Here is a 117,653-nt window from a genome sequence, read left to right as displayed (position 1 = left end):
TAAATATAGCACAATCAAGAGTGGCCTGGTGGAACAGCGGTAGAGTTGCTGCTTTGCAGTGCAAGAGACCCGAGTTCGATCCTGACCACGGGTTCTGTCTGTATGGAGTTTTATGTTCTCCTCGTGACCGCATGGGTTTTCTCCAGGTGCTCTGGTTTCCTCCCACACTCCAAAAGCTTACAGGTTTTTAGGTTAATTGGCTTCGGTAAAAATTGTTAGTTGCTCATGTGTGTAAGATAGTGTAGTGTACTGGGATAGCTCGTCGGCATGGACTCGGTGGGCCAAAGGGCCTGTTCCACGCTGTATCTCTAAACTAATCATAGGTTTCTCTCCTTTTCTTTTTGTCATCAAATATATTACATGCCACTAAGAAAACATAATTTTCCTTTTTAAGAAAATATCTACATCAACTCTGCCTGTCCTTATGATTTTCTGAGGATTCTGTTACCACATCCATTTTGATAGATAATGTTTGATGCTTTATCCAATATTTTACTGTGATCACTATAGGATTCCCTATAGGATTTGTATTGTGAGAAAGTTGATTAAGCTGGAAAGGTTTGGGTAAATAACATCCTATTTGTTCACAACAGTCCAATGACCTAAGGTCTAGTGTCTTGGATGCATTGTATGAACTCATTCTTCAAGCTACTATTTCCAAATTTCCTTACTCAGCATGAATTTCCTTACTCCCTCATCATTGTTCTACCACCTTCACATTGTCTTGTTTCTAAGTTCATGATCCCTCTATCAGCATTACTGCTATCAAGGGGATTGGAAGGTTATGATCTTAAAATCATGGAGTGCAAATCAACCTGTTCAGAGAAAGATTATTCCATTGTAAAACAATGTGGCGTGGCCCATGAAAATAATTTGGTGACCAGATTGCCTAGTGTTACTGTATGCTTTCTTTCGCTTTTCCTCCTTGACTATCTTGTTTATTCAAAGTCTGTACAAAAAGAGTCTCTTTACAATATACCTATGACTCAGTTTTACAATTTGCCATTTGTAACTTTCCCATCCTTTGTGTCTTTACAGGCTGACCATACAATGCATTCCAAAACGCATGCTCTCTGCAAAACTAGCTTAAACCTTCAAAATCAAACAATTGCAGACGCTGGGAATTGAAAATAAAAACTAACAACTGGAAATGTAAAGCAAGACAGGCAGCACTTGGAGAATGAAATGCTGCTAATCTTTCCAGTGATTATGCAACATTTTGCGCTTTGTTCATTCAGATGCAAATCCTTCCATCTCAATTTTCTTTTGCCACATATCCTTAATTTTACTTTGTAAACTCAAATACATTACTAATTCTACATTTTGAATCTTGTCCAATCAATATGAGCACTCCCCTACTTACTTAGTTACCACTGTTTTGTATTAACCCTTCTAGAATACACACACCTCAATGGATTTTTAAAGACACTGCACCACGGTTCCACATGAAATTGTAATAAAAGCAAAACAAGGCTGAATCTCTCTATAGAAGTAATGGCACATGTAAAAGCGATATGAGGTGAAAAGGCACAAACAGACACACTGGATAATTTGATAAACATGTTCTGTAATTCTCAGCATTTACCTTGAATGATTAGTTATGTTCCTCAAACCATCAACAAGATAGAAGATACAGGCCTAAACTTGGAAGACCGAAATGCAGTAACCCATGTTCAAAAGAAACATATAAGCGGCTGGGCTTGTATACCCTGGAATTTAGAAGGATGAGAGGAATCGTATTGAAACATATAAGGTTATTAAGGGTTTGGACACGCTAGAGGCAGGAAACATGTTCCCGATGTTGGGGGAGTCCAGAACCAGGGGCCACAGTTTAAGAATAAGGGGTAAGCCATTTAGAACAGAGATGAGGAAACACTTTTTCACACAGAGAGTTGTGAGTCTGGGGAATTCTCTGCCTCAGAGGGTGGTGGAGGCCGGCTCTCTGGATACTTTCAACAGAGAGCTAGATAGGGTTCTTAAAGATAACGGAGTCAGGGGATATGGGGAGCAGGCAGGAACGGGGTACTGATTGGGGATGATCAGCCATGATCACATTGAATGGCGGTGCTGGCTCGAAGTGCCAAATGGCCTACTCCTGCACCTATTGTCTATAATTGGTAAGATGGAAAGGGTACAGAGAAGATTTATGAGGATTTTGCCAGAACTAGAGGGTCTGAGCAATAGGGAGAGGTTGAGTAGGCTGAGACTCCATTCCTTGAGGAGGATGAGGGGTAATCTTATAGAGGTGTATTAAATCATGAGAGGAATAGATCTGGTAGATTAGATTAGATTAGATTAGATTATTTAATGACCACACAGTCAAGCTGGTGGAATTCAGGTTCAGTACAGGATGTTACAAGGTAGGCTGATTCCCGTCAAACATAACATAAAACACATCATACAATATACAGTACGTGCATGGGGAGGATATGACACGTGCATGGATGTGACAGTTTTGGCGAGATAAGGACCAAACGCGGGCAGGTGGGACTACTGTAACTGGGACCATTTTGGCCAGTGTGGGCAAGTTGGGCCAAAGGGCCTATTTCCACACTCTGACTGGTAGTAATGGCTTTGGGTACCAACTTATATGGACTCTAATGTCACATTTAGTGAGGTGGTTCAGATATTGAAGACTCTTCTGACTCAGGTGTCCTTGAGACTCTTGAAAGGCGCCCATAAATAAAATTTAGTATTATTATTATTAGTTAACTCAAAAAATAATTTTTTGATTTGGGTAACATAGAAACATAGAAATTAGGTGCAGGAGTAGGCCATTCGGCCCTTCGAGCCTGCACCGCCATTCAATATGATCATGGCTGATCATCCAACTCAGTATCCCGTACCTGCCTTCTCTCCATACCCTCTGATCCCCTTAGCCACAAGGGCCACATCTAACTCCCTCTTAAATATAGCCAATGAACTGGCCTCGACTACTCTCTGTGGCAGGGAGTTCCAGAGATTCACCACTCTCTGTGTGAAAAAAGTTCTTCTCATCTCGGTTTTAAAGGATTTCCACCTTATCCTTAAGCTGTGACCCCTTGTCCTGGACTTCCCCAACATCGGGAGCAATCTTCCTGCATCTAGCCTGTCCAACCCCTTAAGAATTTTGTAAGTTTCTATAAGATCCCCTCTCAATCTCCTAAATTCTAGAGAATATAAACCAAGTCTATCCAGTCTTTCTTCATAAGACAGTCCTGACATCCCAGGAATCAGTCTGGTGACCCTTCTCTGCACTCCCTCTATGGCAATAATGTCCTTCCTCAGATTTGGAGACCAAAACTGTACGCAATACTCCAGGTGTGGTCTCACCAAGACCCTGTACAACTGCAGTAGAACCTCCCTGCTCCTATACTCAAATCCTTTTGCTATGAAAGCTAACATACCATTCGCTTTCTTCACTGCCTGCTGCACCTGCATGCCCACTTTCAATGACTGGTGTACCATGACACCCAGGTCTCGCTGCATCTCCCCTTTTCCTAGTCGGCCACCATTTAGATAAGTCTGCTTTCCTATTTTTGCCACAAAAATGGATAACCTCACATTTATCCACATTATACTGCATCTGCCAAACATTTGCCCACTCACCCAGCCTATCCAAGTCACCTTGCAGTCTCCTAGCATCCTCCTCACAGCTAACACTGCCCTCCAGCTTAGTGTCATCCGCAAACTTGGAGATATTGCCTTCAATTCCCTCATCCAGATCATTAATATATATTGTAAATAGCTGGGGTCCCAGCACTGAGCCTTGCGGTACCCCATTAGTCACTGCCTGCCATTGTGAAAAGGACCCGTTTACTCCTACTCTTTGCTTCCTGTTTGCCAGCCAGTTCTCTATCCACATCAATACTGAACCCCCAATGCCGTGTGCTTTAAGTTTGTAAACTAATCTCTTATGTGGGACCTTGTCGAAAGCCTTCTGGAAGTCCAGATACACCACATCCACTGGTTCTCCCCTATCCACGCTACTAGTTACATCCTCGAAGAATTCTATAAGATTCGTCAGACATGATTTACCTTTTGTAAATCCATGCTGACTTTGTCCAATGATTTCACCACTTTCCAAATGTGCTGCTATCCCATCTTTAATAACTGACTCTAGCAGTTTCCCCACTACCGATGTTAGACTAACTGGTCTGTAATTCCCCGTTTTCTCTCTCCCTCCCTTCTTAAAAAGTGGGGTTACGTTTGCTACCCGCCAATCCTCAGGAACTACTCCAGAATCTAAAGAGTTTTGAAAGATTATTACTAATGCATCCACTATTTCTGGAGCTACTTCCTTAAGTACTCTGGGATGCAGCCTATCTGGCCCTGGGGATTTATCGGCCTTTAATCCATTCAATTTACCCAACACCACTTCCCGGCTAACCTGGATTTCACTCAATTCCTCCAACTCCTTTGACCCGCGGTCCCCTGCTATTTCCGGCAGATTATTTATGTCTTCCTTAGTGAAGACGGAACCAAAGTAGTTATTCAATTGGTCCGCCATATCCTTGTTCCCCATGATTAACTCACCTGTTTCTGACTGCAAGGGACCTACATTTGTTTTAACTAATCTCTTTCTTTTCACATATCTATAAAAACCTTTGCAGTCAGTTTTTATGTTCCCTGCCAGTTTTCTTTCATAATCTATTTTTCCTTTCCTAATTAAGCCCTTTGTCCTCCTCTGCTGGTCTCTGAATTTCTCCCAGTCCTCCGGTATGCTGCTTTTTCTGGCTAATTTGTACGCATCATCCTTCGCTTTGATACTATCCCTGATTTCCCTTGTTATCCATGGATGCACTACCTTCCCTGATTTATTCTTTTGCCAAACTGGGATGAACAATTTTTGTAGTTCATCCATGCAGTCTTTAAATGTCTTCCATTGCATATCCACCGTCAACCCTTTTAGAATTAATTGCCAGTCAATCTTGGCCAATTCACGTCTCATACCCTCAAAGTTACCTTTCTTTAAGTTCAGAACCATTGTTTCTGAATTAACAATGTCACTCTCCATCCTAATGAAGAACTCAACCATATTATGGTCACTCTTGCCCAAGGGGGCACGTACAACACGACTGCTAACTAACCCTTCCTCATTACTCAATACCCAGTCTAAAATAGCCTGCTCTCTCGTTGGTTCCTCTACATGTTGATTTAGATAACTATCCCGCATACATTCCAAGAAATCCTCTTCCTCAGCACCCCTGCCAATTTGATTCACCCAATCTATATGTAGATTGAAGTCACCCATTATAACGGTTTTGCCTTTGTCGCACACATTTCTAATTTCCTGTTTGATGCCATCTCCAACTTCACTACTACTGTTAGGTGGCCTGTACACAACACCCACCAGCGTTTTCTGCCCCTTAGTGTTTCGCAGCTCTACCCATACCGATTCCACATCCTGCAACCTAATGTCCTTCCTTTCCATTGCGTTAATCTCCTCTCTAATCAGCAACGCTACCCCACCTCCTTTTCCTTTCTCTCTATCCCTCCTGAATATTGAATATCCCTGGATGTTCAGCTCCCAGCCTTGGTCACCCTGGAGCCATGTCTCCGTGATCCCAACTATATCATAGTCATTAATAGCTATCTGCACATTCAACTCATCCACCTTATTACGAATGCTCCTTGCATTGAGACACAAAGCCTTCAGGCTTGTTTTTACAACACTCTTACCCCTTATACAATTTTGTTGAAAAGTGGCCCTTTTTGATTTTTGCCCTGGATTTTCCGGCCTGCCACTTTTACTTTTCACCTTGCTACCTATTGCTTCTACCCTCATTTTACACCCCTCTGTCTCTACGCTCACACATTTAAGAAACCCTTTCCCTTTAACTCCATCCTCCACTAGCCCATTCGACACCCCACCCCCCTTATTCAGGGTAATCTAATGTCTCTCTCCTGCTCAAAACTCTTGACAATGGCAGTCTCTCAACATCAACCACTCGCAGCCCAGTTAAACTAGAGCGTAGCATCTCAATACCGGGTCTGCAGCTCGACAGTGTCTGCCATATGACATGCTTGGAACAGCCAATTTTGACACTACAGCCTGTTTGAGGATAATTAGGCGGTTACAGCTGATGAGATTGCGAGCTTGTACTCCAAGAGTCAAGAGTGTTTTAAGTGGTTTGTAGGTTGTGCTGAGTCTGGCTGCAGGACGGAACGTGTGTTCAGGGGGGAGGCGGCCGGCGGGAGGGTTTGTCGGCGGTGACCGGGCAGGATGGAGGTGTAAGTGAGCGCTGCTCGTCCGCCGGAATGTCCGGGGGTTGGAGCGGGTCCGGGTCCCTGAGCCCCCGACTCCTCGCTCGGCGTGAAGCTGCCACCTCGGGCGCGCTTCGATGCGAATCTCCCTTCGGGCGGTCCTGCGCCATTGTTGTAGATCCGCCCCGTCCCCGTCCCGGACCCACGTTGACGCCACCGCCCACCCGCCCGGCCCCGACTTCCGGCGGCAGCGTCACCCACCGCCCGGTCCCGACTTCCGGCGGCAGCGTCACCCACTGCCCGGCCCCGACTTCCGGCGACAGCGTCACCCACCGCCCGGTCCCGACTTCCGGCGGTAGCGTCACCCACCGCCCGACTTCCGGCGACAGCGCCACCCACCGGTCGGCCCCGATTTCCGGCGACAGCGCCACCCACCGGTCGGCCGCCGCCTCTGCCCACGTCTAAGAGTCAAGAGTGTTTAAATGTCATATGTTCAATGATACATTATTGTCACATGTACCTAGATACAGTGAAGTTCTTTGTTTTGCCTGCAATGCACAAAGTATGCAAAGAGTCGCCACGTTTAGGGCCCCAACAGAGTTACAAAAGTATTAACCACAGTACTAAAAGTATTAATTAATGAGTACAAAAGTATTAATCACAGTAATAAAAGTATTAATTAATGAGTACAAAAGTATTAATCACAGTAATAAAAGTATTAATTAATGAGTACAAAAGTATTAATCACAGTAATAAAAGTATTAATTAATGAGTACAAAAGTATTAATCACAGTAATAAAAGTATTAATTAATGAGTACAAAAGTATTAATCACAGTAATAAAAGTATTAATTAATGAGTACAAAAGTATTAATCACAGTAATAAAAGTATTAATTAATGAGTACAAAAGTATTAATCACAGTAATAAAAGTATTAATTAATGAGCACAAAAGTATTAATCACAGAAATAAAAGTATTAATTAATGAGACCCGAAATGTCATCCGTTCCTTCTCTCCAGAGTTGTTGCCTCTCTGAGTTACTCCAGCATTGTGTCTATCTTAATTACCGGCCCGATGGTCCCCTCTCAGTTCTCTCGGTGGCCCCAACACCGCCGTCAGGTCCCTCTTTGTTCTCGGGACTCACATGGCCCCGTCCTCTATCGACCTCCAGGACCCCCACAGCCCATTCTCGGCCACCCGCCACTGGGTCCACCCTTGGACGGCCCTGCAGCGCTCGTCGGGAGCTTTCCACTCCCTCTTCTCCCCTCTCCCATCGGGCAAAAGGCATAGAAGTGTGAAAACACACACACCTCCAGATTCAGGGACGGTTTTTTCCCCGCTGTTATCAGGCAACTGAACCATCCTATCACATCTAGAGAGCAGTCCTGAATTACTATCTACCTCATCGGGGACCCTCGGACCTCCCCCAGCGTGGTGGCTCTCTTGTTGATGCTTTGAGATGTCGCTGTTCATCTGTGGATATGCAGATTGTTAGAATAATCTGGGACCAAGTGCATCCATTACGCCATCATATAGTACAGCTGAGGTTGGCTGAGGCAATGCATTCATGGACACAATGATCTTTGTGGAAGAAAGAGACATTGTGGTTAGTAGTTCACTGACATTTGGAAAGCCTTTCGGACTAAACAGGGACTTTACTGACATGAAACTCCCTAGTGGGAATGCTGGAGTGATTAGGGACAGGAGTAAATAACTATGTACTTTTATGCTTTCTTTTGCAAATTATACCTTTGTATAGATATGGCAGGTTGACAGAGAATAGACAGAACCTTTTTCCCCGGGTGCTAATGTCAAAGACGTGGCAGCTTTTATGCAAGAGGGTCAAAGTTTAGAGGAGATGTGCAGTGGGGACCCGGCACACGCTGCCAGGGATGGTGGTTAGGCAGTTAAGATAGTGGTGTTTAAGAGACTTTATGCTAAGTGTATGAATATGCAGGCAACGGGAGGAATATGGATCACATGCAGGCAGAGGAGATTGTTTATCTTGGTATCATGTTTGGCATGGACATTATGGGCTGAAACGTCTGCTCCTGTGCTGTATTGTTCCATGTGTCACTTGTTTCCAGTAGTTGCTGGTAATTCGATTGAGGAATTGAGAGTTATGGGGAACTGGCACAGAAGAGGTGTTGAGACTAGCTGAGATATGCCATGACGATATTGAATGGCAGGTCAGACGTGAAGGGCCAGTAATGCAGCTGGTAGTGCTGCTGCCTCACAGCGCTAGAGACCAGGGTTCAATCCTGACCTGGGCTGCTCGGTTTGTGGAGGTTGCTCGTTCTCCCTGTGACCACGTGGGTTCGCTCCAGGTATGCTGGTTTCCTCCCACATCCCAAGTTCGTACAGGTTTGTAAGTCTCAGTCAATTGCCCCTGACGTGCAGGGAGGGGAAGAGAAAATGGGATTACGTAAAACAGGCCGATCGATGGTCGGCATGGACTCAGTGGGACGAGTGGCCTGTTTCCCTGCTGCATCGCTAAACTAAACTCCTCCTGATCTTATTTTGTGTAGGAAGGAACTACAGATGCTGGCTTACACTGAAGATAGACATAAAATACTGGATTAACTCAACGGGACAGGCAGCATCTCTGGAGAGAAGGAATGGGTGACGTTTCGGGTCGAGACCCTTCTCCTTCACAGCTGGCTCCATGGCTTAGTTGGTTAAAGTGCCTGTGTGGGAAACGGAAGAAGGGTCTCAACCCGAAACGTCACCCATTCCTTCTCTCCAGAGATGTTGCCTGTCCTGCTGAGTTACTCCAGCTTTTTGTGCCTGCCTTTATTTTCTTGTGTTCCTGCTGTTACTGCAAAAACAAATGCAGACTGTTGTGATTATTAGTCTTTTATTGTTACTAGTGAGTTTTCAATTATATTTTTTGGCCTATGCGTATGCAAAAATACACATCAGTGAACCAGCTGAGCGCTTTAAACCATTTTATTTGGTGGATGCTGGGTTATATTATAATACAGAGAAAAGTGATCTGCACAATTCAGTCGCCATCTGCTGGCAGTAACTGGAAAATCATTCACTTGTTAAAGCCCTGTCCCACGGTACGAGTTCATTCCAAGAGCTCTCCCGAGTTTAAAAAAAATCAAATTTGTGGTCAGCACGGAGAATTAACGCAGCGGGTATGTCGGAGCTCGGGGACGTCTCTTAGCGGCTCGTAACGCTAACGGCAGGTAAGCACGGGAAGACTCGTGAAGATTTTTCAACATGTTGAAAAATGTCCACGAGAGCCCCGAGTACCGACGAGTGGCCATTACCATAAATCTCCGAGTTTGAATCAGGGCAAGTTCGGGAGAGCTCTTGGAATGAACTCGTACAGTGGGACAGGGCTTTTAGCATCAAGATGTGAGAAAGACGACTGTGGGTCACTAAGGATTGTGTAAGAAGGAACTGCAGATGCTGGTTTAAACCGAGATAGACACAAAAAGCTGGAGTAACTCAGCGGGACAGGCAGCATCTCTGGAGAGAAGGAATGGGTGATGTTTCGGGTTGAGACCCTTCTTCAAACTGGTCACTGATTGACTGGAGTTAGATGAAAATGCTGGAGAAACTCAGCGGGTGAGGCAGCATCTATGGCGCGAAGGAATAGGTGACGTTTCGGGTCGAGACCCTTCTTCAGCCCACTATGTTAAGTCTGAAGAAGTGTCTCGAAACGTCATCTAGTCCATCGCTCCAGCATTTTTATCTACCTTCGATTTTCCAGCAACTGCAGTTCCTTCTTAAACGATTGACTGTAGTTAATCAGTCGTTGCACTCCAGCTAAATATAATATCTTAACACCGTAGGAAAGTAAATAGTAACGTATGCTACAGGAAGATCAATATTTTACCAGGATGTTACCCAGATTAGAGAATAATAGCAAAAAGGACAGGTTAGAGTTGGACAAACATGGATTGTTTTCTCTGGATGACTGGATGAAAATACATTAAATTATGAGAGGCATAAATAGAGTAGATACGGTCTTTTCCCCCAAGGTTGAAATGGTAAATCTTTCTCCCCCACTCCTCCCATCCCTCCCTCCACCCTTGTGCTCCACCTGCACTCGCACCAATTTCCTTCCCCCTCTTCCTCATCCCGCATTCCCTTCTTTGACTTCACAATTCGTAACTCTTCAATCCTTTTGTCTCACACCTTCTGTCGTTTTATCTCTGGCCTTTGTCTACCATCTGCCAATCGAAACCCCCTCGCCTGTTCATCTATCACCTGCCACGCGTTATCTTGCCTCTCCCAGCTCCCTTCTCCCCACCACCCCCATCCCACCACAATCAGTCTGAAAAAGGGTTCTGATCTGATACATCACTTATCCACGTTCTCCAGAGATTCTGCCTGACCCTCTGAGTTAATCCAGCACTTTGTGTCCTTTTTTTTTTGTAAACCAGCATCTGCAGTTCCTTGTTCAGGGTGAGAGGGGGGAGGTTTAAAGCAAATTTATGAGGCAAGTGTTTTTGCACAGAAGTGTTTTTGCGTGGTAGGTGTCTGGAACGCGCTGCCAGGGGAGTAGGTAGATGCGGATGCAATAGCAATGTTTAAGAGGCATTTAGACAGACACATGAACAAACAAAGAATAGAGGGATACAGATCATGTGCAGGCAGATGAGACCAGTTTAGGCTGGCATCATGGTGGACAGACAGGGCGGCACGATGGCGCAGCGGTTGAGTTGCTGCCTTGCAGTGCCTACTGCGCCAGAGACCCGGGTTTGATCCCGACTACAGGTGCTGTCTGTTAGGAGTTTGTGATCGCATGGGTTTTCTCCGATATTTTTGGCTTCCTACCACACTCCAAACACGTACACATCTGTAGATTAATTGGTTTGATATAAATATAAATTGTCCCTAGTGTGTGCAGGGTAGTGTTAATGTGTGGGGATCGCTGGTCAGCGCGGGCTCGATGGGTCGAAGTACCTGTTTCTGCGCTGTATCTCTAAACCAAACGAAACTAAACTTAACATAGTGGGCCGAAGGGCCTGTTCCTGTACTGTACTGATCTATATGCTATTCTCTATTTAATGACAATCAATTTCACTTGAAAATGTATATATTTAATTGTAAAATTTTCATATTTAATTATTCATTCAAACAAAATTTTTATTTCATGGTCCGTGTTTAAAAAAAACTTAAAAGAATACTTTTTTAAAATTTGCTCTCAAAATCTTGTGATATCTGCTCCTGTTGTCGCTCATGGAATTGCCAGTCTGTTGAACACTTAGTTCAACACTGTTACCCTCGCAATAATGTGGCACAGTAGTACTGTTGCCTTACAGCGCCAGAGACTTGGTTCGATCCTGATCCCGGATGCTGTCTGTGTGGAGTTTGCACGTTCTCCCTGTGACTGCACGTTCTCCTCCGGTTTCCTCCCACATCCCACATGACATGCAGGTTTGTCGATTAATTGGGCTCGGTAAAAATTGTCCCAACGTCCCTGAGTATGTAGGGAGTGGATGAGTAGCTTTAGACTCCTCTATCCTCAGAATAAGACTGTGATCATCCATTTTATCTGTACCTCTCAAATGTTTTTATAGCTCGATAAAGTCACCCCTTAACCTCTTACACTCCAGGGATAAAAGTCACACTCTATCTAGACTCTCATAGCTCAAATCCTCAAATCCTGGCTGAATCCTCGTGAATCTTCTCTGCACCCTTTCAAGCTTAACAACATCCTATAACATCATATAACAAAATAGGTGTACAGCCAGAACTGTGCACTATTGTCCGTGTGGTCTCACCAATGACTTGTAACAAAGACATTCCCAGCTCCTCGTGCTCAATACCATGATCAATGAGGGCATGTGTGCCAAATTTCACTTCTTCACCACCCCGTCTACTTGTGTTCACACTATTAGGGAACTGTGTACCTGTATTCCTGGGTCTCTCTCTTCATCAACGTTCACAACCATTCACTGTGTAAGTCCTGCCTGGTTTAACTTGCCAAAATGCAACACCTTCTAGTTGTTTGAGTTGAATTCCATCTGCTGTTCCTTGGTTGACTTGCCCAGTTCATCTGGCAGATCCAGTTGTAATTATAGATAACCTTGTTCGCTGTCCACTGCACCGTGAATTTTGGCGTAATACACAAATTTATTAATCACGTTAACAGCATTGCTTAATTTAAATTAGAGATGGAAACCTGGAAACAGGCCCTTCTGAGTCCACACCGATCAATGATTACCCGTTCACTAGTTCTGCCCTCCACACTAGGGACAATTTACAGAAACAAATTAACCTACAAACCTCCCGTCTTTGGAATGTGGGAGTTTAGAGATACATTAGGGAAACAGGCCCTTCGGCCCACTGGGTCCGCGCCGACCAGCAATCCCCGCGTATTAACACTCTCCGATACACACTAGGGACAATTTTTACATTAACCAAGCCAATTTATCTTCATACCTGTACGTCTTTGGAGTGTGGGTGGAAACTGAAGCACCCGGAGAAACCCACCCTGTCATTGGAAGAAGGCACAAACTTTTCACGGGCTTCACCCCTAGTCAAGATCGAACCCGGGCCTCTGGTGCTGTAAGGACGACAGATGGCGGGACGACAGATGGCACAATGGGCTAAGTGTTCGGCTGGCAACCGGAAGGTAGCCGGTTCGAATCCCGCTTGGAGTGCATACTGTCGTTGTGTCCTTGGGCAAGACACTTCACCCACCTTTGCCTGTGTGTGAATGTGTGTGAGTGATTGGTGGTGGTCGGAGGGGCCGTAGGCGCAGATTGGCAGCCACGCTTCCGTCAGTCTGCCCCAGGGCAGCTGTGGCTACAGAAGTAGCTTACCACCACCGAGTGTGACTGAGGAGTGAATGAATAATGCGATGTAAAGCGCCTTGAGTATTAGAAAGGCGCTATATAAATCCCATCCATCATTATTATTATTAAGGCAGCAACTCTACCGCTGCGCCACCATGCTGCCTCATCATCATCCAAATATTCATATAGATGATCGACAACAGTGGACCCAGCGTCGCTCATTGTGCCACACCACTGGTCACTGGCCTCCAATCTAAATAACACCCTCTGCCTCCTTCCATCAAGCCAATTTTGTATCCACTTAGTTAGCTCACCCTGGATCCCATGTGATCTAACCTTCTAGACCAGTCACCAATATGATACCTAGAGTTTCAATTTTTGATCAATTGTTCAATTTTGTACAAGTTGAAACGTCACCTATCCATGTTCTCCCAAGATGCTGCCTGCCCCGCTGAGTTACTCCAGCATTTGGTGTCTACCTTGGCAGAACTTATAGACTCTGCCGCAGGTGGTGCTGGACAGAAGAAAAGGGTGGGATCTTTTTGCAAGGTTCTGCATTTCTTTAATTCATTTTTTTGAGTCGTTACTGTGTGTGATAGATGAGTGAAATTGAGTTTCTCAGCATCCTCTGAGTTGCTACATGTCCAATTTGACAGTTAGGGCCAAAGATCCCTATGAGTTGTGTAGGAAGGAACTGCAGATGCTGGTTTAAACTGAAGATGGACACAAAATGCTGGGTCAGGCAGCATCTCTGGAGAGAAGGGTCTCGACCCGAAACGTCACATATTCCTTGGCTCCATCGATGCTGCCTCACCCGCTGAGTTTCTCCAGCATTTTTGTCTACCTTCGATTTCTCCAGCATCTGCAGTTCTTTCTTAAACATCTGGAGAGAAGGACATTCCTTCTCTTCAGAGATGCTGCATGAACCGCTGAGTTACTCCAGCATTTTGTGTCCATCCCTATGAGTCTATTGATTAGTACGGGTGTCAGGGGTTGTGGTGAGAAGGCAGGAGAATGGGGTTGGGAGGGAGAGATAAATCAGCCGTGATTCAATGGCGGATTAGACTTGATGGGCCGAATGGCCTAATTCTGCTCCTATCACTTATGAGTCGATGAGGATGTTAGGTCTGTTTTTTTTCGATGGAAGCTTTGAAATCAACCCTGAAGCTTCTTGTTTGCAGCTATCTCTGAGCTCTGAGAAAAGAGACTGTTGCGTGAGTCAGGTGTCTGGACATGTGTTAGATGCGGCCTGTACTTTGAAGCCAATCACAGCCACGACGTTGGAGATATTGGCCTGAGAGAAGCTATTTCCAAATTTACCTTCTCAGCGGCCCTGACTGTGTTGTCTCAGCGACCCCCTGACACGCTAGTCCTCTTTCACATACGAGGGCAGTAAGACTGTTGACATCTGCAAGGAGAGTCTATCTGCCAAGCTTCAGATCTTCAGCAGGAATGCCATCTGCTCCAGGAGCCTTGTTTCTCAGCTGACACATGTCCACACCAGCCTCTAATCACACAGTGAACGTTGGCTAGGCACAAAATGCTGGAGCAACTCAGTGGGCCAGGCAGCATCTCTGGAGAGAAGGAATGGGTGACGTTTCGGGTCGGGATTGGACCCCTTTTTCAGACTTCAAACATCACCCATTCCTTCTCTCTAGAGATGCTGCTTGTCCCGCTGAGTTACTCCAGCATTTTGTATCTATTTTCAGGTTTGTAGGTTAATTGGCTAGGTAAATGGTAAATTGTCCCCAGTGTGTGTGCCTTAGTGTTAGTGTGCGGGGATCGCTGGTCGGCGCGGACTTGGTGGGCCGAAGGGCCTGTATCCACGCTGCATCTCTAAACTAAAAAAATCTAAACCACACTACTCCCAAATCGTTGAGCCGTAACCCACACTGATATTCCACCGTACTTCTCCCTCCATAATACCATCCTCTACCGTCCCACTCCTAACCAGGCTCAGCTCAGGCCATTGCTGTAAACTCTTTATGCAATGCAATTTAAAAAAAATCTAAAAAATTGCTGACATATAATTTATCTATTCCAGAAAAGATGCAAATGCTGCGATGCTCAGTAATTATGAGGTAAGATACTGATTATTTTTGTTTGTTTTTACATTTTAATTAAACATTAGTATGTATAACACATTTTACAATCCAGCTCAGTAACGAAAGGGCTTAAATTTGTACATCACATAACAACAACAGGAATGGAAGAGTTTCACTTTCCTTCGCTTCCTGTCATTGTGGTTATGGATAAAATGGGGTTTTATTTGAGCATGTGGAATTCTCTGCCACAGAAGGCAGTGGAGGCCAATTCACTGGATGTATTCAAGAGAGAGTTGGATGTGGCTCTTAGAGCTAACGGAATCAAGGGAGAAAGCAAAACGGGGTACTGATTCTGGATGATCAGCCATGATCGTATTGAATGGCGGTGCTGGTTCGAAGGGCCGAATGGCCTACTCCTGCACCTATTTTCTATGTTTCTATAATGGGTCAGCATAGAGTTAACACGTACAAATGGAGTGATTCTGTTCAGTGGGTCGAATATAGTCCTGCCCAGGGTGGCGGTATTCTTGACTCTTAGTCAAATGCCATTCAGAATCTTCTTCTGCTACTATCTCTCCACCGTTTCCCCTCCTCTGCCTTCACTCCTTCAATCTATATCCCTCCCTGTGGCTCTACATCCCACTCCACTTCTCTCCTTATCTGACACCCTTTAGTCTCCACGTCTCCAGTCTTTGACCACCCACCTGCCAATCAGACTTGTCTGTATCCACCTATCACTTGCCAGGCTCTGTCCCACCCCCACCTCGTTTCCAGCTGTTTCCAGCTCCCCCTCTCCCCACTTCAATCAGTCTGAAGAATGGTCCCGATCTGAAACATCTTCTATCCACATCCTCCAGGGATGCTGCCTGACTTACCGAGTCATTCCAGCACCTTGTGTCTTTTTTTTTCTCTTACGTTTGTTCCTGGACAAGATGGGCTGAAAGATGACACAAAGTCCTGGAGTAGCTCATCGGATCGGGCGGGGTCTTTCGTCCCAACCTAAAAACATAATCTGTCCACGATCTCCAGAGATTCTGCCTGACCTGCTGAGTTACTCCAGCACCTTGTCTTTTTTTCTCTCTCTCTTATTTCTGTTCATGGATAAGATGAGCTGAAACATGACACAAACCAGCACTTGCAGTTCTTTGGGTCGGAGACAGACACAAAAAGCTGGAGTAACTGGGCGGGCCAGGTAGCATCTCTGGAGAGAAGCAGTGGGTGATGTTTTGGGTCAAGACTATTCTCTAGTCTTTTATAGAATTGTAATATAATTATTTGCATGCGCTGTGGAAAGAGCTCTCCCGAGATACTTGATTATGTCTAAAACATAAAGTGCTGGAGGAACCTCAATGGTTCAGGCAGCATCTGGGGAGGGAATGGACAGACGATGTTTCAGGTCACGGCCCTTCTTCAAACTGGTTCATGCTTGTTATGTGACATTTGTTTCCCATGTTCTCCTGAGATGTTGCCTGACCCACCAAGCTGTACAGGCACCCTGTGTGCCCTCTTACGTAATATTTGAAAGTAGGCTCTAACTCAGCAACCGTTGATAAACTTTCAACGTTTCTTTCTCAAATTGCAGGTCTTTAAACTCCTGAACGATCTTAAGGAACAACGGAAAGAAAGTGGGAATAAGAAGCATAGTGCTGGTCAGCAGAATCTTAACACAATCATGTACGAGGTGGGTGGAATGTAGCACTGTGTAGCAATTGGGCTGCCAAAGGCTTAAGGGCCTGCCCCACTTGGGCGTCATTTGCGCGTCACGCAGATGGCGTGCAAAGATTTTGTACATCCCAAAATCCTGGGGCGTCGCGCGTCACTGCCTACGTCACCACGCACCATGCGCGCATCACGTGCACGTCGCGCGTCATGCGCGTAAATGATGTCACGTAAATGACGCCCAAGTAAGACAGGCCCTTTATACTTCGCCAGCTTCATCGAATGAAAATCTGGCAATCATGACTGAACATATGCAGCTTTAATGGTGGGTGACCAAATTTATTTGGCGAATGTGATGCTTTTTAGGAGTCACCTCAGTATTCCTTCGTGGTTTATGAAAAGTCTTTAAGAGCTGTACATGTGATTTGGTGTAAATTGTTGGGCTTTTATTTTTCATCCCAAAAGTCAAAATTATGGAAGAACTTTAAAGAAAAAATATTCTCTCCCTCTTTATTCTCTCTCCTTCCTTTGCAGGAATAATGTTCCCAATGTTGGGCGAGTCCAGAACCAGTGGCCACAGTCTAAGAATAAAGGGGAGGCCATATAAAACTGAGATGAGAAAAAACATTTTCACCCAGAGATGTTGTGAATTTATGGAATTCTCTGCCACAGAGGGCAGTGGAGGCCAAGTCACTGGATGGATTTATAAGAGAGTTAGATAGTGCTCTAGGGGCTAGCGGAATCAAGGGATATGGGGAGAAGGCAGACACGGGTTACTGATTGTGGATGATCAGCCATGATCACAATGAATGATCCTCAAAGGGCTGAATGGCCACTTCCTGCACCTTCTTTCGATGTTTATGTGTCTGTGTCTGTCTATCTTTCTCCACCTCCATCTGACTCTTCTCTGTTGCTATCCATATGTGTGAGCCTCCATTCTACTGACCAAGTAGTGCAAGGATAATTTACATTACATAATCAACTATATCAATTATATATATTTGAAATAAATGCTTTACAGTTATTAGAGTTATGCCACAAGGGCAGCACAGTGGTGCAGCTGGCGGGACCTGCTGTCACACGGCACCAGAGAACCAGGTTCGATCCTGACCTCGGGTGCTGTCTGTGTGGAGCTCGAATGTTCTCCCTGTAACCACGTGGGTTTCCTCCAGGTGCTCCGGTTTCCTCCCACATCTCGAAGACGTGCGGGTTTGTAGGTTAATTGGCCACTTTAAAATTGTTCCCAGACTGCAGGGAGTGGATGCAAAAGTGGGATAACATAGAACTAGTGTGTACAGGCATACTAGTGGGTACAGGATTGATGTTCGGGGTGGACTCGGTGGGGTATTTCCACTCTATCTCAAAAGTCAAGAGTGTTTTATTGCCATATGTCCCAAAACGGAACCATGAAATTCTTCCTTGCAGCAGCATAACAGAAATGTAAACATAGTACTCTGTAAAACCCATATTAACCCAAATAGTATATAAAAAAAACAATCAGACAAATAAATAGACAATAATAGTGCAAAGTCAAAAGTGATGTTGATATAAGTCTATATAATTCGGAGCCTTTTGGGATTTGTAGTGTTTAATAGCCTGATGGTCGTAGCGTTAGTCTTTCAAAGAAAAACTAGCTTTTTATTTGACTCAAAACAAAAAGTTAGCTCAGCACAAGGGAACAGATGTCAGTGCAGTCTGGTGAGCTTCATGCCCAGTACGCAATAAAGGTTATTCTGTGTGCCTCTGACTCAACGCTCTAAGGGGACAGGAAAGAAAGATGATTGTGAGTTCAGCTTCACATTGACAGATTTGTTATGTTTCCATACAAGTTACTCAGGGGAAGGGGAGACCCAACAACAGACTCAATGAGTAGAGGAAACTATTGCACTGTAGAACATGGATACAATGTATGGAGTAGTTTAATTAGTTTAGTGTCATTTTGAGATACAGAGTGGAAACGGGCCCTTCAGCCCATCGAGTCCGCACCGACCAGTGATCCCCGTACACTAACATTACCCCACACACACTGGTGACAATTTTACATTTAGCTTCTGCCCTCCATCCTCTGCCAAGCATAACTTATAATATAACCCTCATGCCCCTGCTTTGATCTGGCATTTTTTTCCAGCTTCTTTCCTTTATCTAATGCTGCCTTCCAGCTCCTTTGTAAACAAGACCCATAACTCGCCACTTCCATTGTTCACTAATCTGCTGATCTTCCAACATCCCGACCTGATCCCTGTGAGAGTTGATGATGATGATGATGATGGTGTTGCTTTGTTCAAATATTTTCCCCTTTCCCTCAAATCTGCCATCACAAGTCTCTCCTCGAGCATGGAACAGTACTGCATTGTCATTAGTGGGTGGCACAGTAGCGCAGCGGTAGAGTTGCTGCATCACAGCGCCAGAGACCTGGGTTCGATCCTGACTATGGGTGCTGTCTGTATGGAGTTTGTACATTCTCCCTTTGGTGGGTTTTCTCCGGGTGCTCATGTTTCCTTCCACGCTCCAAAGACGTACAGGTTTATAATTTAATTGGCTTTGGTAAAGTTGTAAATTGTCCCGAGTGTGTGTAGGGTAATGTTAGTGTACGGAGATCAGCGGTCGGCACAGACTCTGTGGGCTGAAGGGCCTCCTCCCACGTCGTATCGATAAAGTAAATCTTAAACAATTTTTCCTTTTGTGATGAACAGCTTTTAATTAAATTAATTAATTAAAAGCTTCAATTTTCTTAATACTATCACAAAAACCTAAATTTTTATCTGACCATAAAGAGAAAAAGAAACACTTCTATTTGCTAAAGATCCCAAGATTTACATTGCCAGGAGCACTTTTTTAAGACTCATAAATTCCTTTGGAGTTTCATCAGCCTTGTTTTTCTTGGGTATTGTACCTATGCCTTTAAAGCATGATTAAAATTACTGGCAGTTTCTTTGCAACAGTGCACCGTTAACAACAGAAATGCACACAAGATTGAACATCATGTTGCCAAGGAAACCTTGCTGTTAATACTTCTGCCTGCCTTCTGCAGGCAATTTTGAAGATGGTTTCCGTAGAACGCAGTCGACTAGGAGATAGCTTGGAGTCAATTAGAATGCACCAATAATATGACATTATAAATAGAAAATGACATTCGTCTATTGATAAATGCTAACATTTAATTTTAGTCGGTGGCCATGCATGCATCCTGTGGATAATAAACTTTGATTTTGGCATTCGTGGCTTATGATTTTAGTTTTAGCTTAGAGATGCAGCGTGGAAACATTTTTTTTTAGACACGTTTCTTCGCCAACCAACGATCACCAACACTAATTCTATCCTGCACACTAGGGACAATTTACAGAAGCCAATTAACCTACAAACCTGTTCAAAAGGGAACTGCAGATGCTGGAATATCGAAGGTACACAAAATTGTGTACCTTTTGGTTTTGGTTTTGTGTACCTTTTAACCTACAAACCTGCAATTTTTTGGAATAATTACATTTTGGTTTTATTAAAAGGGTTTTAAAAAGAAGCAGATATTTGACTACTTTTCCAAACCTGTCTCCATTCTGTACCATTCCGGTACAGATGTCCCCAGGTTGCGGAAGAGTTCCGTTCCAGAGAAGTGTTCAGGGTGGTGAATCTGTGGAATTCTTTGCCACACAAGGCAAAGTCGGTGGATATATTTAAGGCAGAGATAGATAGATTCTTGATTAATACGGGTGTCAGAGGTTATGGGGAGAAGGCAGGAGAATGGGGTTAGGAGGGAGGGATAGCCCAGCCATGATTGAATGGGGGAGAAGACCTGAGGGGCAGAATGGCCTAATTCTGCTCCCATCACTTATGACCCAAACCGTTTGTAAGTGGGAAATGAACATAGATAGTGAGTAGGAGAGCGAGCAGGGGCGGGAGGAGTGGCCACCAGCCGCCCTCACAGACTCAGTGAGTGAATCTGCTCAGCACTCCCAGCTCCACTCGCCTCCACCCATTGTTGCAGCTCAGAGGGGGGAGTGGATGTGGGGAGAGTTGGCACTCGGAAATACCCTGCTGCCACCTCATAGATGTCTGCAGCCCTACAGCAGATGGCAAAGCTGTCCCTATCCATCCCACCGGTATCCCAAATGTATAAGTTGGCCCTTTGTGACTTGGAAAGAATATATACGATACGATACAATCGAATTTTATTTATCCCAGGAGGGAAATAGACAAGGCCAACAGTCATAAAACACAACAAGATAAATGAAACGTGAAATTAAAGTGACGTGGAAAGTCCAGGATTGGGGATGTGCACAGATTTGGGGGGGGGGGCGGGCGGAGGGCGGGGGGAGGGAAGGGGAATCAGTCTTCCCCACATCAGAAGGGGGAGGAGTTGTACCGTTTGATACCCACAGGGAAAAAGGATCTCCTGTGGCGTTCTGTGCTGCATCTTGGTGGAACCAGTCTGTTGCTGAAGGTACTCCTCAGGTTGACCAGTGTGTCATGGAGGGGGTGAGCTGAATTGTCCAAGATGCTCCGCAGTTTGAGGAGTATCCTCCCCCCCAAGACCATCTCCAGTAAATCTATATATTTAGTTTAGTTAATTGTCACGTGGGCCGAGGTACAGTGAAAATCTTTTGTTGCGTGCCGGCCAGTCAGCGGAAAGACAATACATGATTACAATCGAGCCATCCACAATGTACAGATAGAGGGAATAATATATTTTCATGAAAACAACAGACTGCAGTGTGAGCGACAAAGCATTTTGGAATGAAACATTCATTATGGAGGTTACCAGAGTGATTAACAAGAGTCCTGCTTTTCACCCACAGACTCTTAAATATTTGTCCAAAACACCCTGCAAGGATCAGACTCCAGAAATTGTAACCAAATTTCTCAAGGCTATGGTTTCACAAAAACTTACCAAGTAAGTGCCTTCATTTATTTCGCTCACTGTCCATGCCCATTGTTCTAAGAGCATTCACGCTCATGATTGGGAATAATTTTACGTCAACATTTTCTCGTGATTCATTAACTTATTTTGCAGTAACCAACCTGGAGATTGCTGAATAGTTATTCGATTCTGAAATGGACCCTTTAAAACGATTTTAGGAGGGAGAAATCTTGTGCATTACAAATTATACCATTTCATAAAAATTCCACCACTTGTTCAATACTTTTTGCTACAATGTGAGCCACAAAAAGAAGGCTGGAAGAGAGGAGGGGCAGGACAAAGCTTGACAGGTAACAGATGTGTGCAGGCGAGAAGGGTCTTTTGATGGGCAGATGGTTGGACAAAGGCCATGGATTAAAGGGCGGAAGGTGTGAGACAGAAGGAATGATGAGTTGCGAATTGTGAAGCTAGAGGAAGAAATGTAGGTGGAGGGGGTGGGGAGCGGAGAAATAGGTGCATGTCCAGGTGGGACACACGGGAGTGGGATGGGATAGGGAGAGGGGGACGGTAGAGAGAGATAAGTGTTCTCTCCATGTCTATTTACCTACACTTGCTTTTGTCAGGATTTGGAGCACTTTGTCTGAAATGCTAAGGGCTGTCACATAAATAATTCTGAAGGGTATTCAACGCACAATTTTTATGTGTTGATTTTATACTTTTTGATGAATGTTGCTTAATTCTTAGTGATACCAGCCCTTTTTGGCCTTTTTAAAAAAACGCACTGATGTTGTATTCTTCAAACTGGTTGAAGAGCCTCTTTGTACACGATGAAATAAATACAGATTCGTAGAAATCTCAACTGACAATTCTTAAAACGTCTGTCGCTGGTTAGACACAAGATACACAGAAATGTTATTTCAGTACCAGAGGAAATAATTCAGACCATTACCTTTGTAGGTTTTAAAATCAAAAAACAAAAAGCAAATTGTAAAAGTACTTGAAAGTCTCTGTTCTGAAGAACATAGTTCTGCAGGATCACAGACCCCAAAAATTTGACTGTTTCTCTTTCCACATATACTGTCTGATCTGCTGTGATTTTCTTGAATTTTCTGTTTGTATTGCCATTATTTAGTCTGTTATTTTTCTGTTTTTGTGTAATGTCTTGTCCGGTTATTAATAAGGAATTATAAACACCACAAGGTAAAAAAATGAATAACATCTTACGAGGATGTCGCCAGGACTAGATGTTCTGGGCTGCAGGGAGAGGTTGAGTAGGCTGGGACTTTATTCCTTCGAGTGCAGGAAGATAAGGGGTGATCTTATACAGGTGTATAAAATCATGAGAGGAATAGATCAGGTAGATGCACAGAGTCTCTTGCCCAGAGTAGGCGAATCGAGGACAAGAGGACTTAGGTTTAAGGTGAAGGGGAAAAGATTTAATAGGAATCTGCGAGGTGTCATTTTCTCACAAAGGGTGGTGGGGGTATGGAACAAGCTGCCAGAGGAGGTAGTTGAGGCAAAGACTAGCACAATATTTAAGAAACAGTTAGACAGGAACATGTATAGGACAGATTTGGATGTATATGGGCCAAACTAGTGTAGCTGGGACATATTGGCAAGATGGGCCACAGGGCCTGTTTCCATGCTGTGTCACTCCATGTCTCTATAACTAAGATCTGGAAAACAGTGGAATAAAAATGTCGTGTCTTGGAAATAATAATGAATGTGTTCATAAGGATCATGCTTATTGAAAAGTGACTGAAGTTTTAAACATACAGGAGGGAGGAGCTGACAATGAGTGGGGCAGAACTGGCCCAACTAAAATTGTAAATCCATGTTAGGTAACCTTTCTCTCTAGGTCCATTTTTCTTGTTGTTGGGATCTGGAGCACTCAGTCTGAAATGCTAAGGACAGTTACATAAGTAATTCTGAAGGGTATTCAGTGAAATAATTCAGAATGAGAACACATGGGACAAGAATCGTATGTGGGGGATTGTATCATAACGCTCTTTAAAAATTTGGAACGGGCTGAATGGGTCTGTTGGCTGCGTCATTCAATTCAATTCAATTCAATTCAATTCAATTTATTGTCATTTGGACCCCGTGAGGTCCAAACGAAATGCCGTTTCTGCAGCCATACATTACAACAAATAGACCCAAGACACAGCATATTTTACATAAACATCCATCACATTGCTGTGATGGAAGGCCAAAAAAACTTCTCTCTCCACTGCACTCTCCCCCCCCATGTCAGAGTCAAAGTCAAAGCCCCCGGCGGGCGATGGCGAATTGTCCCGTGGCCATTAAACCACGCCGGGTAATGCAAGTTCGCGCACCGGGTCTTGGTGTTAGAGCCCCCGGTGCGCGCTCGCAGCCCGCCGCCATTCCAAGCCGCGCGGGGCGGTGCTGTAAGGCCCCGCTCCAGGAGCTCTTCAACCCCGCAACTCGGGCGGGAGAAGTCGCCGTTGCGGAAGCCCCAAAAAGCGGTCTCCCTCCAGGGACCCGCGGGCTCCCGGTGCCGTCCGCCAAACCCGCAGTTGCAGCCACCGAATCTCCGGGGGTCGGGCTGCAGCAGCGTCCACCACAGCTCCACCCGCTCTGGACTCGGCCAGCTCCACGACGGTGAGGTGAGTGTCGGCACTGGAGCCCCCGGTTTTCCTGTTGGAGGCCGCTCCTCGTTGCAGCCCCAACGACAACGGAGACCCGACAAAGAAAAGGTCGGGTCTCCCGTGCAGGGAGAGATTTAAAAGTTTCCCCCTCCCCCCCCACACCACCCCCACCCCCCCACACACATACCCCAACAAAAATAACAAAAACTACATTAAAACATAGACATAAAATAATAAAAACGCAGACGGACTGCAGAGGCCGCTGCTGGCGAGAGCCGCGCCGCCTACCGGATCCTACACTATAGTCATGCACTATAAGTTTGTAATTCTTTGCTAACTGATCTGTTTATGTTCAATCTTTTCTGGTTCTGTACTTAACAAGTCATTGAGGATGTAGAAACAAGGAACTGCAGATGCTGCTTAACAAAAAAAGGACATGAAGTGCTGGAGTGACACAGCAGGTCATTAAAGTAATTAAGGATCCTTGCCCTGAAAATATTGTGCAATTAAGAAAACTTTGTAGGTCATTGTAAGAATCCAAACGACTGGGAAATGGAAAATATGTTAAGCATGAAAAATATTTTTTATAATTATCTGCTTAGAAAATTATCAGGTTATAAAAACTTAGAACTGTGAGATGTGTACTGATTATTGTAAAAAATGCTTAAAACACATTCCAAGGGGGAGAATCAAAAACGTATATGCACATAATTCAATACATATGATATAAATGAGTAGTAACTGCAACAGTTACTATTTAACCACTGGTTAAATATTATTTAATATATTTAATATTAAATATAAAACATTTTACTTCTGCTGGTGTACTGTCGGGCTGAAAATCTGTCACACAGACAGGTCTATACGTGACTCCAGACTAATAGGTGCTCTTAACTGTGATCTGAAATAGCTTAATAAAGCAACTGTTTAAGAAAGAACTGCAGACGCTGGAACAATCGAAGGTAGACAAAAAATGCTGGAGAAACTCAGCGGGTGAGGCAGCATCTATGGAGAGAAGGATCAGGCGACGTTTCAGGTCGAGACCCTTCTTCAGAAAGGCCCGAAACGTCGCCTATTCCTTCTCTCCGTAGATGCTGCTTCACCCGCTGATTTTCTCCAGCATTTTTTGTCTACCTTAATAAAACAACTGTTTAGGATCAGTCTGAAGTCCCGATCTAAAACATCACCAATCCATGTTCAGAGATTCCGACTGACCTGCTGAGTTACTCCAGCACATTGTGTCTTCGTTTGTAAACCAGCATCTGCAGTTGCTTTTATTTACAATTTAGGATCCATTGGAAATGGGAAATATAGGAGAATTATTAAGTTAGACAAGATGTGAAAACTAATAGGCGGACAAATCATAAGACATCAGTGCAAAAATAGACAATTGTAAAAGAAGTCCATGTTAGCGCAAGAAGTAATCTACAGTGTACTGTTGCCAAAGTAGAATTAGGGTTGTGCAGGTCAGTTGAAGAACCTGATGGTTGTTGGGAAGTAACTATTCCTGAACCTGGTGGTGTGGGACTGCAGGCGTCTGTACCTTCTGCCTGACAGCAGCAGTGAGAGGGTGGTATGGATCAGAGAGTGGGGATCCTTTGTGATAGATGCCGTCTTATTGAGGCAGTGCCATATGTGTTTGCTTTTGAGGGTGGGAAAGGCTGGGCCCATGATGTTCTGGGCTGAGTCCTCCACTCTCTGCAGCCTCTTGCGTTCCTGTGCTTTGGAATTCCCATGCCAACCACATTGCAGTCAGTTAGGATACTTTCTACAGTGCAGGTTTGTTAGAGTAAATGCTGACACACTGAATCTCTTTAAACCTCTAAGAGAGTAGAAGCATGGCTGCCCTTTTTCGTGATTATATCCATGAATGATCTAGGAGAAGAGGAGAAGAAAGGAATTGTTTTTTGGTGGAAAGAACCTGACAATGTCTAATCGTATGTTTACCATCTTAATGTCTGAGGAATATGGGTTAACTGACAAGGACTTGATTGAGAGTACAGAATTATCGCTTTGAATCAGTCTTATTACCTGAAGAAGCTGAAGTCCAATTTAATTATTTTGTTGTAAGGGGAAAATCCCTAAATTAATTGTGTTTGTTGGATGTGGTGGAAGAGATGGCAATTAAAGAAGTTTGGTAAAATATATGATTGACAGAAGAGGGTATGACAGATCATTATTATAGTTGTCATATGGTCATAAGTAATAGGAGCAGTATTAGGCCATTCTGCCCATTAAGTCTACTCCACCATTCAATCATGGCTGACCAATCTCTCCCTCCTACCCCCTTCTCCTGCCTTCTCCCCATAACCTTTGACACCTGTACTAATCAAGAATCTATCTGCCTCTGCTTTAAAAATATCAATTGACAGCCTCCACAGCCTTCTGTGACAAAAAAATCCACAGATTCACTACCCTCCTTCCTAAAGGAAAATCCTTTAATTCAGAGGCTATCACCTCTAGACCTAGATTCTCGCACTAGTGGAAACATCCTCTCCATGTCCACTCCATCCAAACCTTTCACTGTTTGTTTGCCTTATAAGTGGCTCTTTATGTATGTGACCATGATATTGCACCATAGGGATAAATATGTTCCATTACAAGTGGTAAATGATGAAGGGTTTTAATAATATTTTCACCTTAACCTGTTTCGGTTAACAGAACTAGACATGCAATGTATCAGATTTTGTTCTATCTAATGTCCACTCTGTCTTCCACCCAACTTCTCAGTCCAAACACACGATCATACTTTCTGACTATATATTTTATAAAAATGAATGTGTTATAACATGGAAACTTTTTGATTATTTTCATGAGGTAATCACAGGATTTTCGAAGCAAACTTTGCCTTGGTATGCTATTCTGTAAAAATCGTGCCTGCTTCATTCCAAAATTCAAAAATAGCACCAGTCTTTGCAGCAATGGCTGCTTTAGGGAAGCAAGCCCTCGGCTGAATTCCTACCAGTTCTGTGAAATCTCATTTGCCAAACTGCCTGGGTGCACCAGACCACAACCTATTTATCTTTATCGCTTCAAGTCTATTGTGAGCCTTTGGAATGTTTTGAAACTGCCGGCCCTGCCGACATCAAACCCCCAAAACTACCTCTTGGGAGCTTCGAAGGGAATCACCGTAAGTCTTTAAAGTGCCAGGGCCTTCAACTGTGCTTTCAAACGAACGGGAGGTATTACAAGCGCTGCAAAAAAATGTGCGTACCTCTCCCTCCCCACTGCAGTGGAAACGGGCAACTTATTACAAACCTAAGTACATCTTGAAGGTAGCCATAAATTGAACGTCAATGGAGGTGTGGTAAAAGTTAAGGCACATCTGACAATACTCAAGGTGACTGATAAATCATGCAAAACATGATGAAATCACGGAACTCGAGCCCCGCGAAAAATCCCAAGAAAATTCAACAAAAACAATCTGCGTAGTATTTCTGAAGCAGTTTCTTTGGAACCTTGTGTGCACTTGGTATGAAATATCTGACTCTGCTAATTAGATAAAACATCCTAAAGGTTGAGTGCTTGGTTACATCTGTGTTTATGTACTCTTGCTTTTGGGGGGGGAAAACATTCAGATTGCATCACTTAGAGCACTTAATTTTTTATGCATAAGCTACATTTTCCAGCCGTGGGATCCTGCAAGTACTTGACTGCTTCACCATTCTGTTTCTATTTAATTATAGGACTTTTTTAGTTTGTGAATGCACAGCTAAAGACAGTAGAATCATTTATAGGTTAAAGTTTCAATACTGGAATGAGTGAAGAAAAATAATTAAAAGTTGTAAATGAAAGGAATGAAAAGGTAGTACAAGGAAGTTCTTGGTGGATTATTCATAAAAGGTTTATTTTGTCCAAGTCTTTGTCTGGCTTTGCTCCTCCTGTTTCTCATGGACTTGCAGCCTCTCGCTGACATTGTCTACAACACAGTGCCGGTTTCCATTGACAGCAATGAACTCCATCTCACCGCCACATCTCCTGACACTACCACTATCGCTAAGTTCTCAAGCAACTTGTCTGATGTCCATTACTCAATGAGTTTGACATTCTCCCAACCAAGTACTGGAAGACTGAAGCTTTATTCCTCTAATCCTGCCCTCTTGTCATCCACAAACCTAATTGGTCCACCATTAGCAAAATCCCAAGCTCCGGAATTCCCTTCCCAAAACACAAAGTGCTGGAGGAACTCAGCGGGTTTGGCAGCATCTGAAAAGGGAATGGACGGACAATGTTTTGGTTTGGGACCCTTCTTCGGACTGAAGGGTCCCAACCCAAAATTCCCTCCACAGATGCTGCCCGACCCGCCAAGTTCCTCCAGCAGTTTGTTTTTGCTCAACATTCCAGTATCCGCAGTTTCTTGTGTCTCCTTTTTGACATTCTTCCTGTCTTTCTTTAAGATTCTCCAGAAGACCTTTAACCAGTCATTAGGTATCTCCCCTGACCTCAGCTATGCGTCTCCATATTAACTTTTGTTCAATAGCACTTAGAGTTATGGAGTCATAGCATTATACAATGTTGAAACGTTCCTCATGCCAACCAGCATGCCCCCGTCGACACTAGTTCAATCTGCCCACATATGGACAATATCCCTCTAAACCTATCCTCTCCATGTACCTGTCCAAATGCCTTTTAAACGTTGTGATATTAACTTCTTTGAAGTCTTTAATTAACTTTTTGCAATATAGAGCATAATATATATGTGAACTTTATGATTTGTGGCAGTTAGGATGAATGTTTAGTATTTTCTAGTTATTTCTTCAGGAACTGAGAGCGGTTTGGTGGTGCAGCGGTAGAGTTGCTGCCTCACAGAGGCAGAGACCCGGGTTCAATCCTGCTACGGGTACTATCTGTGTGTACTTTGTACGCTATCCCCGTGACCTGCGTGGGTTTTCTCCGGGAAGCTCCGGTTTCCTCCCACACTCCAAAGATGTACAGGTTTGTAGGCTAATTGGCTTGGTATAAATGTAAATTGTCCCTGGTGTGTGTAGGGCAGTGTTCGTGTGGTGGTCAGAGTGGACCCGGTGGTTGTAGAGCTGTCCCTTTAAACTAAACTAAAACTAAAAACATTTTAACATCAATTTTCTCTCTTTGATACAACACATTTTTGTTTACATCAACTAAGGTGAAAGAATTCATTATCTAAAGATTACAGTGTGTTTGTGGAAATTAAGCAGCAAACATCACTCACAGAAATCACTGTTGCAGCCACTCCTCTGAGGCATGTTATTTACTTAGTTAAAGGTCCAGCATATAAAGAGACTAGTTTTAACCATAACGTATGCAGCTTATTTCTTCAAGCAGGGCCCCAGTCAGAAGGCAAGCATCATAACATTGATATAAAAGCAAAATTGTGTTAATGCACATTCCATTTGGACATTTTGAAAAATGTGGTTCTTTCCTTCAGGTCTAAACTTAACACATGTCTGATGTGTTAGTTCCTAAATTGCTCTGCCAAATTTTCCAGTGTGTGTGTGTCCAGCACGAATATTGGGAAAGCCAGGAAAACTGCATATAATCACAATTTATTTTCCGATAGTGATAGTTATTAGAATATCAAAAGTACACTTCTCTTACCTTCCCCCAGTCACCATATCCTTCCTCGCTTCTCCTCATCTGGCACTCTTTCCTCTTCTTTTTACCCCTACCCTTTGACTGCCCATCCTGCATTCTCCCCCCCCCCCCCTCCCCCCCTTCCCCTTCCCTCTCACCTGTATCCACCTATCACTTGTGTAGAGAGGAACTGCAGATGCCGGTGTATACCGAAGATAGACACAAAGTGCAGGAGTAACTCAGCGGGTCAGGGAGCATTGCTGGAGAAAAAAGATGGGTGACGTTTCGCGTCGGGACCCTTCTTCAGAGGTGGGTTTGAAGAAGTGTCCCCACCCGAAACATCACCCATCCTTTTTCCTGTTGAACTATTCTCCAGAGATGCTGCCTGATCCGCTGAGTTACTCCAGCACTTTGTGTCCACCTATCACTTGCCGGGCTTTGTCCTGCCCTCACCTCTTTTCCAGTTACTCCAGCAGCTTGTGCCTTTCTTTTTCTCTCATTACGTACCTGAGTGAGACTCTGGCAAGCCGCATTTATTAGTAAAGTTTCCAACTCTGCAGCCATCTGTTTCGGATGTACAAAGCATGGCAGATGGAGTGTGTTCAGTCAACCATCTTATTGCACCATGCCTGCATGGAAAAGTGTGGGGGGGGCAGCTGGTTCAGCAATGTGAGGATCAGGGGATTAGCCCAAAATATTGACGCAGCAAAAGTGCGTCTAGTAAAACACACCTGCTATCTTTCTTCTGTCAGCCCACACAAGGGTACTTCAAAAGTCTGTGAAAGGCATTATATTCTAAGTTTAGCTTTAGTTTAGTTCAGAGATGCAGCGTGGAAACAGGCCAGGAGTAGGCCATTCGGCCCTTCGAGCCAGCACCGCCATTCAATGTGATCATGGCTGATCATCCCCAATCAGTACCCCGTTCCTGCCTTCTCCCCATATCCCCTGAATCCGCTATCTTTAAGAGCCCTATCTTGCTTTCTCTAGAAAGTATCCAGAGAACCGGCCTCCACCACCCTCTGAGGCATAGAATTCCACAGACTCACAACTCTCTGTGTGAAAAAATGTTTCCTCGCCTCCGTTCTAAATAGCTTACCCCTTATTCTTAAACTGTGGCCCCTGGTTCTGGACTCCCCCAACATCGGGAACATGTTTCCTGCCTCTAGCATGTCCAAACCCTTAATAATCATATATTTTTCAATAAGATATCCTCTCATCCTTCTAAACTCCAGAGTGTACAAGCCCAGCAGCGCCATTCTCTAAGAGTCTTGGACAACTGCAGCATGGCGAACACCAAAGTTGCCACTAATACTTTGTTATTTGAATCTCTTTCCCTGCCTTCTGATGCAAACCAATCCTAAATGCAAACTCAGTGGGTCAGGCAACATCTGTGGAGAACATTGATAGGTAATGTATTGGATTTGGACCCTTCTTCAGTTTCAATGAGTCAAAGTTGCTTTTCAAGCTATTTTCTTTCAGGGGTTTGGACCCCAAGATTTATTTGTACATCAATGATGTTAAGGATCTTGCTGTGAATTGTATATTTTCCCCTTACATTCGACCTCCTAAAGTGGAACACCTCAAACTTGCTCAGATTAAACTCCATCTAGGATATGGATTTTTTTGCAAGCAGAGTTGAAGAAGGGTCTTGACCCAAAACATCACCTATCCATGCCCTCAAGAGATGCTGCCTGACCTGCTGAGTTACTCCAGCGCTTTGTGTCTTATTTTGCGAGCCAGCATCTCCAATTCCTTGTGTCTCTCAATCCAAATTTGCTTTGCTATTGTTTTCTCGCTTGCTTCGTCTATTTGTTCGTGACCAACGTCCACCAGTAAGAAATATTTCCTCATGTGGTGGAACGTGGAGCAATGAAAGTCTGTGTGGAAGGAAGGCTCCCTTCACCCAACTCTTCAGTACGAGATGAATAATTCTTCTGGATTTGCCCCCAGGTCATTGGCTTTGGAAACAGCAGTGGCCATCTTCCAAAGAACTAACTGTAACCTCAAGAGAGGGTGGTTGAAAATTTCAAACAGAATCACCCTCATTGCCTGCCAAACATTCAGGATTTCTTTTTTTTAAAACAGACCGATTTGGCCCACAGTGCCCCTCTAGGTCATTGCACATCTGCTTGGATGGCTCCTACTGAAAAGTAGTATTCTTTATGAAATGAATATCCGACTGCTTTGTCTCACTGTCGACTGAGATTTTTTTGGCCCTTCTTTCATGGGTTGAGAGCAGATTCAAATCCAGCGAGTTTATAATCACAATTCAGCAGAACCCATGCCACGTGGAATGTAGTCCCAGTACTGCAAGAACTCAGAATTGGCACTGGAGTATTGTGGTTTGTCAATTAGCTGAAATAAGCAAGACAGTACACTGTATACCCTAACTTGAGTCAGCGAGAACCAGATGCTCAAAGAAAATGTTTTCTCCAATTACAGTCCAATCTCACTAAATCACACATTAATTATTTATTTCAAAGTGGCCTTTTTATTTCTGATGCAGATGATTATATAATGTTAATTAGCATGTCAATTATTTACAATGTCTCACAAGTCTGAAGAAGGGTCCTGACCCGAAATGTCGGGTGCCCATTCCCTTCATTCTTTAGGGATCGAGGGTTCCCCTCTCCCATCATATAACCTAATACCTGAGCTTCTTCACAGTTGGCCTAGTTTGCCTACTTTACCATACACACCTATCCATCCAAGTTACTCCAGAACGTTGTGTCTTCTTCCATTTTTTACTTGTAAGTTTGGATACCAAAGAACCATTAAGTAGCGGATGTATTTTTGGATTAACTATTCACTGTCCTGGACGAATGATTTGGAGACACATGATGGCAGCTCGGGAATCATGACTGATTAAATTTGCAATAAATCTCATATAAACAAGATGGTTTAAAAAAGTGAAAACTTTCACAAAAGCTCTTCCGGCTCTCTCCCCACACCCCCCTGCAGTCAATCTGAAGAAGGGTCTCGATCCGTATTATCCAGAGATGCAGCCTGACCTGCTGAGTTACTCCAGCACTTTGTGTCTTCTTTTGAAAACATGCAGTTCCTTGTTTCTCCAATAAAAAAAAGGAAGGTGCTTAATATATAACTGTAACTCAGTATGGACTTTAAAGCTTTCTGGGGAGAGGAAAGGAGAAACTTAATTGGAAAAGAAGAGAAAATCGATGTAAATTCAAATGTATTAAAATTGCATGATTTGGAAAACTTAGATAGCTAGCAACTATGTCTTATATAAACAAAACTAGTTGGATATTCTCACCAAAAGAATCAATCTAATTGTTTACACGTTACTGCGCCATCTTTGAAAAGATATCAGGATAAACAGCTGGTTATAATTTAGACCTTGCATGTCTTCCAGTCTTTAGTTCCCAGCTGCCATTTTAGTGCTTTTCCTCCCTCCCTTAGGAATATTAATTTATATGCAAATATAAAAGAGATTGAAGACATCTTCTTTGAATAAGCATCTATTTTCGTTCAATTATGTGCGAGTGTCTCTGTCGAGATAGTATTTTACAGTACATGGGTTAATTTTATTTCAATCTCAAGATAATAATACATTTCTGTTGGATCCCCTTGCAAGGAAACGTAGGCAAATGCATCTTGTTCCTCTCAAAGCGTTCTGCTGCCTTTGAGCTACTTTTGATGTGTAGAGAACAGCGTGGAAACAGGCCCTTCGGCCCACCGAGTACACACTGACCAGCGGTCCCCGCACATTAACACTATCCTACACACACTAGGGACAATTTACACACACACCAAGCCAATTAACCTACAAACCTGTACATCTTTGGAGTGTGGGAGGAAACCGAAGAGCTTGGAGAAAATAATGCCCAATGTATATATAGCATGATTCCACTAATAGTGATATCTTGAGCAAAATACTGAAGAAGTGTCCTGATCCGAAGCATCATCTGTCCATTCTCTCCATAGATGCTGCCTGACCGCTGAGTTCCTTCAGCACTTTGCGATTTGCTCAAGATGCCAGTGTCTGCAGATTCTTGTGTGATAATCTGTTTTGTGATGTTGTTTTTGGAACAAATATTGCCAAGAAACCAACGGCATTCTTCTTGAAGTGGTGGTTTGAGCCCTTTAATACATTTCATGGTTTCATATCTCTTCCAAACAAAGGCCCCACTGAGAAAATTTTGGCAATTTTTTGGCACATTGGCCTTCATCAGTCAGGGTAGTGAGTATAGAAGTTTGGAGGTCGTGTTGCAGTTGTATAAGACGTTGGTGAGACTGCATTTAGAGTATTGTGTTCAGTTCTGGGCACCATGTTATAGGAAAGATATTGTCAAGCTTGAAAGGGTTCAAAGAAGATTTACGAGGATGTTGCCTGGGCAAGAGGGTCTGAGCTGTAGAGAGAGTTTGAGTAGGCTGGGTCTCTATTCCTTGGAGAGCAGGAGGATGAGGGGTGATCTTATAGAGGTGTATAAAATCACGAGAGGAATAGATCGGGTAGATGCACAGAATCTCTTGCCCAGAGCAGGGGAATCGAGGACCAGAGGGCATAGGTTCAAGGTGAAGGGGAAAAGATTTAATAGGAATTTGAGGGGTAACTTTTTCACACAAGCTGTGGTGGGTGTATGGAACGAGCTGCCAGAGGAGGTAGTTGGGGCTGGGACTATCCCAATGTTTAAGAAACAAGTTGGTACATGGATAGGACAAGTTTGGAGGGATATGGATCAAGTGCGGGCAGGTGGGACTAGTGTAGCTGGGACATGTTGGGCCGAAGGGCCTGTTTCCACACCCTATAACTCCATGAGAGTTGAGGGATAGTGGGAGCCACAGAGGAGGTGGCGAGTGTTCTTTATAAAAAGAAGAGCTGCTTAAGTAATGTGTCTGAAGTGTCTGAAGCAAGATTTGAACGCATGACATTTTAAATCAAAGATTTGTATTTGAGCCACAGGAACAAAAGTATTGCAGGGATGGAATTTCTTTGTCCCAATGCTTGTCTGGTTTGCTGAGGTGTCATCTTGCTTACAGTGTGTAAAGTTACCTTTTGGCAGTCGGCCCACCCTCTTAAATCATGGAAAGTTACATGGAGAAAAGTTGCTGAAGAGTCGTTTGAATCCTGAATTAATTTCTTTCAATTTTCAACTAAATTCCTGTTGTCTCTAAAAATTCAATGAATCTACCAGATCATCACATGTGTCATTTGGAAAGGAACCTTTATCCGAGCTGGCCTATATATTACTTCAGTTCATAGCAATGCGCTTGTCTGTCATGTGGTGTAACCAGGCATTCATTGACATCAAAAGTATTTCAAACCAAGACTCATCTTTCAAAGAGAGACACAAAAAGCTGGAGTAACTCAGCGGGCCAGACATCATCTCTGGATCTTTCAAAGGGTGAGTCATAAATGGCAGTCTTGCCAGTGATATCCCTGCACTGAGAATGAATTGAATTTCTTACATCCAGGGGTAAACTCTCTGACTTCTGCCTCGCCTTCACTCCATAGTTTAATGGTCATAAGGTCATAAGGAATAGGAGTAGAATTAGGCCATTCAGCCCATCAAGTCTACTCTGCCATTCAATCATGGCTTTTTATTGTCACATGTACCGAAGTGCAGTGAAATACTTTGTTTTTTTGCATACAGTTCAGCAGATTATTACTATACATTTGCACAATCCTAGATTATGTACAAAGTGTAAAGAAATAGTCCACTAGGATAATATACAAGACTCGCCAGGTTTTGGCGCCACCTTCGAAGTCCTAGTTGCTTTAAGTGTCGTTTTCTGCTCTGGTCAATTGTTGCCATCCATCTTGGATCCTCCAAACTTCAGGTAGTTGCACCTGAAAGTGAAGAGATTGGTTGGAGCCTCCGTAGCCGAAGAGAACGTGCTTGTTCTTGCTGCTGTCGACTTTGACCCCCCCCCTAAAACCAGTTGATACCCTCGTAGATATTGTTGGGTCTTACGAAAATACTTTGATATGTTCCACGTAAGAGACACTTTGACCTGAGCACACTGCACTGCCTGGCATTGTCACCACTTTTATACCCACGTTCTTACTGATGGATTATGCAAAGGGAATAGTTATGCACAGTGGCGCAGCGGTAGATATGCTCCCTTACAGCGTCAGAGACCCGGGTTCATTCCAGACTGCGGCTGCTGTCTGTGTGGTGTTTGGACATTCTCCCCATGATCGCATGGGTTTTCTCTGGGTGCGCCAGTTTCCCCCCACATTCCAAAAATGTGCAGATTTGCAGGCTAATTGGCTTCTGTAAATTTCCCCTGGTGTGTAGGATGCGAAAGTGGGATAATATAGAACTAGTTTATGTGTTATCGATGGTCAGCATGGATTCGGTGGGGCTAAGGGCTTGTTTCCTCTCTGTACCTCCAAACCAAAAAGCTAAAACACAAACAATACACAGGAGAGTGGGCAGTGTTGTTTGACTCCAAATTTAATGTTCCCTGCCTGTTAATTTGGAAGGTATTACTGATGTCTGCGCAAAGCAGTTGGATCTGATTGCTGATTCCTTCCCCAAAATTTATTTTGCAGAACATGTCCAGGTTTTGACAAAACCTGGACATGTTCCTGATCCAAACTGGCCAGATATGGCCAACATCTGTCCCACACATGCACAATAGTATCCCTGAACAACGCAAGTCTGACAGAGGTTTGTGTAAGGAGGAACTGCAGATGCTGGCTTACACCGAAGATAGACACAAAATTGCTGGAGTAACTCAGCTGGTCAGGCAGCATCTCTGGAGGGAAGGAATAGATGAAGGGTCTCGACCTGAAACACCACCTATTTATTTTCTCCAGAGATGCTGCCTGTCCCGCTGAGTTACTCTGTCACAGGTTTCTTTGTCGAGTGCAAAGCAGCTCTGGTCGGGATGAACGGCCTACTCCATAACAGACCTGACTGAATCGGCGATGACCTTGGATAGAATCGTGTAATTCCCATTCAAATGTAAGATGGGTCATCAGTTTCTGATGTCCTTCCTCTCCATTCTGCTTGTAGATAACGACAATGATGCTCATCCTCTTGGTTTTGAACACTCCCTCAGCTAGAGGCTTAGCTCTCCACACTTTCAGCAGGTCAAAGCCCATGCCAACCAACAGAGCCAACTGCATCTTGATCGATAAACTATCACTTCCTTGGTATTATTTATCTCAAGGAAACGGATGGAAGTTGTCAACTCGTCCTGAGTCAGTGGCTGGTCAGACTCTCCCCATCGTCGGAAACCTCTGAGATGAAGGGCAGGTATTTATTGGAGGTTTGCTTATGTATGCCCTTTCAGTCATATAGATCGGCATAGAAGGATTTGTAGATCCTCAATAGTCTCGCTATGAAGATGTTATTGAGCTGTCCTTCTGAAGCTGTGGAACTCATTGCTACAGAGGGTTGTGGAGGCCAAGTCAGTGGATATTTTTAAGGCAGATTCTTGATTAGAATGGGTGTCAAGGGTTATGGGGAGAAGGCAGGAAAATTGGATTAGGAGACAGAGATCGGCCATGATTGAATGGCGGCATAGACTCGATGGGCCGAATGGCCTAATTCTACTCCTAGAACTTGTGAACTTTCTTTGAACCTTCTGGAAGAAATAACATGAGCGCATTGAGTCATGGAGTTATACAGCAGAGAAACAGGCCCGTTGGCTGAGTTCGTCCATGCCGATCAAGTTAGCTGACCTCGTTGATCCCATTTGCCTGGTCCTGGTCCATATTACTCCAAACTTTCCCTGAAAACTCGAATGTAAACTGAGTTATTTTTGACACTCAACTGGACTAAAGCCCATTCATAACAACTGTTGTGAATTTAAAAGTTTGGACATCATTTCAACGGAGAAAGAAAATTCAAACAAACTTAATTAACTTAAACAAACTTGATTAGTACGGGTGTCAGGGGTTATGGGGAGAAGGCAGGAGAATGGGGTTAGGAGGGATAGATAGATCAGCCATGATTGAATGGCGGAATAGACTTGATGGGCCGAATGACCTAATCCTGCTCCTATCACTTATGGCCTTACGACGTATGACCTTAATCAGGCAATAGCATTTAAAAAATGGCCAGAAAGGGAATGCCTAAATACGATTACCTGAATGAATCAAAGTTTAATTTACATTTTCATCTTTTTGTTAAGTCCGTCAAATAAAGGCTATAACATAAATGTATTACTGTGTGTGCCATAACATATCTTGGCCTAAATTAAGTGATCTGGTTCTAAAAGTACATAACGTCGGATGAGAAACCCAAATGTAGCAAATTGCAGCCAAGTGACACATAAACAATCTGAAGTCGGAATATGACCACAATTTGTGATTTATGTTGCATTTACTGGAACCATTCCACAATTGCGGTTATCTGATTTGGGAGTGCCAAAAATGTCAAGTACAAACAACTATTTAAAAGAAATAAGGAAGCAATTTTATTATATCGCAGAAAATAAATAAGCTGTGTAAAATAAAGATGCCCATCGCGACAGTTGAGGCAGATTGGAGCGACAGTTTGAAAGGAATGTTGACATCTACAACGATTACGGGTTTTTTTCTGCCTGTGTGACTTCACGCCAGATTTGGGTCTTCCATATGTTGTGAAGTGCAATTTGGAATGAGGGCGCAAACACATTAATCACCCGAAATGGAGTTTAAGTAATCTTCATGTTTTATGACCAGCGGATATCAGAATGGCTGCCAAACATAAACAAGTAACAATAGTCACTGCACTTCCAAAGTTATTTATTGTGTGAAACGCTTGAGATATTTTGATGGAAAGTCGAACCATATAAATGTAGCTATTGTTAGTTAGTGTGTCAAATCCACTGATAGATTATGAAAATTACATGGATTGGTTTAGTCTGCTAGGAAAAAAGTAATTATTCAATCATTTTAAGGTCATGACAATTGTCTTATGTACCAACAACGGAACAATTAAATTATTACTTGCAGCAACTTAACAGGTTTGTAAATACATTACACATAGATAATATAAATTTCTTCAAAAATTCAATACATTAATAGCCCTATTACTAGTGTTAAAGCCAAAGTCTTCAGTGCAACCAAATACAGTCCATAGAAATTCATAATTGCTGTTGTTTCTGTTGTAAAGTGTTCAATAGTCCGATGGTTGTTGGGAAGATGCTATTCTTGAATTTAGTGGTCACGGTTTTCAGGCTCCTGTACCTTCTTCCCGATGGTAGGAGCGAAATGAGAGCGTGGCCAGGGTGATGTGGGTCTTTGAAGATATCGGCTGCTTTTCTGAGACAACACCTCCTGTAGATCCCTTCGGCGGTGGTGAAAATCAGGACCCACGATAGACTGGACGGTGTCCACCACTCTCTGTAATCTCCTTTGTTCCTGGGCGTTTGAGTTGCCGATCAAAGTATAGTGATACGGCTGGAAACTGTACTGAGATAAAAGATCAGATTGATATTTATGAAGGCTTAACGATACGATACGATAGGCCCTTGTGGCTAAAGGGATCAGGGGGTATGGAGAGAAGGCAGGTACGGGATACTGAGTTGGATGATCAGCCATGATCATATCGAATGGCGGTGCAGGCTCGAAGGGCCGAATAGACTACTCCTGCACCTATTTTCTATGTTTCTATGATAGAACTTTATTTATCCCAGGAGGGAAATTGGGCAAATTAAAGGATCAGATTGTCTATTCCTGCTCCAGTTTCCTATGTTTTTATGCCCTTTCTTCCAGTTGCATCTTCAACTTGATAGGTCATCTGCCCAGAATGTTGAAATTAGATCTTTCGTTGCCGATAGTGGCTTGCATTAGACTAGAATGAATTCACCACAAACATCTGAGAAGTATAGCTGAGCATTGAAGGAAGTGAGATAATTGCAATTTGCAAATGTCTCTATATCTAATACAGGACCCCCACCACTTGTTGGCGGAGTTGAGAAGAGTGAAACAAAAGTCAATTGAATCGTTGTTTCCAACCAGGGGGCGATTGTGTGAGTTTGTGGTGGCATAAAAGAAAGGTAGAGTGTGATGCATGGATGGGAAAGGTTTAGAGGGATATACGGACAGGTGGGAATAGTGTAGATGGGGCATCTTGGTCGACGTGGGAAAGTTAGGCCGAAGGGCCCGTTTCTGTGCTTTATAACTGACTCCATCTATGATCATGTATTGCAATGCAAATGGAAAATAGTTTTGAGGTTCTTTAAGCCGAATGTGATCTGTGATGTCTCCTGTGTGCAGTTGAACCCTGTACCAACGGGTGATTGTGCAACTTGGTTACACTGCAGTGAGTTAACCTTCAGCCCCTACAAAATGCAAGCGTGACATTCTGAAAGTGTGCCATATTGAACTGTGGATTATGATGTACTGTATGCAATGTTAAAAATAACAGGGGATTGTCATATGTGAACAGAGTACATCGAGTCTTTTATTGTGAAATTTCAGTAAACTGCCTGTCTACCATTTACTATCCTTACATGAAACAATGCTATAATATACTGTAGACCCCTTTAAAGTGTACATATAGATATGTAAATTTAATTAGTGGACCGTGAGGAAACAGAATGTTAACTCAGGCACTGGAAATTATAATTTCAGCGAGAGTTGCAGAAAATTAAGTCTTACTGCAGAAAGTTAAGTGTCACTGAAATGTTGACAACGTAACAACCATCTAAAAGACTATTCAAATTATAGTCATAAGGAGCAAGGAGATATTTTGACAAAAGGCACAAAGTATTTGTTGTGGGGTTTTTTCTGAGTAAGAACTGCCACATGGCGAACATGCTTTGGCTAACACGTCATTTGCCAGCTGAATCTGAATCGTCTCTGCTTATGCCGAATGTTCTGCCTCTCGTACTTCAATCGTACACTGTCTTTATTGTTGCTTGATAATAGCAGATACAGGCAGACCAGTTTTAGACACTTTTGGCAGCAATTTTAATAATGATTCATTTATACCGACCATTTGAATCACAGCAAAGTTGCACGATTTGCTGAAATTGTTTTCACAGTGTCAGCAAGGCCCCGTAAGGGCTGGGGCTATAATTTACTGAATACTGATGACTTGCAGCTGAACGTTGCAGCGACTGAATGATGTGGAAGGCTTTAAATTTCGGGTTGTCTGTGACTGCTATTAACTCTTAATTAGTGCGATTCAGCTGTGCCTCTTGCAATGCTGAGGCACACAAAACCAGCCCAGATTCTTCCAAGTCGTCCTATGAATTATCCAAAGTACAGGTGAACTCACCTGACAAGGGTCTGGTATTCTTAGAAGAAGGCCCGTTTTACAATTCTTCCATAATGCAGGGGTCAAGAAATAAGAGTTAAAAAATAAGTTAAGTCAAGTCAAGTCACTTTTATTTCTATAGCACATTTAAAAAACAACTCTCGTTGACCAAAGTGCTTTACATTGGTGGAGGTAGTAAAGTTATACAACAGTGGTTCATAGATTAAGTACATACATAAATACATACATGTAGCTCTCCCTCAGAGGACGTCAAGAAAGGCTTGAGAGTAAAGATGAGTTTTAAGTCTCGACTTAAAAGAGTCAATGGAGGGGGCAGTTCTGATGGGAAGAGGGATGCTGTTCCACAGTCTAGGAGTTGCGGTCACCGTTGCGCTTATGCCTAGACCGCGAATTGTTCAGTAACCCCAAGTCGGCCGATCTGAGGGACCTGGAGGTGGTGTGGTGGGTAAGCAGATTTTTGATGTAGGAGGGGGCAAGCCCATTAAGGGCTTTGTAAACATAAAGAAGGATCTTGAAATTTATTCGTAACCGCACAGGGAGCCAGCGGAGAGAGGCCAGGATCGGGGTGATGTGGTCACTTTATCGGGTGCCCGTCAGGAGTCAAGAATAAAATACAAGAAATTTTGTATTGATTGACTTACTTTTAATTTCACATAAATTCACGAGATCAAATTTTATTTTGTATCTTATCTTTGGAGTTGTGATTTGTGAATTCTGTAGGGGGATTTTCTGTAACCCAAACAGCCATAACTCACAGAAACTTATTTGGATAGATGTCATTAGAACATGATTCCCCCGATGTTGGGAGGAAACATATCAAATTATTAAGGGATTGGACAGGCTAGGTGCAGGAAAAATGTTCCCCATGTTGGGGGTGCCCAGAACCAGGGCTCACAGTTTACGAATAAGGGGTAAGCTGAGATGAAGAAAAACATTTTCACCCAGAGAGTTATGAATCTGTGGAATTCTCTGCCACAGAAGGCAGTGGAGGTCAATTCACTGGATGTTTTCAAGAGAGAGTCAGATATAGCTCGCAGGGCTAATGGAATCAAGGGATATTGGGAAAAGCTGAAATGGGGTGCTGATTTTGGATGATCAGCCATGATTACATTGAATGGTGATGCTGTCTCGAAGGGCCGAATGGCCTACTCCTGCACCTGTTTTCTGTGTTTCTATGTCTGTAGAACATAGAAAAGTACGGCAGAGGAACAGACCCTTCTGCCCACAATGTCTGTGCCGAACATAATGCCAAGATAAAATAATCTGATCTACCTATACATGATCCATAACTCACCAATCCCAGCATATCCATGTGCCTGTCTAAGAAATGCCATTATCTTCTCTGCTTCCATGACCATCCCAAGTGGCATGTTCCAGGCACCCATCACCCTCTGCATTAAAAAAATATGCCCCACACTTTTCCTTAAAACTTTGTCACGCTCACCATAAAGCTGTGCCCTCTAGACGCTTTACATTTGCACTACCCTCTCATTAATGTATATACCAGCGTTCCAGAGACAACAATCCAAATTCATCCAACCTCCTCATCTAGCTAATACCCCCGAATCCATGCAGCATCCTGATAATCTACATGTTCTTAAACCTTTACCCCATTTTATCACCTATCAACTTCTTACCCAGCTAAGACGTTGAGAGGTAATAAAATCAGAATTGCATATCATTGGTCTTGTTTCTTCAATGAAAGCACCTGTAAAATCTCATGTAAATGTTAACCCTTAAAGAGTAGAATCTGTACCACACTGGCATTTCCAACTGGTAATCTTAGCACATGTAATAAAATTGGTATTTTGAGGGGACTTTATTGTGGTAATGAGATGGAGGTGAATATGGGGGTTCTGTTTTACTTTCATTTGTTTAAATTGAATTTAATATTTTGCATTCAGAATATTGTAACATTTCAGATGCTGTCTGACCTGCTGAGATCCTCCAGCACTCTGTGTTTTGTACTGTTTTAGGGTTTAAGTTTAGGTTTATTATTGTCACATGTGCAGAAGTACTGTGAAAAAGCGGGAAAGGAACCATCTTTAAGAAGGGTCAGAAGAAGGATCCTGATCCAAAACTTTCCCAATCCATTCCCTCCACAGATGCTGCCTGACCTGCTGAGTTGACTCCGGCCTGTGTGTTTTATTCAAGATTCCAGCATCTTCACTTCCTTGTGACTATTAATTAGCCAGTTTGGTTTTGACCAGGTTTTTTTTGTGAACAGGAACTGGGCAATTTTCCCCATTCGAATAACTATCTTGTTCCACCATACAATTCTGTACATATCTATGTGTAAAACATCTTTAGTTCTTGAACTCTTCTGCTCTTCACTTTTTAATTTGTGAACAAAATAATTTCACAAATAACATACATGTGTGTAAAGATATATATGAAATACATGTTCATCCAGCTACAGAAAGAAAGTGCATATATAGTTTTTAAAATGAGTCACAACATGTTCATGTGATTATTGAGCGTGAAGTTTTTAACATTATCCACATACGCCCAAGCTATTTCCCAGCAAGACATTTTTTAGGAATCTGCTTCGCAAGAAATATGAAGTCTTCTTAGTTTTATATTTGAATATTGAAGTATTTGAACTATTAAAAATCTGTGCAAGTTCTGTCATAATACTGATTTTTGTTGTTCATCCTTCAGGGCAGAAAAGCTTCAGTTGTTGAACCATAGACCATTGACTGCGGTGGAGATACAGTTGGTAGGTTCTATTTCATCAAGAAATTGGAAAAGTACAAAGCCATATCAATCTGAGCAAGGCACACCATCATCTTCCTAAAACTGTGCTAATCTGGTGAATCTAGTAATCTAGCGAATAGTGAAAGGCCTGTATCGAGGCCTGTATAGAGTGGAAGTGGAGCAGATGTTTCCACTAGTGGGAGAGTCTCGGACCAGAGGCTACAGCCTCACAATATCAGCACGTGCCTTTAGAAAGGAGATGAGGAGGAATTTCTCACTAGTGGGAGTGTCTGGGACCAGATGCTACCACCTCAGAATATAAGGACATACCTTTACAAAGGAGATTTAGTCAGAGGGTGGTGAATCTGTGGTATTCAAAGCCACAGATGCTGTGGAGGCCGTCAATGGGTATTTTTAATGCAAAGATTGACAGATTCTTGATTAGTACAGGTGTCAGAGGTCCTGGGGAGAAGGCAGGAGAATGGGGTTGAGAGGGAAAGATAGATCCGCCATAATTGAATGGTGGAGTAGACTTGATGGGCCGAATAGCCTAATCCTGCTTCTAGATTTTATGAACATGAATTCATGATAAATGCATCAATTAATGTACTCATGAGCCACAAAGCCTAGATGCTGGTAGAGCTGATGCCTCACAGCGCCAGAGATCCAGGTTCGATCCTGACTTTAGTTGTTATCTGTGTGGAGTTTGCATGTTCTTCCTGAGACCACGTGGGTTTTCCCCGGGTGTGCCCAAATCCCAGAGATGAGCGGATTTGTAGGTTAATTGGTCTCTGTAAAATTACTCCTAATGTGCAGGGAGTGGACGAGAAAGTGGGATAACATAGAACTAGTGTGATCAGGTGGTCAGTTTGGACTCAGTGGGCTGAAGGGCCTGTTTCATACTGCACCTCTAGTTTAGTGTAGATTAAACTAAAGATACAGCACGGAAACAGGTCCTTCGGCCCACCGAGTCTACGCTGACCAGCGATCACCCCATACACCAACACTATCCTACACACTAGGGACAATTTACACTTTACAAGCATATTAACCGACAAACCAGTACATCTTTGGAGTGTGGGTGGAAACGGAACACCCGGAGAAAACCAACACAGTCACAGGGAGAACGTACAAACTCCATACAGACAGCACCTGTAGTCAGGTTCAAACCGAGTCTCTGGCCCTGTACAGGAGCAACTCAACCGCTGCGCCACCGTGCCGACCCTCATGATCTCTCTTTTATCTTATCAGCATCGGTGTAATTCTTTCTTCCTTACTTTTGTCCATTTGTCAAGAATTACTGTTATAGCCACATTTTCTTCCCTAGCACCTGCTTTGAGTTTGAACACATTCCGCGCAGATCCATTTTCCATTATCTCAAAATCACATTGAAATATTCCATCCATTTGGCTTATTTTGCAACCATCACCCATGTGTATTTCACATTTGCTCCTGACATCTGTTTTCAGCTTCATCCGCTCATATGCACCATAGATGTCTTAGTCCCTCTCACGCATAATTCTTCAGCCCACCCATAGATTTTTTTCAAGAAAAGTCAATTTGGCATGTGGTTCACACAACTATTGGATTTCTGTTAGTTTCTTAAAACCACTTTCCTTCACTCTCCTGTCAACTCGATTATTAATCTTTATCCCCTTTCAGATGAAATATATTTATGTTCATCTATTTGATAATCCACAGATTGTACTGCGCAGAAACACGTCCCTGACCCTGAATGACCAGTCTTCACTGGGCATCTTAAATTTATCCGCGCACTGTGCTATCATCTTCCCAGCATACTCTGAAGTTGACAGGATGCTGAGTGTGCCCATTTTTTTGCCACGAGGATCCATCTGTAAATTTGATCACCTTCCAGTATTTTCCAGTGCACTGACATGAGCTTGCGTTGACCTTTAGCCTAGTTTTAAACTAGTTTAGAGATACAGCGCAGAAACAGGCCCACCGAGCCCATGCCGACCAGCGATCCTTGTACACAAACACTATCCTACACACTCGGGACAATTTCCAATTTTTACCAAAGCCAATTCACCTGCACGCCTTTGTAGTGTGGGAGGAAACCGGAGCACCTGGAGAAAACTGACTTAACTTTTGGTACTTTCAAATAAACCCAAGTCAATCTTCGAATTTCCAAAACGGTGGGGGGGGGGGGGGTGTTTTTAATATATTGGTATTGTTCTGATTAGCATCCTGCAGTTATTATAGTTTAGACATAATTTTGTCTCATCAGTCACCTTCAAAACTGCAGAAAATCAGAGCTAAAGAAAAAGATAGCAACAAATTAAAAGTGCTCCTATTATCCCCAGTCCCCAAAGCATGTGGGTTTGAAAGTTAATTGGCCTCTGTACATTGCCCCTAATGTGTAGAGAATGCATGAAAAAATGGGATAACGTAGAACTAATGTGAGCGAGTGATCGATGATCGCCATGGAGTTGGTGGGCCGAAGGGTCTGTTTCCATGCTGTGTCATCATTCAATCAATGAGAGTCATAGGGTCATAGTCTTTTCGCGTGGAAACAGGCCCTTCGGCCCAACTTACCCACACTGGTTTTCATGTCCCATCTACACTAGTCCCACCTGCCTGCATTTGGCCCAGATACCTCTAAAACTATCTTACCCATGTATCTGTCTAAATGTTCCTTAAAAGTTGCGATAGTACCAGCCTCAACTATCTTCTCTGGCAGCTCATTCCATACATCCACCACTCTTTGTGGGACAAAGTTACCCCTCAGGTTCCTATTAAATCTCCCCCCCCCCCCCTCACCTTAAACCTATATCCTCTGGTTCTCGATTCCCCCACTCTGGGCAAGAAGTTCTACCCGAAGTAAATCTCTCATGATTTTGGAAACATAAACCATGCAGATGCTTCCTAACAATTAGCTGACATTCTGTCAACCAATAAAACAAAATTAAATAATTTTAATTGACAAATATTATTTTATATTCTACTGCTCCAGATGGTAGAAGAGAGTGAGGAAAGGCTAACAGAAGAACAGATTGAAGAGCTATTGCAAACTATCAGTAGCATCCTGCCAGGAAGCCCAGATGAGCAAGGTGGAGTTCAGCAGCAGGAGGAGGCGGACATGGTGGTTGAAGAGGATGGAAACCCAATGGATGAATCCTAGCACAATCCAGCAGAGACACGATTCCTGTCAAGCAATATACACCAAGTAATAATCCCTCTTGGTTTTATTTTTAAATCCTCATTTATATTTATTTTGTATTTAAATGCTGTGCTGGGAGTCTAGTCAACAGAGATTGCATTTCAAATGCTGTGTAGAGGATTTTTGTACGTTCAATTCTGTACAATATGAGATGTAAGCTATTAATGGTGAATGTTTGTCTTAATTAAGTTCACGTGGAAAGACTAAAGTATTTCAACCTCTACAGTTGTACATTGTTACATTTTGCTTCTGACTGAAAACTACTGGCAGTACATTCCTGAACAAAGGGATTGAAGAGGCAATATTTGCTTTTTTGCATTTTATAGACAGAAATGCATGATTCTCTGTTCAAGGCTATTTTTATGAAACAAATAAACATGCAACATATACTTCCATTTAAGTTTCTGAGACGTCTGGGAGTACTGAAAGTACTCTTCAAAAAATACTTTTGTGAAACTCTGTGAAATAAATGTTGAAAATGAAGGGAAATCTGTTCAATGGCTAGTGTAGATTCATGGAGTTAAAGAGCATGGAAACAGCCTCTTCGGCCCAACTTCTCCATGCCATCCAAGGAGCCTATCTGCGCTAATCCCATTTGCTTATGTTAGCCCATATACCTCATAATCTTTCCTATCTATGTACCTTTAGCAATTTATTTTAAACATTGTGAATGAACGCACCCATCCCACTCTTCTGGCAATGTGTGAAAAACATTCCCCTCAGATTCCCATAAAATCTTTTCCCTCTCACCTTAAACCCATGCCATTAGTTATAGAGTTCCCTTTCCTCTGAAAAGGACTGTGACTACCCTATCTATGTTGTTTTTTTAAAGATAGACACAAAATTCTGGAGTAACTCAGGCAGTATCTCTGGAGAGAAGGAATGGGTGACGTTTCTGGTCGAGACCTTTATTCAGACTCAATGTTTTTTTAAGATTTAAAAAAAAAGTTTAATTTAGAGATACAGTGCAGAAACAGACCCTTCGGTTCAACGAGCCCACACCAACCAGAGAACCCCGCACATTAACAGCCTACGCACGCGAGGGGACAATTTTACACTTATACCAAGTATACAAACCCAAGCCAATTAACCTTCAAACCTGTACGTCTTTGGAGTGTGGGAGAAAACTGGTGATCTCGGAGAAAACCCATGCGGTCACAGGGAGAATGTATAAACTCCGTACAGACAGCACCCGTAGTCGGATCGAACCCGTGTCTCCAGCGCTGCAAGCGTGTAAGGCAGCAACTCTACCGCTGCGCCACCCTCATAATGCCTCTCATAATTTTATAAACTTCTAAGACGACGCCTCCTCCTCTTTTGCTTCAGTGTCCCAGCGTAACCAATCTCTCCTTATAACTCAGGTCCAGACAACATTCCTGTGAATCGTTGCTGCATCCTCTCCAGAATCACAGCCTTTCTCTAGAATGGACTCCAGAAAATAACTAAGTATTCCCAGCAATCTGTATGAATGTAGCATGATGTCCCAACCTCTTTGCTCAGTTTCTCAGCCGATGAAGGCAGGCAGACCTCGTCCTCCGTCATCTCCTCAAAAAAAAAAATCAAATTTGGGAGACAACCTCCTATCTACTAAGTCACACTGATTGTCCCTGATCAGCACTTGCCTTTCCATATACAAATAAATGCTGTCCCTCAGAACCCTTCCAGTGACTTTCCCCAGCACTGATGCAAGGCTCACTGACCTGCAGTTCCCTAACTTGGCTTTAAAGCCCTTCTTAAATAAAGGCACATCTTTAGCCATCCTCCAGTCTTCTTGGAATTAGTTTTTGTTTCACAATTATGTAAGATTTGTTGGCATTCCACCAAACCCTTCGTGTTTTTTACAAAATAAGCATGCAGTGTTCACAAGCTGAAGTTGTAGAGCAGAAGTTCATTTGATATACGCACTACTTTTACATGCTGGCTTTGCGCAGACATTCAGCAAAGTTGAGAAGTGAGACTTGCTAGAAATGCTTGAAATTTGCTATGGTACAAAATAGCCTAAATATTAGAAACAAAGAGCTGCAGATGTCGATTCTCAAAGAAGGGCACAAAGTGCTGGAGCAACTCAGCGGGTAAGACAGCATCTCCAGAGAACACGAATAGGTGACATTTTGGGTTGCCCTACTCTGGCAATGGAGGAGGCCCAGGACAGTACTATGGGAATGAGAAGGGGAGTTAAAATAGTTGGACGATGTAGTCGTGGTTGGACGTTTGTGGACCGAATACTCAATAGGAAACACCCTTTTTAACACTGCTAAACACTGTAGAAGGAGCACAAAGATTTACAAAACTAACCATTGCTATTTACAACAATCTCTTGAATACCATTCAGGGGCAGAACACATTCTTTATCTTTCATTACAAAAGGAAAGATTTGCAGAAAACTAGTTTTCATGCAGTTGTTGGCTTTCTTGTAGTGACTTTAAAGAATTATATTGTAGATTAATCATCGTAGATAAGTTAGATAGTTTTGAGTCACATGGAAACAACCAACTGCAGGATTTCCCATTGAAATGGATGTCAAGTACTTTAGCCTACCATGTAATCAAAATTGGATACACCACATGCTCACTGGCTAATGTTAAGCTCAGCTTACATGCTAGTATTATGGAAGTAGTTTTCAATTTCTCTTTTGCAAAGCATAGTATGAGTATGAAGAGTCTCCCCCTCCCCACCCTCTCACCCCCCCCCCCCCTCTACCCCCCCCCCCTCCCAGTGTGTGGGGGGTTGTGGATAGTGTATGTGTGAAGCCGCATGCTTCCCCACCCCCCCCCCCCCTGCAACCGCATGTTGAGGGGATAGGACCCAACGGGTCCCCCTTGGTCTAGTGTACTTATAAAAGTCTTGTCTTGTTTCTATGTGTGTCTGTCTGTTATTGTCTTTTCGCCAAAAGAGTACATGATAGTGCTAAAATGTTTGCAGAATCTTACTCAGCTTTTTTCCATCGTCCATCTAATAAGTATCCTTCAGATTTGATGTTATATTTCACGTTATTGATATTTAAAGTTTAAAAACAGCCAACTTTGAAAATAATAACTGCCTTTGACAGGGGGACCTTTCCAGCAGCTTCCAATGATGACGTCACAATGCCATCTCACAGTCTACCAATCACAATGGCATCTCATTTACATAGGCTGCCGAGTCCAACAATGACATCACAATGGGATCTCAGGCACACGCTGCAGTGAACATTCCAAAAAACGAAAACAAATGTCCTTCAGGGAAAGAATCTGCCAGCCTAACCCAGCACCGCAAAGTTTAATGATTAGATTTGGATATCAAAAGATGGCCTTGTCGGTGGCACCCACATCACATTAAATCTTAGTGCAATTGCATTATTTGTTTAATTTTAAAATGACCTGTACAGTGAGTGAGTGATGGAAATGGGTTGCGTTGGGGGAATGGTTTACGTTGGCGGAACGGGCGATGGGGGTGATTGGCTTCTGGTGGAGCCTGTCTCCGGGGTGAGGGCCAACGCCGCGTTCGGGCACCAGCCCTCCCGTGCGACGCCGTGCACCCCCCTCCCCCTCATCAGGGGACGGGACCCAACAGGTTCCACTTGGTCTAGTGTATTATAAAACCGATAAATGTCAGAAACATCATTTTAGCATTGCCATACAATAGAATATAACATGGGACACACTTTCCATTCCAAAAACATTACAATTTGAGTCAAAGTACACTGCCTGGTGGAAATATATTTTGTTTAAATGGAGTGTAAGTGGAGAGGGTGGATACATTTATTTCTATGAACACAAATGTGGATATTTCTACCCATCTTTGTGCACATTTGTTAGCGACAGGAGCAACTGATTCTCTTGTCAATCTGTCAAATGAATTGTGATCATCGGGATTTTCTTTTTCATTCCCACATCTAGAAACTTTGCTTGAAATCAGTCAGCTAAGACCATGAATTTACAAAGATAGCAAAATATATTTATTATGCTAATCTGGGAGCATATTGTGATGCATGTAACACCAATGAGCTTTCATTGACTTTGCAATAGTAACTCACTGTTTTTGAGACACTTCCACAGAACATCTATTGACCTCAAATCCAGAACAAATAATTTTTAAAGGTGTGATACCCTGAAAACACAGCTTGTGTCAGCACAGGGTTTTGAATTCATAAAGGTTCACTGAAAATGTCAGCTTATGTTTGTTTCAAATTCGAAGTAACCAGCTGTGCTTTATTCTCCTGCCTTAGACTGGAAACACATGATTATTACCCACATTTTAAAGAGATTAACAAATGCATTAAGCACACACAAAAGATGGTGTAGAATAATATCTAATTTATTATCAATACAATGTTAAACTAGTTTATATGCAGCTACAAATGCATAAATCACCCAATAAATTTGAAACAGAAAAAATGGGGGACCACGGTGGCGCAGCGGGAGAGTTGCTGCCTTACAGCGCTTGCAGCACTGGAGTCCCCGGGTTCAATCCCGACTACGGGTGCTGTCTGTACGGAGTTGGTACCTTCTCCCCATGACCGCGAGGGTTTTCTCCGAGATCTTTGTTTTCCTCCCACTCCAAAGACGTACAGGTTTGTCGGTAAATTGACTTGGTACCCCTAGCGTGTGTGGGATAGTGTTAATGTGCAGGGATCTCTGATCGGTGTGGACTCGCTGAAATAATATTCTCCACGACATGGACAAATGAGGAATTATGTAATTTGAGACATATCTCTTATTATGTGGGTAAACAGAGTAAATACTGACATGATGCTGGTGCTCGGGTGTCCAGAACCAGAGATCATAGAACTCAAATGGAAGGACAATCAATCATTCAAGATTGAGATGAGCAAAATATTCTTGATCTGCAAGGTGGTGAATCTTTGGAATTCTCTACCCAAGAGAATTGAGTCTCTTGTAAGGGGTCTGAAGAAGGGTCCAGACCAGAAGCATTGCTTATCCATGTCCTCCGGAGATTCAAAATGCTGGAGTAACTCAGCGGGTCAGGCAGCATCTCTGGGAAGAAGGAATGGGTGACGTTTTTGGTAAAGAACCTTCTTCAGACTGAAGAAGGGTCTCGACCCGAAGCATCACCCATTCCTTCTCTCCAGAGATGCTGCCTGACCCGCTGAATTACTCCAGCATTTTGGGTCTAGCTTCGATTTAAACCAGCATCTGCAGTTCTCTTACACATTTTGTCTACTCCTGCGGAGATTCAGCAGACCTGCGGAGTTAGTCCAACACATTGTGTCATTATCCCTACCAGAAACGTTGCCTATCCATGTCCTCCATAGATAGTCATAGAGTGATATAGTGTGGAAACAGACCCCTCGGCCCAACTTACCCATACCTACCAAAATATCCCATCTACATTTGTCTCACCTACCTACATTTGGCCCATATCTCACTAAACCTATCCTATCCATGTATCTGTCTAAATGTTCCTTAAATGTTTCAGGGAACTATGTACACTACTCCTCGATCCCTCTACTCTCTCACACTCCCGGGGCCCTTCCGTTCACCGGGAAGGTTCCGTTCTGGTTCGACCTCCCAAAATGCGACACTTCACCCTTATCTGGATTAAACTCCATTTGCCATTCCTTGGCCCACTCGCCCAGCTCAACAAGATCCACTGTAATTCTTGATAACCATCTTCACCATCTACAATACCACTTACTTTACTGCCATCCACAAACTTATTAGTCATATCTTGTACATTCTTATACATATCGTAGATATAAACTACAAGCAGCAATGGGCCAACTCTGATCCCTGAGGCAAACCACTAGTCACAGGCTTCCAATCCGAAAAATAACCTTTCATCATCACCCTTTGTTTCCTGCTAGAAGACAATTCTGTATCTAACTTTCCAGGACTACCGTCTAATTCTAGACTCCTCTGCCTTGGGGAAAAATACTCAAATTATTTATCTTATCTATACCCCTCATAGTTTTAATAATCTCTATAAGGTCACTCCTTGGCCTCCTACATTCCAGTGAGAATATAACCAGTCTATCCTATTTCTCCTTTTAGCTGCAGCCCTTCTTTCCAGGGACCATCCTGGTAAACATCTCCTGCACTCTCTCGATTGCTATCATCTCTTTACTGCAGTGTGGCAACCAGAACTGTACACAATACCCCAGATGTTTATTGATGAAAGCAAACTGAGAAAAGATGAAAAGGAAACTGTTCTGCCTTCCCCCTTGCAAACTATTTCATTATGCTTGAAAAGAAATGAAGATAACAAGAAATGAAGATAACATAAGCTCTGCAATTAATAATACAGTGGTGTCATGATGCCCATGTTATGCTGCATTTCAAGCTGTTTTGTGTCTGCCTCTGCTGATGAGTTTGATTTATGGTTCTATTGAGTCTCAATTTATTTTCTGTTTTGCACAATCTGTTTGCAGAAGAATCAATACATAAAAGCAATCCGAGGCTGAATGTGAATGAATATCAACATTAAATTAGTGTAGTGTTTTTACAAGCCGAAAACCTTTAGGGCCATTGGCTTATGTAACAAGGAATTTAAAAATCTGAACATTTTCAGGCACATATGGCAGACTCGGATTATTTTCTGTTTTATGTAATGTCTGCTTTCCTGTGGAGCCTCAGTCATTCTCCAGTGTGAGCAGATTTGTTTATGTTAGCCAGAAGAAAGAAAATTCAGCACTCCATTTTCTAGACGAGGGTATCAGTCAGGGTAAGTTTATGATTAATTTTGTTCACGGAACTGACAATCTGATCAATGCTTGGTTTTGTGCTTCTCACGTCTTCTGCGGGTTTATTTGAAAATCAGTAACGATGTCTGTCTCAGCAGAAGAGAATCAGGAGCCTATAACTCCATTGTATTGTGATGAACAACAGTATGATTATTGAAAGCATACAAATAGTATGTAAAACATTTAGGCACTAAGTACAATGAATAAAATAACAGCTGATGCCAGACATTGTTAAAATAAGGGCTGAAATTTGGTCATCTTTGGCAAACACAGACACAAAATGTTAAAATTGATCTCACATTAACTGTCCCTCTTTGAAAAGTTCTGCGTTCTCTGCACTTTGATCACCTAATATGTGGTCTGGCAGCTGACAACCGCAAAAATCACACATGAAACCTGGCTGAATTTCACTGGTATCACTATCCTTTGAATTCTTTGATCAGATAATATTTTATTTATTATACATATTACACTATTACTATGGAAGCATACTTAATGGCTCAAGCAGCAAATGCACCTTATAAACCTGTTGTGACTTGGCAAGCAACAGAACAAGAAGTAATTAGTCAATGTTCCCTGTGTTTATGATTATAATCTACTAACTTCTGTAGATTTTATGCTATCCAGATGAAGGTAAGAATAAACTTTATTAATGTGGCAAAAGGCCAATCAGTAAACACTCTGTGCTCAATCTGACCAGATGGGGAACTTGGGCAGGATATGAAGAAACAGGCTGTAGAACAATTTTCTGTCCTAAAGAACTTGCATTCATATATTTTATTCATGACCCCACATATTCCACCATACTCACCAGTCAATGAAGTTCATTTGAAATATAGACTTTATTTCAATGTAGGAAATAGGAAAAAATGTGTTACTGGTCAGATGCTTATTCTCTCTTATCTTTATCCGTCAGTTTGTTTAGTGATAATAATTGATAGATTTTACTTTTTAGCCATGAACATTCTTAGTCTGAGGAAAATGCTGCTCAAAGTAAATCTATTACTTGTTGAAAAATGGAAATTTCCAATTGCAATTAATGATTTGTTAATTAGCATTTCGGAAAGTGTTGCATAATGTAACATATATTGTACTCTGTTGCACTTTGGTAACAAATGCTACCTTTATTTAACTATAGAGAGAATCGATATACTTCACTATATAAGCAGTGAATCGGTAAACATGATTAAGGGTCGTTAACCACCTGCTTCTTAAGTAAAATATTTGGTTTTGTTTAAGATCGTAAGACATATGAGCAGAAATAGACTATTCAGCCCATCGGATCTGCTCCATTATCCAATAGCTGATCTATTTTTCCATCTCTACTGCATTCTCCTGCCTTCTCCCTGTAACTGATGTCCTTACTAATCAAGAACCTATCATTTCAACAGTACTTCAATGACATGGCCTCCACGACTATTTGTGGCAATAAATTCTGCAGATTCACCATCCTACGGCTAAATTATTTTCTTCTCATCTCCATTCTAAAAAGGATTATACTGAGGCTGTGCCCTCTGGTCCAAGACACTCGCACTACTGGAAACAACCTCTCCACATCCACTCAATCCAGGCTTTTCATTATTCGGTAGATTTTAATGAAACTCCAGTGAGTAGAGGCTCAGAGCCATCAAACGCTCCCAATATGTTGACCCGTCATCCCCGGGATCATTCTCGTAAACCTCCTCTGAACCTTCTCCAATGCCAGAACATCCTCCCTCAAATACGGGGCCAAAAATTGCTCACAATACTCCAAATGCGATCTGACCAGTTCCTTATAAAGCCTCAGCATTACATCCTTGCTTTTATATTCTACTTGAAATGAATACTGACATTGTATTTGCCTTCCTTACTACCAACTCAACCTGTAAATTAAACTTTTGGTTCACTCTACTTCCATTCCATGTAAATGTAACCTCAGCTCCAGACTGACTGCACTAGCTATCTGTCTTTTTTTTTGTCGTTGGTTGTGCTAAGGACTTTAGGCTTTTTTGCACTAGTATTGGAGTTATTAATTATTTAATTAAAAAAATTTATCACTGCGTATTGTGCTTACAGGCCTGTTATGCTGCTGCAAGTAAGAATTTCATGGTTCTTTTGTCGGTACATATAGCAATTAAACACTTGAGTCTTTACTGAAGGAGGCTCATATCAATCCAGCTGTAAAGAATTACTCATTTAAACATTATTCTACTGTGATCAAAGTTGATAAACCATAATCTAGCATGACGGATTCAGAAAAAGAATGAAAACAATCTAGTATTCTCTGCTATTCATGTCTACAGTTTGGGGACATAAGAGATAAAATGAGAGAGTTTCATGTCTCCTGATAGTATATAAAACTATAAGGGGCAGTTAGGCTAGATAGTCAGAATCTTTTTCCCAGGATGGAAATGCCAAAGACTAGAGGCGAGAGGAGCAAAATTTAAGGAGATGGGGGGACAAGTTTTTTATACATAGCCAGGGGTGGTAGTGGAGGCAGATACGATTGGATTTTAGATAGGCACATGGATATGCAGGGAATGGAGGGATATGAATCACCTGCAGACAGAGGAGATTGGTTTAACTTAACACCATGTTCAGCACAGATGTTGTGGGAAAAAGGGCCTGTGCCTGTACTGTTCTGTGTTCTTTATTGTTCCTCCCTTCTTTAATTTGGAATATCAACACACTTCTGTTGAAAAATTATCTTTCAGTTGACTTGATACATGTTCTGTTTTCTCCAACCATTTGTTCAACTGTGTTTTCCAACGTTGCTGAAAGTTGTGAGCAGAATTCTCATTTGCATGGACTTTTGGGAGAAAAGAAGATAAAACAATTAGGAATCTTCCTGATCTAAGGATGTTCATTATATTGAAGAAAAGTAATAATAATAATAATAATAATAAATGACAATAATAATTTTTGAAACAATCACGTTTTTATCTGGTATGCACACTGGTGCTGCACATATTAACATTATCCAAATCTAATATCAGTCACGTGGGGTCAAACTAAGTGTTGGACATGGTTAGGACAGTGGGGTAAGAGGTAACATCTGTGTCACATTCCAAGAACAACATGAATCCTGTGATAATTTATATTGGTTGTCTCAGACTTATAGACTGGGGAGAACCCCATATTATAGCAATGTTACAAAATTTTGAGATTTTAAAAATTAAGTCTGTAATTTATCCCATCAGATAAAGCATAAAAATAAGTTTAATTTGACATCTAATTCACTTTCATATCTCAAGTATTTAAAAAGTTATGGCCATTTTCATACTCGGAAATGAGCATCTTGTTCCCTATTGATTTTCTATGGACATAACAAAAAAGTTGTGATCGTGAACAGTCAAAAGCCCATAACTTTCTTAAAAATTAAGAGAACTGAATGAAATTTTCAGTTATCATAGATTGAAGCATTCTGAAACAAATATAAAATAATCTTACTTGGATGACCTGAAATTAAAGCATATAATTAGTTAGTTACCTAATTGTAGCTAATTTCAGACTTCAATACTAGATCTAAACATCTATCCATTTCTTAATAAATTATTAACATTTTTAAATAGCCTAAATGTCCAAATAATATTCACAAATAATTCACAATAAAACATGATTTTTAAATCTCATTTACATTAATTTATAGGCCAAATGGAAGGAATTCAGTGTTCAATTGCTGTAAATAAATGTCCATTTAAATCAGCTTTCTAGTGGCTCCCTGTGGAACGCGCTGGTTTAGAACGTTCACATTGCGGTAGATTTGTGCCCCAAATGCCGAGAAAAATACTGCGGGATATAATGGGCCCAAATTGAGCTACTCGCAATATTAAACTTTGTATAAAGGGATCTTTAGAAGCCCTTTTTAATGTAAAAATATACAACCTAACTTCTGCTATTTTCTTTATGAGACCCTGCAGTTGCTGGCGGTCGCGGGTTTAGAGATTGATTTTTAAACTATTATAACTATTATACGAGGCCTTTAAACCTAATAATAGCTTTTGCGACGGGGTCTTCCAGCGATTTTTCGTTAATAATTAACTAGGCTGAACATCCTCGATTTGAACAGCCTAGAGAAAATCGCGTTTTAAACCCGCCCCCTCTAAACGGCGCCAAAATCGCGCACACCCGTAGCGGCAGATTTTCAAAGACGCTTCAGGTAGGCTTTGCAACATACCTACATATTAGTAAAACATGCGTAAGACTAACCTGAAATCTTTAATCACTAAATCCTGCAGATTCACTTGATGAAAGGAAGATTCACCCTGAATAATTGCTAAATATTGGTAATCTTTCATAGAAATCAAAGACATTGTACTAATTAAATTCTGAATGCTGAAGCCCCACATTTATTAGATGTCAAATAATGAAAGGCCGAGACAAGGTGGACGTGGGGACGATGTTTCCAGTAGTAGGAGAGTCTAGGACCAGAGGGCATAACCTCAGAATAAAAGGACATACCTTTAGAATGGTAATGAGGAGAAATTTCTTTAGCCAGAAGGTGGTGAATCTGTGGAATTAATTGCCACAGACAGCTGTGGAGGCCAAGTCATTGGGTATTTTAAACACAGTGATTGATAACTTCTTGACTAGTTGGGGTATCAAAGGTTATGGGGAGAAAGCAGGAGAATGGGGTTGAGAGGGTAAAGTAGATCAGCTGTGATCGAATAACAGAGTAGACTCGATGGGCCAAATAGCCTAACTCTGCTCCTATGTCACATGGCCTCATGCCTGTCTCTGAATTTTTGTCAACGCATTACTCCCTTAAGCTCAGACAGTATCCTATGTTAATATTTTCTATGATCTATAATATAATCTATATTAATAATAATTAACAATATAATCCAACAATCCAGTTGGTGCATTAATGTTTAGGAAACACTAAGTCAAGATAAATATGATGGGATTTATTTGTTATTGTTGCAAAGCATGGATGAAGAGAAGCTTTCCACAATCTGCTTTCAGGATATTAAAGCATTTATAGTCTTTTAGTTCTATGAAATTGTATCCATTTCCTGGCAAAAGCAGATTTCTTTTTCACTTTATGGGGGCATTGTAAAGGTGCAGAAAACAAGCCCTGGGATGTTTTGGAAGTTTGCTATTGCGATTAAAATTTTAATATTGCATTGAAAATCCATATTCTCTGCATTACATGTTGTTGCAATTTGCTATTGTAAGATTGCTTGATCCAGAGTCCTATGTGAGAATCTTGTGTGTTTTAATTTATTCAAGTGAATTCTTCTATTTGAATTAATTATAATCACAAATCTCGTGCCAACATCTGCAATAACTTTACAAAAAGGAACTGCAGATGCTGATTTATACCAAAGATAGACACAAAATGTTGGGGTAACAGCAGATCATTCAGTATCACTGGAGAAAATGGATGTGATGTTTCGGGTCCCGACCGGAAACATAACCTATCCATTTTCTCCAGAGATGCTGCCTGACCAGCATTTCGTGTCCATCTGTATTCCTATTCCTTTAGTTTAGAGATTCAGCTTAGAAACAGGCCCTTTGGCTCACTGAGTCCACACATCCAGTGATCACCCATATTCTAGTTCTCTCCTGCACACTAAGGACAATTTACAGAAGCCAATTAACCTACAAACCTTCACATCTTTGGAGCGTGGGAGGAAACCGGAGCACCTAGAGAAAACCCATCTGGACACGGAGAATGTACAAAGTCCATACATCGCCCATAGCCAGGATCGAACCCAGGTCTCTGGCACTTTAAAGTAGCAATTCTACCGCTGTGCCACTATGTCGCGCCTTATTTTTCAATAAAACAAGGTTCTTAAAAACAACATACATTCCAGTCTGAAGAAGGCCTGAAGGGCCTGTCCCACTTAGGCGATTTTTTTCGGCGACTTCCGGCGACTGTCAGTCGTAGCAGGTAGCCGAAAAAGCGGCGACTAGACCCCCTCTACGACAATGTAGATAGATAGATAGATCCTTTATTGTTATTCAGACCTTTCGGTCTGAACGAAATTATGTTGCCTGCAGTCATACACAGAATCAATAATAACAAAACATACAATAAACACAAATTAAACATCCACCACAGTGAGTTCACCAAGCACATCCTCACTGTGATGGAGGCAAAGTCTTAGTCTCCGTCTCTTCCCTCCTTGTTCTCCCTCTGCGCTGAGGCGATCGATCCAGGCCGAAGATGCCGCTCTCCAGTCCAGCGGACCTCCGTGGTGATGTCGCCGCCGCCGAAAGCCGGAACGCCGTCCCCGCTCCGAGACGGCCCGCCACAGCATCAGCTCCGGGCCGCCGCCCCAACTCCGGGCCGCCGCCCCCGCTCCAGGCCGCCGCCCCCGCTCCAGGTCCCGCAGTCTCCGCTCCAGGCCGCCGCCCCAGCTCCAGGCCGCCGCCCCAGCTCCGGGTCCCGCAGTCTCCGCTCCGGGCCGCCGCCCCAGCTCCGGGCAGCCAATAGCAGCTACGACAAGCTATGACAACCTACCACCTAGTCGACTTCAAGCTACGGCAAGCTACCAACAACCGGCGACCCATTAGGGCGTCCACCTACGACCACACCTACGACAATCTCCGACCACACCATGACAACCGAAGTCAACTTACGTCCACCCGCGTCAAGCTACGACAAGCAACGACCCTGTTGGCGACAACTGAGGACAATTCAGTCGCTGGTACCTGTCGCCAGTTGACGTAGGTAGTCGGCAATGGAATTCACTGAAGTCAGCACCTGGCGACAACCAGCGTCACCTGGCGACAACCTGCATCATCCTGGCGACAACCTACGACAGCACCTCCGACAGGAGAAGACAAGCCACGTTGAGCCCACAGTCGCCAAAAAGTTTTGAACATTTCAAAATCCAGCGGCGACCAGAAAAACGTTACGACTCTTTAGGCGACTTGAATAGACTACTTACGACCATACAGGCATCACCCCGCGACCATGTGGCGACAGCCTAGTCGCCTGTAGCTGCCGAAAAAAATTGCCTAAGTGCGACTGGGGCTTGACCCGCTGAGTTACTCAAGTGCTTGCTGTCTTTTTTTGCAAACCAGCATTTGCACTTGCTTGTATCCACACTATATCCTTTAGCAGTTCCTCTCTCCAGATTCTGCCTCTGTTATCATTTTGAATGTATCCAAGCTTACATGCTGTGTTTTCTGTGAAAGTCTTCATTCCCACATCATCTCAAGTGAAAACCAAGCAACACATACTGTATGCCAATTCATGCCAGAGTCCCTCCTCTTTGTAAGTTTGAATTAAGACTGTAAACAAGTAACAAGTGTCTGGCTCATTCTATGATCTTTGCTCATTAGTTTTCTATTATAGACATTATGTCTCCTATTGTCCAGGTTGTTACCAGAACTCGAGGTCTTGAGTTAAAAGGAGAGGCCTTTTTGGGATTGTTTTTAGCTTAGTGAAGGAGAGGTTGCTGTCTTCAGAAGGGAGTCATGGAGTGATACAGTGTGGAAACAGGCCCTTTGGCCCAACTTACCCTCACTGGCCAACATGTCCCAGCTACACTGCCTCAACTACCTCCTCTGACAGCTTGTTCCATACTCCCACCACCCTTTGTGTGAAAAAGTTGCCCCTCAGATTCCTATTAAATCTTTTCCTCTTCACCTTAAACCTATGTTTTCTGGTCCTCGATTTGTTACTCTGGGCAAGAGACTCTGGGCATCTACCCAATCTATTCCTCTCATGATTTTATACACCTCTATAAAATCACCTCATCCTCCTGCGCTCCAAGGAATGGAGTCCCTACCTCTTCCTATAGCTCAGACCCTCTTGTCCTGGCAACATTGGAAGGATCCCAAATCTAAACATTACAGGGCAGCATAGTGGTACAGCGATAAAATTGCTGCTTCACAGCGCCAGAGACCCGGATTCAATCCTGACCTCAGGTGCTATCTGTACGGAGTTTGAACGTTCTCCTTGTGACCGCATGAATTTCCTCTGGGTGCTTTGGTTTCCTCCTCCATTTCAAAGATGTGCAGGTTTGTAGGTTAATTGGCTTTGTAAATTGCCCGTAATGTACAGGATGCAAAGGTGAGATAACATAGAACTAGTGATCGATGGTCGGTGTGGACTAGGTGGGCCGAAGAGCCTGTTTCCACGCTGTATCTCTAAACTCAACTAAACCTATCCATTCGCTCCACAAATGCTGCCTGACCTGCTGGATTACTCCAGCACTTTGGGTTTAGCTCAAGGTTTGAGCATCAGTAGTTCTTTGTGTCTCCAAGTTGCTGGCTTAGGATGCTGTTACTGCAGACGGCTTTTCAGCAGGTTAGAACAAGCTCAACATCAATGAACAGATCTGTTATGAGGCAGAATTTCCAGTGATGACTGAAGTGGTCATGGACAAGGAGCTTTGTTTCTCAAGCAGAACCCTTGATTAATCACATCAGAGCCTATGCACCATCATCAACTATTAAATATGGGAGTGGAGCCAACTATGGCGCTGAACTAGGAACTGACATGATGCACAGGACTGGTAGTGATGATAAACATTATGCTCCCACTCCAAGCACAATAGGTTCAAGGTGAGGGGGAAAAGATTTAATAGGAATCCAAAGGGTAGCTTTTTCACACAAAGGGTGGTGGGTGTATGGAACAAGCTGCCATAGGAAATTCACAAAAGAAATTCCAAGCCCCTGACTGCATTGCAAAGCTTTAAAGTATTTAGCCAAAACATCAGTTCAACAGTTGCAGACTTCAACAGTTGCCATTACGTGGAACAGTTTTGGATCAGATACAAGACACGTGAGCAAATTTTAAAGTCCAGGAATTTTTTTAAATTCGAATGAGTTGGCACTATGATGTCACCGGACCACCCTTTTAATGTGATATTGAATACGATATACTCCAACAAGAAAAATCCATAGATCCATAGAACAGTTAGGATATTTCCAGCAAATAATATCCTGAAAAACTTTATGAGACCCATTACTCTATAGTTAGTAACATCAAGTGTGAGTGGTAGATGGAAAAAGTGAAGCTAATAATGATCTAATCTGGAACAACCTTCCTAGTTCACAACTTCTATTTCAATTCCTTCCACTTTCTATAAATCAAAGGTGCAGCCAAGAGTACTTGTATGGACCCCAGCTCCCCTTGTCTCTTTGTAGTAACAAGAAACTGCAGATGCTGTTAATACACAAAAGGACACAAAGTTCTGGAGTGACTCAACAGAAGGGTGTCAACCTGAAACGTCAACCTATCCATGTTCTCCAGAGATGTTACCTGACCAGCTAAGTTACTCCAGCACTTTGTGTCCTTTGTGAACGCTTGTCTTTGTTGGCTCATGAAACAGATCTTTTTCCAAACTTACTCTGGCACTCCCCATCTCTTTCTCCATTACATCGATGACTGCATTGCTTTTGCCTCCTGAACTGTTGCAGAACTTGTCAATTTTATCACCTTTGATTCCAACTTCGCCCTGCTCTCAAGTTCAGCTGGACCATTTCTGACGGTTCCAACATCTGCAGTCTCTTGTGCCTCCTTTAAGTTCACATTGTTTTGTCCAAATATACACTTGAGTAAAATAATGAATAAATATGTTCCATCCATTTTACAAATCCACTTTCAAACTGAAATAATATTCTCCAATACATGGACAAAAGAGGAATTATGTAATTTGAAACATATCTCTTATTATGTGGGTGGACAGAGTAAATACTGACATGATTGCTGCTCAAGCGTCGAGAACCAGAGATCACAGAACTCAAACTGAAGGTCAATCATTCAAGATTAAGATGAGCAAAATATTCTTGATCTGCAAGGTGGTGAATCTTTGGAATTCTCTACCCTAGAGAATTGAGTCTCTTGTAAGGGTCCAGACCACAAGCATTGCTTATCCATATCCTCTGGAGATTCTGCAGACCTGCTGAGTTAGTCCAACACATTGTGTCATTTTCCCCAACAGAAACGTTGCCTATCCATGCCCAACACAGATAGAGTTCAAGTTCAAGGGAGTTTATTGTCATGTGTCCCTGTATAGGACAATGAAATTCTTGCTTTGCTTAAGCACACAGAAAATAGTAGGCATTTACTACAAAACAGATAAATGTGTCCATATACCATGATATAAATATATACACACATGAATAAATGTGTCATAGTCATACAGCGTGGAAACAGACCCCTCGGCTTCAACTTATCACACCGACCAACATGCCTCATCTACATTACTCCCACCTACCTGAATTTGGCCCATATCCCACTAAACCTATCCTAAGCATGTGTCAAAGTTCGTTTCTTAAAAGCAGATAGCAACAAAAACTGTTAAAGGTAAAACCATGGCAATCTTTAATTGATTCGTCAGATGGGATTGGCGATCTACAATGAGCACAAACGTTGCTCAGTGCTTCTTGGGCTCCCACTCACAAAACAAAGAAGAGTTAGGACAATTATACATTTTTCTTATCAGTAAAACACTCCTACCAAGTCTGAATATGGCATGACTGAAAGATTCTGCAGCCTTTCAGAAGATAGGAAGGCTGGGTCCAAATCAAGCTCATCCAATAACAAGTTATTACTTATCTCTGGAGCGTCAGCTATTTTTTCAATCTTGGCTTCTTTATGGCCTTGATTGAAGCACATGTTATTACTGCACACTGCCATCTTAATGTCTTTATTAAAAAGACAACCTGCCCTCCATATTGTGTTCCATATAATGTACAAAGTCATTCTGACTTGGCACCATTCTTTTGTTCTACTAGATCATGCTTTTGTAGAAGATCTCCATTTTAGATTTGACTATTAGCTCTTTCACATGTGCCTGTCTAAATGTTCCTTAAATATTGCGATAGTCCCTGCCTCAACTACCTCCTCCAACAGCTTGTTCCATACACTCATCACCTTCTGTGTAAAAAAGTTACCACTCGGGTTCCGATTAAATCTTTCCCCCTTCACCTTAAACTTATGTCCTCTGGTTCCCTTATCCTCTTGTGCTTTAAGGAATGGAGTCCTAGCCTGCTTGAATACTCCCGAAACTTCAGGCCCTTGAGTCCTGGCAACATCCTCATAATTCTTCTCTGCACCCTTTACAATTTGACAACATCTTTACTATAACATGGTGTCCATAACTGAACACAATATTTTAAATGTGGCCTTACCAACGTCTTATACATAGACATATAGAGGAAATAGGTGCAGAAGTAGGCCATTCGGCCCTTCGAGCCAGCACTGCAATTCAATATGATCATGGCTGATCATCCAAAATCAGTACCCCGTTCCGGCTTTTTCCCCATATCCCTTGATTCCCTTAGCCCTAAGAGCTAAATCTAACTCTCTCTTGGAAACATCCAGTGAGTTGACCTCCACTGCCTTCTGTGGCAGAGAATTCCACAGATTCACAACTCTGTGGGTGAAAAAGTTTTTCCTCATCTCAGTCCTAAATGGCCCATATCTTAAACTGTGACCCCTGGTTCTGGACTCTCCCAACATCGGGAACATTTTGCCTGCATCTACCCTGTCCAATCCTCTTAGAATTTTATATGTTTCTATAAGATTCCCTCTCATCCTAAATTCCAGCGAATACAAGCGCAGTCGGCCCATTATTTCATCATATGTCAGTCCCGCCATCACGGGAATTAACCTGGTGAACCAACGCTGCACTCCCTTAATAGCAATAATGTCCTTCTTCAAATTGGGAGACCAAAATTGCACATAATATTCCAGGTGCGGTCTCACCAGGGTCCTGTACAACTGCAGTAGGACCTCCTTACTCATAAACTCAAATCCTCTCGCAATGAAGGCCAACATGCCATTAGCTTTCTTCACTGCCTGCTGTACCTGCACACTTACTTAGAGACTGATGTACAAGCACACCCAGGTCTCGTTGCACCACCCCTTCTCCTAATCTGACACCATTCTGGTATTAATCTGCCTCCTGTTCTTGCCAGCAAAGTTGATAACCTTACATTTATCCATCTGCCATGCTTCTGCCCTCTCACCCAACCTATCCAAGTCACCCTGCAGCCTCATAGCATCCTCCTCGCAGCTCACACTGCCACCCAGCTTTGTCTCATCCGCAAACTTAGAGATGTTACATTTAATTCCCTCGTCTGAATCGTTAATATATAAAAACAACTGGGGTCCCAGCACCAAGCCTTGCGGCCCCCACTAGTCACTGCCTGCCATTCTGAAAAGGACCTGTTAATTCCTACTCTGTGCTTCCTGTCTGCTAACCAGTTCTCGATCCATGTCAATAACCTATCCCCAATACCACGTGCTCTAATTTTGCACACTAATCTCTCATGTGGGACCTTGTCAAAGGCTTTTTGAAAGTCCAGATACACCACATCCACTGTCTCTCCCTTATCCATTCTACTTGTTACATCCTCAAAAAATTCCAAAAGATTGGTCAGGCATGATTTCCCCATCATAAATCCATGTTGACTTTGACCGATCCTGTCACTTCTTTCCAAATGCACTGCTATAACATCTTTAATAATCGACTCCAGCATCTTCCCCACGACCGATGCAATGCTAACTGGTATATAATTCACTGTTTTCTCTCTCCCTCCTTTCTTAAAATGTGGTTACATTGGCTACCCTCCAGTCCACAGGAACGGATCCAGAGTCGAGAGAACATTGGAAAATGATTACCAATGCATGCACGATTTCTAGGGCCACCTCCTTGGGTACTCTGGGATGCAGACCATCTGGCCCTGTGGATTTTTCTTTCTTGTTCCAACAGTTTACCTAACACCATTTTCCGAATAATGTGGATTCCGTTCAGTTCCTCTCTCCCACTAGATCCACGGTCCCCAAGTATTTCCGGGAAATTGTTTGTATCTTCCTTTGTGAAGAGAGAACCAAAGTACTCGTTTAACTGTTCTGCCATTTCCTTGTTTCCCCATTATAAATTCACCTGTCCCTGACTGTAAGGGACCTACATTCGTCTTCACTGATCTTTTCCTTTTTACGTACCGATAGAAACTTTTAGTCAGTTTTTAGATTTCCCGTAAGCTTTCTTTCATGCTCTTCCCCCCCCCCCCCCCCCTCTTAATGTACCCCTTTGTCCTCCTCTGTTGAGTTCTAAATTTCTCCCAGTCCTCTGGTTTGTCGCTTGTTCTGGCCAATTTATATGCCTCTTCCTTGACTTTAACACTTCCCTTGTCAGCCACGATTGAGCCGCCTTCCCAGTTTTATTTTTTCGCCCGACAGGGATGAACACTTTCTGTTCATCCATGCGGTTTTTAAATCTTCTCCATTCCATCTTCACTGCCAACCCATTAAGTATAATTTGTTAGTCTATCCTAGCCAATTCCCGTCTAATACCTTCAAAGTCTCCTTTATTCAAGTTCAGAACCTGTCTCAGAATTAACCGTGTCACTCTCCATCCTAATGCAGAATTCCACCATATTATTATGCACAAGATTACTAACTAATCCTTCCTCAGTAGACAATACCACGTCTAAGATGGCCTGCCCTCTAGTCGGTTCCTCTACATATTGGTTTAAAAACCCATATTCCAAGAAATCCTCCTCCTCAGCACTGTTACCAATTTGGTTGGCCCAATCTATATGTAGATTAAAGTCACCCATGATAACCGCTGTACCTTTGCTGCACGCATTCCTAATTTTCTGCTTGATGCTATCCGCAACCTCTCTACTGCTGTTTGGTGGTCTATATACCACCCCAACAAGCGTTTTCTGCTCTTGGCTATTTCGCAGTTCTACCCATACCGATTCTACAGCATCCAAGCTGATGCCTCTCCTTACTACAGCATTAATCTTCTCTTTAGCCAGCAATGCCACCCCGCCTCCTCTTCCTTTCTGTCTATCTTTCCTGAATATCGAATACCCCTGCATGTTTAGCTCCCAGCCTTGGTCACCCTGGAGCCATGTCTCCGTAATTCCAACTATGTCATATCCCTTAAATACTAACTGCGCATTCAATTTATCCACCTTATTTCGAATGCTCCTCGCACTAGGGCACAGAGCTTTCAGGTTTGTTTTTCTTATCTCTTATCTTATATAACTGCAACAAGACCTCTCAACTTATATCCTCAATACCGCCTGACCTGAGTAACTCCAACACTCCTCGCTAACGATGAGCTATTCTACATTTTCCTTCATCTACATTCCTTTTGATGTCTCGTTCTCACCGTACACTTCCTTATCTCCGAGTCTATCTTTCCCCTGACCCCCAACCTTCTATCTTCAGATCTCTTTCCCTCTCCCCTGACTTTCAGTCTGAAGATAGGTCCCGACCCGAAACATCACCCATTCCTTCTCTCCAGAGATGCTGCCTGACCTGCTGAGTTACTCCAGCATTTTGCGTCTATCTTCGGCGTAAACCAACATCTGCAGTTCCTTCCTGTACATGGGAATGGGAAGTTGAAGAGTGTGGCCAAGCGCGACAGCAGCGCGGCGAGGGGCCGAACGGCCTGCACTGGAAGAGTTAAAGCTCGCGGGAGATCCCATTGTTCCCGCCCACCGCGCGCGCGGCAGCGGCTTGGCCAATCAGCGGGCGGATAACGGCATGCGGGCGAGGGGCGGCCAATGGGAGGCGGTGTTTGATGCCGCTGCTTCAATCACCGCCGAGGCGCACGGTGGGGGGTGGGAGAGGTTTGGGGGCGGCGGGGGAGGGAGAGAGACAGACAGACAGAGAGAGAGATGAAGGCCAGCGGGACGACATGGCCGTGAGGACGCTGAGCGGCCGGCGGGCAGGCAGCGACAACCGGAATCTGCAGTCCCGCCGCGGCCGGTGAGTAAGCCGCCGAACACCCCACCCACCCTACCGACCGACGGAAAGATCTTGAGCAAACCCCAGCCGCGCGGGCGATCAGCGGTTGGGCTCTGGGTTTAAATAACAACGGCGGGTGGAAGCTCGAGCGGGCGGGCTGTTGGTGCGCGCTCCCGCGCCCGTGCGTGTTGGGCACGAGCCGCGGGGGCGCCGCCCTGGTGCGCGCTCTCGCTCGCCCACCGGCGCGGCGGCGGGGCTGTTCGCCCCCAGAGTGTGTGTGTGTGTGTGTTTACATTGGCCGCAAACCCTCCCCCAGACGCTCCCCGACTGGGGTTGATTGTAAGTTTATTGTTACGTGCACCGAAGTACAGTGAAAAGCTTTTGTTGCGTGCTATCCGGCCAGCGGAAAGACAGTACTGTAATGATCACAATCGAGCAATCCACAGTTATTCCCCTTACGCAATAAGGGGAATAACGTTTAGTGCAAGGTAAAGCCCGCAAAGTCCGATCAAAGGTAGACCGAGGGTCTCCAGTGTGTTTACAGACAGATACGCAATAAGGGGAATAACGTTTAGTGCAAGGTAAAGCCCGCAGAGTCCGATCAAAGGTAGACCGAGGGTCTCCCGTGACATAGATGGTAGGTCAGGACTGTGCAGGAAGGCACTTCACATGCTGGATTAGACCGAAGATAGACACAAAAAGCTGGAGTAACAATGGGACAGACAGCATCTCTGGAGAGAGGGGAATAGCGGGTTTTCGGGACGAAACCTTTCTTCAGACTGCTTCGGTTCAGTACTGCTCTCTAGTTGTGGTGAGATAGTTCAGTTGCCTGATGATAGCTGGAAAGAAACTGTCCCTGAATCTGGAGGCTTTCATACTCTGTGTCCCGCCGCCTCTTGCCCTTTTATATACCCAATAAACATTGCACCGTTTTTTTTTCACTCACTAGGGAGACTTTTTTTACTGAAGCTGGGCTGCGGTTCTTTATTAACCCTGCGTGCTATTTGTCTGTGGGTGTCATCGTGGCTGCCTAACCCCCCTACGCATCCACTGTTAGATGCCGATAACGTTGCAAAGTTGGTCGTTTGCTCTTGTTGGAAATGTTGCAAAGTTGACCTGCTAATGCTGCAAACATTGCACACTTGGTTGTCTTTCTTTGCCAACCTATAGTTTTTTCCATCCACCTGTCTGAAGATGACACCATCTAAGATTATTGGGATCAACCTGGGATTACATCAGACATGATGTATCTACTCTTCAGAATTCATTATGTTACTACCTCTTCAGAATTCATTTTGTTACTACCATCAGCAGTAGTATCATCAATGAAGATAAGTCAGGGGCTGTCCCACTGCGGCGACCGAATCCACGAGTTCTGACGAGTTTGCCCTCGACTCATACTCGCAGCATGGTTGACAGGAGGTCCTAGGAGGTCTTTGTACCTCTCCTTCATGCTCGAGAGTAGTCCCAGTGTACTCGAGGCCTCAGCTAGATCGCGGCGTATTTTTCAACACGTTGAAAAATGTCCACGAGTAAAAAAAGGTCACCATGGAAAAAAATAGATAATTTTTTTAATCGTAGGTTTAGTCGAAGTAGGTCGGCATGTTATTCGTACGTAATCGAGGGTAGTCTAAGGTAGTCGTAGATATAGTCGAAGGGAGGTCGTCTGCACTCTCCACTATTTGGAGTCCAATTTTCCTGAAGCTAGTCTTCAACATAGTCAAAGGAGGTCTTCAACATGACATTTTTTCAAACTCTTCTAAACTCGCCAATTAGGTTGCTGCAGTGGGACAGACTCTTACCTTCAGCAGCCATACATGCCCAGGCTAAACACCCCCACCACCGTGTTTCACAGATGAGGTGGTATGCTTTGGATCTTGGGCAGTTCCTTCTCTCCTCCACACTTTGCTCTTACCATCACTCTGATATAAGTTAATCTTCGTCTCATCCGTCCACAAGACCTTTTTCCAGAACTATGGTTGCTCTTTTAAGTTCTTCTTGGCAAACTGTAACCTGGCTATCCTATTTTTGCAGCATTGCATCTTGCAGTGTAGCCTTTGTATTTCTGTTCATGTAGTCTTCTGCGGACAGTGGTCATTGACAAATCCACACCTGACTCCTGAGGAGTGTTTCTGATCTGTCGGACAGGTGTTTGGGGATTTTTCTTTATTATAGAGAGAATTCTGTCATCAGCTGCAGAGGTCTTCCTTGGCCTGCCAGTCCCTTTGCGATTAGTAAGCTCACCAGTGCTCTCTTTATTAATGATGTTCCAAACAGTTGATTTGGAGCCGCAGGTTTAGCTGATGTCTCTAACTGTTTTATTCTTGTTTCTCAGTCTCATAATGGCTTCTTTGACTTTCATTGGCACAACTTTGGTCCTCATGTTGATAACCAACAATAAAAGTTTCCAAAGGTGATGGAATGACTGGAGGAATGACTAGGTGCTGAGAGCTCTCTTATACCTGCATTAAGGAGGCAATTAAACACACCTGAACAATTTCAGGCAGCTGATAATGTGTCCCAAACATTATGGTGCCCTGAAATGGGGGGGACTATGTATAATCTGTACTCCAATCTGGCTTTCGCCCCCTCCATAGCACAGAAACTGCTCTCCTCAAAGTCCTCAACGACCTCCTCACCTCTGCTGACACTGGTTCCCTCAACATCCTCATCCTCCTCGATCTGAGCGCAGCCTTCGATACAGTGAACCATAACATCCTGCTCACCAGACTCAAAGACCTCGACATTGAAGGCTCTGCACTCAGCTGGCTCCGTTCCTACCTTTCCAACAGATCCCACTTCATCTCTCTCCACAACCACACCTCTGCTACAGCCACAGTCACTCAAGGCGTTCCCCAAGGCTCCGTACTCGCCCCCTCCTCTTCATCATCTACATCCTCCCCCTTGGTCAGATACTCCGCCACTTCAACCTGGACTTCCACTGTTACGCTGACGACACCCAGATCTACCTCGGCACCAAATCGGGACTAGAGTCGGAAATTAGCTACTGATTGGCTACAATCTCGCATATTTACATGCAAATGTTAATTAATATGCACTGTCCCTATAAACAAAATATATATATATATCCCCCCACAACCCCCCCCTCTCCCATATCAACTCCTGTTTGTCAGCTATAAAAACCTGGATGCAACATAATTTCCTCAAACGCAACTGCGATAAGACAGAATTCCTCCTCATAGGCTCCAAAGCCACACTCAGCAAAATCAATAACCCCACTCTCACAATCGACGACACCACTGTCTCCCCATCTCCCCAGGCCCACAACCTTGGCGTGATCTTTGATTCCACCCTCTCCCTTGAGCCTCACATCCGCCATGTCATTAAAACCTCCTTCTTCCATCTCCGCAACATCACCAAACTCAGACCCTCTCTCACACCTCCCGCTGCTGAAAGACTCATCCATGCCTTCATCTCCTCCCGACTGGACTACTGCAACTCACTTCTCCTTGGCATCAGCTCCACCTACATCAACCGACTCCAACTGGTCCAGAACTCAGCCGCCTGACTCATCACCCACACCAAATCCTGGCATCACATCACTCCAGTCCTCAAACAACTTCACTGGCTTCCCATCTCCCACCGGATCAACTACAAAATCCTGATCCTCACCTACAAAGCCCTCCACCATCTGGCCCCCCCATATCTCACTGACCTCCTCTCCCCCTACCAACCCTCACGGTCCCTCAGATCCACATCAGCCGGTCTCCTCTCCATCCACAAGTCCAACCTCCGCAATTTTGGGGACAGAGCCTTCTCCAGGGCAGCTCCCAGGCTCTGGAACTCCCTCCCCCAACTGATCCACAATTCCGTGTCCCTCACCATCTTCCAGTCCCGCCTCAAGACCCATCTCTTCACCTCTGCCTATCCTTAGCCCCACGTCCCCCTCCCTTTTCATCTGTGCATTAATTGCATCATATTGTGTTTTGTATTGAATTCTGTCTTTACTTTGTGCACTAGTCGTCTCTACTATTTATTTCATTCCCCTTACATGTTTTTCCTCTACCTGCTAAATTTTTGTAAGGTGTCCTTGAGACTCTTGAAAGGCGCCCATAAATAAAATTTATTATTATTATTATTATAAACACAGCTGTAATTTCTACATGGTGAAACCAACATGTGTAAAAGTAGCCTTTAATAAAACATGAAATGTGCACTCTAACTATTTTTCTATTACAAATCTCAAATTGTGCAGTACAGAGGCAAATAAATAAATGATGGGTCTTTGTCCCAAACATTATGGAGGGCACTGTAGTTTGCTTTCACAGCTATTTGCCTAGGGATGGAATTTTCCTTAGTATTGGAAAATATATTTGAACTTGGTGTGTTATTTTATACCACATAGTGAATTATATATTTGCATTAAAAAGCTATAAAATATTTTGAGGGATCACTAACTTGTAATAGCAGTCTAGTTTTACAATGTGTCATGTACATGCAAGTCTGCTTTATAGAATAGCTGCCAATATATTAGTACAATCTGCTTGTTTTAACGTAGATTTGAAATAAATTGAAGTCCACTTTAAAAAGGATTTTTGAACCGTTTTACTGTAATAAATAAAGAACAAACACTCGTTTCTCCCTGTTCACTTGAAGATGACTACTGTTCTAATACCACAGCTGCAAGTTAACCCGAGGACTAAACACAATGTCCATTGTTCCTGTGTAAAAAGGCAGATAGTGAATATGTCGTCCATAATTTGGCTAGCATCTGCCAATTGGATTATTTATTAACATAAGTTGTTCTGAAGGTATGACATACCAGTCACACAATCTCCATGTAATGGAGACCAATTTGAACCCAAGATGAAGCTCAATAATCACATCCATATCCCTCCATTAAATGTCATCCCTAATCTTAAATTAATCGTTCATATCTCTTGAAGCATTTCTTCGGCTTAAACTAGGCACTGCCAGAGGTGGCATATCATAGATGCACTGAACAACATATTGATGTAACTATTCATACAATTTATCCTCTGCAATAATACCAACGTTGCTCTGCAAGTGAATCCTCAACAAAAACTGAACCTGATGTCTTGGAGATTTGAGCATAATAATGTTTAGTTTAGTTTATTGTCAAGTGTACCGAAGTATAGTGCAAAACATTTTTGTTGCGTGCTAGCCTGTCAGCAGAAGGAATATACATGATTACAATCAAGCCGTCCACAGTGTACAGATATAGGATAAAGGGAATAACGTTTAGTGCAAGGTAAAGTCCAATTGAAAATAGTCCAAGGGTCTCCAATGAGGTATTAATTGCATTATCATGATTAATTACCAGTCATCCCAGTTTATGTTGTATAATTTGCTTTATGTAGATGTTATTTTTCTCTTGCATCCTTAGCTCGGTATGTGCAGTTGCATAAGTACAACCAGTAACTACCACTGTAGTTTGTTATGAAGATCAAATTTAAACCTTTTTGATTTGTATGGCTCGGGTATATTACAAATATACAAAACGAGTGCATATCTAAATTCTAGGACAAGTCTAAACATGATTTTAAAACATTATGTAACGCTGTGGTTGTGGATTTGAAAGTAGATAATTAAGATCGATAATAAAGATCATTCCGTTTATTATCCTAGCCCATTTTGAAAAGTGCAAATACTTATGTTTCTTCAGATGCTCAGAATTGAATATAATTAGTGACTTTGGAGTTGATACCATAAACATCAGGAGTTTATATTTGGGAATATTTTCTTATTTCACTTCTGCACAATATTTGCCTAAATAGGAACACATATCATTGATCTACAGCTCCGAGTCCAAAATAGACTGCCAGATGCAATGAGCGAAATGTATGGATGCTAGTTTCTATCTAGTCATAGAAACTGTCCCTTTAGCCCATCTGCACCAACCGTCAAGCATCCATTTTTTCACTAATCCCTCCCTTGTGTGACTAAAACACAAAAATTAACTCATGTTTATTTGTACCATGGATTATGAGAACCATACATAGAAAATCCTGCCATTTTGTGATTTATTGTGGAGATGCTGTGTTAAAATTTTAGAAAACTAGTTCATAACCCCAAAATTCCCGAGTCATCTTTTCAGAGGAGTTTACTGCAGAAAAATGAAATTTTTACTTATATATTTTCCTATTAAATAAAACTAGTTTTAGTTGACAGTATTTTCAACATACATAAGGAGAACTTCTTCAAAGTAGGCATACCTTGAGGAGATTTTGCAGTGGAGTAGACAAAATGTTTAAGAAGGAACTGCAAATGCTGGAAAATCGAAGGTAGACAAAAGTGCTGGAGAAACTCAGCGGGTGCGGCAGCACCTATGGAGCGAAGGAAATAGGCAACGTTTCGGGCCGAAACCCTTCTTCAGACTGAGGATATACATTGCTCTGTTTAAGAAGGAATGTTTCAGTTGTGTAATGAAATCTCTTCTTGGTTTTCAGAACAGATGTAATTTAATTCAAATTATTCATCAATTTTTGTTTTTCTTTCAGATGTGCGTGCTATATTTCTGGTGCCTTGGAATTGATGTAAAGAAAATTAAAGTGGACTATTTTGGAAATCTGGATCAACGTCAATTATAGTTGCGATACTTCAAAATGATAGGCAAATTAAAACACAACTTGCTTTTAGCATGTTTAGTGATTAGTTCACTCACAGTGTTTTATCTTGGCCGGTATGCATTAGAATGCCACCATAAAATAGATCACAACGGGAAACTTCTACAGGTATTAAGTAATGGAAGATCACTAAATTATGTTTCGGGAACTGGATTAAAAAATAATTCGAACAGATTTGTTTACAACAAAGACATGCCATTAATATTTATTGGAGGCGTTCCGCGAAGTGGCACCACACTCATGAGGGCTATGCTCGATGCTCATCCTGATGTTCGCTGTGGCGAAGAGACCAGAGTTATTCCTAGAATTCTAGCGATGAAGCATATGTGGAGCAAATCTGGCCGGGAGAAGCAGCGACTGGATGAAGCTGGTGTTACGGATGAGGTGCTGGATTCAGCCATGCAAGCCTTTTTACTAGAAATTATTGTTAAACATGGGGAACCCGCTAAATACTTGTGCAATAAAGATCCGTTTGCCCTTAAATCGTTGACTTACTTAAGTAAAATATTTCCCAATGCAAAATTTATTCTAATGATAAGAGATGGCCGTGCTTCAGTTCATTCTATGATTACTCGGAAAGTTACCATAGCAGGATTTGATCTCAGCAGTTACAGAGACTGCTTGACCAAATGGAACCGTGCCATTGAGATCATGTATAACCAGTGTTTAGAAACTGGGTTTAATAAGTGTTTGCCAGTACATTATGAACAACTTGTTTTGCATCCAACTACATGGATGAAAAATGTTCTGAAGTTCCTAGACATACCTTGGAATACAGCAGTTTTACATCATGAAGAAATGATAGGAAAAGTTGGTGGTGTTTCACTTTCTAAGTAAGTATAAATTTACTTTAAATGTTTAAATACTTATAAAAGTAATTTGTATAAAGTATTATTTTAGTATTGTTTCATTAATGGTAAATAAAGTATACATGACTTTGAGCCCCCATGTAGTTATTGTGGGTAGGACAAATAAGAATAATAATAATATCTTTTTATTGTCATTGCACATAAGTGCAACTGAGCAGAACTTCTGTAATCCTGAGCAGTAATACTGAGCAGAACGTCTGTAATCCTATTGCAAATTGTATGTATTTTAGTTTTGCAGGATATCTATACACATTTATTTTTATGACGCAAAATCATTATTCATTCATTATCGTTGAAAACATTAGCGGCGCAGTGGCGCTGGTTTCCAACGGGAACGGTGACGGACGCACCACACATCTCTGTCCTCCAGTTACTGCGGACTTCCGCCACTGGAAGTATAGGATTTTGGTGTGTGTGCTTTATCATCATTCCTTACAATGCTATGTACGACAGTGATCACAACTTCTACTGAAGTGTGGGTGGCCGTTGGCTCGCTAGAAGCTCAACCGCCCTTTGACAGGTCTTGTTTTTGGTCCTGCTGGGGGTCCACAGCACCCTCCTCACCTGGCAAACCAGGTGGGGGAGACGGTTTAGTCGCTGACTATCCCACCATGGAGCAGGTAGCACGGGATTACATGGTGCCTGTGGCAGAGGTCTCTCCCCCCCAACCTGATCTGAACGCAAAATGCTGTTACTTATTCATATGACTAAACGTATTCATTCATACTATGACAATTTGGATGTTCCCCTTCTTTACATAGTCATATTTTGGGCACTAGAGCTCTTGATTTGGTTAAGTTTGTTCTGTGTATTATTCTCTGCATTCCATCTTTAAGCTTGGATCTCAACAATTGAAATTTATAGCGTTAATGATCTGACCATGGAATTATGGTCTACCTACCTATAAAACGTTAACACCTTGGGATAGTCCAAACCCAGCATTATTCTGCTTAACTTTTAAGTAACTTTGTGAAGTCAATCTTCTCAAATGTGTTTGAACTTCCACCCTTAAGTGACACATGATGAATTATTTATGGATGTTGAATGAATCATGAGTATGGGTAGAACCCCATGCCCACAGCATAGTGGAACAACTGGTCGAGCAGCAGTCTCTCAGTGCCAGGGACCCAGGTTTGATCCCGACCTCTGGTGCTGTTTGTATGCAGTGTGCATGTTCCCCCTGTGACCACGTGGTCTTCCTGTGGGTTCTCCGGTTTCTTCCGAACATTTCAATGACGTGTGGTTTTGTAGGTTAATTGATCTCCATAAATTGGCCAGAGTGTGTCGGGAGTGGATGCCATGGTGGGATAACATAGAACGAGTGTACACAAAAATGCTGGAGAAACTCAGCGGGTGCAGCAGCATCTATGGAGCGAAGGAAATAGGCACCTTTTCCGGCCGAAACCCTTCTTCAGACTGAACCCTTCTTCAGACTATACCTTACCCAGTATAGAACTAGTGTAAACTGCTGATAAATGATAAGCCAGTTAGGCAGCACCGGTGGAAGGTATGGACAGGGGACGTTTTGTCGGGACGTTTCAGATCATAATCAGAAATGTCGATGTTTTGCAGGGATCCTAAATAATTAATTATTTTGAAATGCAAAAGCAAGCTGGAGTAGCTGAGCTACCTTTGTGGCTCTTATCCCTTGCCCAGGAATACCAATATATGCATCATTTTCCTAATAAAAGTTTTGGGGTTACACAGTATATCCTGTAATGTACTTGCATACAACTCATTTTCAAACAATTTCAAATGTAATTTACAGCCCAGATTTATATGATGAGCACTGAAGGATCAGATTTTGTCACCCATAAGGTCACGTGAAAGGAGCAGAATTAGGCCATTCGTCCCATCCAGTCTACTCCGCCACTCAATCATTGCTGAACTTCATTCTCATGAGGTGGTATGTTTTGGATCTTGGGCAGTTCCTTCTCTCCTCCATACTTTGCTCTTGCCATCACTCTGATATAAGTTAATCTTCGTCTCATCTGTCCACAAGACCTTTTTCCAGAACTGTGGTTGCTCTTTTAAGTACTTCTTGGCAAACTGTAACCTGGCCACCCTATTTTTGTGGCTAACCAGTGGTTCGCATCTTGCAGTGTAGCCTCTGTATTTCTGTTCATGAAGTCTCCTGCGGACAGTGGTCATTGAAATCCACACCCGACTCCTGAAGAGTGTTTCTGATCTGTCAGACAGGTGTTTGGAGATTTTTCTTTATTGTAGAGAGAATTCTTCTGTGATCAGCTGCGGAGGTCTTCCTTGGCCTGCCCGTCCCTTTACGATTAGTAAGCTCACCTTTCTTCTTAATGATGTTCCAAACAGTTGATTTTGGTAAGCCTAAAGTTTGGCTGATGTCTCTTAACAGTTGTATTTGTGTTTCTCATACTCATAATGGCTTATTTGACTTTCATTGGCACAACTTTGGTCCTCATGCTGATAGACTGCAATGACAGTTTCCAAAGATGATGGAAAGACTGGAGGAGAGACTAGATGCTGAGAGCTCTCTTATATTAAACAATTAAACACACCTGAGCAATTAAACACATCTGAGCAATTACAAACATCTATGAAGCCATGTGTCCCCAACATTATGGTGCCTTGAAATGGGGAGACTATGTATAAACACAGCTGTAATTTCTACATGGTGAAATCAAAATGTATAAAAATGGCCTTTAATAAAATCTGACAACGTGCACTTTAACCACATATGATGTTTTCTATTACAAATCTCAAATTGTGGAGTACAGAGGCAAATCAATAAATGATGGGTCTTTGTCCCAAACATTATGGAGGGCACTGTACGTGCTTTATATGTGCAGGTGCAAAACGTCCAGCTTTTGTGCATGCAACTGAAGCCAAAATTCCTATCAGATCCTGGTGCACACTTTGAGCAACTACAGTCAATACTGTAAGGACTTGCAGAAATGGCTGGAGTTGCTCAATGTGTGGGCCAGGATCTGACAGCAATTTTGGATTTATTTGCATGTATAAAAGCTGGAAGCTGTATCACTCTTACAGTGAAAGTTTGCTTCCTTGCTGCTGGCTTTGGCAGATGTTTTTTTTAAAGCTTCCCAATACGATTTACAGTATAGGAGAATTGGAAGTCCGCTCAATGCGAATGCTCCTTTTTGAGCTGTACTTGTACTGCCTGTTATATGCTTATAAATATTTTTTGACTTTATTCGGTTTGGAAGCATGTGCTACCTCAGACACCACCGGGTTCGGGAACAAAATGTCGAAGCAAAACAAGAACATGGCTAGTAATATAAAATATCTTGGCAACTGTTTCATTATTATTTTACAGGGAATAAAATAAGTTTTGCATTTGTATCAGACTTTTTTGGATTTCTTTTAGAATGTTAATCACGTATGTTGTGGTCAGTAAATTACTTCCAAAATGTAAACACCATTCTGATGTGGAAATAAAGCAGGTAATTTTGTCTGCTACTCGTGTACAGATGTATGAGAATGATCAGGTAATATTTTGAAGATGGGGCAATATTTACGAGGAGGTAAATTAATTGTGAATTCTTTGTGACCCTTTGGAGACCAGATATGAGATGATCATCAAGTTCATCAAGCAATTACGATGGTATGTTGGTCTTTATTCCAGGAGGATTTTCGGATGTGCGTCCTCAACAAGATCTCTTGTTCCAATGCTATGGGGTCCTGAAGTACTTGTATCTGGAATATTGCCTACATTTGTCCCTACTCAAATGTGATGGAGATAGAACAGTGCGGATTGAACAGACTAATTCCTGTAATGGTGTTTGAAAGGGTTGGACCAGGACACTAGTTCAGGAAAGTGAGAGGGTATCTGATGAGCACAACCTAGTCCTATCCAGGAACCTCAGTCTCGATTTAAGACAACAATTATTCTCCTACCTTGTTACTAGGTCGTAGAATACCATTATACCAAAGTGCAGTTACTTGTTGGGAACCTACATGAGAGCATAGAGCGAATAAATCTTGCAGCCCAAAAAACCTGCTCTATCATTCAGCAAGGAAATAAGTAATTGTGCCTTGCCCTTTTCCCACCTGTTCCCCATAACCTTTGACATCCCCATAGATCAGAAATTGTATTCTTAATGATTAATGCTACGGCAGTTAATAGGAATAGAATTGGCCACAACCTTTTTTCCCCATATTGTTAGGCTCACAGATATAAAATGATTCCTTATGGTACAACTAGGTTATCATCTTAAAGAGGAAGATGAATATTGTGTCATGAAGTTGCATATGCTGGAATTAAAATCTGACCTGAAGCCATGTGCTGTCTGTATTTGTTCTACAGTATTAATTGGAGTTTGGTAACCAGTATCAAAGCCATAGAAAAAGGCAACGTCTGCCACCAGAATTGCGAACAGGAAAACCAGTTTGAATATGTAATGTGGATGTTTCTTTGAAGATAACGTATGAAGACCCACAGAGCTAGGCAAAGCAAGTAATGAAATTGAAGAGAGGGAGTGTAAGAAATGAGGGAGCAGAGAACCAAACAAAATGTTGGATTTCAAAGGCCGGACCAGGAGCTGATATTTGACCTATGCCAAAGCTGAAACACAGTGCTTGTAAAATAGTGTTTTGATAGTTATGCAAATTACAGGTGGCGAAGCCAAAGTCTCAACTTCAAATGAATTTCCATGCCCAACGCTGATGTCATGTCACTTGTGCTTTTCCTCCTGTTTTCTATAATCTTATTAATGTTGCTTAAACCATTCAGTGGTTGCAATTTATTTTTAAAATATCCTTTTTTCATTGCAACATCAACCACCTCTAGCCAAAACCAAATTTAGTTTGTGAAAAGAAGGAAGTAGCTTGAAGTGGAGCAGAATGCGGGCCGTGAATGTGCAACTGTGCCACCTGCTGGTTAAAGCTCTGATTATGAAGTGACCATTTTTTATAATTTGACCTGTAACTATCATTAACATGTACGGCATATGCAGAAATTCCATTTATATTTGTAAATTGGTTCATAATTACATGTTAAGCTTCATTGTCAAAGTTTGTAGAACTCTGCTGTTGGCCATCCATTTAGTTTTGTTTGTTTTTGCAGCTGCTTTTAGTATTTAAACTAAGATGGTGTTCCACTGAACAAGTAGAAATCAACTAATTTTACCTTGTTCTAATGAAAATGTCAGTTTTAAGGACTAAGTATTGAGCGGGGTGGTTTTGGGACGCTAGAACTAACTGTTGAACCTTCCAGAGGTGTTGTGGGCCTAACTCAATAAAACATCAGTGAAGGGAGGTGCCCACCTAATAACCCCAATGATATACTAACATCTACATTCCTAAAATAGACACAAAATGCTGGAGTAACTCAGCAGGTCAGGCAGCATCTCTGGAGAAAAAGAATAGGTGACGTTTCACATTGAGACCCTTCTTCAGACCCGAGACGTCACCTATTCCTTTTCTCTAGAGATGCTGCCTGACCCGCTGGGATACTCCAGTATTTTGTGTCTATCTTCAGTGTAAACCAGATTCTGCAGTTCTATCCCACACATCTACGTGCTAGTTTTTGTTGTCCATGGTTTAACTGTGTAAAAGTATTTTAATAGACAATCGGTGCAGGAGTTGGCCCTTCTGTACCCCGTTCCTGCTTTTTTTTCCCCATATCTCTTGATTCCCTTCGCTCCAAGAACAAAATCTAACTCTCTTGAAACAGGTTATTATACAGGATAATACAGTACAAGCATATTACTACCAAAGTGGATAACCTCACATTTATCCACATTAAGCTGCATCTGCCATGCATCTGCCCACTCACCCAACCTGTCCCAGTCACCCTGCATTCTCATAGCATCCTCCTCACAGTTCACACTGCCAACCAGCTTTGTGTCATCTGCAAATTTGCTAATGTTACTTTGAATCCCTTCATCTAAATGATTGATGTATATTGTAATAGCTGCGGTCTCAGCATCGAGCCTTGCGGTACCCCACTAGTCACTGCCTGCCATTCTGAAAGGGACCCGTTAATCCCTACTCTTTGTTTCCTGTCTGCCGACCAATTTTCTAGGTCAGCACTCTACCCCCAATACCATGTGCCCTAATTTTGCCCACTAATCTCCTATGTGGGACCTTATCAAATGCTAGATTCTCATGTGGCATTGGGATTGAGATTCTTGATTAAACATTTAGCTTATGGGTTTGTTAACATGTAGAGATAGCTTATTACTGAATATGTTAAATTAGTTTTTGTCCGAAAGTATAATAAGTGTGTATAGTTTAGATACTACTTTGGCATTGGGCTTATTTTTCTTGGTTGGGCGCTGAACCTGATGGTATAGCACATATACTTTGTGTTTTAACAGTGATCAATGTTTTTCAATGAGTAAAGGATTTAATATTGTTCAAAAAGGAACTGCAGATGCTGGAATATCGAAGGTACACAAAATTGCTGGGGAAACTCAGCGGGTGCAGCAGCATCTATGGAGCGAAGGAAATAGGCGACGTTTCGGGCCAAAACCCTTCTTCAGACAAACCCGTCTGAAGAAGGGTTTCGGCCCGAAACGTCGCCTAATTCCTTCGCTCCATAGATGCTGCTGCACCCGCTGAGTTTCCCCAGCAATTTTGTGTACCAAGGATTTAATGATTCCTGAAATCAATAATGGGTGAAAAAAGTATTATTGTATGTATGGTTCTATATTTACAATCATCTATGATCCAAAAGCTAAACTTTACAATGTTTTTAATGTTACAGGGTTGAACGATCTACAGATCAAGTCATCAAACCTGTCAATATTGAAGCCTTAACAAAATGGGTGGGGAAAATTCCGCATGAAGTAGTTCGCGAAATGCCAGTGATTGCCCCAATGTTAGCAAAGCTTGGATATGATCCATATGCAAACCCACCAAATTATGGAAAACCAGATCCAGCAGTTATTGAAAACACTAAAAGGGTAGGTGTAAGAGTTTAAATATCTGGGGCATCCTTCTCAAATAACCGAGATTGTGATTGTTCCTGATAAAGTAGTTGATAATATTTAATTATTTCTTGATCTGTGGAGTCTGAGTTTTGTCATTTCTTTGTATGCATCTGTTGCATCTTCAGTATCTTTGTAATTTGGCATCTTCTGAATTACTTAATGAACAGTTGGCTTAAGGGAATAGATGCAATGTCTTAATTTTGTTTAGGTGTATATAAAACCAAAGAAATCTAAGCAAATCATTTTATTCCTAATAATTTTGTATAACCGAACTCCTTAAACTCCACTCTGATTTGACAAATGAAAATGTTGTCCTTTTTATAGCAAATTTTGTTCATCTTAAAAATAAACAAATATTAAGATAAAACCATGGATTCAAATCTGTTTCTTGTGTCCAGAAAAATGTTATAATTTGAGCTGTACAGATTAATATTGACTTGAGTTTGTAATTCTTTAGCTCAATTTGAAACAAATGGTTATCAAGCATTTATAAGTAAATATTCCAGTTAAACACATGAAGGAAATATTAATCTTCTAGAGAGAATACACTTATTAGTTGAACATAATCTTGGGAAACTACGTACCGGAATAGATGACAAGGTTACATTCCAGTGAACTTGAACTTATTCTTCTGGAATGTGACCACTTTTAAAATATTTCCATTTACATTGGTTAATAGTTTAAGTTCGTTAATGAGATGGGCACAAAGTGAGTCAGCCCATGTATCATGTTAAATTTCAGAATTATTACAGCTTAGTTTAAAATGAATTTGTAGTTCATCAGATTTCAAATTAAAGTTATTACAGTTTAGTTTAAAATGAATTTGTAGTTCATCAGATTTCAAATTAAAGTATGAAAATTATTTTAAATGTGTTCTAAAATTACATCCGTCATTTTTATATTAATCTAAAAAAACTTGTTTTGACATGCATGTTTTCAACGTCACTGAAAAACATCTTACAAATAGGAAGGCCAGTCTGGCCCTTTTGGAAGTTTTTAATTACTTCTGTAAAACTAAATTGCATTTAAATTGATGACAAATGTAATTATTATGACAGTGTTGAAATTAAGAGGAATAATTAAATGGAGTTTTTTGTGTGTTTATAAATGTATGATTTGTTTGATTAAAAATTGAGCATCACTTTGCTATTGGAAAGCTGGGATTTCCTGCACTTTTAATCCGATCGCTGTCTGCAAGGAATTGTTTATTTTCTCTTTTTAACTGCACTTTTTTTTTAAAAAGCAAACTTGCTGCAGTTTTTAAAATAGGAATGTGAAATAAAAATATTATTCAGAAAATATATTGCACATTAAGCTTTAAGCAACCTTGCCAAAAGTAGTGAATTGTTCTGCAAAGTTGAATCACCTTTGCTACATGTGGTTAATGCTTTTAGGAATATTGGATTGTCAGCTAACTACGAAGTAGAAAATGAGAACTTCCCCTCTAAATAATTCATGCTGCCTTGTTTTAACCACCTCTAAAGATGAAACAGACTTGAGTTTTATTGAAATTGGGATCATTTTATGGACCAGAGAAAATGCAGCTTTGTATTAAAACCATTTTTACAACAATGCAATAAAATGTCTTGGATAACATGCAATTATTTAAAAGATTGCTACTCATGTGGTAACCATATCCATAGTTTCTTCCATTGCCTTGTTCAATCTTATAAATAAGTCAACGTGACTTACCACTAATATGAAACATCAATGCTGAATATCAAAGTTGCATAAATCTGTTCTAATCTGTTTGCCGTCATGATTCCAACTTATTTGAAACTCTTCTTCAATTGCAACAAAAATAGAAATTATGCGTTCATTTTTTAATTAATTCATCCTTGAACATTTTTAAGAAAGTTGCTCCCCAGGACCAATGGAAGACTTTAGCATTTGGAGCTTTCTATGAAACAAATGGTGGTAAACTGCTGTATTTACCCACGAAATTCAGTAAGGAAAATGTTCTAGGGTTCTTCGTATGTACTGTTCCCTCGTGTATTTAAACATTTTGTATTGCCCATTTAAATGTGTATATACAGCTCTTTCATGTACTGGTGTAAACGTCTGGGAAAAGATTGCTACATAATTAAAAAATATAGACCACAATAATTTTAGTTCATTGTATGAAATCAGACTGTAATGTCATTTTTTTTGTATTGTGCAATTTTTGAAAAAAAATAAAGTCACTGAAAATGCTCAAGACTTGGAATTTTATTTGTTGAGTTCTTTTCAATTAAATCAGGATTAGTAATTTGTTAACTAGTCAAGTTCAGAAGCCGGGGAGAATTTAGTCAAAACTTGGTCCTCGAAGGTTCCGAAGTTTGCATGGGGATTGCAAGAGTACAACTAGAAACTACAACCTGTTTGTAATCTCTTTGCTTTACGTTTGTATTTATCGAAAGTGAAAATGCACATTTTGATTAATTAATGTTTATGAGGTGGACAGGGATGAGCAAAACTTTTTGAATGTCAGAATAACCAATGTTAGTCCCCAGGGATCTGTGTTGGACTCTTCGTTTGACTTGGTGATAGTTTATTTATACAGCCAAGTAATGCTATTTCAACCTGAAAATGCAGTTGGAAATTTTTAAGCTACCAGTGATTTGAAAAAATATGTAATCTCAACAGGGGAATCCTGCTGTTCATCTGAGGGTGGAATGAACATTGTATTTTGGGTGTTTCCTTGGATTTGTAAAGTAGAAACATTTTAGGATGGGAGAGGAAATAGGCTGATATTATTTCACCTGGAAAAACGCAATACTGCAAATATTGGAAATCTAAAACATGTACAGAAAACACCGCATTAACAGTTAAAGTGAATAAGCCTTAACTAACTTTCTGCCTGCGCAAATACTGCCTGACCCCCTGTGTATTTCCAATATTGCCTATTTTAATGTTTCCATTGGCTTTGTTGCTTATATCAGCTTTGGCTCAGTTACTCGCATTCTTGCCTCACAAGTTAGAAGATGTTCAGTTAAAATCCTTGTATCATTTGCACGTTGATGCTGGAATGCCATTTAAAAATAAGGGAGTGCTATAGTATTCCAGGTATCATTGAGACATTGAACTGTACTGCATGGAAACGGGCTCGTCAGCCCACCTTGTCCATGCCTACCAAGCTGGCATTCTGAGTTGGTCCCATTTGGCCCACATACCTCTCTATCCACATCTGTCCAAATGTATTTTGGAAGAGCCAGAGCTGTGCAGCATTTGTTCAAAGACTAAACTAAGACCATTTCTGTCCCAGGGTTGATATGAATGATCATGAGACAGTATTTCAAGGAGAAGGGGAATTTGCTGCGCTGTCCTGTCCAATGTTTTAATTCATCAGTCTACATCACCGAAATGCATTAACCTGGATTTTGCAGCAAATGCAATTACAAAAAATACCTGTGCCTGTGTAACTGATAGCATCTTCATTCTTTTTGAAAATGAACATAGAATTGAGGAAATTCTGTTGGTAACCTAATGTAGCTTCATGTATGTTATTTTTGGGTCCCTCCAGAGAAATTGAGGCAAAGTCACCCGCTATATATGGATTTAGTCTTATAAACTTTCCCTACTGAAATATCATGAAGAGCTTGCAACTAGTTACTTGCAATCTGTGGGATTTTAATTGGCAAACTACCTCACCCTAAAAAACATGAGATTTTAAAGTACTTGCGTAATTATTATGTCTTCATTTTCTAGTTTAATCTGCATTTGCTTGTCTCTTTAGCACCATGGAGTCAAAATGCTTATTGCTTTACTGTAGGAAACATCTCTAATATGACTGGCTGTTCAGCCAGCTTGATGACATCAAAACTAGTGGATGCCAGAATTGGCACATTGTCAGTAAGTACCACAGAGATTGCAAGGTCCTTGTCAGGAATGTATACTGTTGCAGAGATTGGAAGTGCTGTTGCTTCACTACTGACAACAATTCTGTGTCGGTGTCCCGTCATTAAATGTGGGTGTTTGTGAAAACTTGATTTTGGCTACTATATTTCCTGTTATTGCAGTAATGTTTATTACTTAGTCCTTTAAAAGGATTGCAAAATGATTCTGGTAAGTGCTATGCATTAATGTTGGACAGTCTTTCTGATTACTTGCTTTCAGACATACCTGCTTTGGGAGTGAATGGTAGATGGAGGTAAAATACCTGTCGTGCTCAAAGTTGAATTCTAGCTGAGAATTTGGATGAGGATCAGCCTCTGAAATATTACTCTTTGTAGTGTACAATTCTTATGATAACTACATTGTACAACTTCAAAAAAGATGATAAAGTCCTAGGGAAGCTTGGCAGGCGAGGCACCATCCATGGAGAGAAATGGTTAAATGATGTATCTAATCAGGACTCTTCTTCAGACTGATAGAGTAGAGGGGAAAAAGGTGGTGAAGAAAGGTAAAATAAAGCAGTGAAGCAAAAACTAGAAAATGATGGGTGGGTATAAGTGAGGGGTGATTGGCAAGTGGGTAGAAACAATAACAAAGGCTAGAGGTGAAATGGAGATATAAGGATGCCGGATAAGGAAGGAAGCGAAGGAGTGAAATGTAAAGCGAGAGGACAGTGGATAGAAAGGGATGGGGGTTGGTTTGAGGTGGGAGGGTGTTGAGGAGTGATAAAAGGAAAATGAGAAATTCTGAGTAGAGAGGGTGGGAGATAAGTGGAAGGAGGGGGTGGGGGAAGCACCTGGGGTAACGGGTAGAGGGAGAAAGGTGTGTGCACATTGGGTAGGGCGGGGGGGGGGGGTTGGGTGGGGGGGGGGTTGGGTGGGTGGGGGGGGGGGGGAAGTGGTCAAGATGGTGGATAAGAACGAGGGGCCAGGAGCTTTACCTGAAATTGGAGAAATCAATATTCATGCCATATGGGGTTTAGGCTACCCAGGAGAAATATGAGGTGTTGTTCGTCCAATTTACACATGGCCTCATTGTGGCAATGGAAGGAGAGTTAAAATGGCCTGCAACTGGGAGCTCCAGCTGGTCGTGGTTAACAGAGGGTAAATGTTTGGTGAAATGGTCATCTAGTCTGTGCTTTGTCTTACTGTTTTAGAGGATGCCACAACGGGAGCACCAAACGCCAGAGATGAGGTTGGAAGAGATGCCAGTAAAACTTTGTTGCACCTAGCAGGGTTGTTGGGATCCCTGAATGGAGGCGAGAGGAGGTGTTGCATTAAGGGGAAATGCCCAGGAGGGAAATGGGTTGGGTAGGAAGGAATAAGCGAGCCAAGGATTTACAGAGAGGGAAATCTCTGTGGAAAGGGGAGAGGATGGGAAGATGTAACTGGTGGAATCACATTGACGGATGTACATTTAGTGGGCAAGATATTACTGAGACAATGTTTTCTATTTCCGAAACACATTCTTGTGGCTTACCTGCAATCTCGCTCCAATGTGACAGTACATCTTGCCAGAACCAGTTGTGAAGGACCTATTTTGAAGCGTCTGAACAGTAAAGCATCAGCTCAATCAGCATTCTAAGCTGTATGTTTAATGTTTTTCATGCTTGACATTCAGAGTACTTAAAAATGATTAAAATTGAACTGTAATTAGATTTAATTACCAAATATTTAAGTAAAAACACATACAATGGTTAAAAATAAATGTTGAAAAGATTTTGGTAAGGAAAAAAAAATTGCTTTTTTTCATTCCCAAATACCCATAATCTTGTAATCAATGTCTTTGGATGCTACGCCAGGAAAAGTGGCATCCATGGGACCTTTTCCCCAGCCAAAATCAAGGTAATACAAGCAAAATAGAGCTATATCGTTAGCTTCCATTTTGAGTCAGTGGCAGAGCATCAGCAAGTCTTGGCCTCGTGCTTTTGACAGCCCATACAAGCCCTGGACTCCAACTTAAAAGTAAATGCTTTTCTTGTATCTTTTCTCAGAATCTGCAAGCTTTGATAGATATAAACAAAAATCATATTCTGCACCTTGTGCTGTAAAGCTTTGAAAATTGTTTTCTGAGACACTTCTCTTCCATTTATGATGATACAAGATGAATGATCCCTTGTGATTTGTTACAAATGTGGTTCTCACATTAACTCATTCCAGGAAATGCTAGCCAATATTTCACAAAGTACACTTATTCTCTTCATAAATCAAATAACCAAAAAAAACATATGCTAAAACAAGCCAGTTTGAAATTTAACTAATAGTAGTTTGGAAACTCTCATCCCTGGAATTTGAGGCGTAGTGAGAAATATTTAATTGTTGTAGATATTTGTCATTTTAATTTGGCTTATTTTAATATATACCAAGCATTGAACAGTTTAAGAATTAGGAGCTTTATTGCTAAATTTTCCAGACCGAAGGTTTCCTTTCCAAAATGATCATTCCCCTGTATTGGAACTGCTGCCTTGACTATGGGTGCTGTCTGTTCAGAGTTTGTGGGATTTCTCTGCGTGTTCCGGTTTCCTCCCATACATCAAAGATGTACAGGATTGTGGTTAATTGGCTTCAGTAAAAAAAATTGTATATTGCTCCTGTTGTGTAGGATAGTGTTAGGGTACGGGGTGATCTCTGGTCGGTGCAGATTCGGTGGGCCAAAGGCCTTATCCGGCGCTTTACCTCTAAAATCGATAGTATCCAATCTGTTACAGCCAGGTTTAAAATTAGCTGAAAAAGCAGCTTAAAACTCCCTTTTGACCAGGTTTTGATTGGGTATGATAGTTCACCATGTTAAACACTGCATATGCACACAAGTTTTAATAGTACCACAGCAAATACCATATGCTGCTGGCTGTGAGGCTGAATGAATATTGGACTGCATTAATTCAAACCTAACAGCCAGTAAATTCTAATAAAGTCATTCTCAGGATCTGTGGGATGAGATTGCTGGGAATTTCCAAATTAATTTTATTTCATGAAATAAACTTATCTGTAAGCATTGGTAAAGTTCATTAGCAAGCTACTTGATTGGTTGCATGGAGTGGAGTAGACGAAAAGTGGGATAAACCTGTGAAGCAGATCAGTCTGCACCAGTTAGACCTAATGGTGCTATTTCAGTATTTACGCTTTCTGTGTTATTATGCATCATGTCAGGACAATATTAGAGTTTATAGATTTAGTAGAGTTCACTGCATGAAAGTTAATAGGTTCATTGTGCTTAATGAGGAATCGCTTCATAATTTTAGCTTAGCCGGGTGCCTGCTGCTGCTTGAAATTTAACATGGTAAAAATTGTGGTTATGTTATGTGCGTTCTCATCTGATGACTGACTGATTTTAATAATTTATTTTAAAACATAATCTGCATTTATTCGCATTCCATGATAGGGTTGCATACAGATGCATGGGCAGTCTGTTTTAGTGTAAATTCTTGCTACATGTTTTAATATTACTAAATTTCTTGGTTGATCCTCATTGTTATGATTAGACCGTTGATTGAAGATGAGACTCCAGCTATTTAGTACAGCATTTTCAAAGTTGAAATTCATTTGGAGACAATCTTCCAGAATGCAGTCGGTTTAAATTGAAAGCTGAAAGTGATTACTAAACCTTGAATTCGCTGACTTGTATTCATCAAATGCACCTGGGACAAATGAAGAACCATTCAACAGGATTGGATCTTGGATTTGAGCTCCTCAAAGATTGCTGTTAAATATAATATGTGCTGAGTCATCAGATCACAATTTCATTTCTAGGTCTCAACTTTAAAAACTATTATTAAAACCACAGGTTGGAACACTGATATTCTCCTTTAGTTGCTGATGTATATGGGTTAAAATCTGTTTATGTTTCCACTCTGGATTGTTTTCCAGTGATGATATTCCATTCATTTAAGTAACTTGTCAGCAGTCATTTGGATATAAAGAAAGGTCATTTGAACAAAGAATCTTAAAGAGTGAGCTGTTATCTGTAAGGCTGACAACATATTGGACTGCATTTCGAGACTTTCAGTCAGATTTGGAATGGTGTCTGCTATTTTCGGCACCACATCTTCCAAATGTTAAAGAGAGTGCAATCTGTTGCACAACGCCCATCCAGCTTTTGTTATCCCACTACCATCTGGTTTTCATCATTCTACCTTCTGTACATTTGAGGTAATCCAAAACATCACTCCATTTTCCAACTTAATGCCCAAGACATCCATCGCCCTATGCCCGTGGACTTGTATTGGCTTCCAGTTTGGCGATAGCTTTGATTTTTAAATTCCTATCCTAGCTTTTGCATCATACTGTGGCCTCATCCCTTCCTAACTGAAACCCTCCATGAAATGCCAATTCGATTCCAATTTTTGTTGAAGGGAGTAGCAAATAGCTAACTATAATTTCCTGCAAATCTATTTCCCTAACAAAAATATGCGGGCTATATGATAGGGATGATTAATTGTCTTCTTGAGGGTAAAATATCAAAGTACATAGAAGAAGCTCAAGTCTGCTTCCTACAATTTGTTTTGGCAATGACAACTTATTGAATACTAACCCATTGTTGTGAGCAATTTAATATTTTGAAAAATTACTCAAAAGATTATTCTGAAGAAAAATAATAAACCAAATTGTCTGTCCAAGTACTTACAAGAACTTAGCACATTTTTATGGGTTAGAGTTTGGACTAGAATTCCCAAAGCCCAACTGTTAAACACAATATATGGCTGACTTTACTGAGTACACATTTAATTTCCCAGTCTTGGCCGAGAATAGTTATTAGAACAGGGTGTTTAAGAGTGTCCTGTCCATAAGAAGCAAGACAAATCTAATCTGGTAAATTACTATTCCATTCATTTACTTTAATTCATCAGCAAAGTGATGGTTGATCAAAAGTGTTGCCAGCAGTGTTATTGAAATGCTTTTAATCCTCAATAACCTTCAGGAAAATTGAATTTGTCCAGATTCAGCAATTCCATAAGAATTTGTTCAACGAGAGTCTATCATCACTTGCCAGTTCTAGTTGCTGGAATGTTTGATGGTGTTCTAAGTTAACAAAAACTAGCTAGCAAGACAACCTGACAAGTAATGATCCAGAGATTTGCTAATATGTAGAGATTATATCTAAATAGAGAAAGCTCTGTGTCAGAAGCGAGCCACTCAATTAACTGATGTGGCCTTAAGTTACCTTTTAGCCAGTATCAAGCAGCACCACCACCATCCACCACCACCGTCTACTGAGGTGTACACTTAAGCAGTACCACAATTAACAGATCAGATCAAAGCTGGAAAGGGACATTTTCTAACCATACCCATCCTCAATAATGGTCGAGCAAGTGAGTAAAGAATGTGAGGTTGGAGGATTTGCACCAATCTAGACCCAGAACTGATCCAGCTTGGCCTCCTCTGGAGGAACTTCATCACTTTGGAACCCATACTTCCAATACAATTTGCTCCAAACTATATCAAGAAAAGGCTGACAACTGGATACAACTAAGACAATGGAAACAGTTGACATCCTTGCATTAGCAATGAATTCGTCCAAAACCAGCCATCTATCCAGTCAAGCTGATATGGTGCAACTATAATACTGACCTCTCCCTAGTAATACGTTTGGGAATACTCTGTCCACAAAACAAGACAAATCCAATCTAGCCACAGCACTCCACTGATCCACTTTCAATCATCAGTAAAGTATCATATGATGGAAAGTCATTAGCTTTATTAAAATGCTTTTACTCACCAAAAACGTACAAACTTTAATTCCTTAACATTAAGTAGGTAAGCCTCGCCACCTGTAAATTGTATTTTAAGGTATACGTCATTTTGGAAATATTGTTGTTCCTTAATTATTACTGGATCAAAATTCCTGAATACCATGCCTAAAAGTACAGTAAGCAAACGTGGTCAGCAGTGGTTCAAGAAGACCATAATCAACCTGCTTCTCAAAGCCAAAGATGTCCACTTCCCACAAATTGAAAAGACCAACTTTTATTCAATATTTATCTTGTTGACAATAGAACATATTTCTAAACAATTTTGTAATGTTTCAGCTGTTTGCAATAAGATAAAAGTGGTAACAGTAGACCAAATACTTAAAAATGAGTGACCTGTACGTTGAAGTTGCAATTCTTTCCTTGTGATACTGCTTGAGACTATTGAATGTTAAATTTCATTTCCAGGAAAAAAATGAACTTTAAAAACAAATATTGTGCATTTATCACCCAGCACAAATATATTTAATAACTAGAGTTTGTAGGTGGAGTAGGTACCTGCAATGTCTTTATCATATTTTCGTTCAAAAAAGAATTTGAATTTTTTAAATAAAATAGTGTAATTAATTCAGTCTCTTGTACTGCTCCATTTTAAACAAATTAACGCTAATTTTAATTCAATAAATATTCAAAAAAACTTCATCTATTTCTTGGAGCTTTTTTTCTTAAATGTCATAATTCAGTTTTTATTGCCTCATGTTGGTAATATTTTGTTGTGGTAATCCTTAGTTTGTTCTTGCAATATGTTTTCCTTTGTTTGTGGAGTTTATGATGCTTTTTATTAAGTAGAATACATATTACAATACATTAAACTTCTCTTTTGTTTAAGTGTTTAGTTTAATAAACGGTCTATGCAAAGGCTCAACCAGTTTTAGATGTGAAGTGGAGATTTGTTTTCAGGCATTGTTAGCTTGGTTAATCATCAGGCTTTCTTGGTAAAAGAATAATATAATTTACCTGTCAATATCCCTGCATCAGCTCTTTGCAATGATCCATTTCCCCACCATTTTTATTGTAGAGTATAGCCAAAGATAAATGAATTAAAAAAATTAAAATTTAAGTGTACACCTGTCGTGTAATAGACACAAAAAGCTGGAGTAACTCAGCGGGACAGGCAGCATCTCTGGAGAGAAGGAAAGAGTGACGTTTCGGGTCGAGACCCTTCTCTCCAGAGATGCTGCCTGTCCCGCTGAGTTTCTCCAGCTTTTTGTGTCTATCTTCAGTTTAAACCAGCATCTGCAGTTCCTTCTTACACACCTGTCATGTAATAAATCACAATGGGTATCTTTTAACAGTAATTCCTTTAAGTTCTGGTTTTTAAATCAGCGTGGCACAGTGGCGACACTGGTAGACCTCCTGCCTCACAGCACCAGAGACTGGAGTTTGTTCGTGACCTTTGGTTCTGTCTGTGTGGAGTTTGTACGTTCTCCCTGTGACTGAGGGTTTTCTCTCGGTGCCTGCAAGTGTGTAGGAAGTGGATGAGAAAGTGCAATAACACAGAACTAGTGTGAACTTTTGATCAATGGTTTGCATGCTCAGTGGGCCAAAGAGCCTGTTTACATGCTGCATCTCGCATATAAACAAAATCTTTTTATGATCACATAATTAGAAACTTTTTTCTCAAACATATTCCATAGTGTTGTGCATTCAATGATTTGCAGGTGAGCAGTAATCTACTTGCCTTATTTTCCAAATGTAGAGTACAAAGGGATGTAGAGCAAAGGTGGGTAAGTACAGATGGACTGGGAGTTAGCAATGCTGACACTGGGTTGAATGGTTGTTTCCTTGTCCTTTTCCTTTATCCCTAGATAACCACTTTATTGTTATTTACCTGATGTGATCAAAGTATTTTGGAAGGCTGAACTAAATATGCTTTACAAAAAGCATAAAGCTCTGGAGTAACTCATTGGGTCGGGTAGCATCTCTGGTGATAATTCGGGCCAGGACCCTTCTATGTCGGGACCCAAAACATCACTTAATCCATGTCCTCCAGAGATGCTGCCTGACCCACTGAGTTACTCTAGCGCTAAGTGTTGGAAGGGTGAAGGTGAAGAAGGGTCTCGACCCGAAATGTCACCCATTCCTTCTTTCCAGATGCTGCCTGTCCCGCTGAGTTGCTTCAGCTTTTTGTGTCTATCTCCAGTGCTAATTTTTTTTATAAACCAGCATCTGCAGTTCCTGGTGTCAATTAAATATGTTTTAATGTATTTGCTTGAGATTGATTTAATCAAAATCTGTTGCATTCAATAGCTTTGTCATTTTATGATTGGGTTTGATATTGTTGAAGATGTATTTTCATGGAGGCTATCTGAATTTTGTATTGAATATATTCTTATTGTCATTTCATTTATTTTTATTGTATTTAATTATATAACATGACTTTCTGCTTTATTTTTTTCTTTATTTTTTATTTTTTATTTATTTTATTTTTTTAACCCACCACTCCTCCACTCGGAGCAAAAAAAAACCTGACACTATTTGATAGAACTAGAATACCATATTTTGTTTTGATGTATTTTATCCACAGAAACTTAGTGTATGTTTAAAGGAAATCATTTCTTTTTTTTTCCCCCAGGTCGTAAGAGGTTTCTTTCAGCTACCAGAATTTCTTCAAGAACATCCGGAGGTAGGTTTCATAATGTCTACTTGGGTTTTATTAAGTTGGTTAAATGTGAAATGCCTGCAAACTTGTGCTGTTATTTACATTAAAATTTGTTGCAGAGTATCTGGGAATATAATTGATTGGGAAAATTGTTCAATTTGCAAGCTTTAGTTTGGCCTCATTTGTCGTGTTGGTAAAATATCAAAATGTCTTGCTTGGAGAGTAATATTCACAGAACTTTTAGGTAACCAAGTGGATACCTGGGGATGTAAAAAAAAATGCATGTAAAAATAAGGGCACAACCTGGAAGTTGTGAAGACAATATAATCAAATAAATTGTGGGAAATTAATAAAAGTTGACATCAAATAAACTTGGTGGATAAAACAGTTATTATTACACTGACAGGAAATCTACAAGTTGGGAGTAACGGGCCTGTCCCACTTAGGCAATTTTTTTAGGCAACTACAGTCGACTAGTTTGTCACCACATGTTCTCCGGTGGTTGCCGGGAGTAGTCTCCTCAGTCACGCAAAAAGTCGCAGCGTCTTTCTGGTCGCCGCTAAATTTTCAACATGTTGAACATTTTTTGGCGACAGTGGGTTTGACGTCAATGAGCGTAGCTTGACTTCTCTTGACGTAGGTGCTGTCGCCAGGATGACGTAGGTTGTTGCCGGTTTTTCGGTGACTTGCTACGACTATGACAGTCGTGGGCAGTTGCCTAAAATATTGCCAAGTGGGACAGGCCCGTAACAGTAAGCTACATCAAAAAAAAAACACATCGGAAAAGTACTTTAATAAGTCAAGGGTTGGGTAAAAGAGTCTAGATTAGTATGAAAGAACTTTTCCTTGATTTTCTTAGGGAGATGAATATCAAACAAAAGCTCGTAAAGCTGGTCTATGAGGATGGACATCGGGGGACTTCAGGGTGGGATTTAAAGTTGCTCTCATTATTTTGTCCAGATTAAAGAGGTGCCAGATCACCAGTTGCTGGAAAATCAGTGGTGAACTTGTATACAACTTCAATTCACATTAATAAATGCTGGTACTGATAGTTTAGTATAACTAGTCTTTAAATTATATTTTTTCAATTAAAAAAAAAGAATGTACATAATACGAATGGAAAACCTGCACACTATCACATTTTAAAATCACCTTAGGATGCATTGTGAACGATTCAATAGTAGAGTTGATAAATAGCTTGGAATAAGTTTTTAATTACTTACCTTAATTAGGTTGCTTTCCATATATTGCAGGTAAAGTAACATTTGAACTTGGCTTTATTAAAGTGGAATTTCAAGTATTTAGTCCTTGGAAAGTTTAATGAGGCTGAGAAAATTGGACGAGAGGTATAATCTGGATGTAAACATGAATAACCTTCAGTTATAAATAAAGTGTGAGGCAAAGAGTAGCAATGGCAATATCAAATTGGAATGAAAATATTCCCCAACCATAAAACCAATATCAACATAAATTTGAATTTTCAATCTAAACTAGACATCTAAATTTGTAAGCACCAAAGGAAATATTTGAGGAGCCAATTTGAATGCAATGGTCAAGAACGTCTCTGGAGAGAAAAACAAAGTTAACATTGTCAGGTTGATGACCTATTATCAGCTCTGTTGCTTTCTCCACAAATGTTGCTTGACTTGCAGAGTATTTCTAATATTTTGTTTTTATTTCATGTTTGCAGCACGTGCAGTATTTTTCTCATGGATTTCAATAGAATTTCATCATGTTTTGATTATTGGCTTGTAGATGTTGTAAAGCCTCTATGGGATCCAGAGGTGAGCCATTTAAGAGTATTTCCAGCTCTTCCCTGCTTTGTGATTACCTAGACTAGGCCATTGAATTCTTGAGGCAATGTTCAAATGATTTCATGCTCAAATGACTTCTCTCGATAGTTGGTACCAATGATGGTGTGGATGGTTCTGATGTTTTTTTGTTGTTCCCTAATTCTCCTTTAAACTTGAAATTTTCTCTTGATTGGCTTCATGACAGTCTAGCATTTCAATGTTACCACTATTAACATATGATTTTAATTTTGTCTTTTTTAATAGCTTGAGTTAAAATTCACCACCTACCTTGGTGGCATTCAAACATGTTTTCAGATAAATAACCTGGCCCTTTGGATATTAATTCAACAATTTCCCTCCACTGCTATTGTGATCCTAAAACTGAATATGGCAGGGTGTGAGAAAGTAGTAGTTTCAGGTAAAATAAAGATTTTATGAATGTGTCTATTTGAGCAGCGGTGACAAATGACAAAGTATTTGCTTACAGGAGGGATTGTTGCTGTGTTTGCTCAACTTTACTGGCACAGGGGAAATGCTTTTATTTTGTAGCAGAAATTGATTTGCTGCACAAATGGAAAAGTGAGACAAACATAATTGATGTTAATGGACAGAATTTATATTTAAAATTCAAAATTGTTGCTGCTACGATTTAAGCCGGCATTTTATTATTTTAAATTGTGTATTATTTAGTTGTAATCCCAATTTCAAGATGCATCATAGGGTCATTTAAAATGTTTTGCCAAACTACAACGACTCTTTTAATGGCATTAGGCCACTTCACACTACCTTAGGTTTCACACAGGGGCAAACAAATAAAACTAGTCATTTATTAGGAAGTGACAAATTAACACCACTGTGCAAACTGTAGTATGCTACTTGTTAAAAAAATCCAAAAAGAGGTAGTGCCCCTGTATTTTGAGGTCAGAACTTTGCTTTATTTTATACAACCCATGGGTAAAAGGAGAGAGTTGAAAAATAGGAACTATATTATTTCTATAGGTCTCAGAAATGTCCATATAGTGCCGTTCAAAACCAGACAAAAGTCTGGAAGTAATTTTAATTTTCCTGCCAAACTGAACTGAGGATTTTCATTTTCATCTCTTGTATAACTAGAGGAGTGAGAATAACAGAGGGTGGGATGCAAGAGAGGGCTAGCTTTTGTATTAAATGATCAGCAATTGTCACCAACACCTAGTTCTCTTGAGAAGATACCAGGTAAAGGTATTCTAACAATGGCCTCTGGAGGTTCCAGGAGTTGGATCCAGTGATGATGGAGGGATGACAATGGGTTTTTGAGGATATGTGGTGCATGATTTAGAAGATAACCGGTTGGTTGGCAGTTTTACTATACTGGGGAGGAGATTCACTAGGATGTTATCTGGGATGGAACTTTTCATTTATGAGAAGAGATTGGTGAGGCTAGATTTGTTTTACTTCGGGTGGAAAGAGAACCTGACTGAGGTATTACAAACTTATGAGGGGCAGGGACAGGGTGGATTGCAGGATATGTGTACATAAGAGGTGTCAAAAACAAGATGTCTGTAACATATGGGGAAAGAGATTTGGAGAGGATCTGAGAATATTTTCACCTCGAGGTTAGTTGGCATCTGTAAAAGCATTGCCTTAATGAGTGCTGGAAGTGGGTACTCCCACAGCATTTAAAACATATTGAGACATATTGAATTGTCATGGCTTGGATTATGGTGGATGGGAAATTGATGGTTGGCATAGGTGTACTTAGCCAAAGGTGTGCTATATGACTCGCTCTAGTTATGACTGTAATGTGTGAAATGATTATTAATTGTCCTTGTTGTAATTTGTGTAATGTTTTACTCCCAACCAATGCTTTGTACGGGTGATAGGTCGGTTTAATTCTTGCTCATGGGAGCTTGCTGGCCGTAGGTTGGCTGTTTGTGTCCAATTATATTCATGGACATGAATGGCACTATCTAAATCCAAATCTTTCGGAATTTTCTTGTATAATATCCGTCTTCACAACCACCCCTCCAAGAAAACTATCTCCAATAAAAAAAGGCACTTTTTAGAAATGTGAGCCTTTAATCTGATTAGTCGCCTGGTGTTATTAAGTTTCAAGGGGTTTATGGAATATTTTAAACATATGGTTTCAGACATTAGAAACAATGGTGCAGAAAGTAATCACAGAAGACATGATAGACTTGAAGAACATCTTTAAAAGAGGAAGGCTGTTTAAAAGAGGTAGACTAAAAGAGGTAGATCTGTGATTGTGATGGTTAGAGAGTCATTAGATTTTTATTATCTGTGTGCAGAGACCAAAGATATTGTATTGTATTCAAATTTATTGTCATTGTCTCAGTTAGAGACAACGAAATGAATTTCCCTTACAGGCAGTATCATAAAAATAAATAAATAATAATAAATAATAAAACATATTAAAAATAAAATAGAATTTAAAAAAAAGCACAAACACTGAAAGTCCACGACACAACATAACACAGTGGCACCAAGGTGAGGAAGGCACCATAGTCCAGCCAGCCTCCCCTCCGTTCTTCCCAGTTGTTCACTCGTGGTCGAGGCCTTCCTAGCACCCGCAGTCGCCGCCCCGGGTGGCCCGATGTTCAGGCCCTCACGCCGGGCTGGTGGAACGCCGACGCCGAACCCCGACGGTGAACATCCTCCTCAGCGGCCCGGAACTCCCGATCAGCCGCCTCCCGCAGCCGGAGTCCACAGCTCCCGAGTCCGCAGGCCGAGCCGGGCGGAGTCGCAGGACCCCACGATGTTTGTCAGCACCGCCCGCGTTGGGAGCCCGCAAACCGCAGCTCCATGATGTCGGTGCAGCAGGTCCAGCACTCCGGGCTCCAGACGGCGACCCCCGGTAAGGCATCGCCAGCCCCGCGATGTTTCAGCGCTGTCCCGCCACTGCTGGAGCTCTGGTCGATCCCGGCAGGAAAGGCCGCGCCAATCCAGGTAGGCCGCTGGGGGGGGGGGGGGCGAGGACGTGACTCGAATAATAGTCGCGTCCTCTCCAGGAAGCGACTGAAGGACGGTATCCCCCTTACCGTGCCCGCTTCCCCCACATAAAGACATTAAAAAAAACATCAAAAACACACTTTAACAAAAACAAAAAAACAAAAAAACAAAAAGATACCGGGCTGTAGGTGGAGGCTGCTGACACCAGCGCCACCGGAAGTACAATACTCAGGATAGCAACCTGAATGGCAGATCACCATCTGCTCATTTCACTCGTAGAGATAAAATATAGTGCAGAGAAATATGAAATTATAGAAAGAGAATATGGCACACACATAGTAAAGAGACTTAAACTGGAAAGCCACAGGAAGCAAGTGCAGATGTTGTTTGCCTGTATCTGTTCAACAGAAAGCAGTCAGCCCATCAATTAAGTGCTGCCTCAGCATTCTAATGATTGCCATGTGCAGCCGGTACCAACTTACTGCTTACTAACTGCATGCACTAACAGGGGCCCAATGTCACTTATAAGCAGGACTTGAAGTTTGTCTGGATAAAGCTGGGTTTCACATCGTAAAAGGGAAATATATTGTGGTTGCAGGAAGAGCAAGATTTTTTTCTAGAAATAAAAATGACTTGTGGAAGAATGATCAATGGATGATATTCTACATCTTTGGAGTGAAGAAGGATGTGGCTGGACTTGGCAGAGGCCCTTCAGCCACATAATGGGACTGAATGTTGGCACTTTATTAAGATTAAGTAGATTACAGTAGATAGAAAATTAACATTGTTGTGACTTGTGCATTGAGTCACTCGGAGACTGAAGCTGGTGGGATATGAAAGGTCATTCTTCATCATGACAAGCAGACATTCTTGTGCAGACCCTTTTAGAAGTATCTCCCCAAAATCAAAGTACAGTTTTTAATACTCTTGGCAGAAAAGATCACAGCAGGTTATTCAATTTCAATAGCTGCAATGACATAATTTACTTTTGAATTTACTTAGTCTTGAAGTATTATTGAGCTGTTTAATTATTCTTGAAGTGTTGAAGCTTACGTAATCAAGAATCGCGACCAGTATCTTGCAGATATAACAGTTAGACAACCTTCCCTGTAAATGGAGGAATCTTCAAAAATAAAATGTCTAAGTCTCCAATTGATCTGGAAAAAATAAGGGAAAAATGGTGCATTTAAACAGTCCATCAGGGTCAAGGGGACTTGGTTCATCTTTAGTTCTGTGGTTTTTGATGGGACAATGAGGCCAGTGTCAGATTCACAGATGCTGTCACAAGTCAAGGAGCAGGTGCATGTTGGAGTGGATGGCTGGGTGATCAGAGAGGCAAGGCTTTACCATGCGCTCCCAATAGCGAAAGTGGAGAGTGGAAATAATATAAAAAATAATAATATCAATGCTATTCCGGGTACTCCTCCAATTCTGATCAGTAATGGTCTCGGGAGTCCCACTTAAATAATTGCTTCCACAACATCCTTGAATCATTCTCTGCATTCTCCTGGTAATACAATAATATACAATACAATGATACTTTATTAGCCAAGTATGTTTTGCAACATTCGAGGAATTTCATTTGCCAAGTCAGTCATACAAATAAAAAGCAACAGAACACACAAAATACATTTTAACTACTTCAATTAATTCCGATATATATCCCAAAAACTTTTTTCAAAAAAGTCGACTCCATTGTTACAAGTTTTGTCTGGGATTATAAGAATCATAGAATAAGTAAAAAACATTTATGTAAATCAAAGATAAATGGAGGTCTGGCTTTGCCAAATTTCTTATTTTATTTTTGGGCAGTCCATATTAAAAACATGAATTTTTGGCTGGAAGAGATGGACCAACAACCAGATTGGCTAATGATGGAAAAGGAAGACTGTCTACCTTTTGAAATTGGACCGATCATATTTGCCCCCACAAAACTGCACAAAAAAACCTATAAAGAAAACCCCATAATACATAGTGGAATACGAATTTGGAAACAAATAAAAAAAGATTTAAAATTGAATAATATACCACTCTGCCTTCCCATTGTAAATAATCCTTTATTCAAATCATCCTTTATGGACAAAGGTTTCACACAATGGAAAAATCATGGAATCAAAAATATAGGACATCTTTATGGGAAAGGTACTTTTCTTTCATTTCAAGAGTTACAACTGAATTATGGACTGCACTCAAATAATTTCTTCAGATATCTACAAATTAGAGATTATGTTAAATCTAATACACAAGTTTACAGGAATAGGGAATCAGAAATTCTTGATGAATGTCTGAACAAGCATCCTAATACTGAAAAACTAATAGCTTATATTTATAACACCTTACTAAATAACGAGGTACCACCGACCGAACCATATAGATACAAATGGGAAAATGAAATAGGTCATCCTATCACGAAAGATATGTGGGACGAAAGTTTACAACAAATACATCAATGTTCATTAAATGCCAGACATACTTTAATACAATTCAAGGTCTTACATAGACTACACTTCTCTAAAATAAAACTAAATAGAATCTTCCCACAAATCTCTCCTATTTGTGATAAATGTCTACATTTAGAGGCTAATTTAACACATACGTTTGCAAACTGTATAAAACTTAAACATTTCTGGACAGATATTTTTGAAATAACTTCAGAAGTTATTAATACAAAACTGGACCCAGACACAAAATTAATAATACTTGGAATATCAGAACAAAGCTTAACACTCACAACAAACCAAAGAAACGTCCTCAATTACAGTATAATAACCGGAAAAAAATTAATATTAAAATTTTGGAAAGGCCCTACAACCCCCACAATTAAAATGTGGATTATGGAAATGTCGGAGACCCTATACTTAGAAAGAATTAGACTTGTCTTAATGGACAAACAAGATCTTTTCCATAAAATTTGGGCTCCATTCATTAACTATCTGAAGGGATAGATTGGCACAGCAAGAGGACCCAGCTGAAACTTGAACTCAGGAACAGATGAAAAACTATACTCTATACTTTATAACCTACGAACCTATCTCCATTGATGTATTACAGGTAACCCATTCCACCTCCCTTGTTTTTCTGTTGTGTTGTTTCTTGTTTTTTTTTTGTTTTTTTTTTGCTTTCTTTTTTATTTGTAACTTTCTACCCTCTCTTTTTCTCGCTTTCTATAAAAAATAAAAATACTAGAAGCAGAAGTAATTGATAATGGAAAATTTTAATAATGTATGACTGATGTATATGAAAAGTTTTTTTTTTTTTACTATAATATGTAACTACATTTTATAATATGTCTACTTCTAATAAATAAATTAAAAAAAAAAAAAAATACATTTTAACAAAAGCATCCACCAGAGTGACTCCTCCACATTCCTCACTGTGATGGAAGGCGAAAAAAAAAATTCAGTCTCTTCCCTTCTTTGTTCTCCCGTGGTCAGGGGCCTCGAGCCTTCTGTTGACGGGACGATCTTAACTCCCGTAGCCGGCGGCGTTTGGGCCCTCCGCGTCGGGGCGATCAGCTCCCGCATCGGGGGGGGGATGTCAGCTCCCTCGCGCCGGCCGATCAGATCCCGGGTCGGGGCGTTGAACCTCTGCGTCTTTGAAGCTGCCATGACAGAGCTTGTAAGTGCCTGTTTTGGAGTCCAATGTCAGACATGCAAATAATGTGGCACACTGTTGGAGCCAACTGAGTTAGTTCGAGCTTTAATGCCAATGGTATTTGCCTGAGAAGAGACAATGATTTTCTTATCAAGTCAGGACATTTGGAGGGTTTTATGGAGACGGCTTTGGTGCTACTTTTCCAATACTTAGAGATACCTTTTGTAAGTAGTCCATGATTGAGGCATGTTCAGAAAGAGGGAGGATCCCTTTTCATCAGATGGCCAAAGTCTTTGCTGGCTGAAGAAGGATCTCGACCCGAAACGTCACCCATTCCTCCTCTCCAGAGATGCTGCCTGTCCCGCTGAGTTACTCCAGCTTTTTGTGTCTTTCTACAGTAGTAGGAGTGATGTTGAATTTCATTATCATAATTTGCCTTCATTGAGAGATGATGCCCAAGACATGGAAAGTGATCCACATTTTCCAGGGTCTTGCCTGAACCAAACTTGTTGATTATTGCTCTACAGTACGGCAGGTAGGATGATGACTTGTTTCACAAATATTTTGTATAATGTGAGAGGTCGTAGAATCATGCTCATCCCTGATAATTTATTCAACCACATGTAGCAAATCTAATGTGGATAAAGTCCAAAGCTGATCTAATTACAGTGAAAACTGGACGGCTTTATACTCTTTGTTCTTGCTTTTGCAAATATCTTGCATTGTTTTTGTCTCATGATAATTGATAGAATCAATCATCCGCACGAGGTTATTGCAACATTCCCTGACCAAGAAATGTTCCTTTATTAGAGCCTTAATAAGGCTTATTGCTGAGCAAAATAAAAAGCTCTTTGTGTATAAAGTCCATTCTCTCGCATGCTTCAGTGAACAAATCGACGATGTGTCCACTGCAGAACCGATAGCGAGCGAATCTCAGCATTGGTATGCAGATAACATTTGCTTACGAGCACACTTGGAGACACCTGTTTACCGGAGAGCAAGGCTGTGCACCAGTTCTTGAAAAAGAATAAACCGCAGGTGCTAGAAATATGATACAAAAATGCTGAGGATACAGAGCAAATCGAGCAGCATCCATGGAGAGAGACACCAAGTTAGCCTTGAAGGTTGGCAACTCAACATCAGAAATGGTGGCCATATCTTTCAACACACATGGAATCACCCTTGATCTTATTAAATGGCCAATATTTCTTTTTCCATTTTAGCACGGGCATTAATCTGTGTTGAACGCAAAAAATAGGACTGCCACTGTCAGTGCAAGGTAGATTAATAAGGTCGCTGAAATGCTTCCCCAAGGAGCAGTAAATTATCTTTTCTCAGGATGACAGCATTCATTATCTCATCACTGCGACGCTGCAAGTGTCCTTCCTGGTGCCCTCATCTGGTCAGCTCAGATGTCCCCTGTCACATCAAGCTGTTTTGGCCCAAAGCTACGAGGTAATGCACTGAAAGGCAACAGCCATCCATCGTTCACTCTAGGATAGTTTCTTGTAAAAATGCCAGGATACTAAGAGATCAGGCACTGTAATCAAGTTAGTTTTGTATACATTATGCGGTGATATAATTTACAAATTAGCTTTGTTTGCTTATTCGGTATTTTATTTTAGTTTTTTTATTGTAAACCAAGAGGTCAATATTTTTGTCAGTGGCAAAAGGAATGGAAGGAATGTGACCCTTGATGGATAACAAATTGGGATTGAACTTGCCTTTATTGGACTTTCACTTGTATAGCTCACTGGAGAGGGACTGTTGGAATGGCAACTTCCCTTTTCTACTTCTGAATGTCCTCATAATCTTGCCCATGAGAGATGCTAAGACCTGTTTTGCATGATGGCGAGGTATTGTAACTGGCAGAGACCTCCATGAATCTTGAGACCCGCTCTGCTGAGTACCATAGGACTCCCCAGTAACATCTAGACAACAGAAGCATTGCCTTGACATACCATTGGTCTGCTCCGCCATGTTTCTTCACTCACGTTGGGTGTATGCTGCATAGATCTCTGTGAGTTGCTGCCTGACCCACTGAATAACTCCAACACTTTGTGGTCTTCTTTTGCAAACCAGCATCTGCAGTTCCTTGTTTCTACTATGTGTGTATTAGTCACTCTAGCTTCGTTGGCAGATTGTAATGGCTGGTGTAGTGGTCTGCTGCATCATAAATAAGGTGAATTCTACCCACCACCCCACCCTTTGTGTGCGGTGCATCATGAGTATTTGGAATTCTTCCTCAAAGGGTTTCTGTCAGCAGAGTCTTTATATATTTTTAAGGTAGATTGCGCTCATGATAAGCAAGGAGGTGAAAGGTGACTAAGAATGGCTGGAAATATGGAGTTGAGGCTGCAATCATGTCAGCTGAAGGGACTTCTTCCTTCTTGCGTATGGCGTGCACAGCCTAAAGTTGTAGGACAACTTGTTCCATTTGATCTAGCTGAGTAGTTGAGTCTTGCTTTTAATTTGTTTAATGGCTAAAAGAATAAAGGGAAGTTGGTGAGTAAATAAGTTGCTGGGGTGCAGAAAAATAAGGAGAGGAGGTAAGACTAATGCGATTTATTCCCTGGGAGTTAGCACGGTCCTTATAGACTGAATTACCTCCTTCTGGTTATAAGATCGAGTTATGGTTTCAGCATTTGGCAGAAAACAATAACTCCCAGAGTGAAATACAGACATATTAAATACTGGAGGTCATTGAGATTTCTTTCACGAGTTGGTCTCTCTATATTGTTATGGCCGTTTACCAAGAATTTCCCTTTCAAACACTTTGGGCCAGTTTAAGAAATCTTGAATGTGCATTATAATTGATGGATTATATGTGAAACTTTAGAGGTAACTACAGCAGCCACTTTCCAATCATTACGATCCCACACACAGCAGAATATACAATTACTTACATTTGTTATGACGGTGATGTTCATGGGATTAAGGATGGGCAGGATGCCAGAACAGATGCACTTTTTCCCCTTTATGTGACATGATTGAATATTTTTATTTGATCTGATCAAGTAGACAGGTTTCAACTGAGATTATTGCTTAAGTAAAAAGTTTAATTTTATTTTGACATTACTGAAGAGCTCTAAAATGCAGCATTTTATTTCGGAATGGAAACTGTGACATGACTCATTATGCTGCCAACTGAATCAAACTAACAAGTGTGGAAAATAAAGGTTCCAGTCATTGAAAAACTTACTGCACATAGATTTTCTTAATCATTCACAGGATGTGTATGTTACAGGCAAAGTCAGCATTTAATATTCACTCCCACTTCCCCCTTGAACAGAGAGAATTGTTGGGCAGACCAGTCAAATGACAGATCCCTTTGACATCCGTGAGCCAGTTGGGATTTTACCACAATCATGACTGGTGAAAAATTTGCAATTCCAGATTTAATTGATTAACTGGATTTAAATTCCACAGCTAGCTTAAAATGATTCATATTTGTATCTCTCAAATAATAGTCCAGGCCTCTGGATGGTAGCCTGGTAACCTTACTGCTGTGCTACCGTATTCTTTTGGTATCTTATTACCATCACAAGATGAAATCATTTTTTTCCGTAAGTAGCACATGCAATTATTCATCGCAGAGAATGTCGGAAGCAGTGACTATAATCAATTAGAATGTAATTTAATAATATTTGAAACAGAAAAGTTATTGATAATATGGGGTAAAGCAGAGAAATACTGAGTGACCCCTAACAATTAGCACAGCAATGGATCCATAGCCACATATTGTATATCTTGCCCTTTACCATCTTGCTCGTCCGTCTCCCTCTACCCCAACATCATACATAGGTCATCTGTCTTCTCTGGCTCCTGCCTGTCTGACAATAGCCACAGCTCCAACCTCCTTTACTTTTAGAAAATAAACTTCTGGGAGGATACTTGTCACTTTACCTCCCCCCTCGACTCCATCCAAGGACCCAAGCAGTCTTTCCAGGTGAGGTAGAGGTTCACCTGCACCTCCTCCAACCTCATCTATTGCATCCGCTGTTCTAGGTGTCAACTGCTCTACATCGGTGAAACCAAGTGCAGGCTTGGCGATCGGTTCGCCCATCACCTCCGCTCAGTTCGCATTAACCAACCTGATCTCCCGGTGGCTCAGCACTTCAACTCCCCCTCCCATTCCAAATCCGACCTTTCTGTCCTGGGCCTCCTCCATGGCCAGAGTGAGTCCCACCGCAAATTGGAGGAGCAGCACCTCATATTTCGCTTGGGTGGTTTACACCCCAGCGGTATGAACATTGACCTCCAATTTCAGGTACTCCTTGCTTTCTCCCTCCATCCCCTCCCCTTCCCAGCTCTCCCACAGCAAACTGTCTCCGCCGCTTCCTTTCTTCTTCCCGCCCCCCCCACCCCCACATCAGTCTGAAGAAGGGTCTCGACCCAAAACGTCACCCATTCCTTCACTCCATAGATGCTGCCTCACCCGCTGAGTTTCTCCAGCTTTTTGTCTACCTTCTGGGAGACAATGTCATCTTCCAAATATTTGACCAAACTTTCTCAAAATTCCATTTGTTCACAAAATTCCACATTCTTCTGCCATTTTTTCCCATGGTGCTAAAATGCACAAGCTTAATAATCAATGAATGAAATAATTGTCACCATGGTGAATTTATTTTTTCATCTTCATCAACTTTATTGGAACACGCCAATGCTTCTCTGTATTATGATCTCATTCTGCAGCTGTGACTATACTTAATAAGCTGTAAATTGCTTTGGGACTTCCTGACCAGGTGGAATGCTCTTCATAAACTTAAGCCATTATTTTTTTCCTTTCTCTTCTCCCTATAGAATCTCAGGGCCTTCCTATGAAGCTTGGATTTCCCAAAAGTAACCAAAGAATACAGAACAGTGGTTGCTTTCCCTACCTCTTTTTCCAACGTTGAGATTGCAAAAGCATTTTGTTTGGCCATTTCTCTCTTATTAACATCCTGCTTCTAAACGGCACGATGAGCAAACATGGGTCATTCTTTAATGTGCATATTGACCCAACACTATCCATCCACCATTTCGAGCAACATTTCAATGCTATATATAAAAAAATCTTGTCTGAAATTAATGTTGGATAAGATGATAGTCTAGGCTCATCTGCTGATGAAAGAGACTTAACCACTCCAATGTATTCTTGGCTGGTTTCCATAAATTTGAAATCATTCAATACTGTTGCTCATCTACTATTTTGTACTGACTTCATTTCAGTTGCTCTTGTTACCCTACATCGAACCCCAGTTAAGTCTTCTTCGAGTCCGTTGCAATCTCAGATGTCGTTCTGCCAGTATCTGGCGCAGGTCACAGCTGGTCGGGTCGGTTCAGCCAGGTCCTGGGGGCTGCACTGGGGGGCGTCGTCACACTCCAGTAGGTGGGACATTGTCTGTACTGCACCACAGCTGCATGTGTCTTCTGCCTGGTAGTTCCATGCTTTCATAAGTGCTTTGCACCTCCCCTGCTCCACTCGTAATCTGTTGAGGGTCTTCCAGGTTGGCCATGGGAGGTTGTGCCCGCTGGTGAGGCATTCAGTCGGAGTGATTCCTCTCTCCATCCAGTCGTGGGCTCGTGTGTTGAGCTGGTTCCATTCACCTTTCCAGATGTTGGTCCTTGCTGTTTCTTTGGTTGTCTGGAGAGGTTGGACTGTCTGCAAGAAACTGGCTCTGGATTTCAGTCGGGGTGGAGGTGCTGTGTGTCCGTGCAGGGGGTGCCTGGTATCGATCTCCTGTGCTCTCCGCTCGTCTTGGGCGACGATGGATCGTCTGATTTGGGGGGGGGGGGGGCAATACCAGCTAGGGCGTAGAGGCACGGGACTGGCGTTGTCTTTATGCATCCCGTGATAATGCGGCAGGTGTCGTTGAGGGCTGTGTCAACCAGTTTGGTGTGGTGGGAGCGGCTCCAGCTTGAGCACGCGTATTCAGCTGTGGAGAAGCACAGGGCTAGGGCAGTTGCACGGATGGTTGGTGGATCAGCGCCCCACTTTGAGTTTACCAGTTTGCGCAGGATGTTGTTGCGAGTGTTGACCTTGGCTTTGGTGTTCTGAAGGTGGGTTTTGAAAGAGAGTGTCCTGTCGAGTGTGACTCCGAGGTACACGGGGTGGAAGTGGTTGGAGAGTTTGTGGCCATCCCATGAGACGCTCAGTTGTTTTTAAGATGGAAGCTGCATAGTTGGGTTTTTGATGGGTTGGGTTTCAGGTGGTTGTTATTGTAGTAGTTTGTCATCTCTTGGAGGGCGCATTCCAGGACAGACTCGATCTTCTGGAAGTTCTCCAGTTGGGTGGTGATGCAGAGGTCATCAGCATAGATGAAGCGGCGGCATTGTGGGGGAAGTGGTTGGTCGTTGGTGTAGGTGTTGAAGAGGAGGGGGGCCAGTACGCTGCCTTGTGGTAGGCCATTCTTTTGGGCTTTCCATTTGCTCTTCTTGTCGTTTAGTTGAACGAAGAAGCGCCTGTTGTTGAGAAGGCTTTTGATGACTTGGCACAGGTCGAGGTCACCAGTCATGTCAAAAAGTTTCCTGATCATGGTGCGGTGCTGGACAGTGTCGTAGGCAGCGGTGAGGTCTATGAAAGCTGCTCCGGTGATGAATTTGCACTCAAAACCGTCCTCAATGTGTTGGGTGAGGTTCAGTAGCTGCCCGGCACAGGAGCGGCCAGGGCGGAAGCCAGCTTGATCTTTAGTAAGCTTGGAGTCTATAAGTGGCATAAGGGGTTGGAGTAGTAGCCTCTCGTAGAGCTTGTAGGTGATGCAGAGGAGGGAAATGGGTCTGTAGCTCTTTGGGGATGATGGGTCCTTTCCAGGTTTGGGAATTGCGACAGTCTTGGCCTTTCTCCATACAGGTGGGGTTGTTTTCTGTGCCATGCATGAGTTCAGCATTGCTAGGAGCCAGGTCTTTGCTTTAGGTCCAAGGTGCTGTATCATTTCCGTCAGTACATCATCGATTCCTGCTGCTTTCCCAGGTTTCAGCATGCTCATTGCAGCTTCGAGTTCTTCTAGGTCGAAGGGCTTGGTGAGAGCGCTGGCTGGTTGTAGGCGGTCTGTTACCGCTGTCCGGCGGTATTCTCCTGTGGGTCTGCGCCGGTTTTGACTACGACCGTTTGCCACCAGCTGTGCTGCAACTGAGTTTGCTGTGAGCGTGGGCGGTGTGGTATGGTCTTCACCGAGGCGGCGGATTGTGGCCCATGCCTTCCTGCTGTTATTGGTCATGTTGGTGTTTTCTATCAACTCCTTCCTGACTTGCCTTCGGTCCTCCCCGACTGTGTTCAACAGGGTCTCTCCGAGTTCCATGGTGGTGGAGGAGAAAGGGTCCTCGTGGTATGCCCTGTGGTAGGCTTTCAGTAGATCGCTGGATGTTTCCGACAGCCCGGGGATGTACTCGGTCTGGCATCCTCTTGGTATATGTCGCCTGGCTGACCTTTTCAGCAGTTCTGTGAACATGGTATAGTTGTTGGGGTGTGATGGAATGCTGGGGATGGAGTCTTCGATCTCCTGTTGGAATGACAGCCAGTCGGCCTTCCGCAGATTGAACCTTCTGCGGAAGGGGACGGTTGTTGCTTGGAGAGCGGATCGGATGGTTATGGTGATTGGCCGGTGTTGCGTATGGGGGATAGGGTCCAGGACCTCTTTCACAGCTCTGGATGATAGTTCGCTCACACAAACAAGGTCTGGGTTATATCCTCGTTTCCATCTGGCACTGTGGAAAGATTTTGGCAGTTTGGCGTCATGGATCAGGGTCAGGTGTTTCGACTCGAGCCAGGTTTCGACTTCATCTCCATCTTGATTGTTCACTTCATAGCCCCACAATGAGCTATGGGCATTGAAGTCCCCAATGCTAATGTGGTATTTCCTCTTGCATCTGTCTGGCAGTTCAGAGTGGAGGAACGGACCTTGGGGGGGTTTATACACTGATGTGACAGAGATGTTTGGGAGGGCAACTGTGATGGTTTCCATTTTCCCTTCGGTGGTGTGGGTGCAGACCTCTTCGATCGCGAGGTTTGGTCTGCTGAATACAGCTGACCCATACTGTTTGTGTCGGATCTCGGCCACCAGCTTCATTCCAGGGATGGCTGGTCGGTGTTGAGTAGGGCCGGTGTGGGTTTCCTGCATGCTCACTATGTCGAAGCGTTTGGCCGCTGTCGCTAGTATGTCTGCCTTGCATCTGGAGAAGCCTTCAATATTGATTGAGGCGATTGACAGTGCAGGCCCCGAGGAGGGCGAGTGTCTGTGGAGCTTCGGCATCGTCATCTAGTAGATTGCTTGGGTAAGTATACAGATATTGGCCTACTGGTGGTAATAATATCAGATTATACCATTCAGTGTTTCCCAGGCTGCACCACGGGGAGGTTTCTGTATTAGCGAACCCCAGTTAAATAACCTCTCATTTTCTTTTACATTGTCTTCTCTTCAAAACCCTCGCTGACCTTGCGGTTCTCTACTCACCACCAGGACTCAGGAACAGCTTCTTCCCCTCTATTATCAAATTTCTGAACTGTCCTTCCACAAGCTAGGGTTCTGTCCACCTCTACCCCACTGGATATTTGACCTCATCTATGAAACGAATGCACTACAATGCTGAGAACTATATTCTGCACTGCATACCTACCCCTTTGCTCTATCTATTAAACGTGTTTGACTTGATTGTATTTATGTGTGGCATACCTAATCTGCTTGGATAGCAAGCAAATCATAGCTTTTCGCTGTACCTCAGTATGCATGACAATAATAAACCTAAATCTATATTTCTTTATCCTCCAATCCTGGCGTTAGGCTCGTCTCCAAATATAATTGTTCCGCTATTGTCACATCGCATTCAACTGCTGAACTCTTCATCTCTAGTACTATCCCAAATCACCCATACTTCTTCAACTCTGTTCTTCAAGATACTCCTTGAAACCTATCTCTTTGAGATTTCAGTCATATGCCTCAATATTTACTTAGACAACCTAATGACAAATGTTTAGCTCTGTTAGAACCAATGAAGAAATTATCTTCTCAGGCATTCCCTCGTGATCAAGGCTGATTGCTTCCACTCTAGTTTAGAAGGTTCTGAGGTGACAAGGGCTAATGTGGGAACGACAGATGCTGCCACTGATAGGGCAGAAGGTACCTGACAGTGCCCGTGGGCAGGTAGTTTATTAGGTGTGCCCCTACTGTCTATAGAGGGATCCTGCACGTTACCAGTGCATGGACTTGATGTTCTCAATATCATTCTGCACACTGAGTAGACTTTGGTCAAAGATTCCCAAGAGTCAGCTGGGGACCTGGAAATCTCTTCCCATAGCGAGGCTCAGAAAAGGTTTTCTATTTTGAGGAGTATGCAAATAGCATTTTTGCATATCTGACACCAGGCACCTGAGACAGGTAGCCTATTCTGAGCTCCGGCACAGGAAGAGACTGCCAAGAGAGCTGTGTGTAATTAGGGCTTCAATGCTGAAGATGAACCCCTGGTTATCCGTCAGTGAATTTAGAGTATTATGCAGTGTCACCATTAGTGCATTCATTCAATTGCCTAGAAGTATCTGCTGCAGGTGGTCCAGGTCGTGGAAGCAGTTTAGATCACTGTTGTCTGTTAGACTGTGTTCAGTCTGAGATCCTGCTCCTCAATCAATCAAAAGCTGAAGGTAAAAGCAAATGTAATTACCAATACCTATGATATGGGATGCGATGCACATTTTCCAGGGTCACAAGTAGTATTTAGGATTACTTCTTTAATACCCCTTGCCCCTCACTTCCAAAAAGGTTCACTTTTCAACTTACTTTTCTTTAACACTTCCACAGACTATCTGATTTAGGTTTTCAGTCACCACTTGCTGGCAGTCTTGAGACTTTTTTTGGCAGAGTAACAAATTACTTGAACTCTTTCATTTTAGGTTGAGATAAAGAAGATATAAGAAAGGGTCAGAAATGTTCCTCAAAAAGGTAAGAGATAAAAATTTTAATTTTAATGTGAAATTCTTAAGATTAAGGGCGGCATGGTGGCGTAGTAGTAGAGCTACTACCTTATAATGCCAGAGACCCGGGTTCGATCCTGACTATGGGTGCTGTCTGCACGCAGTTTGTACGTTCTCCCCGTGACCTGTGTTGGTTTTCTCTGAGATCTTCGGTTTCTTCCTACACTCCAAAAGACGTACAGGTTTATAGGTTAATTGGTTTGGTATAAATGTAAAATTGTCCCTAGTGTGTGTTGGATAGTGTTAGTGTGTAGGCATCACTGGTTGGTGCGGACTCGGTTGGCCGAAGGGCCTGTTACCATGCTGTATCTCTAAACTAAACTAAAAAACTAAATGATGTCCATGTACTTGTCCTGGGTCCAAATGCCTGTGATAGTACTAGGATTTGTATTGTACCTATACCTCACCATACCTGTGTAGATGACACTAAACTCAACGGCTTGAAGTGGAAGCAGTCAACAATGAGCCTGAGAAAATCTAGGAGGAACTTTGATTAGAATCGAAACAAAGTACAAAAAGAAACGTACCACTTGTTTTTGCTCCAATTCTCATTATGTGAAGGAAATGAGCTGACAATGTTCAAGATGAAAATTATTTTTAACTAAATGAGCCAGATGTGGCTGATGTTTGGCTGATTGAGGTAGAAGGAGCACAGGTGCAAACAGTTTGGGTAATACAGTGGCAGCAGTGGTAGAGCTGCTGCCTCACAGCACCAGAGACCCAGGATCAATCCTGACTTTGGTTGCTGTTTGTGGAGTTTACATTCTCTCTGTGACTGGGTTTTCTCTGGGTGACCCGTGTCTCTGGCTGCAATTCTACCGCTGCACCACTGTTGCCGCAGCACTGATAGTTGAAGCAGCACTGATCTTTATGGCACCACAGTGGTTACACATTGCTAAACTATTGACTCGTATATCCCAATCCCCTTGTTTTTAGTTAGTTGGTAATTCTGTATCCGAACTAATACATTGACATCAACACCATGAGATCTTGAGCAGTAACTTATTGCATGCACCTTGTCAATACTTTCTGAAGATTCTAAGACCCCATGTCTACTGATTTCCATTTATCCATCCTGCTCAGAGCATCCTCGAAAACCTCCTTTCATTCTAATATCCACTGTTTTCATAGGATTTTACAACAATTTCCTTTATGTTGTATTCCAGAATTCTCCCAATGACAGATGTTAGGCAAACTGCATTTTAGCTTCAATTGTACTACCTTTTTTATTGTCACATGTACCGAGGTACAGTGAAATTATTTTTTGTATATAATTCAGTAAAAGTACGACATTAATATATCTTTGATTCAGTACAAGTGAATAGGAATAGTGCATTGAGACGGTATACAAGAGTCGCAGGGTTTTGGCGGCATTTTCTAGTCCCTGTTGTTATAAATCCAGAAGGCCTGTTGTCCTGGCAGTGTTGCAGGGTCGGCCTGGCCAACCGTAGCCATTGATGTCCCCATTGCTGCTCCACCGCTCCATGCAGTTGCAGGTCACGTCGGGTATGCGCGCTCGGCCTCTTGGAGGTGGCATCCAATCTTGCCGAGCCCCAGGCTGTTGCAGGACACCCAGCAGCCCACTTCGCCATCAGGGTGCAGTGCACTGCCTCCCGCAGCTGTCTGCTTACTGGACCTTTGTTACTTGCATCGGCCACTGCTGCCATCTTGGATCTTTTTGACTTCCTCTCTGGGCCTCAGGCAGAACAGCCTACGTTCGTCTCACTGCATTAGCATTTTCCAATCCATTGAGACCTTTCCAGATCTAGGGGATTTTGAAATATCACATGCTTTTGGGATCACTGAAGCCTTTTAAGATCATACAATACAATACCAAAGACGCCAACTTTTATACCATTGAGTTTGCTTAGTACCTTTCTGTCTGTCATAGTGATTAAGTTCTTCCCTTTCTTCCATCCCCTGTGTTTCTGCTTTTGTTGGGAGAGTCTCTTCCACTTTGGAGACAGCTTCACCATGAGCCACATATATATTGTGGCTATATGAAAAGAATAGACAGTTGAACTAGCGTTGATGATAAGTTTGGATTGAGTACATTCTGGCAAAAATAGAGGGGGGGTGGGTAGGTAGCTATGACAATTGCCCCCATCAAATCAAATTCCATTCATGTCAAGTTACTTATCCAGTCATCCATTATAGATTTATGAACAGTGGGATCCCTTGTTCCTTTGTAAATAGACTTATTCAAGTCCTGACCTTATTGGGTGGTTGAAAATGAGTTCTAGGGCAGCGATGAATGATTCAAACTAAGCCAATGAGGTTAAGAGGTGTTAGAGTTATATGTTTACAGTTGCAGATATCAATGCTGGAATGAATATTAGGCATATTACTGCAGAAAGTACACACCACAGATGTTTTTCAGGAAAGATTACCAAGAATATTCTGGCCAAGCCAGCCAGAAACTGCCTGCATCCCATGATATCACAGAGATGTTCAACCTCAAACACACAGTTACAACCTCCGATGGGCCTTTTGTTTGCTGCAAAAAAGCTCCATTAACCAGTTCATATCTATACCTGAAACAAGATTGTCACTGTACCTCGATACATGTGGCAATAAATAAACTAAACTAAGCTAAAGATTTAAAAAATAATCTATATCCACCTATCTGAATTCTTGAGTGGCCCACAGAATGGACGGATAAATATTTGAATAAAAATAAACTTTTGTTGAGATGTATAAAAAAAAAAAAAGGAAATATTACGAACTGAATGCTCTTTGATAGCAATAGTACATTGTGCAGAAGGGTGCAATGTTATGTTATACTGTTCTATGATTCTTAGCCTACAGCCGAGGCTAGCTATTCTGAAGAGAGAAACTCATTTCCTAGCTTTCCTTTAAATACATTAGTATTGTTTCATTCTATACAAAGCGACCCAGGGATGCAAGTTCATAGCACCCTGAAAATCATGATAGGGAAATAGTAGATGGGGTAGTGAAGAAGGTATTTACTTGCTTGTTTGCTTGCTTTCCTAGGCAGGGATATTGAGTATAAGATTTGGAACATCATGTTGCAGCTGTACAAGACATTTGTTGGGACACACTTGGAATATTGTGTGCAGTTCTGGTCACCAAACTTTAGAAAATATGTGATAGCACTAGAAAGAGTGCAGAAAATGTTCACCAGAATGTTGCACACAACGGAGGTCTTTAGTTACAGGAGCAACTGGATAGGCTGGGATTGCTCTCCCTGGAGTCTGATGGATGTGCTTGCAGAGATTTATAAAATTGAGGGGAATGGTGTCAATAATCAGAGTATTTTCCTCAAGGGTAGGGAGTTTGAACCTAGAAGGCACAAGTTTAAGATGAGAGAGAATATTTAAGAGATCGTTGGGACAAGTTTTTTTAAAAACAGAGAGTAATGGGTACAATTGCCTTTATAACATGGTTTTCTATAACATTAAGTTTCTTAGGAACACAACCAATGCATTACAGCAGAACTATCTGTACATTTATCTATAGCTGGAAACCAATAGCTTTTGCACAGAATCTCTAAAACACTATTTTACATTTTGTTTTCCTGCAGATATGCGCAAAACTAAAGAGTGAACAAGATGTCTGTCGTCATGACTCTCAAAAAAGCAAGCAGTTGTGATCCTTTGTGTCTAGAACAGCATTTTTGTTTTGCTTATACAGATTTTGTAATATACCAATGTTGTGGTCACATGAATATGAAATAAAGCAATTATTATTTTTGTATATTCTCCCACTTCCTTTGGTGGGTTATTCCTATTTTCTAATGTCTGAGGATACATTTATGGTACAGTATGAGGAGTGCATGTAACTGTTCTCAATAGCAGCAATACTATTGCCTTAATTATAGAAGTATCAACAAATGAAGGTTAAATGTGTGTTTATTTGCCCTTGAGGCTTATTCATAACAGAAAGGTCACCATGGCTGAATTTTTTTTTTTGTGTGGTTACAATTTAATGACTGAGGATTTGTAACTGATCTCTGACGGGTGTTTGAATTAAACACATCCTTTTTTCCTAAATCCTTTGAAACGTTCATTGTGTTCATAGAATGCGATAAATTTTTTATCATTTTGCCTAGATAGCTCCATGTGAAATACATAATTTAGTACTGGAACCTGAGCAAATGCATAATGTTATTTGCATATGTAATTCTTGATTTATTTGTATGATTGCACACAAAGATTTTGGTGTAAATCCTTGGTTATTTATTGCTTTGGACCAAGGACCTATTTCTCATGGCCTGCTCATTTCAACATCCAGGTAGTGCTGACTGCCTTGTTCATTGGCTCAACACTTCAACAGAGGTCAGATATTATGGTGGTGCAACATAGCTGTATTCAATCCCGACCTCAGCTGCTGTCTATGCAGAGTTTGCACATTCTTTCTGTGACCATTTGGGTTTCTGCTGGGTTCACCGCTCAGCTCCCACATCCCAAAGATGTGCTCTCGATTAAGTGACTCTTGTAAGTTACCCTACAGTGTAGGTGAGTAGTGCAAGGAGTTGATGGGACGTGAGAGAGAATAAGTTGCAAGGCTGCATAAAAATAAGGAAGCAGGATTCAGACTGCTGGGGTGGTTGTGCCAGGAGCCAACATAGACTTAGCCTCCTCTGTAGACTAATAATAATAATAATGATGGATGGGATTTATATAGCGCCTTTCTAATACTCAAGGCGCTTTACATCGCATTATT

General features: G+C 41.8%; 2 protein-coding genes across 6 annotated transcripts; both read left to right on the top strand.

Moving 5' to 3' along the window:
• The first annotated feature begins 6,166 nt into the window (after positions 1-6,166).
• Positions 6,167-74,642, top strand: LOC116989057 (CGRP receptor component). Of its 3 annotated transcripts, none has more exons than XM_033046201.1 (7): positions 6,167-6,213; positions 14,992-15,028; positions 16,575-16,673; positions 21,442-21,536; positions 43,510-43,567; positions 46,520-46,732; positions 74,547-74,642. In XM_033046201.1, the coding sequence occupies exons 1-6, from the start codon at positions 6,206-6,208 to the stop codon at positions 46,685-46,687; spliced, it is 465 nt and encodes a 154-aa protein (XP_032902092.1). In that variant the 5' UTR covers positions 6,167-6,205; the 3' UTR covers positions 46,688-46,732; positions 74,547-74,642. The 3 variants fall into 3 exon arrangements, with proteins under 3 accessions (XP_032902092.1, XP_032902093.1, XP_032902091.1); XM_033046202.1 differs by lacking the exon at positions 74,547-74,642 and adding an exon at positions 52,720-54,786; XM_033046200.1 differs by lacking the exon at positions 74,547-74,642 and having other exon boundaries at positions 46,520-47,121.
• tpst1 (tyrosylprotein sulfotransferase 1) lies at positions 74,615-116,689 on the top strand. Of its 3 annotated transcripts, XR_004416118.1 has the most exons (6): positions 74,615-75,505; positions 82,242-82,440; positions 86,219-86,298; positions 94,662-94,712; positions 112,887-112,935; positions 116,512-116,689. XR_004416118.1 is itself a non-coding variant. In XM_033046199.1 (5 exons), the coding sequence occupies exons 1-4, from the start codon at positions 74,652-74,654 to the stop codon at positions 112,905-112,907; spliced, it is 1,125 nt and encodes a 374-aa protein (XP_032902090.1). In that variant the 5' UTR covers positions 74,615-74,651; the 3' UTR covers positions 112,908-112,935; positions 116,512-116,689. The 3 variants fall into 3 exon arrangements, 2 of the variants coding, with proteins under 2 accessions (XP_032902090.1, XP_032902089.1); XM_033046199.1 differs by lacking the exon at positions 86,219-86,298; XM_033046198.1 differs by lacking the exons at positions 86,219-86,298; positions 112,887-112,935.
• Positions 116,690-117,653: the final 964 nt, after the last annotated feature.

The sequence above is a fragment of the Amblyraja radiata genome, chromosome 28 (genome assembly GCF_010909765.2).
Source record: "Amblyraja radiata isolate CabotCenter1 chromosome 28, sAmbRad1.1.pri, whole genome shotgun sequence".
Classification (NCBI taxonomy): domain Eukaryota; kingdom Metazoa; phylum Chordata; class Chondrichthyes; order Rajiformes; family Rajidae; genus Amblyraja; species Amblyraja radiata.
Note: the sequence above shows the minus strand (reverse complement) of the source record. Positions and strands in the feature narration are given on the sequence as shown.

Excerpts from the sequence above, each read along its gene's own strand:
- LOC116989057 (XM_033046201.1), top strand. Across the intron at positions 16,674-21,441 it reads TTAACACAATCATGTACGAG|ACTCTTAAATATTTGTCCAA; the intron begins GTGGGTGGAATG and ends TTTCACCCACAG. Across the intron at positions 21,537-43,509 it reads GTTTCACAAAAACTTACCAA|GGCAGAAAAGCTTCAGTTGT; the intron begins GTAAGTGCCTTC and ends TTCATCCTTCAG.
- tpst1 (XM_033046198.1), top strand. The coding sequence starts at position 74,652 with ATGATAGGCAAATTAAAACACAACTTGCTTTTAGCATGTTTAGTGATT. Across the intron at positions 75,506-82,241 it reads GGTGGTGTTTCACTTTCTAA|GGTTGAACGATCTACAGATC; the intron begins GTAAGTATAAAT and ends TTAATGTTACAG. Across the intron at positions 82,441-94,661 it reads TTATTGAAAACACTAAAAGG|GTCGTAAGAGGTTTCTTTCA; the intron begins GTAGGTGTAAGA and ends TTTTTCCCCCAG.